Source organism: Carcharhinus amblyrhynchos, chromosome 5 (genome assembly GCF_965287045.1).
Source record: "Carcharhinus amblyrhynchos chromosome 5, sCarAmb.v2.hapA, whole genome shotgun sequence".
In the NCBI taxonomy this organism is placed as follows: Eukaryota; Metazoa; Chordata; class Chondrichthyes; order Carcharhiniformes; family Carcharhinidae; genus Carcharhinus; species Carcharhinus amblyrhynchos.
Window position 1 is genome coordinate 32214692 of NC_137328.1, and position 144179 is coordinate 32358870.

General features: G+C 43.4%; 1 protein-coding gene across 1 annotated transcript; it reads left to right on the plus strand.

The window, feature by feature from the left end:
- Nucleotides 1-18404: 18404 nt before the first annotated feature.
- LOC145343413 (CXXC-type zinc finger protein 4-like) lies at nucleotides 18405-115148 on the plus strand. Its single transcript, XM_080189638.1, has 3 exons — nucleotides 18405-18470; nucleotides 22098-22958; nucleotides 113113-115148. The coding sequence occupies exons 2-3, from the start codon at nucleotides 22260-22262 to the stop codon at nucleotides 113158-113160; spliced, it is 747 nt and encodes a 248-aa protein (XP_080045764.1). The 5' UTR covers nucleotides 18405-18470; nucleotides 22098-22259; the 3' UTR covers nucleotides 113161-115148.
- Nucleotides 115149-144179: the final 29031 nt, after the last annotated feature.

Below are 144179 nucleotides of genomic sequence, written 5' to 3' on the forward strand. Positions count from 1 at the left end.
AATAGTACATTAATCTTTATTACAAGAGGATTAGAGTAGGTGCTTAAAGGAGGACTTTACCATTACGTCTGTAAGAAAGAATTCCAAAGATTCACAATCATTTAAGTCAAGAAAATTCTCCTCATCTCAGTCCAAAATAACCCACCCCATATTCTGGACTGTGAGTCCTAGTACTAAACTCCCCAGCTAGGGAAAACGTTCTGCCAGCTTCTGCTCTGTCAAGTCTCCTTATCTCAATTAGATTACCTTTCACTCTTCTAAACTCAGACCATAAAGGCCTATTCTGCTCAACCCTTCCTCACAGGACATACCCCTCATCCCAGGCTCCAGATGGCACACCCTTGTCCTGTTTCTTCAATTTTTGCCTGAATACACACAGCTCGAATAACATACAAGGAACTGAGTGGCATCCAGGATAAAACAGTCTACATCTGCCACCATAATCTCCCATTCTGACCATCATTGCCACATCTGGGCTATACTATGCATCTTTCTCAAAATAGCAGCAGTTCTCCTCTAACAGCAGCTCCAAAACCCCTGACCTCCCCACCTGGAAGGATAAGGTGCATGGGAAACCTGGCAACACAAAATCATACTGCATCCCGCCCTGGACATATTCTACCTTCAATATTGCTGTGTCAAACTCCAGCAACGCGCTACAGAAAACCATCTTCATTACAGGGACAGCAGTAATTAATAAAGAAAGCATATCAATCACCAGCTATGAGAGGTAGGAATGAGCAACAAATGCTGGACTTGTTAGTGAAGCCCACATTCCAATTTTTAAAGGCATTATAGGAATTGAAGAAAGTTGTCAGCGTTAACTGAGGGGGGAATGGGGCAAGAGAGGGTCAACATTAATTGAAAGAGGAGTGGGGAGGGAGAAAGTCAGCATTAACTGAGGGGGAATGGGAATTCCTGTAACCCATTTATCATAAAATAGAATCATACAGAATCCTTACAGTGCAGAAAGAGACCATTCGGCTCATTTAGTCTGCACCAACAATCCCACCTAGACCGTATTCCTGGAACCCCACGTACAAACCCTACTAATCTCCCTTACACTAAGTGGAAATTTAGCATGGTTGATTCACCTAACCTAAACGTCTTTGGACTGTGGAAGGAGCACCCGGAGGAAACCCACGCAGACATGGAGAGAACATGCAAACTCCCCATAGACAGTCACCCAAGGCTGAAATTGAACCTGGGTCCCTGGAACTGCGAGGCAGTAGTGCCATGCCACTCAAGTAGTTTCTCTTGCTGATGAGTGAAGAACATGAGCAAAGTGGTTAGGTCTTCCACTGGCTTTGCACTGTTTACCATGAGCTGCATACTCTGTCTGATGTAGGTAACCACTGCCATAGGGACAGCAAAACGGGGGTCACGGAGCTGGCCAGTGTTGAACTGGCCAGTGACTGGGGAAGTCGGCAGTGCAAGGCTATTGTGCAGGCACCAATCTTGGCACTGACAGATCGGCTTATGTGCAGTGGCCCAGTCAGCACTATGCTGCTGACCTCTCCAGCAGAAACAGATTTTTCACACACTTATGCAGTCTTCAGTCTGCAACTTAAAATGCTGTTTTCACTACAGAAAGTAGGAAAACCTGTCCATAAAGATTCATACCTGGAAGCAAGACTTCTTATCTTTCGTCATCCTCTTGTTATTTCAAAATGCTTTGGACAGAAAAACTCAGAACTGCAAGAGCAAGTAATGGCTTCCTTTTATTTCTCTTACTGCAGACTCTCTCTGCTGATACAGGGGTGTATAGAAGCTTAAAGTGAACAAAATGTACATTTTAATTTTCAATACATTATAGTACTTGTACCTGTGAATTAATAATTCAAAGAAAACTTTTAGGCTGATCCACTGGTCAGTTCACTATACCCTTGTTGTAACACACTCATTATTCATCTACCAACTATCAATTGAGTCTAGCTGTCAGGACTCATGTCTAACAAAGTTTCACTGCACTCTCAAAGACTGCTGTTGCGCGCCCCATGCCCATATTTTACAGTCTGCATGTACTCTCAACCATGATGGCGACATCATCCAAAAAGACTGCGTGCATCGCTATGACCCTTGTGTATCTCTTGAAGGACAAGGTAGCGCATAACATTAAGGCATCTAAGGTATACCAGGCAGCAATGTAGGAGGCTGATTGGGCAATGAGTGGCCCACCTTCATCTGCTATTGCTGCTTCACAGCACGAGGGACCTGGGTTTGATTCAGACTTGGGTCACTGTCTGTGTGGAGTTTGCAAGTTCTCCCCATGTTTGCATGGATTTCCTTCATGTGCTGCGGTTTCCGTCCACAGTCCAAAGATGTGCAGGTTAGGTGGATTGGTTATGCATTAGTTGGAAAAGTATTTGATGAATTGTGCAAAAGAAAGAGGGCTGTCGGTGGTGGGAGTCAACGTCAGGATTTAACGACTCCATATTACCATCACGGGGGAAGTTATATAACTTCCAGCCCTGGTAAACAATCATTTCATCACATGCCTTATGCATTTATGTGCAGCTAAGTGGGAGATAATGGATGTATTGCCGGTTGTGTGCTAGAAAGATCTGTGAGTGGATAATATTGCGGGTGGTCACTTTGACAGCCATTGGTAAAGCTCGACCACCAGATCTATAAGGGAGCTCATATTTTTCGAGCAGTTTCCGGTTACCTGCAACCACCTGACATGACGACTTTGGCCAATGGGAGCACTGCTCTGCTGAGGGGGTCAAGGAAGCTGAGATTGTGTTTGTAAAGCCTGTGTCATGAGTACCAGCTCCTGCAAAGGATCCTCCTCCTACACAGCTCCCTTCTGCGTAGCTCCCTCCTGTGCAGCTCCCTCCAGTGCAGCTTCTTCCAGTGTGGCTCCCTTCTGTGCAGGTCCCTCCTGTGCAGCTCGCTTCTGTACAGCTTCATCCTGCACAGCTCCCTCCAGTGCAGCTCCCTCCTGTGCAGGTTCCTCCTGTACAGCCCTGCCCTGCGCAGTTCCCTCCTGTATAGCTCTTTCCTGCGTAAACCTGTTGGACTTTAACCTGGTATTGTGAGACTTCTTACTGTGTTTACCAACACTGGCATCTCCACATCACAACTCCCTCCTGTACAGCTCCCTCCTGTAGAGCTCTGTCTTGCGCAGCTCCTTCCTGTACAGCTTCCTCCTGTACAGCTCCTTCCTGTACAGCTCCCTCCTGTACAGCTCCCCCCTGTACAGCTCCCTCCTGTAGAGCTCTGTCCTGTGTAGCTCCCTCCTGTACAGCTCCCTCCTGTAGAGCTCTCTCCTGTACAGCTTCCTCCTGTATTGCTCCCCCCTGTGCAGCTCTTTCCTGTACAGCTCTCTCCTGTACAGCTCTGCCCTGTGTAGCTCCCTCCTGTACATCTCCCTCCTGTAGAGCTTCCTCCTGTACAGCTCTCTCTGTACAGCTCTCTCCTGTACAGATCCCTCCTGTACAGCTTCCTCCTGTACAGCTCCCTCCTGTACAGCTCTCTCTGTACAGCTCTCTCCTGTACAGCTTCCTCCTGTACAGCTCTCTCCTGTACAGCTCTCTCCTGTACAGCTTCCTCTTGTACAGCTCCCTCCTGTACATCTCCCTCCTGTACAGCTCCCTCCTGTACAGCTCCCTCCTGTACAGCTCTCTCCTGTACAGCTCCCTCCTGTACAGCTTCCTCCTGTACAGCTCTCTCCTGTACAGCTTCCTCCTGTACAGCTCTCTCCTGTGCAGCTTCCTCCTGTACAGCTCCCTCCTGTACCGCTCTCTCCTGTACAGCTTCCTCCTGTACCACTCTCTCCTGTACAGCTTCCTCCTGTACAGCTCTCTCTGTACAGCTCTCTCCTGTACAGCTCTGCCCTGTGTAGCTCCCTCCTGTACAGCTCCCTCCTGTACATGTGTCAATCCCACCGTAGCATGTCCTTGCTGTCATGGGTGATGAAGCTCTTCCTCTTCTGATGTGCTGTCAAACACATCCACAGTGGCTTCCATTCTGATCTTGTCAGTTGGCATTCCCCAAAGGTTGTTTGGAGAAGCAGTATTCACACAAGCCCTCTGCCAAATATTTACAGAGGGGAGACATAGAGCAGCTGCAATAATCAAGATTTTATTCAGATGGGACAATGACGGCTTTAAAAACCCACCTGAACTCCTGCTCAAGCTCATCTCCATTTCCCAGGCAATTCCCCAGAAAACCTGCACCAGTAACATTTCCAGCCAAGTTAAATACAATTGAATTATATCTCATTAATCTCGCCAAGGGATGGTAATTGTGCCAATAAGCACCACGCCAAATCACATTACAAATTCCTCACTTTAATGAGCAGTTTTTCTGCTGGCATTCACTAAAGGGGAAAGTGGGCACATTGGATCTGGATTACTCTCCCACTCGATACACCCATTTGTACCACCCTTCACCATCTAAAGAATGAGAAACTCTCAGAGTGACCGAATGATCTGTATGGAAGTGGAGAAGGAGAGCATTGGAAAAAACTGTGGGGTGAGAGTGATAGTAATAACTGCAGGGGAGGAAGAGTGACATATCAGTAACCAAGAGTTTGCAAGGATGGACAGTGACAGCACTAACTGAGGGAGAGAGGAGTGAGGTTAGCAGTATTCAGTGAGGGAGAGGGATGGTGCATTATAGCACTAACCAGGAGGAGAGAGTGTGTTAGCAAGAACTGAGAAGGAGTGAGGATGGAATGTAATATTGTGAACTGGGGGAGAGTGGAACTGGAGACTGATAGCATGAACTAAGTGGAAAAAGGTGTCAGCAATAACAAGATTGAGGCAATGACAATAGTCAGCATTAAGTGAAGAGGAGTGAGGAGGGAGGCTGCTACCATTAATGATGAGTATGAGAAATGAGAGTGGCAGCATTCATTGAGAGGATGTTGGTATTGACTGAGGTGCAGAGGGAAGTGACAGGGAGAAATTGGCCTGTGCACACTCCTGAAGAGAAGTTCACCAGACAGCATATTGGTAAAGGTAATTAAACATGACCACAGAGTGAACAGCAGCTTCAGCATAAAGAACAGTCAGATTATGATGGCAATCCGTTGATCTGATGTGAGCATTGTTATGTTCCAACTGCCCCAACCAACTTCCTCAACTTTCTACAGCTGGACATGAGGATTAACAACAATAAGGACACCCCCCAACAAGTCCCCAACCCACACACCCAATCAACTCATCTACCTGCTCTATTTAAATATGCAAAAGGGAGGATTGAGGGGAGGCGGAGGGTCAATATTAACTGAGGGATGGAGGGAGAGTCAGCATTAAATGAGGGATGGAGGGAGGCTCAGCATTAACCGAGGGATGGAGGGAGGATCAGCATTAACTGAGGGATGGAGGGAGAGTCAGCATTAATTGAGAGGTGGAGGAGAGTCAAAATTAACTGAGGAGCGGAACAGTCAGAATTAACTGAGGGACAAAGGGACGGTCAGAATTAACCAAGGGATGGAGGAAAATCAGAATTAACTGAGGGGATTTGGATGAATTCTTGTGTTTACCCATCCTTGAGATTTGAAGATTCTGTCTGGTCCAACACATCAGGTGAGAGGGCATGGGATCCAGGGGGCTTTGGGCTTGTGGATCCAGAACTGGCTTGCCTGCAGAAGGCAGACAGTGGTTGTGGATGGGTCTTTTTCTGCATGGAGTGCCCCAGGGATCTGTTCTAGGACCCTTGCTGTTTGTCATTTTCATAAATGACCTGGATGAGGAAGTGGAGGGATGGGTTAGTAAGTTCACAGATGATACAAAGGTTGGTGGTGTTGTGGATGGTCTGGAGGGATGTCAGAAGTTGCAGCGGGACATAGGTAGGATGCAAGAATGGGCGGAGAAGTGGCAGATGGACTTCAACGCAGATAAATGTGTAGTGGTCCATTTTGGCAGGACCAATGGGATGAAGGAATATCGAGGGTAGGAGTCTTAGCTGTGTTGAAGAGCAGAGGGATCTTGGAGTCCAGGTCCATAGGACTCTTAAATCAGCCTCACAGGTGGTGGATGTGGTCAAGAAGGCGTATGGTGTACTGGCCTTCATTAATCGAAGGACTGAGTTTAGGAGTCGGGAGGTAATGCTGCAACTTTATAAGACCCTTGTCAGACCCCACTTGGAGTACCGTGCGCAGTTCTGGTCGCCTCACTATAGGAAGGACGTGGAAGCTATTGAAAGGGTGCAGAGGAGATTTACAAGGATGTTGCTGGATTGGGAGGCATGCCTTATGAAGATAGGTTGAGGGAGCTGGGACTCTTCTCCCTGGAGAGACGAAGGTTGAGAGGCGACCTGATAGAGGTTTATAAGATGTTGAGAGGAATAGATAGGGTGGATTCTCAGAGGCTATTTCCCAGGGCTGAAATGGTCACTACGAGAGGACACAGATTTAAGGTGCAGGGAAGCAAGTACAGAGGAGATGTTAGGGGTAAGTTTTTCACTCAGAGGGTGGTGAGTGAATGGAATCGGCTGCCATCGGTGGTGGTGGAGGCGAACTCGCTGGGGTCTTTTAAAAGACTTCTGGATGAGTATATGGGATCTAATGGGATTGGGGGTTATAGATAGGTCTATGGCTTAGTAGGTATAGAAGTGATCGGCGCAGCTAGTGGGCCGAAGGGCCTGTTTGTGCTGTAGTGTTCTATGTTCTATGTTCTATCTTTGTTATGTGACCTTTCTTGCCACAACTACAACATCTGTTTTCTTGACAACAATATTCCTTTGGAAAATGTGCCACCTTATAGCTGGTGAGATTTTATTTACTCTATATTAATTTTGTGCATTTTGGCACCAGTTCCAATTTGGATCCTGGACCAGAACCCCAAGGTGTATTATGAAGTCAGACTAGACCCCAATAGTTTTTCTGTTTTGGCAGAAATGTGAGGAAAGAATGCTTCGCTCCAGGAGTAATTTCACTGACAACTTAGGGATCTTTTAGCAAAACAACCTTATTCATAATACAGTCTAAGCATAACTCTTAACAAATTGAGGCAGTTTAACTCTTAACAGTTGAACAAATTTTAAACATTAAAAGAAACAACTCTAATTTCTAACTTATCACAATTTCAATTCCAAATAAGCAACTTCCTTCCCATTGACATAAATACTACTTTAAATACAGTTAGCAAACCTGGGCATACTGGCTATAAATTGTGTTGAAAGTCTTGAAGCTGTCAGAGACATTGAAGAGAAAGCAGCTTGAAGACTTCTGCCTTTAAACAGCTCCAACCAGCAACTAAAACAGAAAGCTGTTTCACTCTCTGCTACATACTTAGCTCCTCACATTAACCATATTATCACATGACCTTGTATATCAAAACAAATCCCCAGCTCCCATTCTTTTAAGCACAAAGAGAAAACAGGGGAGATGTCCATTTAGAAACAACAAGCCATTAGTCTTCTTCTCCTGGGCGGTACAGTAGCACAGTGGTTAGCACTGCTGCTTCATAGCTCCAGGGACCTGGGTTCGATCCCTGGCTTGGGTCACTGTCTGTGTGGAGTTTGCACATTCTCCTCGTGTCTGTGTGGGTTTCCTCTGGGTGCTCTGGTTTCCTCCCACAGTTCAAAGATGTGCGGGTTAGGTTGAATGGCCATGCTAAAATTGCCCCTTAGTGTCCTGAGGTGTGTACTGAGAGGGATTAGTGGGTGTAGGGATATGGGGATAGTGCCTGGGTGGGATTGTGGTCGGTGCAGATTCGATGGGCCAGATGGCCTCTTTCTGCACTGTAGGGTTTCTATGATTCTATGATTAAATAAACACTACATAGTTAAAATGAGTTAGTCTCCTGCTGTCTTGCAACTAAGCTGTATCCCTCTGAGCCATACTGGGCAAGAATTTATGGAGTTGCTCATCCCAAAACTGTAAAATCCCACCCAAGGTCAACGGACCTTTCTATGGTCTGCCCCTCACCCGCTTCGAGGATGGCAGGTGGAGCAGTAAACCTTTGGCTGCTGACTCCCTGCAAATAAAACTGCATCTTGCAACAGTCCCCTTAAACATAAAATACATCAATAGCATAGTATCATCACATGTGGACACTGCAATCTCAACAGCAATTTTTAGTGTTAAGGAGTTTTCAATGAACAGTTGTCTCTGAATTATCTCATTTGTCAATTCGCCCACAAGTCTGTCTCGTGTCCTCGATGGTCAGGTGAAACTCTCAACTCTTTGCTAGTTTCCATACCATGGCTCCAAATTATGGAATATTTTCACCCTCTTCTAGGCTCTGTTGATGAAATCTGAGTCTCCCCGCAGTGATTGAATGTTTGGGTGAGAAGTGTTCAAGGGACTTAGTCAGTTCCTTGTACATTTTTGTACCAGGTTTGACAGGGTGGTGAAGACTTTGTTACAGAATGAAGGTTTTCTATCATTTTACACTCAGGAAAGTTGTTAATTTAATCTGGTATCCTTTTTGCAGCAAGGTAATATTGAAATCTCTCTTCGTAGGTACTCCATGATTCTGCATGTTCATCAAATGGTTCAATTGCATCATTGTTTTCTGCCATCACAGTTACCAATTTTTAAATTGTCGAACATCTTTTAACTTTTCTTCCCCTCTAATTTCTGGTCAAATTTGAGCTGTACATTTCTTTTATTGTTTCTTTAAATAACTTTTTCCTTTTTTAACACCAACCTGTTTTAAAACCAGGAGGTTTCAGTAATTTTGGTTACTATCACATCATTAATTTTTCTTTTTGAGTAGTTGCTTCTCCAAAAGCAGGTTTTTCTCTCTCTCTCTGTCTCTCTCACTGAGTTTGAGGAGCCAATGCTGCAGCCCGCCACCTGTGAAAGCACACAGCTGGAAAAGACTCCCCAGCTTCAGTAAGTAAACTTGTTTTTACACAGCCTGTCCCCTTATTTTCTTCCTTTCTTCATCTTCTAGGAGATTTTGAGCCCACCGATTGTGTTAATTACCGCTGACACACCAGCTGATTTTTATTCCCCCACCTCCAACTCTCTGAGCATTTCTGTATCACGGTTGAGTAAAAAAGTTTAAGGAACAGTCTGGAGTGCTTTTTATCAATTTTATAATTATCATAGAATCCCTACAGTGCAGAAAGAGGCCCGTCGAGTCTGCACTGACCACAATCCCACCCAGGCACTACCCCCACATCCCTACATATTATTACCCACTAATCCCGCTAACCTAAGCATCTCAGGACACTAAGGGGCAATTTTAGCATGGCCAATCAACCTAACCAGCACATCTTTGCACTGTGGGAGGAAACCGGAGCACCTGGAGGAAACCCGCACAGATACGAGGAGAATGTGCAAACTCCACACAGACAGTGACCCGAGCCGAGAATCGAACCCAGGTCCCTGGAGCTGTGAAGCAGTGGTGCTAACCACTGCGATACCGTGCCACACTTAGCAAACCCTTAGCAAAGACTAACCATCCATTTCCAATGACCAGATTCACTGCACTTCAATTGATGGTGGAATTGTCTCCTGAAAATTGATCATTGTTTGAATTGTTCTTTCTATTTTCACTAGAGAACCATTTTCGTCGCCAGTTTTGTCTTTTACTGTCGTATACTAAAGTCAGTGCACTGTAATAACAAAGGTAAAAGAATGAAAAGGTTCCCAGTGGGATACATAACCAGTTTGTGGAGATTTATTGAACAGGTGTTGTTTGTTAAAGTCTAGGCTGGAAGAGAGGGAAAATCTCTCAAATGCCTCTGATGATATCACCACATAAACATGTGACACACTATATAGAGATGCACTGGTTTACAATACATAATGCAGGTAGTGACTGGTCTCCTGTTGCACGATGTAGAGATGCTGGCGTTGGTTACTCCTGTGGCACACAGAGCCTAATATTCAGATCCATTGCAGTCAATGGACTTAATTAGTAGGATCTGCGTATGACAGACAGCCAATTTGATATTGTCCATTTTACACCAGTGCTTGAGATGCCTGTCTAGCTCCGGGCATGTCTCTGTGAGAATTCTTCAATCTGGTTGGTTGATGAGTTTTTGTCCTTTGTTCACATATACCATAGACCTCCCATAGAGGGCGCCAGGCTGCCAGAGACACAGGATTAGAGCAAGTCTCTACTAAAGTCACAAAGAAACTCTGGGCAGCCGTTGGTGAAGTGAAGAACAAGCACTGTTCCTTTGTCACTGACTGCAAGTTCCAATATAGGAAACACTTTTTCTTGTCAGAGTTTATCTTCCGCATAACCAATAGATCTAATCTAATTAATTCTCATGCATATCCCTTCAACTCTTTTTTTCATCATCCACCCAGACAAGCTAATTGAAACATATAAGATTCTGAAAGGGCTTGACAAGATAGATGACAAACGGATTTCCTTCCTTATATGGGAATCTAAGGGCATGGATTAAAAATAGGAGTCCCCCCTTTTAAGATGGAAATAAGAAATGAATTCTCTCAGAGGGTCATTAGTCTTGGAATTCTCTCTCACAGTGAGCACTGAATATATTCAAATTGATGATGGACAGATGTTTGATCCACAAGGATAATGGGGGGACAGGCAGTAAAGTGGATTTAAGGCGACAATCGGCTATGATCTTATTGAATGGAGGTTTGATGGGTCAATTGTCCAACTCTGAAGTCCTATCCTTAAAAAATGATTTTATGATTTACTCTAGGACATTGATATTTTTTCTACCACCAATCCTAGAAGTGAATTCCTCACAGCCTCACAACTCTGTTGTCAATTTAAAATAGATTTATAGGAATATTATGTTTTGGGACTATATGTCTTTAATGTAGGGTAAAATGAAGGGATTATGTAGACTTTTCTGCAATCTGTCTGACAGCATGCCTGAGTGCTAAAGATTAAGATGCACCCAGCTTGTTTTACTGCAAAGAAGCTGCTTACACTTGGAGACAGCGGCTGCAGCCTGTGTACTAACAGTGGATAGACCGTGAGTCTCCCAAGGTTCCAGAGAAGTGTTAAGAATGTCTCATTGTAAACAGTTGTGCTTCAAAATGTCCATTGAATCCCAGATGAAAGAGGGTTGTGTTCTCAAGGATAATCGCCATCTCAACCTAGATAAGCCCGTATGATTCACATTGCCATGATAATTATCATGGGTGGCATGGTGGCACAGTGGTTAGCATTGTTGTCTCACAGCTCCAGGGACCTGGGTTCGATTCCTGGCATGAGTCACTGTCTGTGTGGAGTTTGCACGTTCTCTCCATGTCTGCATGGGTTTCTTCCAGGTGCTCTGGTTTCCTCCCCCAATCTGAAGATGTGTGGGTTAGATGCATTGACCATGCTAAATTGCCCCTGAGTGCCCTGGGATGCACAGGTTAGAGGGATTAGTGGGATAAATAGATGGGATTACAGGATAGTGCCTGGGTGTTGGTGCAGACTTGATGGGCTGAATGGCCTCCTGCACTGTAGGGTTTCTGTGATTTCTATGATAATGAGCTTTGAGGTGGGAAGAGCACAGAGGAGGCCATTGCAACATTGGAAACAGGACACTGTGAAATAAAAAAAAACTTTTAAGTTTATTATTGAACATCACAGACAGGTTGGACTGCCGGGACCTGGGAGAGAGAGAGAGAGCAGGAAGGTGCTGACAATCTCTCTGATTCACCACGCCAGAATGTGGGTGGAAGCTTGTGCTTGGATTGGAAAGACCAAGTTTGTGGCGACTAGAAGATTGGCCTGACTTTAGCTAAATTGAGAAGTCTCTAGTAAAGTGTATACTTTGTAAGATGGTATTGCAATTAAAGATTTCTGGACTTAGAAAGGAAAAGATCCAAAGCAAACCATCAGGAGTCTAGAATCATTTTTGACTGATTCTCAGAGAATAGAATATCTACTTAAAGGAGTAGATATTCATAGAAATGCATACCAAATAATGGGTTTCCATTTGGTTGTTGTTATGTATGCCCCTCTGGACTAAGGGTGCATAAAGAATCACAAGGTAGGCCTGGTAACTTGAACACTGAAAGTTCTTTATGAGAGGTCCACAGTCAGATCTTAGACAGCCCAACTAGGTCCTACACCGGGTGGAGCTGATTGTGATGTGGAGATGCTGGCGTTGGACTGGGATAAGCACAGTAAGAAGTCTCAGAACACCAGGTTAAAGTCCAACAGATTTATTTGGCAGCACTAGCTTTTGGAATCTCAAGCTCCTTCTTCAGGAGTTTCACAAACAGGGCATATAAAGATACAAACTCAATTTAAATGATAATGGTTAGAATGCAAGTCTTTATAGGCAATCGAGTCTTAAAGGTACAGACAATGTGAGTGGAGAGAGAGTTAAGCACAGGTTAAAAAGATGTGTATTGTCTCCAGCCTTGACAGTTAATGAAATTTTGAAAACCCAGGTAAGTTGTGGGGGTTACAGATGGTGTGACATAAACCCAAGATCCCGGTTGAGGCTGTCCTCATGTGTGCGGAATTTGGCTATCAGTTTCTACTCAGCGATTCTGCGTTGTCATGTGTTGTGAAGGCCACCTTGGAGAACACTTACCCGAAGATCAGAGGCTGAACACCCATGACTTCTATAGTGTTCCCCAGCTGGAAGAGAACATTCCTGCCTGGTGATTGTCAAGCAGTGTTCATTCATCTGTTGTCATAACATCTGCATGGTCTTCCCAATGTACTATGCCTCGGGACATCCTTTCCTGCAACATATCAGGTAGACAACGTTGGTGGAGTTGCAAGAGTATGTACCATGTACCTGGTGGATGGTGTTCTCACCAATTGGGCTAATTGCCCAGGGGTCACCTGATCCAAACTCTTAAAAGGGCAGTACGCATCTCAAACCCCAACATACATTATATACATATATCACACCCCTCTCCCTAAACATATATACAAACAAGAAAGAAACATATATACATATAATGAAGACTATTCATACAGAGCATTACAAACTCTGAAATTGCAGATGTATGGGATTGAGGGTGATTTAGGAAATTGGATTAGGAATTGGCTGGCGGATAGGAGACAGAGGGTAGTGGTTGATGGTAAGTATTCGACATGGAGTTCAGTTACGAGTGGTGTGCCTCAGGGATCTGTTTTGGGGCCACTGCTGTTTGTAATTTTTATAAATGATCTGGATGAGGGTATAGCTGGGTGGATTAGTAAATTTGCTGATGACACCAAAGTCAGAGGTGTGGTAGATAGTGAAGAAGGATGTCTTAGTCTACAAGGAGACTTGGTCAAGTTGCAGAGCTGGGCAGAGAGGTGGAGGATGGAGTTTAATGCGGAAAAGTGTGAGGTAATTCACTTTGGCAGGAATAACAGATGTGTAGAGTATAGGGCTAACCGTAGGACTCTGAATAGTGTGGATGAACAGAGGGATCTAGGTGTATGTGTACATAGATCCCTGAAAGTTGGGAATCAAGTAGATAGGGTTGTTAGGAAGGCATACGGTGTCTTGGAGTTTATTGGTAGGGGGATTGAATTTAAGAGCCGCAGCGTCACGTTGCAACTGTACAAAACTCTGGTGCGGCCGCATTTGGAGTATTGTGTGCAGTTCTGGTCCCCACATTATAGGAAGGATGTGGAGGCTTTGGAGAGGGTGCAGAGGAGGTTTACCAGGATGTTGCCTGGTATGGAGGGGAGGTCCTATGAGGAGAGACTGAGGGATTTGAGGTTGTTTTCGTTAGAAAGAAGGCGGCTAAGAGGGGACCTTATTGAAACATATAAGATGATTAGAGGTTTGGATAGGGTGGACAGTGATAGCCTTTTTTCTCGGATGGAGAAAGCTAGCACGAGGGGGCATAGCTTTAAATTAAGGGGTGGTAGTTATAGGACGGATGCCAGGGGTAGGTTCTTTACCCAGAGGGTGGTGAGGGATTGGAATGCCCTGCCTGCTGCAGTTGTGGATGCGCCTAGTTTGGGGGTGTTTAAGAGATCCGTGGATAGGTTTATGGATGGAAAGGGTTTGGTTTAGGTTAGAGGGTCATTGTTTTTTAACTGGTCGGCGCAACATCGTGGGCCGAAGGGCCTGTTCTGCGCTGTAATGTTCTATGTTCTACGTTCTATGTTCTAAACTACTACAGTTGTAGCAACCTGTGATTGCTTGAGTAAAATAGAATCATTGAAAGGAAACCAACATTGGAATAGTTTAGGTTAGAGGGTCATTAGATTGGTTCCACTGGTCGGCGCAACATCGAGGGCCAAAGGGCTGTACTGCGCTGTAATGTTCTATGTTCTGAGTGCAGACAAACATCAGGCCAGAAATACAAGCATAGCAAGATTGTTATTATTTTTAATAATAATAATAATGGTGGTGGAGGCAAATTCAAGAGCCTTTCAAGAGACTTCTGGATGAGTACATGGAACTTAATAGAATTGAGGGTTATAGGTAAGCCTAGTAGGTATTGATATCATTGGCGCAATTTGTGGGCCAAAGGGCCTGTTTGTGCTGTAATTTTTCTGTGTTCGATTACATAAAAACTGACATTGAAATTGACCTAAAAGCAAGGTGTGCTGGGATTACCTCAGTCCAAAACAGTCTGTCCTTTGCAAGATTCAAGGTTAGACAATTGAAAAAGATGCACCAGGATACATTAGCATGTGTAAAAGGACAGTTATACATTTCATGAGAATCAAATCAGCATTACGTACATGGGATAGATATGCATCAGTGAAACAAAAGATTCAATGCATATTAGAAGCTGAAACTAGACATCTCGGTATGTCACACGCAAACACAAAGAATCCACCACTGAAACTCATTAACACCCATTGAAACCCATCAACAATGATGTGAAACTAATCAGACCGATTGATAGGCCACATCCTCAGAAGATTTCAGAAGGAAGCCAGACAGATATAAGAAACCTATGCTAGCAGTGTTCGAGAGAAAACCCCTCAGCTTCCCCGGGAGTGCATCAGGACACAGCAGTGAAAGAGCAGCTTGCATGCATACCACAGAGAGAGAGAGAGAGAGAGAGACAGACTTGAGAGTTCAACGTACTGATGAAATCATGAGGATCCGGGGTAGTGTATTTTAAATGATCAGTTAGCTAGAGAGAGAAAGAATTGTTAAAGTTGTAAAACTTATATCTTTTACTGTTTGAAATAAAGTTGCGACTTGGTTATTTACTATTGGTTCATGTGCGTAGTCCTTTTTCCTGATATATGCAGAGGTATTTTAGTAAAATCTATTAAATACAGTGTTGTTTGAGTGGGTCCGCAGGATATTAGAAATACCCTGGACAGCGCAGTCTCGAATGGAAAGTCACTTCTGACAGTTGACATGGACATAGTGAGTGTATCAGGGGAATGGTGGTTTCATGGAGGCTGTTTCTTCATTTGAGGAACCTCTTCCAGGGTAGTCCCCCAGGTTTCTGGAGAATTTCGCTGCTCAGCATGAGGGTCCCTCCCTGACAGACCACAGACTGGTACACTCTTGCTTCATCCTCCCTTGGGGTGACCGACTCTGAACTACTAGGATCAGGCAACTCCACTGAGGCCAACGTGGATGGTTCTATCGTTTGTGGGGCTCTTCACCTTTGATCCAAAGATATGTGGATTAGGTTAATTGGCCATGCTCAATTGCCCCTTAATGTCAAGGGGATTAACAGGATAAATACATAGGGTTACGGAGATCGGCCCTGGGCGGGATTGTTGTCAGTGCAGGCTTCATGAGCCAAATGGCCTCCTTCTGTACTGTAGGGATTTTATGATTCTAAGTGCTTTCCCCCAAGGATTATGTGAAGGTACAGTTGAGGGTACAATGAGCAGAATTCTCACTATATGTGGTAAAACCTTGCATCATTTGGATGCTCCAGGTTACAGACGTTGGAATTGAACTGAGGCTTGGTTAACTCAAACACGAGGTTACAAGACATTTTGGAAAACTTCAAAGATACCTTTCAAGGAACCCTTGGAGTGGTGAAGGGTGTCAAAGTTAAACAACGATTGAAGCTGGTTGCCTGTCCAAGCAGTTTAAAGGCACATCCAATACTATATGCCGTTGGGACTAAGGTGGATGCTGAATTAGAATGAATGGTCAATCTGGAGTCTTTGGAACCAGTGGCCAAAGTGAATGGACCACCCCCATTCTTCCAGTTTTGGAATTGGACAGATTTGTGAGAATCTGTGGGGATTTTAAATTGACAGTAAACCCAGCCCTGTGCACAGACCAATATTTACTTCCTCTCATAGAGGACCTCTTCAGTGGCCTGGCAGGGGGAAAGAAATTTTCCAAGATGGACCTAACTCAGGTCTATTTGCAGATAGGGGTAGTGAAGAATTCACAACCACAATAATGATAGTCACACACAGGGGTCTATTCCATTATAAGCGGTTTCCTTTTGGTATTATGTCAGCTCCAGAAAAAGTGCTCCCAGTTGGAATCTGAAGATAATGTACTTCACACAGGAATATGAAGCTCTGGTAATCACTAGCTGAGTGCAGAATGATCCAATCATGAGCCAAGTCATGGAATTTGTCCTGAGGGGGAGGTTGAGTAGTAGAAATCACCCAGGTGTTGGCCGTATATGTCCCAAATATGGGAGTTGTCCATATGGGATGGATGTTTATTATAGGGCATGAGAGTCATCATTCTCCCATTCTTCAAAGGAAAGTTGCTGAAACTGAGGGAACTAGGGATGGTGCGAGTGAAAGAAATTCAAGAAACTATTTCTGATGACCAAAATTTAATGCACATATTGAAGAAAAAGCAGGATTGTGTGAATCCTGAGCTTTGTTCCCAGGGCATTGGATCAAATCTTGAGATTTGAGTGGATTGATGGAGTTCAGTGTTAACCAGATTATATTTTGGTCACAAATTCGACAGAGCAGGACCATTTAAAGAACCTGGAGAACACCTTAAAGAAATTGCAGGAGCACAGCCTATAAGTCAAGAGAGAGGAATGCGTATTCTTCAAGAACTCCATTGAATACTTGGGTCATGTAATTGATGGCGATGGGTTACACAAGGTGTCCAAGAAGATGGAAGTCATCATGAAGGTCCCAAGACCTGAAAATGTCTCCAAATTGAGGTTGTTTTTGGAACATATTAATTACTATGGCTAGTTGATTCTGGATCTGGTGATGGTGATGAAGTCATGATGTGGGTATGACTTTTTACTTGATGGTGATGAAACCAGTGCACCAGCTGTTGGGAAAAGGTCAGCCATGGATGAGGACAAAAGAATGTGAGGAGGCCTACTTGTTGGTAAAGCAGAGTTTGAAGAGATTGGAAGTGTTAGTTCATTTCAACCCAAATGTACCACTGCACTTGCATGCATGGCTCGCCCAATGGGTTTTGGGCTGTCCTGTCTCATATGGTGAGGGACGACACATAGTATTCGCTGCAAGATTGGTGAGAAAGGCTGAACAGAAGTATGCTTGGGCTTCCTCATTGGTGCCAAGTAGTTTTATCACTTCTGATATGGCAGGCACTTCATACTTTTGACAGATCATAGACTTTGACATCCATCTTAGGGCTGTACACAAGAATACTATCTATAGTGGCAGCTCTGTTCAAAGGTGGGCGTTGGTGTTGTCTTAGTATGAGATCCGATGACATCAGTCAGCAAAACATAGCAATGTGGCTGGTCTGTCAAGCTATGTTCAGACAAAGGCAAAGGTATTCTCAGCTGGAATCTGAAGATAACATACTTCATGCAGGAAGATGAACTTCTAGTAACCACTAACCAGATGCAGAATGCCAGATTGGAACAATCTGATCATGGGCCAAGTAATGGAATTTGTCCTGGGAGGGAGGTCAAATAGTAGAAACCACCCAAGGCTTGGTGTATAGGTCCCAAAGATGGGAGTTGTCCGTATTGGATAGATGTTTATTATTGAGCGTGAGAGTTGTCATTCCTCCATCCTTTAGAGAAAAGGTGCTGGAACAGGTGAACCAAGGGAACCCGGGAACCAAGGGAATTTGTACCTTTAAGACTTGATTACCTGTAAAGACTCGCATTCCAACGATTATTTTATAAATTGAGTTTGTATCTTTATATGCCCTGTTTGTGAACAGAACTCCCACTCACCTAACGAAGGGGCAGCTCTCCAAAAGCTAGTGGCTTTTGATACCAAATAAACCTGTTGGACTTTAACCTGGTGTTGTGAAACTTATTACTTTCTTATGTAGGTCAGGGTCGCATGCCTTGAACATCTCAGACCTAGATTTCAGCAAACTGTGGATATCCCTGTTTATCCATAATTTCCGTTTGGGAAACATGACAATTTGCTGCTTTGACACACAGTCTTCTACTGAAGTCAGTTACTGTAGTGGCACACTTGTTCAGGCTGGTTACAGTCGGGGGCGGAGCTGGGGAGTGGGCGGAGCTGGGGAATAGGCGGGGGCGGAGCCGAGGTGTAGGCGGAGCCGGGGAGTGGGCGGGGGCGGAGCCGGGAGTGTGGGCGTGTCAGCCAGTGGAGGAGGAGGCGGGCGAGCAGATGAGGGGGCGGGAACCGGGGCGGGGGGCGTGGAGCCACGGGACGCCGGGGTAGGGGGAGGGGTGGAACGGGCAGCGGAGGAGAGGAGCTGACCAACTGCTTTCGCTTCCTGGAGCTGCTGGAGTTTGGTGTGGGGTAAGAGTTGGGGAGAGTGGGGGGAGTGTGTGTGTGTGTCTGGTTGGCTGGCTCTCGGACTCATTTCCAGCCACTCTACCCAGTGTCCAGAGGGTGCTGTCCGGTGGTCTCCCTGCTGCTGCTATCGGGGCTGCTGCTGGAAGCTGTGGCCGCTGACAGCGGCTCCTTGCCCGGGGCTGCTGGATGTGTGGAAGGTGCTGCTTTCACAGTGCAGCCCTTCATCATCATCATCAGCAGCAGCAGTAGCAAGGTGACCATTCCTATCAGCCCACTTAAAACATCAAGATTTCCAATTGGTACAATCTTTCAGCACCTGTATAGATATCACTGTTTTTTTGTTCGGTTTCTCAGTGTTTTTATCTATTGGATTTATAACATACATTTCAAAACAGTGCACTCAAAGGGATCACATCACCAGGACTGGCCGCATTCTGCATGAGCAGCCTCCAGCCTTCCCTCACTGGCCTGTTGTGAGGGTCAGTTGTCAGAATGATCAAGCAGTTATCCTGCTCCGTACATTCCCCTAGGAGCGGCAGAGCCAACCAAGTATTCTTGAAGTGCACTCACTTATTGCAACATCGGGAAACGTGTCGATCAATTGACACACAGCAAGATCCCACAAACAACAGTAAGATAAATGATTTTTATTTACAATTGGTTACTAAAGGGATAAATATTGGGCAGGCCCCCCCCCTCGTTCTTTGTCCAGTGCCATGGTATCTTTTACGTGCACCTGAGAGGACAAACTATTTCAAATTTGTATCTGTCTAATCCAAAACACAGCTGTGAAACATCCCATCAAAGAGTAAGCCCAGATTTTATGTCTATTCCTGGAGTGAGTCTTGAACCCATAATGTTGCGATTCAGAGGTAAGAGCTACCACTGAGCCCTGGCTGATAGCTTTAAGGAATGCTGCAACTTAGAGGTGCTTGAATGAGATTAAACTGTTGTCTGGTAGCCTTGGTGGCTACAGAATATACAAGATTGGGAAAGATATTGTGATCTTGAGATTTGAAGGAAGCAAATATGAAAAAGGTAAGTGATGATGTTCCCTCTTGAATTTGTTGATCTTGTCTGTTTTACGTCCTGGGTCAGTCTGCTCCCTCTCCACTCGGTGAAATCAACCCTAAAATGTCGTTCACCTTCCCTCCTCTAGCTGCTTGAGATCCACTGTTATGTGATTGCAGGAGTGGTGAACCTGTCAATGCTCAGAATGCAGAACCAGAAAGTGTACACATACAAAGAAGCACTTGCTTTAAGTAGTGTACTCACTGATATTTCTATGTAACTTCAAATCATACAAGGTATGGATTGCAATGTTGAAACCTAGCACATCGGCATATCAGTTTGATTGTAATTATTTGTGTAAAATCTTAATTTGACACTCTTGTGTCCATGTCTAATACAGTCCTTTTCTCTTGAGTACTTTCCTTCTCATTCCTTTCTCTTTGCCTCTGTCTCATTTTCTCTCTGCCTCTCCTAGTCTTTTCTGTTTCTTGCCTTCCCCCCCCATACTCTCATCCTCTTGTCTACACCCTCTTTTGTATCCTCCCATCCATATTTCTCTGTCACCTCACCCCTCCATGTCACAAAGCAATGGTTTATATTCTCTTGGCATTTAGATGCTACATAAACTCTATGTGAAATGTAGTGAAAGTTTATAGCATAAAGTGGCTAGCATATGGATCTTAAGGGAATTGAAGCTTTCTCAATTGTTTGAGGAAAAGCAGTATGGCTTCAAAAAGGTAGAGGCTACCTGCTCTAGTTGTGACTGATGGCACCTCTGCCAAACTCCACTTGCCTGAACTTGCAACATCTCACTTACTGTCCTGTCTGGAGATAATACACATCTCTTTAACGTTTCCTTAATGCTATCTCCACTCACATTGTCTGCACCTTTAAGACTTGATTAGCTGATTAGTTATAAAGACTTGCATTCTAATCAGTATTCTATAAAATGTGTATGTCTTTATATGCCCTGTTTGTGATCAGAACTCCCCCCTCACCTGACGAAGAAACAGCATTTCGAAAGCTAGTGGCATTGACTACCAAATAAACCTGTTGGACTTTAACCTGGTGTTGTGAGACTTCTTATTGTGTAAACTCCACAACAGCAGGACTGGCAAGAATGTAATAGTGTAAATTTCTAGTCTCTTAAAATGAAGTTGAATGTGTTTCTCTTTAGTACAGTTTGAGACTGTAACCAAGTACTCTGAATAACATTTATTGGATGCACAGCTTTTCCACTGAAATTTATATCTGCATGAGGTGCAGTAAAACAGGCCTCAGGAAGAGAAAGTGTAATGTGAGACCACTTGCAGTCACACTTCACTACGTCCACTGATGTGCCAGGCATTGATTAAACCTGTTTTCTTTGAGGTCTTGTCTGCAAAGAAGCAGACCTTTCTATATACATTTTAACAAAAAAGCCTGACTATTTGCACATTGCAATAAAGTGTTTGAATTGATGCACTCTTCTATCTTGTGTAATATTCCTGTGTGATTTGAGGTGCTCTGCTGTCACTTTCCAACAGTGGGTAGCTGGTGAGGCCCAGACCAATACTTGGAATGACCTTCATACAGTGGTCAAACTGTCTTGTTTACAATCACCAATGATAACTCTCAGAACTTCCAAATACTTTGTTAGTGACTGACAACATTTTAAAATGAACCAAAGTTGGCTTATAATGCTTCTTTACCTGTGGACCTCAGTGCTTTGGCATCAGCAGCATCATTTTTGTGAGGTGCTTCCTCTGTGCTCATTGATTCCATGCCTGAAGTCTATTCCTCTCCATAAACATTTGATGCTGGATGCTGCTCAGTGGCAGTCTGCAGTCTGTGCCACAGTGTGCAAGACGCGGGCTTCAGAATCCCAGCACGGGCAAGTCTGTGAAGAGTGGCAGTCTGAAGGAGATTGACACTCTGCAGAAGTTATGGGCAATCCATTTGTGTGGATGGCACTGAATTGTAACTTAAGACACTGACTTTTAACTTGACTATCGTGAAATGTGACAGTGATTGCATCCAAAATCAGGACACAGACCTGTTAGTATCAGCACCAAGAGTTATCAATAGGGTTAAACTTCATTGTAAATCTCTGGCATTAAGATAGAGGTGAAATATTTATCCCTCTCTGTCTCTGTCTCTCTCTCTCCACATCATGTTTCCTGTTTAGCCAGAAAGATGGGGTTTCTGCAGCATCAGATGTGAGTGCTGAGTGTGTGTATTTGAACACTGCTGGAAGAATGTCCTTTCCATTGGCTGGGGGCTGTTCCAATAAAATGGCTCAGGCTTCCAAAAACCCTCATGCTGCCCCACATTTTGCTTACTACATTCTACCCCTGACAAATATAGGCAAATAGGACTAGTTCAGTTTAGGAAACTCGGTCTGTATTGATGAGTTGGGCTGAAGGGCTGTTTCTGTGCTGTATATCTCCATGACTGTATGACCATCTTTAAAAAGTTGAAATTCGGGCAGAAACTTTTCCCCTAAAAAATAGAAGTCCTAAACCAGAAGAGATTTGCTGTGACTAAGTTCACTTCAACAATTCTCTGCCTTGCAGATGTGTGTATGTGTTAGTTCTTGGCATCCAGATTCTAACTGGCCTCTTGTGTGTTTTCTTCCAGCTGCTTGCTTCACTTCCACACACAAAAAATAGAAGAAAAAGAAAGATGTAAAGAAAGGGAAAGTGTGACAGAGAGACAGCACTTTGTGAGCCACAGGCACTGGGACAGTGAGGAGAACTTTCCTGGGAGCTGAGGCCTGTCTGGCTGCTGTTGTTTTGAGCCATGTCTGCTGGAAGAGGCTTCGGTTGCACCAGGAAAGCTTGTGAGCAGCAGGAGAAGACGGAGGAAGTCAGCGTGGTAGTGGTGGACTCTGATTCAGAGGAGGAAAGTTCCAGGCTTTCCAAGGATTGCCGCCAAACTGGCCAAGGGGTGGAGTGTCCGCTGGCACCAGGCTTTCTGAATGGCCTTTCAGGAGGATCCCTCTGGAATAGTGACAATGGTCGGCTCTGGGAGAGGAGAGCAGCCGCAATGTGCACCCCCCACAGCCCTGGCCGGGTGCCTGGCGCCTGGCAGGGTGAGCCAGCCCCTGGTGAGCTGAGGCAGCAAAGCCCGGGCGAATTGCTGCCGCCCGCAATGGACGGCGCTTTCTCCACTCTTCCCACCCCTCTTGGGGCCATCTCCCTCCCCCCTGGCATCATCATCATGACTGCCCTGCATTCGCCTGCCACTGCCCTGGCTGCTATGGCGGATGGAGCACTGCAGCTCGCCAGCCTGCCGGACTGCCCCCTAGGCCAGCAGGGTCCGCCCACCAGCAGCCAGCCAGCCAAGAAGAAGAGGAAAAGGTGCGGGCTGTGTGTACCCTGCAGGAGGCTCATTAACTGCGGAGAATGCAGCAGCTGCCGAAACCGCAAAACTGGCCACCAAATCTGCAAGCTGCGGAAATGTGAGGAGCTGAAGAAAAAACCAGGCTCTTCACCAGAGGTAGAGTAAAAGCATGAGGAGTGGGCAAGGGAGGTGCATTCTTAACCTTGTGGTTAATGAGGAGTATTTTGGATTAAACAAGGTTATGAACCCGTTCCTTCAACCCATGCAATTGAGGATCTAATCATGCAACTTCCTTTTGGCTGCACTTGATTCCCTTTCTCTTGAGGTGCTGTAAGTGAAACTTCTGAAGGAGAGCATCTATTCCCATTTGGAGGGGCAAATTTGACCAGGGATAGTCAGCATGGCTTAGTCAGAGGGAGGTCATGCCTAACAAACTCACTTGAATTTTTTGAGGATGTGACCAGCTGTGTAGACGAGGGTAGCGCAGTCTGAGTTTATATGGATTTCAGCAAAGCCTTTGACAAGGTCCTACATGGGAGACTTGTAAAGAAGGTTAATTCACATGGGATACAGGGTAATTTGATAAAGTGGATTCAAAATTGCCCGACCTATAGGAGGCAGAGTAATGACAGAAGGCTGCTTTATTGACTGGATTTATTTATTGACAGTGGTGTATCACAGGGATCTGTGTTGAGCTTCCTATTATTTGCCACTTATATAAATGACATTGACAACCATGTGGGAGGGGTAGGATTAGTAAATTTGTGGATGGCATGAAGATTGGACGGGTGGTTAACAGTGAGGCGGAGTGTCTTGGGCTATAAGAAGATATAAATGGAATGGTCAAATGAGCAGAGAAGCGGCAGATGGAACTTAACCCTGAAAAGTGTGAGTTGACACACTTTGGAAGTAAATTGACAAGAAAGTATTTAATGAATGGTGGGGCACCAGGAAGTTCTGTGGAACAAAGGGACCATAGAAAATTACAGCTCAGAAACAGGCTTTTTGGCTCTTCTTGTTTGTGCCAAACCATTTTTTGCCTACTCCCACTGACCTGCACCTCGACCATATCTCTCTACACCCCTCTCATCCATGAACCTGTCCAAGTTTTTCTTAAATGTTAGAAGTGACCCCGCATTTACCACTTTATCCAGCAGCTCATTCCACACTCCCACCACTCTGTGTGAAGAAGCCCCCCCTAATATTCCCTTTAACTTTTCTCCTTTCACCCTTAACCCATGCCCTCTGTTTTTTTTTCTCCCCTTTCCTCAGTGGAAAAAGCCTGCTTGCATTCACTCTATCTATACCCATCAAAACCTTGTACACCTCTATCAAATCTCCTCTCATTCTTCTATGCTCCAGGGAATAAAATCCTAACCTATTCAATCTCCCTCTGTAACTCAGCTTCTCAAGTCCTGGCAACATCCTCATGAACCTTCTCTGCACTCTTTCAACCTTATTTACGTCCTTCCTGTAACTAGGTGACCAAAACTGTACACAATACTCTAAATTCGGCCTCACCAATGCCTTATATAACCTTACCAGAACACTCCAACTTTTAACTTGATACTCCAATTTATAAAGGCCAATGTACCAAAAGCACTCTTTACGACTCTATCCACCTGTGACCTCACTTTTAGGGAATTCTGTACCTGTATTCCCAGATCCCTCTGTTCAACTGCACCCTTCAGAGCCCTACCATTTATCCTGTACGTTCTACTTTGGTTTGTCCTTCCAAAGTGCAATACCTCACATTTGTCTGCATTAAATTCCATTTGCCATTTTTCAGCTCATTTTTCTAGTTGGTCCAGATCCCTCTGCAAGCTTTGAAAACCTTCCTCACTGTCCACTACACCTCCAATCTTTGTATCATCAGCAAATTTGCTGATCCAATTTACCACATTATCATCCAGATCGTTGATATAGATGACAAACAACAATGGACCCATCACCGATCCCTGCGGCACTCCACTAGTCACAGGCCTCCACTCAGAGAAGCAATCCTCCACAACCACTCTCTGGCTTCTTCCATTGAGCCAGTGTCTAATCCAATTTACAACCTCCCCATCTATACCTAGCGACTGAACCTTCCTAATTAATCTCCCATGAGGGACCTTGTCAAAGGCCTTGCTGAAATCCAGGTAGACAACATCCATCGCCTTTCCTTCATCCACTTTCCTGGTGAGCTCCTCGAAAAACTCTAATAGATTGCTCAAACATGACCTACCACGCACAAAGCCACATTGACTCTCCCTAATAAGTCCCTGTCTATCCAAATATTTGTAGATCCTATCCCTTAACACACCTTCCAATAACTTGCCAACCACCGACATCAAACTTACTGGCCTGTAATTTCCAGGATTTCTTTTGGAACCTTTTTTAAACAATGGAACAACATGAGCCACCCTCCAATCATCTGGCAGCTCCCTCGTGAATATTGACATTTTAAATATGTCTGCCAGGGTCCCTGCAAGTTCAACACTAGCCTCCCTCAAGGTCTGTGGGAATACCCTGTCCAGTCCTGGGGATTTAGCCACTCTGATTTGCCTCAAGACAGCCAGCATCTCCTGCTCTTTAATCTGTAAAGGTTCCGTGACCTCCCTACCTGTTTGCCTTGGCATGTTTGGCTACGATAATCTTGGCATGTTTGTCTACAGATCTCTGAAGGTGGAGGGGCATGTTACTAGGGTGGTGAAAAAAGCATATGAGACACTCACCTTCATCAATCGAGGCGTAGATTACAAAAGCAGAGAAGTCATGTTGGAGTTGTATACAATTTTGGTGAGGCCACAGCTGGTGTACTGTGTGCAATTCTAGTTGGCACATAATTAGAAGGATGTGATTGCACTGGAGAGGATGCAGAGGAGATTCTCCAGGATGCTGACTGGGAAGGAACATTTAATTTACGAAGAGAGGTTGGATAGGCTTGGAATGTTTTTATTGGAGCAGAGAGGACTGAGAGGCGATCCGATTGAGCTGGACAAGATTGTGAGGGACATGGACAGAATGGATAAGGAGCAGCTGTTCCCATTAGTTGAAGGGTCAGTCACAAGGGGACATAGGCTCAAGGTAAGGAGGCAGGAGGTTTGGGGGGATGTGAGGAAAAATGTTTTCACCCAGAGAGTGGTGATAGTCTGGAATGCGCTGCCTGGGAGGGTGGTAGAGGCAGGTTGTCTCACATCCTTTAAAAAGAATCTGGTTGAGCACTTTGGCACATCGTAACATTCAGGGCTATGGGCCAAGTGCTGGCACATGGGATTAGGTGGCAGTTCAGGTGTTTCTAATGTGTTGGTGTGGACTTAGTGGGCTGAAGGGTCTCTTCTGCGCTGTATGATTCTGTAAATTGGATAGAACTGAGATATGACCAAGAGAAGCACTCCGTGTGGAAGTTCTGCTCAGAGTGAAGGACAGTGGCGATCTCTTCAAAGTGCCTTTCCCCTGGGTCCCAGTAATCCTGATGTAGAGATACCGGCATTGGACTGGGGTAAACACAGAAAGAAGTCTCACAACACCAGGTTAGAGTCTAACCAGTTTATTTGATAGTAATATCACAAGCTTTCGGAAACGGTGTTCCTTCGTCGGGTGTGTGGAAGGGTCTGATCAGAGAAGGGCATATATGACTGTATATGCCCTTCTCTGATCAGAACCGTCCACACACCTAACGAAGGAACACCGTTTCCGTAAGCTTGTGACGTTACTATCAAATAAACTGGTTGGATTCTAACCTGGTGTTGTGAGACTTCTCCCAGTAATCCACCATTCAGTCTCTGATGCTTCATGTTTATATTTGGACTCTGTTTGCTATCATTGACATACCCGCCCGTGTACAGGTATGCAGACAAGGCTGGGAATGGGCGATGTAACTGGAGACAACATACCCACCATTCTGTTTGGAATGTGTAATCTGATTCAGCCTGGCTTGAGGCAAGCAGTTTTGCGTTCAAATCCTACATTAACACACTGCACTCAGTGCTAACCTTGTTGCCTGTTAGGTTGCCCTGTCTGAACTCTGTAGACCTGGGAGGCCTTTTTGGTAAATAAATCCTACATCCGAACACCAAAGTTGTTAGTTTCAGTAACAGGAGCTATCTGCAGCATATGTACATTTATCTGTGCTGACCAGACTCCCTGGTGTTCACCAAAGGGCTCACAATGACAAACACTTGGTTACTCCTAGGTTAGGGTTAGTGTTGGCCAATTTTGACTGGTGCGACTGTGTGTCTAGTTTGAACAGCAGTCCTCACCCACTCTCTGACCGTAGACTGGTAGGCTTCTGCAGAAAATGCAGATGTATGGGATTGAGGGTAGTCTAGGAAATTGGATCAGGAATTGGCTAGCAGATAGGAGACAGAGGGTGGTGGTTGATGGTAAATATTCGTCATGGAGTTCGGTTACGAGTGGTGTGCCTCAGGGATCTGTTTTGGGGCCACTGCTGTTTGTAATTTTTATTAATGATCTGGATGAGGGTATAGCTGGGTGGATTAGTAAATTTGCTGATGACACCAAAGTCGGAGGTGTGGTAGATTGTGAGGAAGGGTGTCATAGTTTGCAGGGAGACTTAGACAGGTTGCAGAGCTGGGCCGAGAGGTGGCGGATGGAGTTTAATGTGGAGAAGTGTGAGGTGATTCACTTTGGTAGGAATAACAGATGTGTTGAGTATAGGGCTAACGGGAGGACTTTGAATAGTGTGGATGAACAGAGGGATCTAGGTGTATGTGTACATAGATCCCTGAAAGTTGGGAATCAAGTAGATAAGGTTGTTAGGAAGGCATACGGTGTCTTGGCGTTTATTGGTAGGGGGATTGAATTTAGGAGTCGCAGCGTCATGTTGCAACTGTACACAACTCTGGTGCGGCCGCACTTGGAGTACTGTGTGCAGTTCTGGTCCCCACATTACATGAAGGATGTGGAGGCTTTGGAGAGGGTGCAGAGGAGGTTTACCAGGATGTTGCCTGATATGGAGGGGAGGTCCTATGAGGAGAGACTGAGGGATTTGGGGTTGTTTTCGCTAGAAAGAAGGCGGCTAAGAGGGGATCTTATTGAAACATATAAGATGATTAGAGGTTTAGATAGGGTGGATAGTGATAGCCTTTTTCCTTGGATGGAGAAAGCTAGCACGAGGGGGCATGGCTTTAAATTAAGGGGGGGTAGTTATAGGACGGATGTCAGGGGTAGGTTCTTTACCCAGAGGGTGGTGAGGGATTGGAATGCCCTGCCTGCTGCAGTTGTAAATGTGCCTAGTTTGGGGGCGTTTAAGAGATCCGTGGATAGGTTTATGGATGAAAAGGGATTGGTTTAGATTAGTGGGTCATTTTTTTTTAACTGGTCAGCGCAACATCGTGGGCCGAAGGGCCTGTTCTGCGCTGTTATGTTCTATGTATGTTACAAGTGGTAAATTTGCCTATTGAAAGCAAGTCAATTTAGCATCCAGAGGGGAGTATAATGGTCCAATCTACCAACAGCCAAGAACCCTTTTAAATCAATGGTGGAAAATTGGGCACTGCATATCTGTCTTTCTGAAACTTAGCCATAGGCAAGCTTTTTGGCTGCAATACCTGCAAAATGTAAGCTGATGGGTTTAACTCCTTGTGTACTGAGTATGATTTTATCAATGGCACTGTGTTGGACACTTGCTGTACTGTAGAACTTTTAGAGACAGAAACAGGTAGATTGGAAACAGTAAACTATATCTGCTCTAACCCTAGACCAGGGACATCCAGACTTAATCTAACCTCCAAGATGGTGCTGGAGCAAGGCAACTTCTTGCAAGCTGTGCCCAGCGTACCTTCTAATTCTATCTTTTACTCTAATTCTATGCTACATTCTACACTCTCTTGTTTCCTTCTCTATGAACGGTATGTTTTGTTGGTATAGCGCGCAAGAAACAATACTTTTCACAGTACGTTAATACATGTGACAATAATAAATCAAATCAAATGAAACGTTTTGCAGTGGGACCCCTGTAGGTGCATATTATGGACTCTCTCATGGGAACAGAAATTGTAAATGGACATTCTTATTCAGCTGCAGATATCTACTGCCGCTGATATCAAGAAGTCGACCATTCAGCCCCTCAAACCTGCTCCACCATTCAGTAAGATAATGGCTGATCTGATTGTAGCCTTAAAATCCAATTTTCTGTCTGTCCCTTCATAACCCGTGATTCTCTATTGATCAAACATTTATTTAATTCAGCTTTGGATATATTCAATGGCAGGTTAGGCTAATTGGCTTCCTGCTTTCTGTCTCTGTCTTTTTAGAATAGAGGTGCTATACACGGTGGATTTTAAATCTGATGGGATCTTTCCAGAATCCAGGGAACTTTGGAAGGTTACGATCAATGCATAATTTCTGCAGATCCTATAATGCAAATCCTTGCGTCCAGGGAATGTATCAGTCTTTAGGTCTAATAGTTTTCCCAGTATCTTTTCCCTTGTAATTGCAATTGTTTTAAGTTCCTCCCTTTTTCCTCTTGATTTTCAAGTATGTTTGGGATTTATTTGTCTTAAATGTCAGAATACCTGTTCAATGCTTCTGCCATTTCCTGCTTTCCCATTACTAATTTCCCAGTCTCACCCTCTAAGGGACAAACAGGTTTCAGAGTCTAGTTTAGGATTTATCCACCAACAAGGCAACAGCCCCTTTCCAAACCACCAAGCTCACGGATTTCAAACAGTATAAGTCAGCGAGTACCTTCATTGAAGAGTGAACAAGAAACCAAGCATACATTAACCTATTCGTCTTGACTCCTGAGTAGAATAGTGGGATTGGCTATTAGCTGTAAGCTTGGGTGTTATGGAAAGATAATCAACTTGCAAAAACCCGTCAACCTGGATTCAAAGAGGAATATCCTGCCTGATGGCCGTTCTCAACTTTGTTTACAGAAGTGACATTTACAGTGGATATCACCCCAAAAGGGATTTTGATTAAATTCCACTTGAAAAGCTTTAGTCAAACACAAAAAATACCAGCATGGTGACACAGTGGTTATCACTGCTGTCTCTCAGTGCCAGGGACCCGGATTCGATTCTCGGCTTGGGTCTCTGTCTCTGTGGAATTTGTACATTCTCCGTGTCTGCGTGGGTTTCCTCTGGGTGCTCCGATTTCCTCCCGTAGTCTAAAGACACGCTGGTTAGGTGAATTGGCCATTCTAAATTCTCCTTCAGTGTACCCGAACAGATGCTGAAGTGTGACCATTAGGGGGTTTTCACAGTAACTTAATTGCAGTGTTAATGTAAATCTACTTGTGACGCTAATAAATAAACTTTAAGACTTCAGATTTCCTCTTTTGCCAGATTGTGGCAACTAGGGGTAACTTTATTGCAATGTTGATGGAAGCCTACTTTAACTTAAAAAAAAATGGGGATTTTTATTGGATAAGAAATTGGTTGAATGATAGAAAATGATGGGTATCTCTTAGAAGAGCAATGGGGTGGGTGGGATGGGGGTATTAAAGGAGAATTCAGCGTGGAGTTTGTTGATGGTCAGTATTGGGATCATAGTGTTGCAACACTGATTCTAAACTGGGATGTAATCTTGAGGTAGAGGGAACAAATATCATGGGGATCTCCTCCTATTGATCCCAATGTCATGGCTTTTGGTGCATTTCCCCTTCACATTAGGCTAATGTTGGTGGCAAATCTGTTCAGCTCTGCAATGCACCCCCTACAATATTCTACAACCTCTTATTTCTCCATATTTACTGTCAAACCTCCAGTCATCTCTCCTAACTCTCCCACCATGACTCTGTGTCCACTTCATTAATCATTGCGTTTCTTTCTTCACCTCCAAAGTTTATCAACTTTAGTACAATACAAATGATTAATAATGCTAACCTTCCCCTCCATACACCTCTTTTCATCACTTATTCTGTTCCCCTTCTTTTTTGCCCCTGCCCTTCTTCTATTGGGAAATATCTGACTTGGAAAGCAACCTAAAATGTAATTGCGAAGTTCAAATGATGTGTGCTGTTATCTGCAGTCTCCTTATTTGTACCCCAGGGTAGTAACTTAATTCTAACACTGATTTTACAAAGTTGTGCTCCTTGCAAAATGTCTTGCCTGCTGGGAGTGCGCATCAGCAAACGTGGAAGCATGCTTCTCACCACTTTCCTTCCATTAAAGTGAATGGATGAAGAATTTCTGTCTTCTCTCCATTTTTTTTTTGTAAGAGTCTGTGCTGCTAGTGGCTGCTTATAAAATCAGCTCCAGATTGTACAGTCTATGTTTGAAATATCCTGACTTTTGCATTGTGAGAGTGATCATGAATGTCAAACATCCCTTCAATTCCTCATTTGTAACCTTTCACCAATGTCATGCCACTTGGGCATTCTTGATGTAAAATGTGATTTTATATATATTTTATGAATATGAAACTAACTTTTAATTGAAAGCCTAATTCCGTCAACTTGGGATTTTGATGTATGCTACAATCACAACTGTCCCATTTGAATTTTTACACCTCTGCCCCACAACCAACTGCATCCTCTACGGAATCAGTAGCAGAGTTTCAGCCGTTAACCAGCACTCATCATTCATGCTGTAGCTTCTGTTCCTGCCAATAGGTTGCAGTTTGAACATAGATCATGCGACAGAGAAGAATTTGATGAATAGGCAGTATCATGTGATTGGAAATAGCACTGATTGAGGAATCTTCGTGTAGCACATTGCAATGATGCTTGACTATTTTGCAGATGAATCCAGTTCTAATGAACACAAAGCCAGTTTCGTACCCTCAAATCAAGAATTGTTTAACTTTTTTTAAAAATAACTGATTTTTTTTTTATTCTGCCTGATCCTTAGTTCAGGAATTTTTCTTGCATTTGACTTGGATATAGACTGTGAATGTTCAATAAGACATAGGAACATTAAGAACTTTCTTTCATTAAGAACATAAGTACTAGGGGTAGGCGATTCGAGCCTGCTCCGCCATTTAGTATGATCATGACTGGCCTCATCTTCAACTTCTTAACTGCTTCCCATAATCCTTCATCCCACTACTAATTTAAAAACTTACCTATCTTCTCAAATTTGTTAGCGTTCTGGTGTCCACTGCACTCCCGGGGTAGTGAATTCCACAGATTCACGACCTTGTGAGTGAAGTGATTCCTTCTCATTTCTATTTTAAATCAGCCTCCCCTTAACCTAAAGCTATAGCTTTTCATTTTAGAATGTACAATAAAGGGAAACATTTGTTCTACATCTGCCTTACATCTAGGGGAGGTGATGGCCTAGTGGTATTATTGCTTGGCTATTAATCCAGAAACTCAGCTAGTGTTCTGGAGCATGGCAGATAGTGGAATTTGAAGTCAGTAAAAAAAATCTGGAATTAAGAATCTACTGATTACCATGAAGCCATTGTCAATTGTCGGAAAAACTTATCTGGTTTACTAATGTCCTTTAGGGAAGGAAATCTGCCTGCCTTACCTGGTTTGGCCTACATGTGACTCTAGAGCCATAGCAATGTGGTTGATTTTCAACTGCCTTCTAAAATGGCCTAACAAACCATTCAGTTATACAAGGGCAACTAGGGATGGGCAATAAATGCTGGCCAGCCAGTGACGCCCATGGCCCACAAATTAATTTAAAAACCCCTGTTAATCCCTTTTAGCATCTTGTATATCTCAATTATATTTCCTCTCATTTTCCTATGAACCTAAATTGCTCAATCTCTCTTCATAAAACAAGTCCTTCATCCCTGGAATACATCTAAAGAACCTTTTCTGAACTGCCTCTAATGCATTTATATCCTTCCTCAAGTAAGGGACCAGAACTGGGTGCAGTTTCCCACATGTGGCCTCACTAATGCCCTATACAGTCACAACAGTACTTACCTACTTTTATACTCTATTAGCAATTAATATCAAAATTCTATTTGCCTTCCTTATTACCTGCTGCATCTGCATGCGAATTTGCTGTGAAGCATGAGAAGACACAGATCCCTCTGCACTGAAGCATTTTGAAGTTTCTCTTCAATTAGATACGTTACCTTTCTGTTCCTCTGACCAAAATGGATAACCTCACACTTACCCATGTTAAATTCCATCTGTCAAACTTTGGTCCACTCGCCTAACCTATCCATCTGTAAATTTCTTATTTCATCACTGCAACTTGCTTTCTCATCTGTTTTACTGGAAATTTGGATATACTACAATCTGTTCCACCATCCAAGTCACTAATATAGATTGTAAAAAGTTGGGTCCACTGAGGACTGAATCCCTGTGACACATTACTGGTTACAGTTTGCCAACCAGAAAAAGACACATTTATCTTCACTATCTGCTTTTCATTGATTAGCCAATCCTCTATCCAAGCTAATATATTACCCCCAACACTGTGGGATCTTACTTTGTGTATTAACGTTTTGCATAGCACCTTATCAAATGTCTCCTGGAAGTTCAGATACACTACATCTACAGGACCCCTGTTATCCACTCTGCTTGTTACATCTTCAAAGAATTCCAGCAGATTAGTCAAACATGATTTACCCTTTGTATAAGTATGCTGGCTCTGATGGATTGCATTTTGACTTTCCAAATGTCCCATTACTACTTACTTGATAATGGAATTCCAACAATTTCCCAATGACAGACATTAAATTAACTGGTCTGTAGTTTCCTACTTTCTGCCTTTCTCCCTTTTTGAACAGAGGTGCTACATTAACTTTTTTCTAAATGAAACCTTTTCAGAATCCAGGGAATTTTGGAATATTTTAACCAATGCCACCACTATCCCTGTTACCACTTCCTATATGACCCTAGGACATTGGCTATCAGGCCCTAGGGACTTGTATGCCTTTCATCCCATTAGTTTGCTCAATAGTTTTTCCTTGTGATGGTGATTGTTTTAAGTTGTTCCTTTTCAACAACCTCTGCATTACCTGTTACTATTGGGATTAATCTAGTGTCCTCCACCATGAAAATAGAGGTAAATTATTGATTTACTGTCTGCCATTTCTGTATTCTCCATTATTAACTCACCAGTCTCATCTGAAGGGACCAGCCTTGACTCATTGTTTTTATATATTTATAAAATTTTTTTTATGTTTTGCACTAGATTTCATAATTTGCATTTGCTCTTATTACTATTTTTAGTAACCCTTTGTCGGTCATTAAAAGTTTCCTGTCACTGACCTTTGCAATATAGTATGCCTTAACTATTGCATTTGTTATCTTTAAACTCCTTGCCTAGCTGCAGATACATTTTCCCCCCCTAACAATCTTTCTTCTTTTTTGGAATATATTTGTATTGGGAGGAATTGAAAATCTGCTTTCATGTTTGCCACTGTTCATCAATTGTCCTATCTTTTAGTCTCTCCACTAGGACCAAATCTGTCCTCATGACTATGTAATCACCTTGGTTTAACGCCAAAATACTAGCGTGGGCTTAAAGTTTATTGCTCTCAAACTGAATTTGAAATTCAGGCAAGAATGATCAACAATGATCATTCTTTCCTTTACTACAACATCATGAATTAATCCTATCTCATTGCACAATGCCAAATCCAAAAAAAGCCTGCTCCCTGGTCAGTTCGGCAATGTATTATTTCAAGAAACATTCTCTTATATGCTCTGTGAACTCTCCCTCAAGGTAATTTTCCCTCGAGGCTACTCATGCCAATTGGATTAATCTAATATATATGCATATTAAAATCACCCGTGATTATCGTCATACCTTTCTTACAGGCCCCATTATTTCCAGATTTATACTGTGTCTTGCTGTCATACTACTATTAGGGGAACTATGGATTACATCCACCCAGGGACTTATTTCCCTTGCTTTTTATTATTTCTACTCAGACCGATTCTATGTCTTGATCTCCAGTGTCAATATGATTCTTGCTACTACAGCACTTACTAACAAAACTACACCACTTCTTTTTCCTTTCTGTCTAGCAGATATTCAACTGCCAGATCTGGTTTCCTTGTAGCCATGTCTCAGTAATCACCATCAACTCATATGTCTTTGTCTTTATTTGTGCTGTTTACTCATAAATTTTATTCCAAATGCTATGCACTTTCAGATACAAAGCCTTTAAATGTGTCCTATTATTAATTTTCCCTGCTTGTGTATGATTCTCTAGTGTAATATGACATTCATATGCTCTGTCCATTCTTTTCATTATCCGGTAACAATTAGCTTCATCATTGACCTGTATTCCTCCTTACACTTTGATTTTTTAAATTTCTGGGCAACTGAGCCGTTTCCGATTATTTAGCTTAAAGCCCTATCTATAACCCTGGTTATTCGATTTTCCTTGCTCGTAAGTCACACCCTCCTGCCCCTGACTACTGACTGAATCTAAGGTAGTTAATTAAATGGGTGTGACTGCCTCTTGAAACAGAGTCCCAACAGCTCTTCCCCTCCCTGCTGTGTCACAATGCCTGAAGCCATTAACTCTGAGTCAAAGTTCCTCGGGCAACCAACACTTGCTACAGATGTGGTCCCTGTGAACCACAATGGGGTCCACCATCCCACATGTCGCAGCTAGAACACTAGCCATGCATCTCTATTTAAGTATGATGTGGAGATGTTGGTGTTGGACTGGGGTGGGCACAGTAAAAAGTCTCATAACGCACCTTTTGGAGTGGTGACTCACCTGATGAAGGAGCAGTGTTCTAAAAGCTTGTGATTCCAAACAAACCCTTGGACATTAACTTGTTGCTTTGAGACTTTTTATTCCATAGTATTAGAGGGTTGGATGAAGAGAAATTTGAGTGTATTCAGGAGGAATTTCTCATTCAGTATGTGGATGGCCTGACTAGAGAGGGGGCAAAACTTGATCTCCTCTTGGGAAATAAGGAAGTGCAGGTGACAGAAGTGTTAGTGAGGGATCACTGTGAGACCAGTGACCATAATTCTCTTAGTTTTAAGATAGCTATGGAGAATGATAGGTTTGGTCCAAAAGTTAAAATTCTAAATTGGGGCAAGGCCAATTTTGATTATATTAGCCAGGAACTTTCAAAAGTTAATTGGAAGAATCTGTGGGAAGGCAAAGGGATGTCTGGTAAGTGGGAGGCTTACAAAAGTATGTTAACCAGGCTTCAGGGTAAGCACATTTCTCTTAGAGTGAAGGGCAAGGCTGGTAGAAGTAGGAAACTCTGGATAACTCAGGATATCGAGGCCCTGGTCAAGATGAAGAAGGAGGCGCATGATACGTATAGGCAGCTGGGATCAAGTGAATCCCTGAAGAGTATAGGGGATGTAGGAGTAGAATTAAGAGAAAAATCAGGAGGGCAAAAAGGGGACACAAAGTTGTTTTGGCAGATAAGGCAAAGGAGAATCCAAAGAGCTTCTACAAATAAATAAAGGCCAAAAGAGTAATTAGGGAGAGAGTAGGGCCTCTTGAGGATCAACAAAGTCATCTATTTGTGGATCCACAAGAGATGGGTGAGATCTTTAATGAATATTTCTCATCAGTTTTTACTGTTGAGAGAAGCATGGATATTTGGGAACTTCAGGAAGTAAATAGTGATGTTTTGAGGACTGTACATATAACAGAGAAGGAGGTGCTGGAAGTCTTAACGCGCATCAAGGTAGATAAATCGCTAGGACCTGATGAAGTATATCCCAGGACAATGTGGGAGACTGGGGAGGAAATTGTGGGTCCCCGAGCAGAGATATTTGGATCATCGATAGTCACAGGTGAGATGCCTGAAGACTGAAGGGTGGCAAATATTGTGCCTTTGTTTAAAAAGAGCTGCAGGGAAAAGCCTGGGCACTACAGGCCAGTGAGCCTCACATCTGTGGTGGGTAAGTTGTTGGAAGATATTTTGAGAGACATGATCTACAGGTATTTAGAGACGCAAGGACTGATTAGGGACAGTCAGCATGGCTTTGTGAGTGGAAAATCATGTTTCACAAATTTGATTGAGTTTTTTGAAGGGGTAACCAAGAAGGTAGATGAGGGCAGTGCAGTTAATGTTGTCTGCATGGACTTTATCAAGGCCTTTAACAAGGTACCGCATAGTAGGTTGTTGCATAAGGTTCTATCTCATGGGATCCAGGATGAGGTAGCTAAATGAATACAAAATTGGCTTGATGATAGAAGCCAGAGGGTTGTAGAGAGTTGTTTTTCAAACTGGAGACCTGTAACCAGCAGTGTGCCTCAGGGATTGGTGCTGGGTCCACTGTTATTTGTCATTTATATTAATGATGTGGATGAGAACATAGAGGGGCACGGTTAGTAAGTTTGCAGATGACACCAAGATTGGTGGCATAGTGGACAGGTAAGAAGGTTATCTCATATTGCAAAGGAATCTTGATCAATTGGGCCAATGGGCTGACAAATGGCAGATGGAGTTTAATTTAGATAAATGTGAGATGATGGATTTTGGTAGATTGAACCAGGGCAGGACTTACTCAGTTAATGGTAGGGCACATTGGGGAGAGTTACAGAACAAAAAGATCTAGGGGTAAATGTTCATAGCTCCTTGAAAGTGGAGTCACAGGTGGGCAGAGTAGTGAAGAAAGGATTCAGAATGTTTGGTTTCGTTGGTCAGAACATTGAATACAAGAGTTGGAATGTCTTGAAGTTGTACAAGACATTGATTAGGCCAAGCTTGGAATACAGTGTGCAGTTCTGATCACTCTATCATAAAAAGGATGTTATTAAACTAGAAAGAGTGCAGAAAAGATTTATTAGGATGCTACAGGGACTTGATGGTTTGAATTGTAAGGAGAGGCTGGATAGACTGGGATTCTGGAGCATAGAAGACTGAGGGATGATCTTATAGAAGCCTATTAAATAATGAGGGGCATAGATCAGCTAGGTAGTCAATGTCTTTTCCCAAAGATAAGGGAGTCTAAAACTAGATGGCATAGATTTTAGGTGAGAGGAGAGAGATACAAAAGGGTCCAGAGAGGCAATTTTTTTCACACAGAAGGTGGTGAGTATCTGGAACAAGCTGCCATAGTTAGTAGTAAAGGCAGGTACAATTTTGCCTTTTAAAAAGTATTTAGACAGTTACATGGGTAAGATGGGTATAGAGGGATATGAGCCAAATATGGGCAATTGGGATTAGCTTAGGAATTTTTTAAAAAAGGGCAGCATGGACAAGTTGGGCTGAAAGGCCTGTTTCCATGCAATAAACCTCTATGATTCTATTTAAATAGATTTTCAGTTTAATTTTGTTATGGATCTTTAGTTTTCAATCTATAACTTTTCCTACCTAGTCTTAATCTCAAAACAAGTCAGAAAAGGTAAAGGAGAAAAATGCTCTTTTACCAATCCTAAACCTGTGATATCACATGGGCACGTTCACTTAATGTTATAGGACTTCTGCGGTTTATCTCCCAGCTCTCCGGCCTTAGTCTGCTCCTGCTCCCACTGAACTGTGGAAGTAGTGAGGGAAACAGGAACTAGCTATACCTCGCCAAACTTCCCTCAACTCCTAAGCTCCACTCTGCAGCTCAGATTCATTGCATCTTAGGCCTTGTTTTATATTCTCCGCCCCTCCTGTTTTAGGAATCAGTCCTAACCAGTTTATTTAACTGACTGCCTCAATTAATTGCTGAAGCCACAACAGCTCCCACTAGCCAGGTGTCCCTAGAGAGGGAGCACGTGGGCGCATTTGATGTCTTCCGCACCTGTTGGGCACTGCAGAGGCTGGGATGCGTTAATAGACCCCGATAACCACATTGATTTGATGTTTTAAGTTTCCTTTGTATTTCTGTTCTGTTTGGGCTGTTCCCCCTCCTTTTTACTCTGCCCCTTTTACTTTGTCCTCGAGTTCATTTGAGTTGGTTTATTTGGTTTCCCCTAAAAGACAAAAAAACTGCTCCCACTCGGAGATCTTGCTTTCACCCTCCTTAGGCCTGAAAGATACTTAATGTACCCTTTAAATTCACCTGACTCACTAAGGAGCTGCCAGCAATTACTACTGGATTTTAAGGAGACGAGATTAAATTTATTCTTTCAAACTCCCTCAGTTAACTCCCAAGCTCCATTTTATGCAGCTTGCTGATTGCACTTTAGGTTGTGCAATGGACTCCAATCTTAAAACAGTCAGTGTGCTGTTGATTATCATCTGCTATGGCTCAGTTGTAACATTCTCATCTCTGAATTGGGTAGCAGATTGTGGGTCCAAATCTGAATATAAAAATCAAGTCCAACACTCCAATGCAGTACAGAACTGAGGGAATGCTGCTTTGTGAGAGGTACCATCTTTCCAATTAGATGTTAAAGAAAGGCCACCTCTGTCCCCCCAGGTGGACATCAAAGATTCCATGGCACTATTTTGAAGAAGAGCAGAGGAGTAAAATTCCTGGTGTCCTGGTCAGTGTTTATCCTTCTATCTGGACATTATCACATTACAGTGTGCGGGAGTTTTCTAGAGGGAATTTTATGGAGGCAACAGGTGCCTAGCACCAGCTTGATAGCTAGCTGGGGACACACGTTGCTTCCTCCTGGGAAAAACTTGCAAATACCAAAAAGAGGTCACTGGTGGGCTTTTCCCTGGAGTCAAGGATCCCTAGGGAATGAAGTCCAGCCTACTGAGAGTTGCTGGCCGATTAGAGGCCTGCAGCTCTTTTGCTCAGTTACTCCATTGGAAGGCAGTGACTGCTGCAGGAAAGACACCAACCCGAGGACTGAATCTTTGTTGGATTCCTGGACTTGGGTTAGTGATGGCAGAAGGGGCTTCATGAAGAATTGGGATATAGGGCTTCAGTAGCAAGATCAGGAGTTGGCTCCCACTGGTCCTCTGAGTGTCAGGTGGCTGCTCTGTTCTGCTGATTCGCTGCTGCGGTTTTGCCGGTGCACTGTGATTAGCTCTAGAAGTTGTGAGCATCAAAAGCATAAGTGGGCAGTAAAAAAGTGAATTAAGCTGGTCGCTGAGTGGAGGATGTCATGAGTGAAACTGATACATTGGGAGAGGGAAGAGACTGGGTTCAAGATGAAATAAATATAATTTAACAGTGTAGATTTTGATGCAAAACACAAGATGTGAACATTGCTTCAGTGAGAGGCTGCTCACGTTTATAATTCCTCACATATTGGGACAGATTTTAATTTTCACTGCTAGGAGGAAAATGATCATAATGGTCATATAATCCCTGTTATACAATGTGTAAATTGTGATGTATATTCTGAGATAGTATTCCGCTAAAGCCAGTTTTCCATCTGACTGTTAGTAGCCATCATAGTGAGTTGCTGAGTTTGACCATTGATAAAACAAGTGTCATTTTGAAATGATAAGATAGTAGGTCAGTTACTCTCTGATATCCTATAACACACACAGCTATTGGTTGCAGAATGGCAATGTCGATGTCTAAAAGTAAATATTAGTGGGCAATAGTGGGTTGGGAAAGGGGAGCAAAAGACAATGGGGAATGAAATGGGAGAAAGGAAAGAGGGAGAATTGTTTGCCAGTGTGCTGTTTCCTGGACAAGATGCTTGATTTATATGCATCACCCAATGGATAACCTATTTTAAATTACTTTGTGGAGAATGGGGGAAATGAAGTGTTTTAAGGTAGCACAGTTAGGAAATTGCTTACAGTCTTTCATTAATTATTGACAGCTCATAGTTCGACTAAGGCCATTCACAGTGGGAGAATTTCTCAGTAAAAATCCACACAGAAATCAAAACAGATTCCAATAAAAAATACTTGGAACAAATGTGACGTCTGCTTTTCATTCAGTCATACATTTGGGTGGGGGAACTTGCATTTACAACCTCAGTATGTCCTGTAGCATTTTGAAACCAATGAAGTACTTTTGCAGTGTAATTATTGTCACAATGTCGGAAACACAGCAGCTTGTTCATGCACAGCAAGATTCCACAAAATAATAAGATAATGACCAGATAATCTGTTTTGGTGATCGTAAGAGCAAGGATTGTTAGCTAGTACGGAATTCCCTGCTTTCTTTAAAAAAAGCCTGAACAGACGGAAGACACTTTAATTTAATGCCCTGAGTCTGTGACTCAGTAAGATGTAATGTAGCACTCCCTTGGCACTATCGTGACAAGTCAACCGATATCATGTGCTGAAGTCCTGAATTGAGGATTGAATTCATGACCTACAGCTTCAAAAGAGGAGTTGTTCTGATGCATGACATTCCAACCTGACACACTCCCATTGCGATGTGGGTTAAAGTGGGATTGACACTGAAACATTCAAAGGAGCTGAGCTTGCATTCATTTTGTTCTATGACACAAACACCCCACTAACCTGCATCCTACCTTCCATGCAGACTACCACCTATTTGATCATAGATTAGTTTTAATCTGCTTTTTATTTTGTTTGATTCCTGTACAATACTGTTGTCTTTAAAATACGATTGATCTCCATCCTACTGGCCTCATCAGATTGCAGAAGTTGGAGGGAAAGACTGAGGCCAACGTGTTCACTGGAAATGGTGATTGGAGAGGAAATTAATAATTTTATTTGCTGATTTTAGTCAGCCTAGGATTGATAACATCCCACACACTCGAGTCAAAGTGTAGCACTAATACCTTCCAGAAGTAGCAGGCGGCAGCAATGGGAGGAATAAACACCTCCATATCTAAGCTAGAGTTTTTGTCAGTGTTCAAGGTTGCGTAGTTACTCCCCTATTAAATTGATGATGTTGTTCTGTTAACGTTTGGGAGCTTAACCTCTATTAACTCTGTACTGTTGGAATCTGTGGTGGCTGTGTGATAACACTTATTTTAAAATCCAATTCAATCAAATCAAGTCCAATTCAGAGTCTCAACAAGTGAGACATTCCCGATCCAAGCTGACAAGTCAGGGCTCTCACTGCCTGTCTTGGGCTTGATCTACATGATCCAAGCTGATTGGAGTAGGCATTGCATCTCCTCCAAGGTTTGATCTCATTTGCATCTTAGCCAAAAGGCTGAGATGCCGCTTTTAAAAATTGCTTCAAATGAAGCTAAAATGTAACCTAATGACTTCAACCAAGTACAGCATGTCGATACTGCGCTTGATCTTAGCCAAAAGGCAGAGAACACTTGCTCTTCCACTCCATGTCAGGGACTTTGAATAACTGAGGGTCGGAAGCTGTAACTAACATGTAGGTGCTGTGGGGGGGTGGAGTCAGAAAGTGGGCAGGTTGGGGGAGGAGCATTCAAAGGTTCTGTCATGTAGCTCCTCTGCAGAATCTCACCAAAAGCTGCAGAGACTGAGAAAACTGGCTGCCTGCCAGGTCACGCTTCATCAGTGTCATCTGAAAGGAGGATAATTCCTTTCCCTTAAGGAGATCAGATAATTGGAAAAATCTGGGCTGATTTCCATTCCACCAGATTAACTGGGCTTTTAACAGCTCCAAATGTAGAGATATAAACAGGAGGGGAGGGGAGGGGAGGGGGTGGTGTGGTTGGAAGAAGCACAGCTGTCTGAATTATGGAACTTGTGCAATTGGAGTGGTCTGAATATCCAAGCAGCTGGAGTCATAGAATCATAGATTCCCTACAGTGCGTAAGGAGGCCATTTGGCCCATCAAGTCTGCACCAACCACATACCCACCCAGGCCCTATTCCTGCAACTCCATATTTACCCTGCTAACCCCCTAACACTAGGGTCAATTTAGCATGGCCAATCAACCTAACCCGCACATCTTTGGACCGTGGGAGGAAACCCGTGCAGACGTGGGGAGAATGTGCAAGCTCCACACACACACACACACACACACACACACACACACACACACACACACACACACACACACAGACCCGAGGCCAGAATTGAACCTGGGTTCCTGGTGCTGTGAGGCAGCAGTGCTAACTACTGCCACCAAGTCAGGGAATAATAAAGAATTCATGCTTCCCAGTGATTCCTAACTGAATAAATTATGAATTTGCTTATAATGGAATAAGAATATTATGTAAAAGAAAAAGGAAAGCAAGCAGGCCATTTGACCCCTTAGTCTGTTCCACCATTAAATAAGATCATGACTGATTTGATTGTGACAACTCCACTTTTCTGCATGCCTCCATAAATCTTGATGCTTTTGTCAATCAAAAATCCTTGAATATATTCCATGACCCAGTCTTCAGTGCTCTCTGGGGAAGAATTCCAAAGCCTTACAACCTCTGATAGAAGAACTTACCCCCTCATCACCCTCTTAAGTTAAAAACTTGTGGGGAGGATTCTCCCATCCCGCCCACTAGAGAAATTATAGCAGGCTGGCGAGGGGGTGGGGGGGACCATACAAAGTTCCTTTGATCTCAGGTGGGATTCTCCAGTTTTGGGGCGAATATGGCCAGAGAATCCTACCCATTATCTGTGCTACATAGTTCAAGATTCTACCACATGGGGAAATAGCCTAACATCTATCTTCTGAAGCCCCTCAAATTCTTTATATACTTCAATAAGATCACCAAGTCCAATGAGTCCGGGGCAGCATGGTGGTTAGCACTGCTGCCTTAGCACCAGGGACCCGGGTTCAATTCACAGCTTGAATCACTGTCTGTTGGAGTTTGCACATTCTCCCTGTGTTTGCGTGGCTTTCCTCCGGGTGCTTTGGTTTTCTCCCACGGTCCAAAGATGTGCGGGTTAGGTGGATTGGCCATGCTAAATTGCCTGTGTGTCAGGGGAACAAGCTAGGGTAAATGAATGCGGTGTGGGGTTATGGCCTGGGTGGATTTATGGTCCGTGCAGACTTAATGGGCTGAATGGTCTCCTTCTACACTATAGGATTCTGAGTATAGGCGCAACCAGCTCAATCTTTCCTCATCTCAGGAATCAACCTAGAGAACCTTCCCTGAACTGCTCCTCCTTAGGTGAACAAAATTGTACACAGTGCTCCAGGTGTAATCTTAATTCTACAAATTGTAGCCAGATTTCCCTACTCTTACCCTCCACCCCCTTGCAATAAAGGTCAACATTCCATTTGCCTTCCCAAATACTTGCTGTAACTGCATGCTGACGTTTTGTGATATATGTACAAGCATACCCAGATCTCTCTGTATTTAGCAGTTTCTCTCAATTTAAATAATATTCTGCTTTTTCATTCATCCTGCCAAAATGGACTTCCTCACATTTTCGCATGTTATATTCCATCTGCCAACTTCTTGCCCACTTACTTAACCAATCCCTACAGCCCTTTATATCCATTTTACAACTTGTTTTCCTATCGACTATAGTATTTTCAATGTACTTGCCTGCAATGCAGTCAGCCTGTTAATCAAAATTATTACTATAGATTGTAAATTGTTGAGACCTCAGCACTGATTTCTGTGGCACTCCACTTGTTACAATTTGTCACTCTGAAAATGATCCATTTATCCCAACTCAGTTTCCTGTTAGTTTACCAGTCCTCTGTCCACGCTAATAAATCACCCCAACACCATGAACTTTTATCTTGTGTTAACCTTTTATGTGGCATCTTATAAAATGCTATTTGCAAATCCAAATATGCCACATCTACTGGTTCCCCTTTATTCACTCTGCCTGTTATATCCACTGCAAACTCTATTAAATGTCAATTGTGATTGCTCTTTTACAAAAACATGTTGGATGGAATTTTATGAGATTTTTCGAGAGTGCCCAGCTAGTCTGAAAATGGGAGAGTTCCAGATCATTTTTTGGCTGCGTTTTCACACCCAATCTCATGCACTCTGTCTCTGAAAAGATGGGCTAGTAACTTTCTAGCCAGAGAGGCTGTGGGTAGGGCTTAACTTGCTATAGGGCCTGCATGTGCAGACCTCTGATGCACCACATGCACATTAACAGTAGCAGGACTCTGACAGAGAGATCTGTCAGACCTCTGCCAGTGCAGGCAGCTTCAACTAACTTTCCACTCCACTGTAATTGCAAGATGCAGCACCTGCTGCCCACCACCACCCAGACCGATCACGACCCCGCTGCAAAGACTGAACGTGGCCACCCTTCTTCCCCACTAATCGCATGCAGAGTGGCAGTAGTCTCCCCATCCCTCCCTCCCCCACCGATCACTTGTTGAGTGATAGTAGATTCCCCTCCCTCCCCACTGTCTCTGCCCCCGCCCTTGTCATTTTTTTTCCCATGATGGTGCCAGAGCGAGGTGACTTCTTGTGAGCTGTGGCCAGCATACCCTCAAATTCTATCTTTTCACCATAGAAAGCATTATTTCTGGTTGTATCACAGTTTGGTACAGCTTCTGCTCTATCCAACACCACAAGAAGCTCCAAAGATTTGTGAACGAGGCCCAGTCCATCACTCAAAGCAGCCTCCCATCTACTGACACAGTTTACAGAAAACAGCCAGCATATGATGTTCTCTCCTTCACCTTCCACCAGGAAAAAGACACAGATATCTGAGGACACATACCAACCGACATGAACAGGTTCTTCCCTGCTGCCATCAGACATACCTCGCATTAAGTTGATCTTTCTCTACACCTTAACTATGACTGTAACACTACATTCTTCACTCCGTCCTTCTCTGTGAACGGTATGCTTTGTATAGCTTGCAAGAAACAATACTTTTTATTGTATATGAATATGTGATAATATAAATCAAATCACATTTTTGCTGGTTTCGAAATCTTTCTCAATCTTCTGGTCTATAATTGCAGCATTGTACATATTTTCTTTCGTTTGATACTGCCCTTAAATTCCTTAATTAACCATGGATGATACATCCTTCTGGTAGAGTCTTCCTTCTTCAATGGAATATATCTTTGCTGAGAGTTATGAAATATCTCCTTAAATATCTGCTACTGCTTCTCTGCTATCTACCCTTCTAACCTTTGTACTCAGTTTACTATGTCATATTCTTGTAACTGCTTCTATTTAAGGTTAAAACACTAGTTATGGACCCACATTTTTCACTCTCAAATTGAATGTGGAATTCTAACATGTTACGATCTCTCTTGCCTACCTCTTTAATTGATCTGGTCTTTACACTTACCAGTTCTAAAATAGCCTGTTCTGTGGTAGGTTCTGGAATATATACTGTTAATCACAAGGACCAAATCTTCCGAGGAATGGTAATCACCATTGGATTGTCACTCTGCTCCTTTTTACTTGCTCTGGACTGAAGCTGCACATTTCTCGCTTGGACTTTCGATCTGGGCCTGCTGTGAAATGTGCAGGGCACCTGCTGCAGGGATCCCTTCTGTGCATTGCAGCAGCATCGGGACAAGTGAAGCTCTTTCTACAACACTAACTGCTGTAAACCAGCAAGTGTAAAGGTCCCAGACATTTTGACAGGAGGGGAAGTAATTATGTGAGGGAAATGGGTAGGATGAGACATGGCAATTAGGGGGCATTGTGATGTTGGGTAGTCAGGGTATCAGATAGTTTAGGAGTTGGGTGGTCAGGGAAGTTGGGGGAATCGGGAGATAAGGGAGAAAGTGGGTAGTCAGTGGGGGTGGGGGGGGGGGGGGGGAACGATGAGGGTGAGGTGGTGTAGTACAATTGCTACCCTGAAGTTCGAAGTAGTTTTAATGTTTCAATCCTAACATTTTCTAGGTGAGAGAATCAGAAACATTCAAAGTCCTTAATTTGTAAGATCCCCTGAATAAAACCCCCTGCCCCCAGCCTCCCCAGGAAACAGAATATTTGGACTATGGTGATGGGGTGCTTTTGGAGCAAGTGAGTAGACTTACACATGTACATTGTAACCTCTCCAGTCCAGTGCAGAATGCTTAGGATCAAGCCATTTCTGAATTTTGGAATTTTCTGGATTACACACTGATGTTACAACGCCTACCCATGAAAGAATGTAGATATGCATATTTACCTGAAACACAAAACAGTGATAAAACATTATCAAGAAGCGGCACAGTGGTTAGCGCCAAGAACCTGGGTTTGATTCCAGTCTTTGGTGACTGTGCGGAGTTTGCACGTTCTCCCCAAATCTGTGAGTTTCCTCCAAGTGATCCTTTTGTCCCACAGTCCAAAGCCATGCAGGTTAGGTGGACTGGCCAAGGTAGAGTGTGCGCACAGACACACACACATGTGTGTATGCGTGCCATATGATGGATCGCCAACAATACCCCACTGTCACGCAATGCTTTAATGTCTACTGACCAGCACTGGTCCTTGCTTCCCCTCTCCCCAAACCACACCAACCCTAACATTGCATCCTTATCATCTGATACCCCATTCCTCCCCACCTTCCAAGACGCAACAGCCAAATAACCTCTGCTATCCATTGCAGCTCCAATGCAACCAAGTGTAAGGGACAAACTCCTGTCTCGAAGAAAGTGGAAGTTTCAGCTTCCAGCTCAATGAGTGCTCCTGGTTGGAAGCAATCATTTAACATCCCGTTTTCAAAGGAATTCTTCTTTCCAGGTCAATGCCCAGTGGAATTCCAGGCAAAAAATATATGCAGGTCATATTCTGACACTAATACTGTGTTACTGGTACTCCAATAAAATGAAAGAAGTGAGAAGTCTCTGTCCACACCAAGTATGCTCAAAGAAAATGGAAGGTGATAGAGATGTGTTTTCATTCTGAGAAACACAGCATATCAGGCATTTTTCAGGAACAAATTACCCCAAGTGAAGAGGACATTTCTTTGAATTGGCAAATGCAAACAAAAATTGAATTTTCATAGCCTTAGTGCGATTGGGAACTTTACTTCTTGCATATTAGTGCAGCAAATAATCTGGCAAATGTTTTATTTTCTGGGTGTTTAGTCCTGGCCCCTCTCAAACAGAATGATGGAATGGTTACATCAGAAGAGGCGATTTTGTTGGTGCTGGCTCTCTAAGTGCTATTCAACAAATCCTAACCCTCCCTGTTTATTCTGCATGGTTCCGCAAATTCTTTCTGTTCGAGTGCTTATCCACTTCCCTTTCGTAAGTCATGATTGAATCTGCCTCTGTCGCATGTTTAGCTGTGCATTCCAGACCCTAACCACTCTTCACATAAAACAGGTTTTCCCAGTGTCACCTCTGGTTCTTTTGTCTTTGCGACCTTTCTTCTGCTTCTTCACTTCCCTGAGGGTCTGACTGTTGCTTCACTTGCAGTCAGTGCATTTGGCACAATCACATGTAACATCTCCGAGTTCTCTTCCAAATGTGTCATACAAATTAGATGTTTAGAGACAAGGCCTAACAACGTTTGAAAAAATTAACCACAATTAAACATTTTAATTTGTAAATCACACTATTAATCATGTATTTAATAGACACTCATTAAGTATTAGCAGCATTACCTGAAAACATTAGAGGGGGAGATGAGAGGATATTTTTTACAGTGATTTATGATTTGGAATGTATTGCCTGAAAAGATAGTGGCAGCAGATTCAATAATAATTTTCAAAGGGAATTGGATATATGCTTTAAAAGGAAAAACTTTCAGAACTTTAGGGAAAAGGTAAGAGTGAGATTAATTGAATAGTTCTTTCAAAGAGCTGGTACATGCACAATAGTCCGAATGGCCTCCTTCTGTGCTGTATAATTTTGTGATTCTATTTATAAGCCAGCCTTGCTTTTATATTTACTGGCTGCTATGTTGGATATATTGGTATCAGTTTTGCCATGTGTGTGATTTTTTTTTTAGTTTTATCTTTGATATCAGCAGGAGGAGTTTGTCTGCCAGACATTACTGATTATATAGTGGATAAATTAGTGCATGGAGCATCGTTGATTATACATGTTACAATTAATAGCAAAATACTGAAATACAGTCAAGTAGTAAAAATCATAAAAGTGAAGGAAAACTACCAAAACTTCTTTTTGATCATTTCCAGCCTTTGGTAAAGATAATGGGGCAAAATTTGCTGCAGTATTTACTGTTAGAAATTTTAGCCCCTATATGCCTTTTGCTTGATGTGTGATCTGGAAGTGGTGTGGAGGGACTGGAGCATCTGAGACCTTTTAGAGCCATCGTTTGTGTGAAACAGGTGACTGTGAGGCATCAGTTAACCAGCAAGTTCAGCAGATTCACAACTCAATGTATTCCTGATCTTGCTGGTTGATTTGTGAGGGTGTTGTGACCTCTGCTGTTTTCCAGAAAGATTTAGCTCCTAAATAAAGTACTTGGCGTAACTGACTGCATCCTGAACTGTGCATACAAAGGGCTTTGGCTTTTTAGTTCCTGTCCTACTCACATTCCCTTCTTCCCATGAGTGCTCTTGTTTGTACTCTTCCCCCTGTCCTTCCTTTCTTCATACTCCCCTTGTCTTTCCCTCGGTGCATCCTGGTCCCTGCCATTTTTTTGATTTAATCTTCCCATATCCCATTTTGACCTTCATTCTCTCCCTTCTCAGGCTGCCCCTCATATTCTGTTCCCATTGTTTTCCATCTTTGAGCTTTTCCCTCCATGTATCCTATTCTCACTGTTGTCCTGCTCCTGTCTATGTAGACTTTCCGTCCCCTTATCGCGTTCCTGTTTTGCTCTCTTTTCTCTCAGCCTTTCTCTCTCGACCTGTATCCTGTTAGCACACTCAGCTTATTTTCTCTTCTCAGACTTTCTCTCCCAATACCTCTTTGACACCCTTACCTTGCTCTCGCCTTCAAACATAATTTCTACAATTAACACACTGGCAGAATAATTGAACATATTAACTTTAATTGTGATTAATGGACTGTCTTATTGTAAATGAAAGAAAAAATACTCCTAGGTGCCAGCTACATAATCCTGGCATTCATGAGGCTTATTAGCATGGGATCAGAGAATGTGATTCCTACTACAGGTGCCATCTTGGGAGTCCATATTGAACCATACTGGTAGATGGGTCTTTGTTTCTTCTCATAATCTTTGCGAGGGACCAATACTAAATCTTTATTTTAAAATCAATTGTTTGGGATCTGGATCCCCCAGTGGGGCTCACTTTTGCTGTGTTGGAACCTGTTATGCCTCTGCTGGCTTTGTGGCTCCAGTCTTAAACTGGTCATTTTTATGGGCCAGGCCTCCAGATGCATCCAACATAGAGGCTCTGTGGCTTTTCCTACTCTCTATAAAGCAACAGGGATTCCCTAGTAAGGAAATCTTAGCAAGGATCAAGAGCTTTGGGATGTCCCTGGGAATGAATTGATTCCTATGGACCTTCCAAAATATTTCATGGCTCACTTGCTTTATTTCTGCGCTTCTGGCGATTCCGTAAATGTGTGTCTTAAGTTTTGCATGTTTATTGATGTCTTTTACTTCACAGGTGATTCGGTCCGCCTTGTTGACCAACGAGGGGCATACACGTGGTGGGGTAGTGCGAGGGCTGCTCTTGGATGTTGCTTCGAGAGTTGCCTACTGCTTCACGTCGTTAGGGTACGCTTAAACTGGACCGTTTGACGGGCAACATGACAGCTCAGTGACTATCACTGTTTGCTGTGCAGATACATGGATTTGGGCCGGTGTCTGCAGGAGTTTGCACATTCACCCCGTGATTGCGTGGGTTTTCTCCGAGTGCTCCGGTTTCGTCCCACATCCCAAAAATGTGCTCTTAGACTGATTGGTGTAACAAATTGTCCCTAAATTAGTCTTCCCTCAATCTTCCCCAATGGATGTAGACAAAGGTCATGGGTAGAGGAGGGCACTGACGCTGTTAAAATGGTGGCGCGGGCTTGTTGGGCCAAAGGGCCTGTTTCCCATGCTGTGTTGTTCTTTGTTCTTTGTACTAGGGACAAGACCCAAACTATCCAGGTGCCAACCTTTTTCCGAACATTTCCACTGGAATTAAGTCAGAATGTAGTTCATCCGTGACTTTTTATTTATATTACTGACGTGGTTACTGGTTTAAAACTCAGTGTGAGGGAGGATATTAGTAGAAATTGTCTTTACAAAGTTATTGAAGCATCAAATGTCTTGCCATAGGAAGTGATTGAGGCATGGAATGTTGCATCTTTTAAGAAAAGAGTAGATAAACATTTTGAACCAAGTAAGGCATATGGGACAATGGAGAGACAGCAAAACAATGGAATTTGTTATTGATTGCAATATATTTATATATACATATTAAATACTTTCATATAAATATTTAAGTTAGCATAAACCCAGTACAATGGGCTCTTCTGTGATATACGTTTTAAGCACTGGATTTTCCTCTTGATTTCCCACATGTTTTGGGATATAATACTGAGTAAACTTGGGTGGTGAGTCCTACCAGTGAATTTGCTGGTGAGAAATTCATCTCCACATCACGCTGGCTGGGAAATAAAGGGTCATTTTCCCTTCACTTGCCCACCCTGGTACACTTAAATGTGGTCGGATGGCCATGGTCAACCTTCCAGATTTTGATATTTTCCAAGGCTGACCTTGACCTTGAACAATAGTATGAGGTGATGCTTAATTGAGGAGTTATTTTGTTTGCCAGAACTGAAGATTTGCATATTGACTTAAGGCCTATGATGCTCATAAACATTTGCCCTGCTTATTAGGCAGCAGAATGTGCAATTTTGGACTAGAGCAGAAATGATCTAATGAGTGGAAGGATCCTAAGTAAACCACCTTGTAAGAGCAGAGGTTTCCACCTGATGTGCTGTGAAGGCCCCACAAGTGTACCACAAAATAAAATTCAAAATGACTAAACATTAATGTAATTAAACTAAATCTAATCTTTGTTTTAACTCGATGGTCGGCATCTTCAAGCCCCAATGACCCTTCAGAGGCCTCCCATGCAGGCGCCGGCTAGGAATGAGCTGCACGTGCGCGGTTTGGATTTTTTACATTGATTAGACCTGAATTGCACAAGTATTGACACTTTCCCAGCTGATGCATGCACGGCTCAGATTACCAATGTATAATATTCCAAACTGCACGTGTGCAGACCTTTCCTGGCTGACACATGCACAGGAGATCCCGGGTTCTTTGGGAATTGGAGATGCCAACCTTGGGGTTGAAGATCAAAGTCCCCATATGCCTGCACAAAAAGCAAAAATACAAAAAGGGCATGAGCCTGGGAGAAGCAAGGGAGACAGAGAGAGGTTGAAAACAGGAGAAAAGACAGAGGAGAATTAAAAAAAACAAAGTTCCTAGTAGGGGAAGAATAGTAAGAAACAGAAACCAGTAGAGTTAAGAAAAGGAGAAACATGCTTCAATAGTGTATTTGACATGCAAATGCTTTCAGTGTAAACTTCTTAAACAAATGAAAATTGTATAAATGGTAGCTTAACATGTTTTTAGGGGGATTTAGAGATAAATTCTGCTTTTGCAAGAGGGCAGTTCAGTTGGAGAAAATAAGAAGTATGCCTCAATTTTTTTTAATAGTATAAAAGTGTGCCATGTCATAAAAAAATGTTGGGAACCACTGCATTAGAGAGACAGCGACTTCCGTGATCATGTTGGACATCAACTCAAAGGTGCAACTAGTTAGCAAAGATGATGACTGAGTGATCCCAAGCAAGCCTTGGAGAGTCTGTTGCAGAGTGTTCATGCCAGACTGCTCAATGAGCTATGAGAAACTTTCTGGATGTTTTGCAGATACATGTAGTGGATTTTTCTCATTTCTACATCATTTGAACCACATACTTCAAAATATGTCCAATTGGAAAATAAGATCAATGTTCTCTAATTTTCTTAAATCAATGCGGCCTGTAAGAACATTGCTATACTTTAAGAAAGTTCATGATGCAGGCACCATCTATAAGATGAATCTAACCCAGATTTCACCAGCTTTCATGTTTAATCTCTCTGTATATCTTAGACTTTCCTATTAACTGCAGTTTCTTGTCTTGTGTAAATTAGTTGTTTTTAGTCATGATATTTTTCCCTTATTTGCAGTTCTTTGATAGTTATATGGAACCTCCTTTTTTCATAGAGACACATCATTAATATTAAAAGAAAATGAATGATATTGCTCTTGTTTTTGTCCCATGTGAGTGCACTATCTTCTGTGCATTGTCCCTTTAAACAAGTTGCTCTTGAAGACTAGCAGAGCTGTTTGAGACTAGCAATGTAAGTTCTTATAGTGGTTGAGAGCTTCAGTTTTCCAGACCCCCTGCTGGTGGGAGCAAGGAGGTGAATAAAGCTGTTTTAATTGATAACTGGATGTGGAACTTGATCAATGCCTTAATTTACCTCTTCTATTCTTGTGAGATCTATGAAACTCTATTCCAGCACTGTATGGCAGTTCTTAGGCTGCTGGAAGCTGCACTGCATTGATTGTTTCAGCAGCCTCCCTCCACAAGGTCTAAGTCAGCCTTTTATTGGCTTCTTGCCGTTCGTGCCAATGAGTTGTTTCCCTGGAACCTTTATTTCAGCCAGTAAAACTCCCACAGATGTAATTAAAAAAACTGGGAAACCTCCCAGCTTATACTTGGTCACTTCTGCCTCACCTTTCTTCACTCCCCAGGAGCTTCTGCACTCTCAGGCATTCTTTCACTTGTGGCTCTAATTATCCTAAAAGTTATGTCCCAGTTTAAATAGTTTTAGCATTTTAAATGCTGAAGCATTCACATTCCTCCCTTTCCACAAGGCACTGGCACCCTTGCCGCCTTTCTTCTCCAGTGGCAGTATTTCCGAAATTATTGTGGTCTAGATTTTCATGGAGTCATGGAGACTCTATGGCCTAACCAAAATGGCACTAGGCACACTGATCCAGAAGTCCCGTCCCAGGCATATCTATTTTCGCTGGTTGGGTGTTGGGGGCAGGACATGACTCAGAGGTGATAAACCTAAAATCAGCAGGGCAATTTGTATTTGGTGTTGAGTTCAAGCAAGCTCCTTCTTCCACATTCTGTGAGTTATGATTTTTTTTTAAAGTAGACATAAATGCTCATTAAGGGTAAAAGAGGGCTGTGGTATTGTCCAGCTGGCACGTTATTTAAATTCCCCGCCATTTAAAATTTAAAAAATCCAGCTTTTGTCGTGAGTTGAAAAGCGTCTGTGCTCGTGGGTTCAGTTGATGCTTGTTGAGCTATCAGTATAGCATTATTACTGCTTGACTGCTTCTACAACTTGACACTATCACTGTGGAGGGGACAGGGGTTTTAAGTTCACAGTTTGTTTGACATTTCCAAGAGGTTATTAAAGGATTAGCTGTCTATTTTTATAAAGGAGGGGGTTTAAGTGTATTGAATTGTCTTTTATGGATCTGAGGTTTAATATAATTCAGAACTTAATCAAAACTCAGCATTAAGCAGCCCCTCTTGCCATCTAACCTGCATCCAAGAGTGATGGTTTCAACTCCAACATGCATTTGCCTCCGCCAGAGCAACAATCTCATCATTCGGGCCACTTTTTCTCCCAAAGAGGGAAAGATGCGCTGGAAAATTTCCCAACTCTACACATACTCCTCAAGAGCCAAGATTCAGACCTGTGACTGCAATTCCAAAGTTCACCTGTGGTTGTACAGCACTTTTGGGTGTTGAGGTGATGAAATCACTTTATAAATTCAAGGCATTCTTTCAGTAGCCTCATGAGTAGCAGTATACTGATAATCCACAACAACAGCAGTGGGTTTCCTTGATTAGGTTTACTCCACTGCACCTACTGACAGTCAATAAGAAGTGAATTCAACTTTTTAAATGTATTTGTATCCGTATCAGGCTACTGTAATTACCCATTGTAAGAGTGGGTTAAGACTGAGTTGTCTTTGTTGAACTAAGTTCTGGTTTAAATGGACTGTTCCTAAACATCTTACCTTTTGAAAACTACAAGCATCTGCCATATGAGTGGAGGCAGGCGTTTTGACCAAATGTCAATTTTTGGTAAAACTGATATTATTTCTTTGTTTTTTATATATTGCTTGCACTAGGGTAGATGCTCATCTTTGCCATTATGTAGGTGGGTTGCCTGTCTTTATAGCGATCACCTGATTTTTAATTCAGAAGTTACAATGGATGATTCATTCTACCAGATTACCACTCAAACTGGTGAAGGTGAAAACCTGCCCCCATCATTTCAAATTGATGTTGTTAATTATTTGAATGTTGCTATTAAGCTTTTGCTGTGGAGGTTCTGAGACAATTATAAGTCCTTCATATAATTATGCAATTAGCCCATTGACAATAGGTATATCAAGTATGCTGATGAATTCCTAGGAAGATAAGAGCACTTTGCAAGTCTTTAAAATTATTGAACTTTGGTTGTGAAAAGCGCTATACGAATGCAAGTCTTTCATTTACAAAGGAACAAACCTGCTTTCATTTCAAAGCAACAGCCATGCTAATGCTAGTTTAAACCAGAGGAATAGCCCACTTTGTTCTTTGGATAAAGGCACAGGCTCAACCAGAGACGGATGATTTTCCAGATCAATGGACTGACCTTTAAAAGTGTCCTCCAAACCCCTGCCAGTGGGATATTTGGTCAGGGAGAGGTGGGCAGCCTGGCCTGAAATAGAGTCTGGGTAGGTGACTTCAGAATAAATTCGCAAACTGCCAGGCGCACAGGCAAGCTGGGCACAAGGCCTGCTTCTGTACCCTGGCTAATAAAACAAATCTCACCCTTACACACTCCCTATGTCCAGTTCATGCCAATCGATGACCCTGACCCCCATGGTCCCCACATCAATGTCAACTTAGTTACCTTCGACCTATTCCCCATTGCCCAAGTAATCCTGTGCCAACTTAGTGACAGTCCATGCCCCCAACCAACCTTTGCTTTTGCCCCTCCATGCCAACTTGCCTTTATCCTTGGACAGTTCTTAACGAGCTTTGACATTTTCTGGATAGCTTTGATAGATTTGACAGCTGGACAGCTTCTTAATATCCCTTTGGTGGGTGGACATCTCCTGGACAGCTGGACACCACTTTTACAGTTTGTGTATAATCGTGTTCACTGTTAACATTCTCAAAGGTTGTCTTACCTCTGGCTATCCGTAAGTATCCACCAAGTTCAGACCTCCCCTTACTTGTTCTAATCCACAAATTCCTATTCCAAAATCCCACAATAGTGGAGATAGCCGATGATTTAAATGACTAGCTGCCTCTGAAAGAAGTGCATACATGAATCCTAACCTGACTCCCAAGAAGATGGATAATGCCGAGTTCAGGGGCGGTACTTAGCAATTTCAGCCATTTCTGGGATTTTCACCACAGCAGTGGGGTTCTCTGTTGATGTGAAATCCGGGCCAAAACATGAACTTTAATAAATGAAACAACTAGTTCTAGCCTTTTCCTACAACACTGAAAACCAATTAGATACAAGTTACCCATTGTTAAATTCTGTGTGCTGGTGCTTTCCATTTTCATTGTTGGGCCAACCAATCAATTATGTGCTGAAGCTTCCACTATTGCTTTCTGCCAATCGTACTGCACATGCCCACACATTGTTCCAGTGATGAATGGAGTAAAAGATTACGCAGACAACACTGAAAAATGACTCATTCTTCATTATCCTGATACCACAGAGAAGCACCAGTATAGCATAAAAATGATTTATCTAAGCCTTTCTTCTTACTTGACATGTAGAGCACCAGTGAAAACTGTAACATTCAAGTGTGAGCATTGTTCGCCTCTTATCTCTGACAGGCAGGTAACTGTATTTTGACCTGTTCATTGACACAAAGTTAGCCATGTATCTGTTTTTGAGAGTCACAATACCATTGCATTCTCACACCTAGATCTTGCAGTTATGGGTAATAAATCCAACTGCAGCAGCACTGTTTTTCCACCCATATTCCTTCTCCCAATACTGGAAATACAATTCAGGATTCTCCCAAAAAAGTTCTAAGTGTCAAATCTGTGGGAAAACGGGAGTAAATTGCACTTTCGTTTTCAGTGGGAGTTCAGACTAGAATCTCCCACACTCTGTGCACTGGAGAAACCAACAGTGTGAATGTTGTTAAATTTCAGGAGATGGGATCTATTCCTGCCCAAGAGGCTGAAACCATCAGGACTCTGCGCATTGGCTCCAAACTGTCAGCCTCCATGTTTGCTGGTCAGCTCAATTGCTGGCTGGCCTGGGACCCACACAATGCTTCCCCCAACATCCCAATGGATCGATCATGGTCCCCCTGACCATTTCCAGGCCAGCTCCGACCCCCACCTCCCTGTTCTGTCCCAACCAGCCCTGATCTCCAGCCCCCTACCTCCCAGCAGTGGTGATCTCCCCCACAAGCAGAGCCCCCCCAAAACAGATTTGTCCCCTACAGCATTCTCGACCCCAGCCCGCCCCATTCGCTGGCCTCCGTCCTGCCCCCATCGATCCCCATGCGGAGTGGTAGCGGGGGCCCCCCACCCCCACTGATCGCCACCCCTTTGGCTCTGCCTGGTGGGCAGCAATATACCCTCTGGACATGGGCAGTTTGCCCCTTCGGCAGTGCCGGGGGCACAGATTGGCATTATCAGGATGTACATGTCCCCCTGACCTCCGGGGGGGGGGGGGGGGGAAGCCCCTTCATTCCAGCAGGGTCGTCCCGCTGGTTCTCCGAAAGTGGTGAGCTAGTCTGAACCCCGCTGGAGTGAAATACTCTAGGCAGGGTGAGTGAGGCTAGCAGGCCTGGAAAATTCAGTCCCAGGCCCGCTGATAACATTGAAATAGTATGTTAAATACTGTTTAAATGACAGCCCTGCCTCCCAGCCAATTTCTGCATTCGCCGCCGGAAATTTGGGCCTGGGAGACGCAAGCACGACATGAAAACTCACAGGAATGCTGGGAATTGGCTGATGCTCAATTCCCCTAGCTCGCTGTACTAAAAAGTTAGCGCAACAGAATGGGAGAAACGTCCCAGAGAGTCTGGCCAATTAAATCTTTTTGGTTGGACCTGTCAGTATTTCAGATGCTACTGGCTAGCCTACTTTGGGTGGTGAGGAGGAGAATCCCTGTGATACTTGATGTGACAGCATAGTTTTCATGGCTGGCTTATACAAAAAATGTAATTAAATTTTCAACATTGCTCACAGCCATTGATTTTTCTGTCATCAATTCATATTACCTAAGGTTAAATTTTATTCTCCCATTTCCCACTCATCTCCCAGTTGCTATAACAGTGCTGGGTACCAGAATTGAACTGCCAGTCCTGATGTCCTGTGCTGCTTAAGCATTTGTATGTGGATGGAAATGCTGATCGAAGAAATAGCCCTGTCTTCTTGAGTGTTGCCATTCTGGTGAATGGTAAGTATTTTTTCTGATAAGTACCAACCCTCAAAATGTTGTTGATGGGGCCTTAGCAATGGTGGTACCATTAAACAGCATTGAGAGATGATCAATGAGGTTGCTAAGTGTTCATGTAGTAATGTCCTAGGATTGTGATGATTTAAATTGTAACTATCTTTTTGTGTCAGGTATGACTCTAGCCACTGGAGGATTTCCCTTGATGTCAGTTTCCATTGACGTCAGTTTTGCAAAGTACGGTATTGAGTCAAATATCGCCTTGATGTCAAGAGCAGATACTCACAATTCCCTTCTTTCATCCAATGTGCATCAAGATTATGATAAGATCTAAAGCCAAGCAGTTCTATTGGAACCTAAACTGAGTATTGGCAGACAGGTCATAGGTGAGTAAAGGCTGCTTGATGAGACTGTTGATTATTAGTCCTATTACTTGGCTGATAATTGTGGGGCTGCAAATATGATTGGAATTGTCCAGGTTTGTTGTTTTTGGCATTTTCCTTTCCACATGAAACCCTGATGTTAGTTTGTGCTTGGATATTCAACCTATTCCATAGTGAAGGTTAGACATCAGTTTTTATGTAATGTTGAAGTTGAGATCGATACAGCTCTATAGGGAAAGAGTCAGGTCGTTGGAGCAAAGATATGATGAACAAAGTTGTCTCAATCTATTTTTATTAATTGCGTAATCTCATGCAAAAGCAATAATTTAACCTGCTTCTTTTAATAACCTATGTGACTTCATGAAGCAAAAGTGTCTAGGATTGGAGTCAAACTGGTAGCATGGGTAGTGAATTGGTTAGGAGAAAGGAGGTCCACAATGAAATAATAATGAGGATGTAACTCATGGTGTGTTCCAGCTCTCTGTATGGCTTTTCATTTTGAATTATCAGTGACTGAGGTGAAAGAACATAGAGCTATATATCCAAGTCCAGATCACCAACAACCTGTCCTGGTCCCTCCATGCTGACGCTATAGTTAAGAAAGCCCACCAATGCCTTTACTTTCTCAGGAGGCTAAGGGAATTTGGCATGTCCGTTCAGACTGTCACCACCATAGAAAGCATCCTTTCTGGATGTATCACAGCTTGGTATGGCTCCTGCTCTGCCCAAGACTGCAAGAAACTACAAAGGGTTGTGAACAAAGCCCAGCCCATCATGTCAACCAGCTTCCTATCCGTTGACCCTGTCTACACTTCCTGCTACCTTGGAAAGCAGCCAGCATAATTGAGGACCCCATGCAGCTTGGACCCAACTCTTCCACCTTCTTCCATTGGGAAAAAGAAGCAGAGATCTGAGCGCTCATACCAACCAATTCAAGAAGAATTTCTTCCATAGTGCCATCAGACTTTTGAATGGACCTACCTCATATTAAGTTGATCTGTCTCTACACCCTAGCTATGACGGTAACACTAAATTCTGCACCCTCTCTTCTATTTCTATGTACGCTATGCTTTGTATAGTGTACAAGAAACAATACTTTTCACTGCATACTAATACATGTGACAATAAATCAAATTAAGTTTAGTGATGACATTAAAGCCTGGATTTTCACCAATTCAGGATAACTTGGGAGACTTTTGAAAATGGTGGGCATGACCCGAAGCTGGGATTCCTGATCCCATTCCCAGGCTTTCCGAACTTCACTGAGGCTTTTAAAGGTTGTGGGCAGGTTTGGATTAAAAGCCTGCACCCTAGGGGATTGTCACAGTAACTTAATTGCAATGTTAACATAAGCCGACTTATGACACTAATAAATAAACTTTAAAAATTTAAACTGCACTTCCAGCCTGGCCAGCTGCGTTACAGAGGTAGACATGTCCTATTCCTCCACAAATTTCATGGAGTCAGGTCAACTTTTTAAAGAGTGATGGTTCAAGCACCTTGAAGTATCATGAACGTCACAGTCGATGTGAGGTGAGGGCATCTCTTGAAAGGTAAGTTGAAAATACTCCCATGCCTATCCACTCATCCCTCATGCCAATAAGTTGTGGCACCTCCATGCCCATTAATTCACTTTATAGAACTAATGAACCCTACGATGACAATAGGAATGTAAAGAAAGAAAATCTTTAATTCATAACTTCCCACTTTTTAAAAGGACTTTATCCCTTTTAATGTTTCAATAGCTAAAACTACAAACACTTAGAACCTCTTAACCTTGTGTAAATAAACATTGCAAAATGACAGCAGAAATCAGAGAGCCACAGCTATCAATCATGCAATGATTTCTTTGGGGTTCAGGTGTTTCAGTTCTCTTACGGATGTCAAGCCTCTTGACCAAGAATACATAGTGAGGCTTGAGGGACTTAGGGATCCCTGTCTATTGTAAATGAACAGATATAATGTAAATCAAAAGACTAATAAAACATTGGCCTTTATCTCAAAGGTTCTGGAATACAAAAGGCAGAAGTTATATTGCAGTAATATATCACTCTGGTTAAACCATGTCTAAATTATTGCAACACATTGCGTATACTTGGCTTGTATTTGCTTGAATACAGTAACAAATTAATGATCAAATTGCAAATAGCTTAATAGTTTTAATAGGATAGACAGAAACTAATTTTTCTGATGAGTCACCCAGTGATGACGTCATAGAACGTAGAACATTACAGCGCAGAACAGGCCCTTCGGCCCACGATGTTGCGCCGACCAGTTAAAAAGCAATGACCCTCTAACCTAAACCAAACCCTTTCCATCCATAAACCTATCCACGGATCTCTTAAACGCCCCCAAACTAGGCGCATTTACAACTGCAGCAGGCAGGGCATTCCAACCCCTCACCACCCTCTGGGTAAAGAACCTACCCCTGACATCCGTCCTATAACTACCACCCCTTAATTTAAAGCTATGCCCCCTCGTGCTAGCTTTCTCCATCCGAGGAAAAAGGCTATCACTGTCCACCCTATCTAAACCTCTAATCATCTTATATGTTTCAATAAGGTCCCCTCGTAGCCGCCTTCTTTCTAATGAAAACAACCTCAAATCCCTCAGTCTCTCCTCATAGTCAGGAAACACTTCTTCACACAAAGGTCTGTGGAAATCTGAAACTTTATTGAGGCTAGAACAATTGAAATTTCAAAGCTGCGATAGATTTTTTGTAAATATGAGTTTTAATGGATTTGAAACAAAGCTGGGTAAATAAGTTGAGTTGCAGCTCAGCTGCGATCTGATTTAGTGCCAAAATAGACTGGATACGGTTGAGCAGTCTATTGCTATTTCTATTGTCAAATTTATTAATAGTCCAAATTTGCTTTTATACTCTGGCCCAGATTTGTTGTGAAAATCCTAAGTACCATCCCTGAACCTGGCATTTCCCATCTTCACAGGGGTGGGACTGAATCAGGCCGGGATTTGTGCAATTTGCGAATGCAACTGGCTATTTAACTCACCAGGTACCTCCAATGAAGTGAGACTTTGGTAGGGCAGGAGTTTGAAACCCAGGGGGCGATTCTTCCAAAAGTGCTGAATTTGTGGGAAAACTGTTCGAGATCACTGTTTTGTCAGTGCGGCTTCTCACTCGAATCTCCCCACTCTGTGCAATGCAGAGGTCACAATCGGGAATATCATTAAAAACCCGGGAGGGGTCGAGCCTATCGTGCTGGAATCTGACAGTTTTGGACACTGCACATGCACAGTGACCCTGTTTCAGGACCACCGCAGTGCTGCCCCTCCAGCCCCCCTCCCCAATCCCCACGGCTCCTTCATGGCCCCACAACAATTCTGAGTCCAGCCCTAATCCCCCCCCATCCTGGGGAGCCACCCCGCCAGCAGTGGCGACCCCTCCTTCACCCTGGCAGACCACCCCTCTCCCGCCTCGATCACTGGCCTCCCTCCAGCCCAGACTGATCCCCATGCAGAGTGGCAGGGGGATCCCCACCCACAATAGGCCCTCTTGGCACTGCCCAATGTCCAGTCGGCAGTGCCAAGGTGCACACAGGCGTGGGCATTTTGCCCCTTGGACGGTGGGGGCACAGGCTGGTACTGCCAGGGTGCCCATGCCCAGGGAACACTGCCCCCCCCCCCCCCCCCCAGCCGCTTGATCCCCTGGGGGGCCCCAATTGCCCCCATCACTCTGGCAAGTTCCCCGAACATGAGGAGCTACTCCAAACCCTGCCAGAATGAAGTACTTCTGTCAGGGTGGGAGATGCTATCGAGGCTGGCAATGGAATGGATAATCATATTGAAATGACATTTAAATTACATTTAAAGCATATTCAAATTACTTACCTCAATTCCCACTGGATTTCTGCATATTCCCAGTGGCGCCGTTTCTTCCAGTTGGAAAGTGTGCATGAAATGGCCGATGCGCACCTCCCAGCCCAACCCGCCAGAAAAGTTGCGGGTTGCAATAGAAGAATTGGGCCTCCAGTGTACAGAATACACCAAGCAAGGGGAGGTGGTGGATACTTCTGAAAAGCCAGAGTATCCCTTTGAAGAGGAAAGGTACCCCTTTGGATAGATTCCTCGGACATCTTTTAGAGAGAGAGAGCGTCCTTTGGAATTGTCAAAAAGGGACCTAATTTTGCATGTTTTATGGACAAACTCACTGGAAGTGTCAGTGAGTAAAAGTGATGTCCAGGAACTATCCAGTTGTCAAGGAGATGTACAGATGTCAAGGAAATATTAAGGAGCTATCCAGCTGTCAAAGAAATGTCCAGCTGCCAGACCTTCGAAGCCATCCAAGAAGTGTCAAAGTTATTCAAGTTGTGTCAAACTTACAAAAGTTACCCAGAAAGTGCCAAAGCTGTCAGGAACTGTTCAATGATAGTAGATGAATTGATATTGGGGGGGTGGTGGTGGGCAGTAGGCAGAATAAGGACAAAAGGTGATGAGGGCATGTGTTGACATAAGTTGGCACTAAGTTGACATAGAGGGTATGGAGCAATGGGAGTAGATATAGGGAGATTTAGTTGGCATAGAGATGCAAGGGGGCCATGGAGTGTGGATAAAGGGGCACTAATTTGCCTTAGGGGTATGGGGGTGGGTGGAGGGTAAGTATGTTCATACAGAGGTGTGGCTCCATGGGAGTGGGTGAGGGCACAAGCTGATATAGGTTAGCATGGATGGGGCATTGTGAGTGTTTGGGGAAATGGTCAGGGGCTGATCTGCAAATGGGGGGGAGGGGGGAGACAGATCGGCAAATGGGGGAGTTGTTAACAAATGGGTGAGGAGGGAGAAGTGCGGAGGAGGTGAGCTGTGGAGAGGGTCATGAAAGAGACTCATTGGGAGGATCATGATGCCCCGGTGATAGCCAGCCCAGGACCACCACAGTGCTGTCCCTCCAGCCCCCCCCCACCCCCACCCCCATAGCTCGATCATGGTTCCCACAACAATTTTTGGTCCAGCCCTAATCCCCCGACCCTGGAGAGCTATCCCCCCAGCAGTAGTGATTTCCCCCGTCACCCTGAAAGACCACCCCCCCCATCTGCCCTGATTACTGGCCTCTCTCCAGCCCAGACTGATTCTCATGCAGGGTGGCAGCAGGGTTTCCACCCACAATAGGCCCCACCCCTTTGGCACTGCCCAATGCCCAATTGGTGTGGCCCATCTGGCTGTGTTATACTGCTGCCGTTAATGAGGGAAGTGGTGTGGCGGGATGTCTCCCAGTTCACCGGGAGGTCAGGACACATGCACAATGGTGCCTGAGCATTCTGAAGCAGGCTTCATTGGTATGCATAAGTTCTGTCCCCCACTTTGACAGTGTGGAGAGCTTGCTGAAACACTCTGGTTTTCAGACTTTTATGACACTTATTTTGGTAAGATCGACCCCAAACAGCCCCCCCCCCCCCCCCCAATGACTCTATAAGCTGAACAGGCAAGAGGGTAAAGAATAGGAAACCTGCAAAAACATATATAATTGCACTAACAACTAAGTCAAATTATATGGCATAGAAGGCAGCCATTTGGCCGGTGATAGATTTTTTGTACAGCTATTCCATTAGTGCCACCTCCCCTGCTCTTTGTCCATAATCGGTAAGTTTGTTCCCTTCAAGCATTTTTTTTATTCACTTGTGGGATATGGACGTCACTGGCTGGCCAGCATTTATTGCTCATCCCTAGTGGCCCTTGAGAAGATGGTGGTGAGCCGCCACCTTGAATTGCTGCAGTCCATGTGCTGTGGGATGGTCCACAATGCTGTCAGAGAGGGAATTCCATGATTTTAACTCAACAATTGTGAAGGAACGGCTGATATATATTCCAGGTCAGGACGGTGAGTGGCTTGGAGGGGATCTTGCAGGTGATGGTATTCCCATGAATCTGTTGCTCTTGTCCTTCCAGATGGAAATGGGTTTGGAAGGTGCTGGCTCAGGATTTTGAGTGAATACCACAGTGCATCTTGTAGATAATACAGTGCTGCTACTGAGCGTCGGCAGTGGAGGGAGTGGATGTTTGTAGATATGGTGCCAATCAAGTGGGCTGCTTCGTCCTGGACGCTGTCAAGCTTCTTGAATGTTGTTGGAGTTGCGCCCATCCAGGCAAGTGGGGAGTATTCCATCACATAAGAACATAAGAACATAAGAAATAGGAGCAGGAGTAGGCCATCTGGCCCTTCGAGCCTGCCCCGCCATTCAATAAGATCATGGCTGATCTGTCGTGGCTCAGTTCCACTTTCCGGCCCTCTCCCCATAACCCTTAATCCCCTCTCTTATCAAAAACCCATCAACCCGCTTCTTGAAAATATTTAGCGAGGCAGCCTCCACCACTTCAATGGGTAGAGAATTCCAGAGATTCACCACCCTTTGAGTGAAGAAGTTCCTCCTCAACTCCGTTCTAAACCGCCCCCCCTTTATCTTGAGGCTGTGCCCCCTAGTCCTACTGTCTTTTTTCAGTGGGAAGAGTCTCTCCACCTCTATCCTATCCATCCCATTCATCATCTTATACGTCTCAATGAGATCTCCCCTCATTCTTCTAAACTCCAACGAGTACAAGCCTAGTTTATTCAGCCTCTCCTCATAGTTCAACCCCCTCAACTCCGGTATCAGCCTAGTAAACCTCCTCTGCACTCCCTCCAAGGCCAAAATATCTTTGCGCAGGTGCGGCGCCCAAAACTGCACACAGTACTCCAGCTGCGGTCTCACCAATGCCCTATACAGCTGCAGCAAGACCTCCCTACTTTTATATTCAATCCCCTTCGCTATGAAGGCCAGCATCCCATTCGCCTTCCTGACCACCTGCTGCACCTGCAAGCTGGGTTTTTGCGACTCATGCACAAGGACCCCGAGGTCCCTCTGCACCGTCGCCTGCTGCAGTTTTTCGCCCCGTAAGTAATAGTCCTTCCTACCATTCTTCCTACCAATGTGGACCACCTCACACTTGCCAACATTAAATTCCATTTGCCATTTCCTGGCCCATTCGCCCAGCCTATCTAGATCCTTCTGCAGACTCTCCACACCCTCCGCACAATTTGCCGTTCCCCCAATCTTGGTGTCATCCGCAAATTTCGACACCCTACACTCGGTTCCCTCCTCCAGATCATCTATATAAATGGTAAAAAGCTGAGGCCCCAGCACCGACCCCTGGGGCACTCCACTAGACACCATCCGCCAATCCGAATAGCACCCGTTGACCCCCACTCTCTGCCTCCTATTTGACAACCAATCCTCTATCCACGCTAACACCCTACCCCCAACTCCAAGTCCCCTGACCTTCTGCAATAGCCTCTTATGAGGTACTTTGTCAAACGCCTTCTGAAAATCCAGAAAGACCACATCCATTGGCTCTCCTCTATCGACCGCCCTAGACACATCCTCATAGAACTCCAGTAAATTTGTCAGACACGACTTCCCTTTAATGAAACCGTGCTGCGTCAGCTCTACTTGTGCCTTGTAAATGATGGATAGGCTTTGGGGAGTTACTTGCTGCAGTATTCCTAGCCTCTGATCTGGTCTTGTAGCCACTGTGTTTATGTGACGAGTCCAGTTGAGTTTCTGGTCAATGGCAACACCATTGAATGTCAAGGGATGCTGGTTAGAGTGTCTGTTATTGGTAATGGTCATTGACTGGCATTTGTGTGATGCAATGTTACTTGCCAATTGTCAACCCAACCCTGGATATTGTCCAGATCTTGTTGCATTTGAACATAGTCTGCGTCAGTGTCTGAGGAGTTGCGAATGGTGCTGAACATTGTGCAATCATCGGCAAACATTCCCACTTCTGACTCTGATGGAGGGAAGGTCATTGATGAAGCAACCTAAAGATGGTTGGGCCTAGAACACTATCCTGAAGGACTCCTGCAGAGATATCCTGGAGCTGAGATGACTGACTTTCCACAACCACAACCATCTTCCTATGTATCATGTATGACTCCAACCAGTGGAAAGCTTGTCCCCTGATACCCATTGAATCCACTTTTGATTGATTCTATTTTGAACATGACTCTTTTTGAACCTACTTGCAACATCCTTTCTGTAGTGAAGTTAAGTGCAAAGTACTCACTTAGCACCTCAACCATGATCTCTGTCTTCAAAACATTATTTTCTATTTGGTCCTTTATCGCCTTTGACTACATTTTTCAGTTTATAAAATACTTCAGGATTCTCTTTTGCTCACTTTATAATGCTTTTAAATAGCTCTAGTGGAGAATTCTTTTCATTTAATACTATGTTAGTTGTGCAAGTTGATGTCAAGATATTGGCTGGAGTGTGGAAATACAGAATGACTTCAAATCAGCATTACATTGATTAGCATCATTACGGTGTCGTGACGCGACAGAAGTGTGTGTGAGTATCTTAAAATCCATTCTTGAGCCTCAACTAGTTACATCTCAGCATCGAAAAGAGACATCACACAGCCAAATTTAGCCCCTTATTGCATTTACCCCTGACAATCTTACTTAATTTTAGTGGTTTATCATTGTAAAGATCCAATAACAGAAAGAACATTAGGATTATTCAGCAGGCCAGGCAAAATCTGTGGTGAGAAATGGAAAATGTTAACGTCCCAGGAATAACTCCTGTCAAAACCATGACCCTCTGACTTGAGGTGCGAGTGCCAAGGCTAATATCAAATGACTGTCATGATGTGGAGATGCCAGCATTGGACTGGAGTAGGCACAATAAGTAGTCTCATAACGCGAAGAGTTCAGTTCATAAACAGGGCATATATAGACTATATATATGTCTACATGTGCCCTGTTTGTGAATTGAACTCTTCACTCACCTGATGAAGGGGCAATGCTTCGAAAGCTGGTGCTAAAAATTAAACCTGTTGGACTTTAACCTGGTATTATCAAATGACTGTGTAATTGTAGGTCAGAAAGGACATTGGATTCAGAAGCCCTTAATCTGTAATGTTTTCTATTTCTGACAGAGTAGATCTGAAAAATTAACTTTTTATTCCTTCTCTCCACAGACGCTGACAGATCTGCTGAGTGTTTCCAGCAATTATTCTGTTTGTTTTTGTTTGTTTCAAATTTTCATTGTTCACGATATTTTGCTTTCTGTATTGATCCCATGTCTCAAAGCAATGTGAGGGTTGTCCCCTGTTGTGTGGTATAGATTGACAAGATTAGTATTATCACAGGTTCACTCAACTATACTGCATCTATCCTGCAAGCATGCCTGACCCAGGAAAGATGGTACATGTATAGCACTTCACTCCAGTCACAAAGCACCTGAGATTAGATATTCAGCTGAGCTTTTGTTTCAGCTCTAAGAATTCCAAGGATTAATAATCTAGCAGCTGACACAGGATAAATAATGGGTGAGAACTGAGAGTTGATGCATTGTAAACTTGCCTACTTCTGAATTCAGAGGACGTCATTTCAAAATACCAGTAGAAATGCGCCATTCGCCATTTTGAAGACTTGTGCATCGTTTTGGAGCTTGGGCGAAACATATGTCAGTTTTAGTACTCTTAGGTATGAGCTATATTTAGGTTCTTGCTGCAGTTGTTCTGTAAGCGGTGGGGAATTTAGATGCAGCTAGGATTACATATTGCAGGGACAAGAAAGCTGTATCTTGCAATATGCCACCAGTGTATCAAGGGAGGTAAAGCAGCTTGATAAATGGGCTGGCAGATGGCAAGGTGGGTGGAAAGATGGTAGATTCAGAACTGTGTAGCCTGAAAGCATATCCAATTGCCCTGCCAAATTTCTGGCATTAAGCTTTGATTCCAAACATTATTTCCCGAATAAACCAGTAAAAAGAGGAAACTAAAAAATCGTACTGGGTAAGTAAAAAGGAAAAATCACGGATCTTTTGTGCGAAAAGTAGAAATCCAGTAGAGATTTACAATTGTGATGGTGTTAAGTGCGGGCATATTTTAGGATGCACTTTCCATTGTTTTATGGAGGATAGCAGCACATTCTTTTTGCATTGATGTCTTGGCTTCGGAGAAGCAAGCTGCCAGCTGAGAAACACGAGAACATCGATGATAAAGCAGTTATTAGAATAGAGCTTCCTCTAGGTCACAGAGAGCGATAGAACGGCCAGTCGGACCAGGTGATGGGAGCCTTGTTTGCCATTACTGCCTATCAGCCTTGCTGTCTGCATCACTAGTCCCCTCCTGTCCTCAGCTCTTTGTGTAAGGTGGAATTTAAATGGGAACGTTTAGAGAAAAAGCCCACATAGAACTAAGGAGAAGCTTAGGGATGGCCATACAATGATGGATATCACTGTGGGTTTGACTGCTATTAACCAAAAGTAAATCCTTTTGAATCTTTTGTTCCTGCTTATTCTGCTGTAAATTAGAAATTCCAGGTATGGCTGTTAACAGTGAGTTGAAAGGGTTTAATATGTACTTTAATGGCCTGAAAATTGCAGCAGCTCATGTGCACTGACCCTTGTTTCAAAATTCCCGATATACATTCATATTGCACAAAGCTTTGTGTCAGATGCAGGGAATCCTGCAGTGTAACCCTTTGTACTCCAGCTTAAGGAAGGTCGTTTGTATACAAGTTTTGCAGAGTGAGACCAGTGTTAGTTAGAATGCTGATCAGATCTCCTAGGGTATGTTATGAAACCAGACTAGACCCCAACAATTTTTCTATTTTGGCATACATGTGAAGAAAGGACACTGCCTTCTAGGGATGATTCTACTAGCAAATAGGATCTTTTTATACTGAAGAAACTTTATTTAATAATGCAGTTTGAATATAATTCCAACAAGTTAAGCAACTTGACCATTAACAGTTGAACAATATCTAAAAATGAAATAAATTTAATTCCTAACATATTAGTTTTCCATTCCAAATAAGCAACATTCCTCTTGCAGACTTAAATACATGATGTGGAGATACCAGCATTGGATTGAGGTGGGCACAGTAGGAAGTCTCAACACCAGGTTAAAATCCAACAGATTTATTTGGAGTCACGAGCTTTCAGAGTGCTGCTCCTTCAGCAGGTGAGTGGAGAGATAGATATCACAAACACGGTATATATAGACAAAGACAATATATAGACAATTGCAAGATAATGGTTGGAATGCAAATCTTTTCAGGTAATCAAGTCTTTACAGTATAGACAGTGTGAGTGGAGAGAGGGATAATCATATATGCCGTGTGCCTGGTAGGTGGTATTCTCGTGTGATGGTGGTATCCATGTCAATGATCCGGCCTTCAGGAGAACAGTGACCATGGTACCACACAACCCTACCACAGCAACCTCTGCAAAACGTGTCGGTCATCAACATGGACACCACCACCACACATGAGTACACGATACATACTCATGCAACTTGGCCAATGTTGTCTACGTCCTTCGCTGCAGGAAAGGATGTCCTGAGACATGGTACATTGGCGACACTATGCAGACGCCATGCAACGGATGAACATACAACACGTGACAATCAGCAGGCAGGAGTGTTCCCTTCCAGTTGGGAAAAGCTTTAGCCATCAAGGGTGTTCAGCCTCCGATCTTCAGAAAAGCGTTCTCGGCCTTCAAGACACATGACAACACAGAATCTTTGAACAGAGACTGATAGTCAAGTTCTGCACGCATGAGGACGGCCTCAACCGGGATCTTGGAACCCCCACTATTTGGCCTGGGCTTGCAAAATCCTACTAACTGTCCTGGCTTGAGATAATTCGCATCTCTTTAATCTGATTATCCATCTCTCCACTCGCACTGTACCTGTAAAGACTTGATTACCTGAAAAGACACACATTCCAACCATTATCTTGCAGTTGTGTTTGTGAAACCTACCTCTCCACCTGATGAAGGAGCAGCGCTCTGAAAGCTTGTGATTCCAAATAAACCTGTTGGACTTTAATCTGTTATTATGAGACTTCTTTCTTTAAATATAGTTAGCAGCCATAAATATACTTAGCATAATGAGTAGAGACAGTCTAGAAGCTTTCAGAGAGAGAGAAGCTATAAGTCTGCAAAATCCTTCAGGCTTCAGCTGCAAACAGAACTGTTATTCGCAAAAGCTTCTTCTTTCTGCACATAAACCACATCAGCACATGACCCTATCAATCACTCTAATCTGAAATTACTAAAGTAAGAAAAGTCCATTAATTCTACTTAACTACTCGCAAGGTTGAAATTCCCCACAGATTCACCGTCTGCTTGTAGCATAAAGCTGGATTTTTAGACATTTCCCTTACCACAAATCTATCAAAATATATATTTATCATATCAATTGCATTATTATCATCACATCAGCCAGTTTCTCAATTGATGACCCTTGAAGGAAGTGAAAAAGAGAGTAGCTCACGGTTTTGGAATGTCAGTTAATGTTTTAGTGTCAGTAAAGTAGTTGAAGTAGAAATCAAGATTAACAGAGGATGTTCTTCTGCTGTAGTTTATGACAGGAAAATGCCAGCTCATCTTTATCCCCAGGTCCATTTTAGGTTACATACCTGCAAAGTGTCATTGTCTATTTTCTTATATTTAAGGCACTATATAAACACAGGTTATTATTGTGAAAATAGTTTACACCAGTGCAATATTACCAGGCTTATCCTGATTTGCAAATGTGTTTCAATTATTGCTGAGATTTTTATAGCACATAATTTTGGGAACATCCATTCTTTTTAAATTGAAATTTATTTCTATTTTTATTTGTTTTGGGTGGGAAGGTGTTTCAAATTGGAATGTTCTCCCCTCTAAAAATCTTAGGGGTGGAATTTTCTGTCCCATCTGCCATGGGAATTGTAGCATGTGGGACATGGACCATGCAAACGTCCATTGATCTCACGTGGAACTTTCCGGTCTTGAGAGGCGAGCGCAGCTGGAAAATCCTGCCCTAGGGTTATATTCTTTCTGTGAGTTTGAAAGAGCTGAAATGAGCTAAACTGTTATACTCTTAATAATAAAACCATTAATAAATAAGTTAAACTAAAATGAGAGGATGGTGGCCCCCTGGTGGGGCACTATAACTAAAATAAAATGTCCAAAGGAAATTTAATTAATTTAAAATATTGTTCCCACGGGGTGATGATGAATCCAAGCCCCAGCAACACCCACTGGTCACAGAAGGTCTGAAGCATACTGGTGGACACTGTGTGGTCCCTCTCCAAGGCCACCTAGCCATGAGAGAGAGCAGAGTTGGATGATCCCTCCACCATCTGCTGCCTGGACCTGTTAATGGCCAATTTGGCCAAACACAGCAGCAGGCTTACGAGGTCATCCTTCTTCTCAGTCCCCCCCGCTGGATGAACAAAGGTGAGTATGGAACTGAAGTGCATCCAAAAGTTGTGGAGCAGTCCCTTCAAATTATGAAAAAGGGGCTGTAACCTCAGGCAATCTTGATAGACATGGGACACAAGCTCCCTTTGGCCGCAAAAATGACACGTAGCTTGGGTGCCTGTTAACTACCTTCAGCTACAATAGAGCTGGACTGTTGCATGTGACATCCTCCATATTAGGTCTCTGAAGGAGCTGAAGCATTCCATTTGCACTGCCGATTCATGGTTAAAGAACATTATGTTTACAATGCATTTTAACACTGTGACCTGTGTCAATGGTGCCAATCAGGCATAGGCTACTTGGCATTTCTGGGCCTCTTGGAACATCAGCTGCCCTGTTTGGGGGAGAGCCATGCTGCTGCCAAAATTCTCAATTCTGGATGGACATAAACCAGGAACTATCATCACATGACCTCCTGCCACCAGTCACCTTGGTAGGCTTAAGAACACTTTACTCTCATTTCCAATATTTTTGTATCAAATAAAGTATTCAAAGGAAACGGAGGGGAAAACTCAATTATTTTAACACCCCTGTGAACTTACTGCTGAGCTGCATGTGGCTGTGTCCTGGAGATTTGTTCCTGGTAATCCTGCATGGTTGATCAATGTGAATGTGTCAATTGGCAGAGCTCCCTCAACAGCCAGGTGCGAAAATGTTTCAGAGAATGGGGAAAGAAAGTGTCCGTAAACATTTAAACTGAGGTTGAGTAAGTTTGGAATGTGCCTGGACATTTAATTCATACCCCAGATTATGTTGGTGTGAAACCAGAGTAAGATGAGACCAGCAAGGCACTGTGTAGTCAGCCCAGGTAGCTCACTCTGGGTGTACCCTGCAGCTTTGGCATCATGAGTTAAAAATTCCTTCACACCTATACAAAACTGCTTCACAGGAATGATACTAAAGGAAATATGTGGCACGAGTTCTCTATTTTGAATCTGATCCAAAATCTGGAATTTCCACCACAGGAGGTAATTTGGCCTATCATTAGCAGTATTAACTCTTCAACTGGGCTATAAAAAACACAGGCTGATAATCCTCTTCCAAATATTGTACTATTGTAGGCCTAACCTTCAAAATACCCAAATTTAACTGGAGTTATAATAGCAGTAAAATGCACCTGTACTCGGGGAATGGAAATAGAAAGTCTGGAACATTTGAACTCCTAGACCTCATTTAAATGCTGCTGGTTGACTTCTCACTAATTGCTAGAATACCAGGAGCGACAGATTTTCATTCTATCACATTTTGCCAGTGACATACATGTGACCACCTGCCTTCAGTGAAGGAGTAGGTTTGACATTCAGACCATAGCTTTGGATATCTGCCAAAGAGAATGATTTCCTCTCCACATTTTCGGCAAGATTATCTGAAACCTCACCCACCTCCAAAGTGTATCAGAATATTACAGGTATGTTGTCTGGAATTTTCCAATACATAATGCTGAGTGCATACTCAGGGAGTCTACTCCTATGTGTAATAAAATCATATCCATTAGTTATCAAGTGTGGGCTTAGCTTTTTACTGACTGCCTGATAAAGGCTTCCCTGGTTGTTATTGTACCACAATTGTACAGTAGCTACAGCTAACAAAACACACACATGAGTTAATGTCAGGTGTATTAAGTGACAATCATTCAGCTCTCCTCTGCCAATCATCCTTACAGTCCAAAATTTGTATGATTAAATGTATTTTGACTGCTGTTTAATAATGGCATCTATCACGATGCACTGAGGAAGTCAGTAATAGATTCTTCTTGGATGTGGTTGTCATGGGAGCAATATTGAGAAACTTGCATAGTGTGATGGGTCCTGTTCATCACCATATTAAGAAATAGGTTCTCTGGACATTACTGACTGAAAACCATACAGTGAAGAGCTGAAAGAAACATATAGCCTCAAAAGACTATGTACAAAATTAAATATCACTCTGGCTCTGTTGACAGCATTCTTGCTTTGGAGTCCTAGGTGGTGGTTCAAGTTCCTTGTTGAATTCAGGCACATAATCCCTTCTCGGTGGTTGAGGTAGTGCTTTTGGAGTTGCTGCCTTTCAGTTGAAACAGCGGGCTGGATTTTCATGTTAGAGATGGGTAGCAGGTGTATGGGAAACCTCCCAGCTTGATGTACCCTCCTCGAAGAAGAAAAGTGCCTGGAGAGATGTGATTTTCACTCTTACGGGTACTGGTGCATGCTGGATTTGGCCCCGCTGGCACCAAGAATAGTTCAGAGGCAGTCACAGGGGCTGCCAAATGCTAAATCTCTGCCCCAGTTGTTTTATTCAATACCAGGGCTCTCCATCTCACATCCCCTACTCACCAACCCATGTCCCATCCATGCCAGTGCACACCTGTCCACTCATCCCCACTGGATCCTCATACCCTTCATCCTAACTCATGCCCGTCCACCCACGTCAATGGCACCTTGTACCCTCCACAGCAACACTTGCATGCTCATTCACCCAGTGTGCACTCTATACAGAACCAGTGAACCCTATGATAACAACAACATGTGGTAAAACTTAAAAAGCCATTCATAACTTTCTTTAAAGACCCTGTTATTGCAACCCTATAAACTGGGATTTGGCCTCATTGTTTCCAGAGGAGCAGTTGGAGTGGTGATTCAGTGAAGAGAGCTTGTTGGTAAGAGGGATTTTTACCTTGCTTTTTTTAGAGTTTTTTTTAAGCCGGGACTGTAAAACCAGAAGTAGGCCCCAGTGAGACCTGGGAAGGTTTTTTTCCCCCAATAAATTTGAACGGGGAGGAAACCCGAGACTCTACACTTCTAGAGTCTCTCACCCTCCCCCCTCCTCTAACCTGAAAAAGACTTGGAGTGAGACAGGTAAGCTTTCTTTTTTTTCTTATTTTTCGCTTATTCCCCTAACCTAAGTGGGTGAGGGAATATCGGGCAAGATCTTTCTTTTTATCTAGAGGGAATGGCAGGAAAGGCAGTGCAATGTTCCTCCTGCAGGATGTTTGAGGTGAGAGATGCCATCAGTGTCCCTGTTGATTTCACCTATGGGAAGTACACCCATCTCCAGCTCCTCAAAAACCGCATTAGGGAACTGGAGCTGGAGCTGGATGAACTTCGGATCATTCAGGAGGCAGAATTGATCATAGAAAGAAGCTTCAGGCATTTGAATACCCTGAAAAATGAAAATAGTTGGGTGACGGTGAGAGGGGCTGGGAGGAAGCAGCCAGTGCGGGGATCCCCTCAGCAACAAGTTACTGTTCTCTGGACACTGCTGACTGAAAACCATACAGCGAGGAGCTGAAACATCCTTGCTCCCTCGGGGGATGACCTACCAGTGATAAGCCAGAGTGACCGGACCTCCAGCACTGAGTCCATCTGTGTGCCTCAGAAGGGAAGGGAGGAAAGAAGGAGAGCAATAGTAATTGGGGACGCAATGGATAGAGGGACAGATAGGACGTTCTGCAGCAGCAAAAGAGACTCACAGATGGTATGTTGCCACCCGGGTGCAAGAGTCTGTGATGTCTTGGACTGCGTTGTCAAGATCCTTAAGGGGGAGGGGGATCAGTCGCAGATCATGATGCACATCGATACTAACGATGTAGGTAGGAGATGGGATGGAGATTTAAAACAGGAATTTAGGGAGCTAGGATTGGAGCTGAGAGCCAGGACAAAGCATGTTGTCATCTCTGGTTTGTTGCCGGTACCACATGCTAGTGAGTTGAACAGGGAGAGAGTGCAGATTAACATGTGGCTGCAGGGATGGCGTAGGAGAGAGAGTTTCATTTACTTGGATAATTGGAACACATTCTGAGGAAGGTGGGACCTGTACAAACAGGATGGTTTGCACCTGAACCAGAGGGGCAGTAATATTCTGGGAAGGAAATTTGCTAAGACACTTCGCAGGGTTGAGGGGGGGGGGTGCGGGGGGTTAAACTAATTTGTTAGGGGGATGGGAAAATGAGATGTAGTCCAAAAGCTAGTGTTGAGGGTCGTGAGGTACTGAGGAAGGTATCAAGGTCGCAGGAGTGTACAGGCAGACAGGATGGTGGGTTGAAGTGTATCTACTTCAATGCAAGGAGCATCAGGAATAAGGTAGGTGAACTTGAAGCATGGATTGGTATTTGGGACTGTGATGTTGTGGCCATTACAGAGACATGGTTAGAACAGGGACAGGAATGGTTGTTGGCAGTTCCAGGGTATAAATGTTTCAGTAAGAGTAGGGAAGGCGGTAAAAGAGTTGGAGGAGTTGCATTGTTAATAAGGATAGTTTAATGGCTGCTGAAAGGCATTTGGAGGGTGATCTGCCTACTGAGGTAATATGGGTTGAAGTTAGAAATAGGAAAGGATCTGTCACATTTTTAGGAGTTTTCTATAGGCCCCCAAATAGTAATAAAGATGTGGAGGAGGAAATGGCAAAGCAGATTATGGATAGGTGTGGAAGTCACAGGGTAGTTATTATGGGCGACTTTAACTTCCCAAATATTGATTGGAACCTTTATACATTGAATAGTTCAGATGGGACACTTTTTTGTACAGTGTGTGCAGGAGGGTTTCCTGATACAATACGTGGATAAGCCGACAAGAGGTAGGGCCACATTGGACTTGGTACTGGGTAATGAACTGGGCCAAGTGTTAGATTTGTTTGTGGGAAAGCACTTTGGAGATAGTGACCACAATTCGGTATCCTTCATTATTGCAATGGAGAAGGATAGGTCACACGGCAGGTCAAGGTTTATAATTGCGGGAGGGGTAATTATGATGTGATTAGGCAAAAATTAGGGAGCATAAGATGGGAACAGAAACTGTCAGGTGTGGGCACAAATTAAAAGTGGAGCTTTTTCCAGGAACAAATACTGCGCCTTCTTGATAGGTATGTCCCTGGCAGGCAGGGAGGAAATGGCCGAGTGAGGGAACCATGGTTCACAAAGGAGGTTGAATGTCTTGTTAAGAGGAAAAAGGAAGCATATATAAAGATGAAAAAACAAGGTTCAGTTGGGTTGCTTGAGGATTACAAGGTAGCTAGAATGAGTTAAAGAAAGTGCTTAGGAGAGCTAGGAGGGGACATGAGAAGTCGTTGGCAGGTCAGATAAAGGAAAACCCCAAGGCTTTTTATTCTTATGTGAGAAATAAAAGAATGACCAGGGTGAGGTTAGGGCCAGTCAAGGATAGTAGTGGGAACTTGTGCATGGAGTCAGAAGAGATAGGTGAGGCACTGAATGAATACTTTTCTTCAGTGTTCACGAAGGAGAGGGGCCATGTTTTTGAGGATGAGTGGATGATACAGGCTGACAGGATGGTGGAGGTAGATGTTCTGAGGGAAGATGTATTAGCAATTTTGAAAAACCTGAGGGTAGATAAGTCCCCTGGGCCAGATGGGATACATCCTAGATACTTTGGGAGGCAAGGGCTGAGATTGAAGAGCCTTTAGCTTTGATCTTTGGGTCCTCACTGTCCACGAGGATTGTGCCAGAGGACTGGAGAGTGGCGAATGTTGTTCCTCCCTTCAAGAAAGAAATAGGAATGACGCTGGTAATTATAGGCCAGTTAGTCTTACTTCGGTGGTCGGTAAGTTAATGGAAAGTGTCTGAGAGAAAGGATTTATGTCCATTTGGAAAGATGCAGTTTAATCCAGGATAGTCAGCACGGTTTTGTGAGAGGTAAGTCCTGCCTCAGAAATTTGATTGAATTCTTTGAGGAGGTAACTAAGTGTGTAGACGAAGGTAGAGCAGTTGATGTCGTACACATGTATTTTATTAAGGCATTTGATAAGGATCCCCATGGTAGGCTCATGAAGAAAGTAAGGAGGTGTGGGATAAAAGGAAATTTGGCCGACTGGATAAGTAATTGGCTGTGTCATAGAAGACAGAGGGTGGTGGTGGAGGGAAAATTTTCAGACTGGAGGCCAGTTACCAATGGTGTACCACAGGGATCAGTGCTGGGTCCTCTACTATTTGTGATTTTTATCAATGACTTGGAAGAAGGGGCTGAAGGGTGGGTTAGTAAATTTGCTGATGACACCAAGATTGGTGGAGTAGTGGATGAGGTGGAGGGCTCTTGTAGGCTGCAAAGAGACATTGATAGGATGCAGAGCTAGGCCGAAAAGTGGCAGATGGAGTTTAACCCTGATAAGAGCGAGGTGATTCATTTTGGTAGGGCAAACTTGAATGCGGATTACAGGGTCAACGGCAGGGTTCTGAGGAATGTGGAGGAACAGAGAGATCTTGGGGTTCATATCCACAGATCTCTGAAAGTTGCCACCCAAGTGGATAGAGCCATGAAGAAGACTTATAGTGTGTTAGGGTTTATTAACAGGGGGTTTGAGTTTAAGAGCCATGGGGTTATGCTGCAACTATACCAGACCTTGGAATATTGTGTTCAGCTCTGGTCACCTCACTATAAGTAGGATGTGGAAGCATTGGAGAGAGTGCATTGGAGGAGATTTACCAGGATGCTGCCTGGTTTGGAGGGTAGGTCTTATGGGGAAAGGTTGAGGGAGCTGGGGCTTTTCTCTTTAGAGCAGAGGAGAATGAGAGGTGAGTTAATAGAGGTTTATAAGATGATGAGGGGGATAGATAAAGTGGATGTGCAGTGACTATTTCCTCGAGTGGATGTAGCTGTTACTAGGGGGCATAACTTTAAGGTTCATGGTGGGAGATATAGGAAGGATATCCAAAGTAGATTCTTCACTCAGAGAGCGGTTGGGGTGTGGAATACACTGCCTGCTGTGATAGTGGAGTTGGACACTTTAGGAACTTTCAAGCGGTTATTGGATAGGCACGTGGAGCATACCAGAATGATAGGGAGTGGAATAGTTTGATCTTGGGTTCCGACATAGCTCGGCGCAACATTGAGGGCCGAAGGGCCTGTACTGTGCTGTACTGTTCTATGTTTCTATGTAAAAGTGTGAATCGACCAGACCTTTATAGTATTAATAGCAAAAGCTACAAGCACTTGACACCTTTTTATCTTGTATAAGTAAATATTCAGCCATTGACAAAATGGATCCAAGAGAAAACACTATCAATCAAGCAATGTTTTCCTTTATTGAACAGTTTGATGGTTATCCGGAGTGAGGGTCAGAGGGCCAAATGTTTAAGAAGACAGCTGAAATAAAGCCCCCGAGAATGTGATGAGTTTGTTAAACAGCACTCAGTAGTTGCTGGGGCCTTCTCTGATCAATGTCCAGTGGAGGTGGGTCTAATCAACTCTATCCCACTTCCCCAACCGGAAACAATGACCCCACTACTCGGGGCTTATTTTCCAGAGGCAGGTGCAGTGAGCTGAGAATGTTTCCAACTCTGTGCATCCTTGGTATCAAATTTGGTCTGATGATGCTCAATGAAGTGCTTTTGTTTTACTAGATTAAAGGTACTAAATAAAAAGAAGTTGTGTTGAGCCACTGGAATGGAAATACTATTTTCACCGTGAAGGTGCTAGAGGGTGCAACTTAGCAGTAAATTTCATCATGGCTGCTAAATAATGCAAAATTTGCACTAGCAAGATTTCGGAATGCCATCTTCCTGGCTCTCCTTGACGACATGATAAGGTTTACACTCAGGAAGAGCATGAATCTGATTTTGAATCTATTAGCATCCACTTAGTGGGTTTAATGTTATGTCTTCAGCCTTCGTCGAATTTTCCCACACATCATGTGTGATATCAGGCCGGCATGATTCACTACTGCTTTTTAGAAAAAGGAACCAGGTGCCATGACTTGGCATGGTGGGATTAGCCGGTTAGTGTTTGTGGTCTTGCAGTCTGCTCTCTGCGCCGTGTGCATCTGCTCTCTGCGCCGTGCATGTCTGCTGTCTGCGCAGTGCGTGTCTGCTGTCTGTGCCGTGCTGTCTGCTGTCTGCGCCGTGCGTGTCTGCTCTCTGCGCCGTGCATGTCTGCTGTCTGCGCAGTGCGTGTCTGCTCTCTGTGCCGTGCTGTCTGCTGTCTGCGCCATGCGTGTCTGCTCTCTGCGCCGTGCATGTCTGCTCTCTGTGACATGGGAGTTTGGAGTGGGGACAGCTCATGGGGTTGAGGTTGATTGAGGTGGAGCCAGTCCTAAGGCAATGGGTGGATGGGACTCTGAAAGACAAAGCAATCCTGACACCCCACAAGATGTGCACGAAGCCCAAGTGTTGAGGCATCACAGCAATGAGATCTGTGATTGATTCTGACTGAGTAGGAAGGGTGCCTATTAGCTCTCCCTCTCCTTGAAGTGAAAGCAATGGTACCCTCTAACATTCCTGAGACTCATGCTTGTGAGACAAGTTGGTGACTGAGAGTTACAACCTTAGCAATGTTGACTCCGCACAGTCTCAATGGAATAAATCCTCAGGATTCAAAGCTCAAAGATCGGTGGCAAAGGATCAAGAGGCAATATGGTCGCTTCCCAGCCAGGACCCTGCCTGCCAGTCAGGATCCAGCAGCCCCCCCACCATCGCAAGGCAGATATAACTGTGCAGTTGACCGTGTCCAGTCGAGATGAGGGAGCAGACAGCCCTCATATAGGAACCCCTAATGGTAATGATCTTACAGGAGGGGAATCCCAGATGAAAGGCGCTGGAGAAGGGCAGAAGCCAGGGCCACACTCATTCAAGATGGGAGGGCACTTGAGCTGCGAGTGTGTGATTGCCGCTGGTGAAGCTCTGGCACTGGTTGCTTCCAGCTCAGAAAGGCCAATGGGTCAGTGAAGATAATGATGGTTAGCAACTGCGACACCAAACTGACTCTCTCTCTCTCACACATTCTCTTCTGCTTGTCCTCGCTCTCTCATGTGCATTTGCTCTCCCTCTTACACACTTCTTAAGCATTCTGTCTCTTACACATTTTCTCTCTTTTGTGTTCTCTCTCTTCCACTCTTTCTCTCACACTCTCTCTCTCTCTCAGGATCGGGATGGAGGCAGCTGGCTATCTAACTAATCACTGCCTGAAGAAGTCCAAAGATGTGCGGGTTATATTGATTGGCTATGCTAAAATTGCCCCTTGATGTCCTGAGATGCCTAAGTTAGAGGGATTAGTGGGTAAATATGTAGACATATGGAATAGGGCCTGGGTGGGATTGTGGGGTGCAGTCTCGATGGGCTAAATGGCCTCTTTCTGCACTGTATGGTTTCTACGATTCTATGATTCTTTCTAATTAATAAGAACATAAGAACATAAGAAATAGGAGCAGGAGTAGGCCATCTGGCCCTTCGAGCCTGCCCCGCCATTCAATAAGATCATGGCTGATCTGTCGTGGCTCAGTTCCACTTTCCCGCCCTCTCCCCATAACCCTTAATCCCCTCTCTTATCAAAAACCCATCAACCCGCTTCTTAAAAATATTTAGCGAGGCAGCCTCCACCACTTCAGAATTCCAGAGATTCACCACCCTTTGAGTGAAGAAGTTCCTCCTCAACTCCGTTCTGAACCGCCCCCCCTTTATCTTGAGGCTGTGCCCCCTAGTCCTACTGTCTTTTTTGAGCGGGAAGAGTCTTTCCACCTCTATCCTATCCATCCCATTCATCATCTTATACGTCTCAATGAGATCTCCCCTCATTCTTCTAAACTCTAACGAGTACAAGCCTAGTTTATTCAGCCTCTCCTCATAGCTCAACCCCCTCAACTCCGGTATCAGCCTAGTAAACCTCCTCTGCACTCCCTCCAGGGCCAAAATATCCTTGCGCAGGTGCGGCGCCCAAAACTGCACACAGTACTCCAGCTGCGGCCTCACCAATGCCCTATACAGCTGCAGCAAGACCTCCCTACTTTTATATTCAATCCCCCTCGCTATGAAGGCCAGCATCCCATTCGCCTTCCTGACCACCTGCTGCACTTGCAGGCTGGGTTTTTGCGACTCATGCACAAGGACCCCGAGGTCCCTCTGCACCGTCGCCCGCTGCAGTTTTTCGCCACGTAAGTAATAGTCCTTCCTACCATTCTTCCTACCAAAGTGGACCACCTCACACTTGCCAACATTAAATTCCATTTGCCATTTCCTGGCCCATTCGCCCAGCCTATCTAGATCCTTCTGCAGACTCTCCACACCCTCCGCACAATTTGCCTTTCCCCCAATCTTGGTGTCATCAGCAAATTTCGACACCCTACACTCGGTTCCCTCCTCCAGATCATCTATATAAATGGTAAATAGCTGAGGCCCCAGCACCGACCCCTGGGGCACCCCACTAGTCACCAACCGCCAATCCGAATTGTCCATGGGGAAGGGAGCCATGCCACTGCGAGGAGTGTTAAAGATGCTGAGATGTTTAAGTGAAGAGCAGCAATAAATTAAATGTTAATGTTCCCCTAACTATCTGTGCCTAACTTCACCCATGCCCACTCTGTGCTCTTACAATTTCTTAACCTTGCATAACCTCCCACTATGTCTAGGTGTATCAGAGGTGGAGATGGCCTTATACACCTTGTTGCTTTAGGTGCCTTTGGCAGATGTCCTCTGGAGGGCCGAGTTCTAGATCAGCCAGGCCTACATTTGGGTGGCACTGGTGTTGTAGTGTCATCCTGTTCTGCTTGTTGTGCTGGTCTCAGGAAGGAACATTCAGACTGGACATTCCCTGGGTTTCCTGAATGGAAAGTCCCAGTCTGTGCTCAAATGGATCCTCCTCTCTCCGGGTGCTTGTGGGTCTGTGGGTTACTCCAAGGGATGGAGGGCAGCTGGAGTGAGTTCCAGAAGCCTCAGTATGATCTGGCGCTATTAGTCCTGGAGGCTCACCATTGTCTGCACCATGAAGTTGAAGCCTTCAGCCAAGATCAACTAGGTCTGAACCATGCTTTGAACATCTCCCACTGCGGATCTGACCTCGAGCCCAGGCTGTCCCCTGCAAATGCCACCCTTGCAGTGTTAGCCTGGGTATCACTCAATGCTGGCACCATCTCCTACAATGGAAGGCTTTGGGATTCCTACATTCAGTCCTGCAGTCCAGAGATGTCACTGACAAACCTTCCTCGTATTCCCAGCTCTGCCTTTCCATCTCAACCAACTGAGGGCCAAACATGTCCAGAGGCACGGCATCTGGCTGGGGCACAGTTGAGTTCTGGGATCCAACAGATCTCCAACTATTTGATCTCTGGGTATCTCTTCATCCACTTGATGTGGACCAGAAGTGGTGTGGTACTCACCACTTAGTGACCCAGAAGCCTGGCTCTAAGATCACCTACTGAGGTTTGAGTCTGCTCTGGTGGATGGTGCAGATGATAGCTGTGAAGTTTCTTCACTATTCTCCTCCAACATCTCCTCCAAGGTCATGTTGAGGGTGGGACACTGCTGGTGCATAGGTTGGGCTGATCAGGTGATGTTTCTGCAAGGAAAGGAACATCGTGTTAGTACATGGTCAGGACAATAATCTGGGACACATAGAGCTCACTTGGATTTGGTCGTGCAGTGGCTCTTGACTTTTCTCTTGCAGGCTCACTCTTTGCTCCTAGTCGTCCCCTGCAAATTCCAGGCCTCTCTCCTCAAATGGAGTAAGGATCTTCAGCTTGGGCATTTCACCACCTGTCTTCTCTTGCTCATGGCGGTTGTGGGTAAGCTTCTCCTGCAGGAACACAAATTGGGATAATGTAAGCTGGCCACCTGGTGAGTCAGATGTTGTTGATAGTCAGCACGTGGGGGCACTGCGCATAAGCTTGGAGGGGCTCTGAAGAGGAATGCCAGGAGGTTTGAGCAAGCTTGTGAGAGTTTGGGTGCTAGGACCCTGCAAGGTAGCAGCATTTGGGATCGAGATGACATTCTGAGGGGTGACAGCAAGGTGGAGTACAGAGAGGAGATTAGGAACACTTGACACTGGCAGAGTGCAAGGTTCTGCCCACTCTGTGAATTCCTGGAATGTGATGGCAGAAACCTGTCTATTTGCCTGAAGTTGTGACCAGTCTGTTGTTCTGATGCAGCATTAAAAGTGTAAGACATACAGAGGAGTTTAAATTCCTCTTATATCTCGAGGAAATGTAAATGTCCAAACAAAACTTACTTCCATTATTACGAGAAATACCAAACCAAACAACCTGTGTGAATTATTAGCCATAATGTGGAGATGCTGGTGTTGGACTTGGGTAAGCACAGTAAGAAGTCTCTCAACACCAGGTTAAAGTCCAACAAGTTTATTTGGTAGCATAAGCCACAAGATTTCAAAGCATTGCTCCTCCATCAGATGACTCACCAGAGGGTGGTTGTAGAGAGTTGTTTTTCAAACTGGAGGCCTGCGACCAGCGGTGTGCCTCAGGGATCAGTGCTGGGTCCACTGTTATTTATCATTTATATTAATGATTTGGATAAGAATATAGGAGGCATGGTTAGTGAGTTTGCAGATGACACTAAGATTGGTGGCATAGTGGACAGTGAAGAAAGTTATCTCCAATTGCAACAGGATCTTGCTCAGTTGGGCCAGTGGGCTGATGAATGGCAGGTGGAGTTTAATTTAAATAAATGCGAGGTGGTGCATTTTGGTAGATTGAACCAGGGTGGACTTACTCAGTTAATGGTACGGCATTGGGGAGAGTTACAGAACAAAGAATCTAAGGATACATGGTCATAGCTCCTTGAAATTGGAGTCACAGGTGGACAGGGTAGTGAAGAAGGCATTTGGCATGCTTGGTTTCATTGGTCAGAACATTGAATACAGGAGTTGGAATGTCTTGTTGAAGTTGTGCAAGACATTGGTAAGGCCACACTTGGAATACTGTGTGCAATTTTGGTCACCCTATTATAGAAAGGATATTATTAAACTAGAAAGAGTGCAGAAAAAATTTACTAGGATGCTACTGGGACTTGATGGATTGAGCTATAAGGAGAGGCTGGATAGACTGAGACTTTTTTCTCTGGACTGTAGGAGGCTGAGGGGTGATCTTATAGAGGTCTATAAAATAAAGAGGGGCGCAAATCAGTTCGATAGTCAGTATCTTTTCCAAAGGTAGGGGAGCCTAAAATTAGAGGCCATAAGTTTAAGGTGAGAGGGGAGAGATACAAAAGTGTCCAGAGAGCAGTTTTCTCACACAGAGGATTACTCTGTTTGGAACAAGCTGCCAGAGGTAGTAGCAGAGGAGGGTACAATTTTGTCTTTTAAAAAGTATTTAGATAGTTACTTGGGTATGGTGGACATAGAGGGATATGGGCCAAATGCGGCCTATTGGAATTAGCTTAGGGGTTTTAAGAAAAGAAAGGGCGGCATGGACAAGTTGGGCTGAAAGGTCTGTTTCCATGCGGTAAACTTCTATGACTCTAACTATTAACAGCATCATTACATATTGTCCAGAGGAATTCTTCCCTTTATGCATTGATTCATTTTCATTCTGTATTATAAGCTTACACGAGGAAGGGAAAGAAAGACCCATCCAGCCTTAGAATAGGTTCATTATGAGTTAATAATGTAACCTTGCACACTGTCCATCCATCCCTTCACAAAGCTGAACCAAAAAATAAAAATACGGGAATAATCTGGAGAATTTCCTTCTAACGCCCTAAGGCAATTGAGCAAAGTTCCAGGAGATCAGGGTTGACCTGAACCCATCACACTTATCTGCTGTAACTGAATGGATCCTTTTGACTGCGTCAACAGGTGATTTCCATGTCTGCCAACCCTCTCCATTTTAATTATCTTGGATTGTCTACCTTCTGCAAGATGTCAAACCCTGAATCCAGCAAGGTTTGGCAATGACATGGGCCACTCGAAGAATATGGCACTGTTAAGTTGTTCAGTCGTGACTGGCTGTTCATATCTCTTTTCTATCATAGGTATTGGCTAGATTTAAACCTATCTTGGAACATTTCCATGGATCCCAACTTCTAAAATATTTGTATGTGTTATTACCTTGTGTTCTAGGTAAGCTTTTGGCAACTTGTCCAGGATGTAAACACTACCTGATAATTGCTTGCAGCTGCTGGACAAATGCAGTCATCATTTCTTGTTTGAAGTTTAAAGTAGCAAGCAAATTTATTTTATGCAGGATGAACAAACACATAGGAAACAGTCACATAATCGAGTTTGATATTCCAATAAAGTGGACACCCTTCCACCTCAGCCGTTAAGTGGACAAAGGAACAAAATAGAGTAAAAATTAGATTTCACTGTGCATTTTGGGCATTAAGTGGGTTCCCAAGCCTCTGTAAAACATTAAAAGAGAACTTGATAGCTCTTTTCTTTGCATTTTTTTAACACTGTTGGAGGCGAATTAATCTGCACTGTGGGCTGAATTCATAAGTCCCCCGGCTGGATGAGAATGTGAAATATTTTCCCGCTGCAGAGGCCAGTGAGAAAACAGCTCCCATTCTGGCCTCTATCTCGTGAATTATGCACCCAGATATTTTGTACCATATTCTATGGCAGGCAGGCCTGATGGTGCATATTCTGTTAATTTATTCAAGCACCATATTGAAAAGGTGCCCAACATCACTGACACACTATTGCAGAAAAAAAATTGTGAAAAAGCTGGAACTCAGGAACACTGCAATGCTAAAAGATGGACCTTGCCAATGACAGTGAATCTGCAAGATTGGCATGTAGATGCTTTCCCCTACCCACTGATGTGGTCTTCCAGTCTCCAGGGTTGCTGGCAGCCTCCATTCTGAACTCTAGAAGCAGACCCGGCCGTTGTTCAGGTGAGTCCTGACATCTGCAAGATGTTGCATTGGCGTCACAGATAATATGTGTGTGGGGAAGATTCTAGTTGAGGCTTCACCTGCATCCCTTTGGTGGGATTCAAATAAGTTTCATGCCAGCTTCCTGATCCACCGTGGCAGGCAACAGTGGAAGATTCCACAGAAAATTCACCTTGCCTTGAAACTGGTTGTTGGGCCTTCTGGTGAATTCTCGCTCCATGGCTGCCATTAAACCCACCAGTGGGAGGACAATGGGAGAATTTTAATCTCTCTCCAGGAAACGTAAACTGATTTCTTCACATTCTTCAGAGTTTCAAATCAGCAATTGTTTACAAATAGACTTTCCAATAGACACACACCAAACAGGACTTTTTTTCGACACTGGAATGGAATTCCCGGATTTTAGATATTCTACCACACAGATGTAAAAAGGAACTATCTATAATCTATTAACAGAATCAGCATTTACAGTTCATACTGCAGGAAAATATGAAGGGATTAGTGGAATGAATTGATAGGGAGATAATTTAACATACATAAGGGAAGAAAAATGGAATAGGAGTATCACCAAGTGAAATACTTTGAAGTATGTTGATGCAGAGACCTCAAGATTTAAAAATACAATTCCCTGTAGTGTATATGCAAGTAGAATAAAGTTATTTTAAAAAGGTCTAACAATATTTTGGATTTATAAACAGGGTAATAGAGTACAAAACTAAAGAAATAATGATAAATTTGGACAAAACATTGGTTACACCACAGAATAGAAAGGAAATTAAAACCACAGGGAGTTCACCAGGATGATACTTCTGAGGCGAGAATTGTGATGCTGGGGGATGATTGCAAAGGGACTGGAAAAGGCTGAAGTAATTTAGTAGGTTTTTAAAACCATGAAGGGTTATAATAGGGTGAATAGGAAATGACTTGCTTCCCCTTGGGAAGTAATTGAGGATCATCAATTTTCAGCGTGTGAGGAAAGAGATTAAGGAACTTCTTTTGTAGAGGAATGTTACCACATCAATGAGCATGTCCTTGATGAGGTAAAAAAACATGGTTGTCTCCCAATGCCAAATAGTTGGCACATTTACAGTATATGTGCAAAAGACAGAACTTACATTTTTATAGTGTTTTTAACTACCTCAGAATGTCTCAAAAAGCCTTACAGCTAATTAAGTACTTTTGATGTGAAATGACTGTTGTAATATAGGAATCATGACAGTCAATTTGTGTCAGTAACATCCACAGACAGCAACAAAATAAATAACCGCATAATTTTGATTTGGTTTAGTGATGTGGGATGAGGGATAAATCTTGTTCAAGGATACCAGGGAGAATTCCTTTCTTAGAATAGTGCCATGGATGTTTTAGTCACTGGAGAAGGTCATTGGTTTAGCTAATCATGCTTAAGACCCAGGCGGAGGTGGGAAAGTTGAGTCAGGAAACTTTCCTGCCCACATACCCATCTCTTTTAAAGAAGGTCCTCACCTGCCATGTTTTCACCCCAGGGAGGCAAGCACAGAATGGAGGCAGGCCTGCCTTTATTTACTGGGATATTGGTCCAGTTTTAATGATTAATGTCTGGCCCTCAAATCCTCACTCTTCACCTCCTCTTCACATCCCAGCCTCCCTGCACGGCTCCATGATGTCTCATATTTCCCATGCTCCCTCTCATATCTCATGTCTATGTATCTTCATAAGAACATAAGAAATAGGAGCAGGAGTAGGCCATCTAGCCCTTTGAGCCTGCCCCGCCATTCAATAAGATCATGGCTGATCTGAAGTGGATCAGTTTCACTAACCCGCCTGCTCGCTGTAACCCTTAATTCCCTTATCTATCAGAAATCTATCTACCCGTGACTTAAAACATATTCAACGAGGTAGTCTCCACCACTTCAATGGGCAAAGAATTCCAGAGATTCACCACCCTCTGAGTGAAGAAGTTCCTCCTCAACTCTGTTGTAATCTGCGCCCCTCCCGCTCCTTATTTTGAGGTTGTGCCCTCTAGTTCTGGTTTCTTTTGTAAGTGGAAAGAATCTCTCTACCTCTACCAGAATCTCTACCTCTACCTTCGGTAGCCAATTACACATGATCAACTGTAGGCAGACCATAGGGCCATGTCTTTGAAATGGAGAGAAAAAAATTAAACTTATAACAATTTAATAGAGCTGTCATTCACCAAAGCCACTTCATACTGAAAAAAACTAATTCAGAAAACTATTAAAAAAAGTAAATCCATCAAATAGTCAATCTGTTATAAAGGCAAACATCTATTTCACTAATTACATCAAAGACAGATAATTTAATAAACTCTTAAAATTGTCAGTAAAAGTGTGAACACAGTCTCTTTGCTAAGATAATTCAGTCAAAAATTCATAATAGCCTCAGCTATCAAAACAGATCATTTCTGTTTCAATGAAGTTGTTTCAATGATGTTGCAAAAAAAAAATTTTTTTTTTCTAAGCTGCATCAGATGGCCTGTCAATCAATGCACTTCAGAAATAGGTGGCTTTTTTTTCTAAGCGAAAGCTGAAGACATTTTTTTCCATTTTGAAGCGCTGAGGAGATTTAAATAACTTCAGATTTTGATACGTTCTCCATGTTTTCTTCAGTTCTGAAAACATAATAGGACTTTTCCAAAAGGGAAAAGTACTCTCATGCCTTTCAACACTTGGACCATGCTGGTCAGTGTAATGGTCAACTTAACTTTGCAGGACAGATCCCTAAAATCAATGACTGCAGTAAAAACACAGCTACCTACAGTACAGTAGCAAACTATTGGAACTGAAGGCACAGATTTTTTTTTGTATTTCAAAGCTTGTTAATAAAAAATTCTTGGTGCAGGTCATTTTATTTCGTAGCCCACTTGGGACTGCGGTGCCTCCATGGTTCACGGCTCCTCTTAAGGTGCCATGAATCATGAAGGGGCCTGATTGCACAGAAACTGCAGGGTTGTGAGGGCAGGATTGTGAAGAAGGATGGACTGCTCACCCCCACAGTAGAACTAGCAAAGCATGGAGTGCTACTTTTAAGTGGACTAATTGAGCCCTTATCCTGTATCAGCAAAAAAAAGCTAAAACTGGGTCAGTGCTGCCATTTTTAAAGGACCCTTGTGTCATCCCAACTCAATGAAAATCCTATGTCCGCACTCTCTCAGTTCAACATTGATGTGTCAGTAAAATGTTTATGTGAAATGGGATTTGCACCCACAATCTATTGTCTCAAAGGAGAGAGTGCTACCATTGAGCCATGAATAATAATTTTCCCTCCAAGTTCCTGCCCTTCTCTTCAATGTCTCTCATTCTGCTTGCTGTTTTTGTCACTTAACAATGTTGTTAAAGGAGTGGATGGTGTGATATTAAACATTGTTTGGATTGAGTTAGAATTTATTGCAGTTGGACAGTATATAAGACAGAAACAATCAGCTTGGTTTAGTTAGGTTTCCCCCGATTTTAAAAAAATAGAATAGGCAGTTATAGCTCCATGTTGAGGTCAACAATCCATTGAACAGTTTCAGCTGATGCAGTGTGAATGGTTGTGATGTCCCCAGAAGTGGAGATCTCAGGACAGAAGTTCAGAATATAGATGTGGTTTGACTTGGATGGCCACAGTCATAATTTGAGCTATTCCTCACGTTTCACTTGTGGAACAAATGTTCGCATCTTCCCTGGTCCATCCTTAAGGGGTCTATGGAAGGTTGAAACCTGGGACTTAACCACTCGAGTCAGTTCCCAGGTTGTGGTTGATGATGTTTGCGGTCAGCAGGTGATGCGCCACTAAGAGATGGGGCTGCCATTTGTAGGGTTTGTGAAAGTGTGTTTCAGCAGGAACTAAGGAATCTCAGGCAAGTGCATTGGGGTTTTTTTTTGAGGTCCTGAGTAAATGGGAGTGCTTCATTAGCTGTCAGTTGGTGGTGTTCTTTGAGGAGGATATTTCCTTGCAGACGTCAGGATGTTCAGTATGGATGAGCACAGGTAGCTGCCTAAGCTGAATTGGTTTCAATAGCCTAGAAATAATCCTCATGACTTTATAGCAGTATATATCAACCATGTTTATGTGGGAGCTCTTGAGTCGGGTTCAACTGCAATATCCTGCTGTTGGGTGGACCAGAGCAAATGGAGAAGTGTGAGTGTACTGTCTCTGCTGCTCCATCTGTGTGAGATTCATTCATGTCTTGACCTTGGCTCAGGTGTTGGTGGTAGGCCAGTGTACGGTCAAGTGATGCCAAGCCATTTTGCCATTGGGTCAGAGTGATTGGTCAACCTCAAAACTGAACATGAAGTTCCAGTCTTCAGGTAGAAGGCAGTTGTGGCAGAAAGTTCAGAAATAGTTGGTTGAAGTTTCCATTTTCTGAAGTAGGTTTCCCAGAGAACATAGATCTTCAGCAGGTGTTTACTTAATGTACTTTCGCCTGGAAAGCCAGGGCAAAGTTGCAGCATTTGTGAAGAGCCATGACATTGTGGGGAGAGAGATCCCTGGAATCTATGATGAAGAGAGCCAATGTGAGGACTGATCTCTATGGAATCTGTTGTTAGTTATGTATGGGTTGCTGATTTGAGAAGAACATAAGAAATAGGAGCAGGAGTAGACCACAAGGCCAATCAAGCCTGCTCCACCATTCATGGCTGATACTGGGCTTCAACTCCATTTTGCCACCAGTTTCCCATATCAGTTAATTCCCCGAGAGGCCAAAAATCAATCTGTCCCACCTTTATATGTTTTCAATGATGACGCATCCCTCAGGGATATGGAATTTCAAAAATTCACAATGCTTTCAATGAAGAAATTTCTCCTCAAATGAGTTCTAAATAACTGGCCCCTTATCCTGAAACTGTGCCCCCATGTTTTAGATTCCCCAACCAATAGAAAAAAAATCTCTCCGCATCCACCCTGTCAAGCCCCCTCAGAATCCTCTAGGTTTTAATGAAATCACATCTCATTGTCCCAGAGAATATAAGCTCAGTTAGATCACCAAGGATATGGAACTGTCAGTTGGTGATCACAAAGTTGATTGGTTTTATGGTTTTCACGCAGCAGTTGTGTTTGCAAAGTTTTGTCAGTAACTTGTTATGGCTGTATCTACTTTAGAGTGGAAAAGCCAGTGTTTCTCACAACATCAATAATCTATATAGAACAAAGAACAATACAGCGCAGGAACAGGCCCTTCGGCCCTCCAAGCCTGCACTGATCATGTGTTCCTAACTAGAGAATCTGTTTGTATCACTCTATTCCCAGTCTGTTCATGTGGCTATCTAGATAAGTCTTAAATGATCCTAGTGCATCTGCCTCAACCACCTTGCTTGGTAGTGCATTCCAGGCCCCCACCACCCTCTGTGTAAAATACGTGCCCCGCATATCTGTGTTGAACCTTGCCCCCCTTACCTTGAACTTGTGACCCCTTGTGTTTGTCATTTCTGACCTGGGAAAAAGCTTTCAACTGTTCACCCTATCTATGCCCTTCATAATTTTATAAACTTCTATTAGGTTGTCACTCCACCTCCGTCTTTCCAGGGAGAACAACCCTTGTTCACTCAATCTCATCTCATAGCTAATACCCTGCATACCAGGCAACATCCTGGTAAACCTTTTCTGTACTCTCTCCAAAGCCTCCAAATCCTTACGGTAGTGTGGCGGCCAGAACTGGATGCAGTATTCCAAATGTGGCCTAACAAATGTTCTATATAACTGCAACATCATATGCCAACTTTTAGACTCTATGCCCCATCCAATAAATGCAAGCATGCCATATGCCTTCTTCACCACCTTTTCCACCTGTGCTGGTACGTTTAAGGATCTGTGGACTTGCACACCCAGATCCCTCTGTGTGTCTGTACTCCTGATGGTTCTGCCATTTATTGTATAGCTCCCCCCTGCATTAGATCTACCAAAATGCATCACTTTGCATTTATCTGGATTAAATTCCGTCTGCCTTTTCTCTGATCAATTTTCCAGCCTATCTATATCCTGCTGTATTCTCTGACAATGCTCATCACTATCCACAAGGCCAGCAATCTTTGTGTTGTTCGCAAACTTACTATTCAGACCAGCCACATCTTCTTCCAAATCATTTATATGTATCACAAACAGCAGAGGTCCCAGTACAGAACCCTGCAGAACACCACTTGTCATGATGTGGAGATGCCAGCGTTGGACTGAGGTAAACACAGTAAGAAGTCTGACAACACCAGGTTTAAGTCCAATAAATCAGTTGGACTTAAACCTGGTGTTGTCAGAGTTCTTACTGTGAACACCACTAATCACAGACCTCCAATCAGAAAAAGACCCTCCACTGCTATCCTCTGTCTTCTGCGACCAAGCCAGTTCTGTACCCATCTAGCTAGTTCACCTTTGATCTCGTGAGATTTAACCTTTTGCACCAGCCTGCCATGAGGGACCTTGTCAAATGCTTTACTAAAATCCATGTAGATGACATTGTCAATCATTTTTGTCACCTCCTCAAAAAACTCAACCAAATTTGTGAGGCATGATCTTCTTTGTACAAAACCATGTTGTCTATCGCTACTGAGACTATTCAGTTCTAAATATGTATAGATCCTATCTCTAAGAATCTTCTCCAACAATTTCCCTACCACGGATGTCAAGCTCACTGGCCTATAATTACCCGGGTTATCCTTGCTACCCTTCTTAAGTAGCGGGACCATATTTGCTATTCTCCAATCCTCTGGGACCTCACCTGTGTCCAATGAAGAAATAAAGATTTCTGTTAGAGGCCCAGCAATTTCATCTCTTGTCTCTCTCAGTAATCACGCCCTGGGGATTTGTCTACCTTAATGCTTCCTAAAACACCTAACACTTCCTCCCTTGTAATTGCAATTTGTTCTAATGGGTCTACACATCCCTCTGAGACACTACCAATCAACGTGTCCCTCTTCTTTGTGAATACTGATGCAAAGTATTCATTTAGGATCTCACCTACTTCCTTGGGTTCTAAGCGTAATTCCCCTCCTTTGTTCCTGAGAGGGCCGACTCTTTCTCTGACAACCCTCTTGTTCCTAATGTATGATTGAAACGCCTTGGGATTCTCCTTAATCCTGTCTGTCAAGGACATTTTGTGACCTCTTTTTGCCCTTCTAACTCCCTGTTTGAGTTCTTTTCTACTTTCTCTGTATTCCTCCAGTGCTTCATCTGTTTTTAGCTGCCTGGATCTTATGCATGCCTCTTTTTTCTTTTTGATTAGATCCACAATTTCTCTTGGTATCCATGGCTCTGAAATCTTACCTTTCCTGTCCTTCCTGCACTCCTATCAACTGCTCCTTAAAAGACTCCCACATGCCAGATGTGGATTTACCCTCGAACATCCTCTCCCAATCAACAGCCACCAAATCCTGCCTAATCCAGCTGTAGTTAGCCTTCCCCCAATTCAGCACCTTACCCATAGGACAACACTCATCCTTTTTCATGACTATCCAAAAGTTGGTTTTAGTCCAACCGATTTATTTGATAGTAAACTCACTAGCTTTCGAGGGGATTCCCTCTTCTTCAGGTGAATGGAGAGTTCTAGCCTCAGACAGAGCATATAAAGCACAGACAGTTTACAGATTACTGATTAGAATGCGAATCTTTACACCTAACCTGCTGTTCAAATCCTAAAGTGGCTGACAATGTGTGTGGAGGGAGCACTGATCACAGGTTAAAGAGATGTGTATTGTCTCCAGACAGTACAGTAAGTGAGGTTTTGCAAACCCAGGCAAGTCACGGGGGTTACAGATAGTGCAACATGAACCCAAGATCCCTGTTGAGACCGTCCTCATGTGTGCGGAACTTGGCTATCAGTCTCTGCTCAGCGACTCTGCGCTGTCGTGTGTTGTGAAGGCCGCCTTGGAGAATGCTTACCCGAAGGTCAGAGGCTGAATGCCTGTGACCACTGAAGTGTTCGCCAACAGGAAGGGAACCGTCTTGCCTGGTGATTGTCGAGCGATGTTCATTCATCCATTGTCGTAGCGTCTGCATGATCTCTCCAATGTACCATGCTTTGGGACATCCTTTCTTGCAACGTATCAGGTAGACAATGTTGGCCGAGTTGCAAGAGTATTTACCGTGTACCTGCCGGATGGTATTCTCACGTGTGATGATGGTATCCATGTTGATGATCCGGCATGTCTTGCAGAGGTTGCTGTGGCAAGGTTGTGTGGTATTGTGGTCACTGTTCTCCTGAAAGCTGGGTAGTTTGCTGCGAACAATGGTCTGTTTGAGGTTGCATGGTTGTCTGAAGGCAAGAAGTGGGGGTGTTGGGATCGCCCTGGCGAGATGTTCGTCTTCATCAATGATATGTTGAACATAAGAACATAAGAACATAAGAAATAGGAGCAGGAGTAGGCCATCTAGCCCTTCGAGCCTGCCCCGCCATTCAATAAGATCATGGCTGATCTGTCATGGCTCAGTTCCACATTCCCGCCCTCTCCCCATAACCCTTAATCCCCTCTCTTATCAAGAACCCATCAACCCGCTTCGAGAAGATGTCGTAGCTTCTCCGCTCCAGGGAAGTACTGGACGACGAAGGGTACACTGTCCACTGTGTCCCGTGTTTGTCTTCTGAGGAGATCGGTGCAGTTTTTCGCTGTGGCGCGTCGGAACTGTCGATCTATGAGTTGAGCGCCATATCCTGTTCTTATGAGGGCATCTTTCAGCGTCTGGAGGTGTCTGTCATGATCCACATCATATCCAAAAGTTTACAGAATTGTGGTCACTGTTGGCCACATGGTCCTCCACTGAAACTTTGATAACCTGACCGGGCTCATTCCCTAGTACTAGATCCAGTATAGCCCCCTCTCTAGTTGGACTATCAACATATTTTCCCAAAGAACCTTTGTGGACACATTTTACAAATTCCTCCCCGTCCAGACCTGCAGTCTTAAGGGATTTCCAGTCTATATGAGGGAAATTTAAGTCTGTCTGATTACCCTCCCCTTTTAGGATGCTTTCTAACCGCTGAGAGATATCCGGAACCCTGGCACCAGGGAGGCAGACTACCATCCTGAAGTCTCATTCACACCCAGAGAACTGCCTGTCTGTGCCTCTAACTATTGAGTCCCCCACTACTATTGCTCTCCTATTCTCTCCCTTTCCCTTCTGAGCAACAGAGCCCGACTCTGTGCCAGAGACCTGGTCACTGTGGCCTTCATAGCGAGGGGGATTGAATATAAAAGTAGGGAGGTCTTGCTGCAGCTGTATAGGGCATTGGTGAGGCCGCAGCTGGAGTACTGTGTGCAGTTTTGGGCGCCGCACCTGCGCAAGGATATTTTGGCCCTGGAGGGAGTGCAGAGGAGGTTTACTAGGCTGATACCGGAGTTGAGGGGATTGAGCTATGAGGAGAGGCTGAATAAACTAGGCTTGTACTCGTTAGAGTTTAGAAGAATGAGGGGAGATCTCATTGAGACGTATAAGATGATGAATGGGATGGATAGGATAGAGGTGGAGAGACTCTTCCCGCTCAAAAAAGACAGTAGGACTAGGGGGCACAGCCTCAAGATAAAGGGGAGGCGGTTTAGAACGGAGTTGAGGAGGAACTTCTTCACTCAAAGGGTGGTGAATCTCTGGAATTCTCTGCCCGTTGAAGTGGTGGAGGCTGCCTCGCTAAATATTTTTAAGAAGCAGGTTGATGGGTTCTTGATAAGAGAGGGGATTAAGGGTTATGGGGAGAGGGCGGGAAAGTGGAACTGAGCCACAACAGATCAGCCATGATCTTATTGAATGGCGGGGCAGGCTCGAAGGGCTGGATGGCCTACTCCTGCTCCTATTTCTTATGTTCTTATGTTACTCCTTGAAGGTCATTTCCCCCCCCACCACAGTATCCAAAATGGCATACTTATTTTGGAGGGGAACAACCACAGGGGATCCCTGCATTGACTGCTTCCTTCCCTCCCCTCTCCTGACTGTCAACCAGCTAGCTTCGTTTTTAGGTGTTACCACTTCCCAATAACTGCTTTCTATCATACCCTCTTCCTCCCGAATGATCCGATGTTCATCCAGTTCCAGCTCCAGTTCCCTAAGGCAATCTGTGAGGAGCTGGAGCTGGGTACACCTCCCACAGGTGAAGTCAGCAGGGTCACGAATGGTGACTCTTACCTCCCACATCCTGCAAGAGGAGCATTGAACTGCCCCAACTGCCATCCTCTCCACCCAAACTCCCGACAAGATAAGAAGAGTATATGCTAAGTTCTTGCATACTGCAGAGGCAATGATGAACTATCTGTCATAGAACATAGAACATAGAACATAACAGCGCAGAACAGGCCCTTCGGCCCACGATGTTGCGCCGACCAGTTAAAATAAAACAACAACAATGACCCACTAACCTAAACCAATCCCTTTTCGTCCATAAACCTGTCCACAGACCTCTTAAACACCCCCAAACTAGGCGCATTTATAACTGCAGCAGGCAGGGCATTCCAATCCCTCACCACCCTTTGGGTAAAGAACCTACCCCTGATATCCGTCCTATAACTACCCCCCCTTAGTTTAAAGCCATGCCCCCTCGTGCTAGATTTTTCCATCAGAGGAAAAAGGCTATCACTATCCACCCTATCCAAACCTCTAATCATCTTATATGTTTCAATAAGATCCCCTCTTAGCCGCCTTCTTTCCAGCGAAAACAACCCCAAATCCCTCAGCCTCTCCTCATAGGATCTCCCCTCCATACCAGGCAACATCCTGGTAAACCTCCTCTGCACCCTCTCCAAAGCCTCCACATCCTTCCTGTAATGTGGGGACCAGAACTGCACACAATACTCCAAGTGCGGCCGCACCAGAGTTGTGTACAGTTGCAACATAACGCTACGACTCCTAAATTCAATCCCCCTACCAATAAACGCCAAGACACTGTATGCCTTCTTAACAACCTTATCTACTTGATTCCCAACTTTCAGGGATCTATGTACACATACACCTAGATCCCTCTGCTCCTCCACACTATTCAAAGTCTTCCCGTTAGCCCTGTACTCAACACATCTGTTATTCCTACCAAAGTGAATTACCTCACATTTCTCTGCATTAAACTCCATCCGCCACCTCTCGGCCCAGCTCTGCAACCTGTCTAAGTCTTCCTGCAAACTATGACACCCTTCCTCACTATCTACCACACCTCCGACTTTGGTGTCATCAACAAATTTACTGATCCACCCAACTATACCCTCATCCAGATCATTAATAAAAATCACAAACAGCAGTGGCCCCAACACAGATCCCTGAGGCACACCACTTGTAACCGAACTCCATGATGAATATTTACCGTCAACCACTACCCTCTTTCTCCTATCCGCTAGTCAGGCAACTATCTGAAGAACATTAAATACTCAAAGAATTGGTGGGGCTTAATTCCGTGTCAAAATAACTGTTGCCAATGGCAGTTTTTTTTTGTAAATTTTCTGGGTTCTTCAAGTGAAGTACAGGAGCACATTTCAACTTGAAAACGCAAAAATTGCTGTTCAAATTGCTTACTGCTTCGGCATTAGCTTCACAAAATTTCACCTTGCCAATTGCCTCATCATTTATTTATTTAGTTAGTAAATGCAAATCCCCAAAGTCAAGTGATAAGCACCTCATTTACTGTGTTGAAGGTGATTACTCCACTATTTAGTCTATTGAATCAACACTCCTCAGTAATGTGCAGTATTACAAGGGCCTAAGGAGTTTGTACTGAGACCTCAGTGGTTAAGGTTGATTGCACTTGCGTTCTGGCCTGTCTTAAACCACTATCACCGTGATCATTCAAAGCCATTTGACAGATTGTGTTTGCCACAAGGAATTTGTTATTTACTTCCTGTGTTTTCCACACCTTGATCCAAAGGATGTCTGTTGGTAGATCTTCCTCAGGAAGGTAATGGAGTGATGAGATGAAAGATGGGCAGGGGGTGGATTGAACAGGTCATCAAGGAGGTGCAGCATGGCTGGTTTTAACCGGCTTGTGGGTTTTCAGCAGACGGCAGAATTGTGTCAGACTGATGTTTGTGAGGACAGGAAGTCAGGGAGCGAAGTTGAGAGAGGGTTCCAGTTACAATGCACATTGTTACATTCAGTTGAGTGTCAGCAAGATGTGTACGTGATAACCTTTACCAGACAGGCGTATGGTACTATGCTGTGGAGTATAATCAGGTAAGTGCTGAGGCCCAGTGTGTTATCGCAACAATACCCCACGTGGATCCAGCAGCTTTGGTCAGCAGGTTGTTCCTAGTTTTAGTCTTTGCTGCTGTTTTCTTCAAATGTTCCCAGAAGAACAAAGTGGTCGTATCTAGAGTAGCTTTCAACTAACTCTCAACTTCTGGTCACCTTTTCACAGAAAGGATATTATTAAATTAGAAAGAGTGCAAAAAAGGTTGACTAGGATGGTACCGGTACTTAATGGATTGAGTTATAAAGAGAGGCTTGATAGACTGGGATTTGTTTTCCCTGGAGCGTAGGAGACCTATAAAGGTCTATAAAATAATGATGGGCATAGATAAGGTAGTCAACATCTTTTTCCAATGGTACGGAGTCTAAAACTCGAGGGCATGCATTTAAGGGAGAGATACAAAAGGGTCCAGAGCGGCAGTTTTTTCACACAGAGTGTTGTGGGTGTCTGGAACAAGCTGCCAGAGGTAGTAGTAGAAGTGGGTACAATTTTGTCTTTTAAAAAGCATTTAGGCAGTTACATGGGTAAGATTGATATAGAGGGATATGGGCCAAAAATGAGCGATTGGGACTCGCTTACTGTAAAAACTGGGTGGTATGGACAAGTTGGGCCCAAGGGCCTGTTTCCAAGCTGTACATCTCTATGGCTTTAAGACTCTGTTTTGGATTGGGATCATACCCAATCATTGAAATGTATTGAACAGTATAAAGTTGCTGTATTTGTGTAGGATATACAAAAATGAACTTGCAGATAATTAATTTATCCCTTTCAGACTAAGATTCTTTTTAATGAGATAATAAGTGTTGCTTTCTGCAAAGCAATCACACTGGCAGTGAAGAGTAATTACTGATAGTGTGCACTGTTTTTCCTTTCGGTTTTAATTGTTGAAGTTTCTAAAAACATAAAATTAAAAATAAAAGTTTACTGTTTGTTTCTCCTCTTTTTTTCTCTCTTAATTGTTTATCCAGCACTAAGGATCTTCAGTTGCAAGCAATAAAAGAATTAACTTCACAAATAAAAAAAAGGTTTAATAAGAACTTCATTACACCAACACTCAGGGTACGCCCTGGGCCACACAAGGTCCTACAATCTCCATCTGCTTTCTATTTATACAGAGTTAGCTGACCACCACATCATTTTGTCATGGGTTACATTGTCTACTGGGTCAACCGGTCAGCATGTTACATTGGTTACGTTATAACAGATTCAAATTCCAACAAATTTCATTTGGTTACATTATAACATTAATCAATTTTTTTTCTTTATTGCTCTTTCTGTATCTAATTTGATATTGAGTTCACCCACTTTATTTTACATTTCCTTCTCTAGCATAAATGCTTGCCAATTCAGAACGGCTCTACACATCAGTCAAAATAGTGCCAGAACCCCAATCTCGTAAATTCTGCCTCCAGAGCCCACTATTTTTGCTGGAGACAAGAAGAGGAATGGGATCAAAATATATTTTGCCCATTTGTGGTTCACAGAGGTAGCTTCACATTTAGAAATACAGTTGCCTTCAAACAGTAACAATTTTTGTCCACCCTGTTTCTGAAACATGTCTCATGGGCTTTACGTATTTGTGGCAAAGGTCATTCTTTGGACAATTTTTAAAAAAAATTCATTTGTGGGATATGCACATTGCTCGGTGGCCAGCATTTATTGCCCATCCCTAGTTGCCTTTGAGAAGGTGGTAGTGAGCTGCCTTCTTGAATATAACTGAGCTGCTTGCTAGGCCATTTCAGAGGGCATTTGAGAGTCAACCACATTGCTGTGGCGCAGGAGTCACATGTAGGCCAGACAGGTTAGGACAGCAGATTTCTTTCCCTAAAGTACATTAGTGAACCAGATGAGTTTTTCTAACAATCAACAATGGTTTCATGGTCATCAGTAGACTCTTAATTCCAGATTTTTTTATTGAATTTGAATTCTACCATCTGCCATGATGGGATTCAAATGTAGGTCCCAGAACATTATCTGTGTTTCTGGATCAATAATCAAATGATAATGCCATGAGGCCATTGCCTCCCCATTTCTTTGGAGAAATTGCATTCTCTTTTGGCGAACTCACTTACCACTTAGCAAGAGGCCAGGTACCCTTTGGCATTGTTAAGAGTAGACATGAATGTGCGTAAGAGATGGATGTGTGGAATTGTAATCTATCATTTAAATTCCCTGCTCTTTAATTTTTTTAAGGAAAAAAAACAGTTGATGGTTGAATGAAATTGAAGCTTGTAATTTCATTAGCTGTTTGTTGACATCAGCCTGAGGTATATCATTATAGGATTAGTGCTGCTTGACATCTTCCATAATGTACCTTTATCGGAGTGTGGAGTTATAAATTAATATCTTAATTGAAAGCTCCAAGTAGTTTTAAAGAGATTAACTGTCTCTGATTTGGAGTTATGAAACAGTTTTTAGAAGGGATTACATACTTGAAGGGCTTTTATCAATGGGAGTTTATTTAATATGGTGGAGTCTATAATAGCTACTTAGAACTTCATTTCATTTCATTTTATTTTAGCATGGCTCCTGAGGCTTGCCTGTGGTGGATTCTGGATGAGTTGGACAGGAGGACATAAGTGCAAAAGGTGTTAAGGGCATCTGTTGGCACTAAATTGGCATGGGGTTAATATAGGCTATGATTAGTGATATGGGTCAGCATGTTTGCGCTAATTTAGCATAGAACGTATACAGAGTTAAGGGGATGTATGGGAGTCATGGAGTGGCATGAGTTGGAATGAGGATAAAAGCAAAATACCGTGGATGCTGGAATCTGAAATAAAACTGAAAATGCTGGAAAATCTCAGCAGGTCTCACAGCATCTGCAGAGAGAGAGTAGAGCCAATGATTCAAGTCTAGATGATCCAACATTTTCTGTTTTGTATGAACATAGAAACTAGAAGTAGAAGTAGGTAATTCAGCCTTTCAAGCCTGCTCCACCATTCATTTTGATCGTGGCCGATCATCAAATTCAATATCCTATTGCCCCCTTTCCCCTATATCCTTGGATCTCTTTAGCCCCAAGGTCTATATCTAATTTCTTCTTGAAATCAGACAACGTTTTGGCCTCAACTATATTTCATGGCAGTGAATCCCACATATTCACCACCCTTTGGGTGAAGACATTTCTCTTCACCTCAGTTCTAAAAGATTTACCCCTTATTTTCAAACTATGACCCTTAGTTCTGGACTCCCCTACGGTTGGAAACATTCTTTCTGAATCTACCCTGTGTAACTCTATTAGAATTGTCTAAGTTTCTATGAGATCTCCTCTCTCTTCTAAACTCCAGTGAATATAATCCTAACCGACATAGTCCCTCATATGACAGGAATCAGCCTGGTAAACCTTCGCTGTACTCCCTTTATAGCAAGGACATCCTTCCTTAGGTAAGGACACCAAAACTGCGCACAGTACTCCAGTTGTGGCTTCACCAATGCCCTGTACAGTTGCAGCAAAACATCCCTAACCCTTATACTCAAATCCTCTCACTATGAAGGCCAACATACCACTTGCCTTCTTTACTGCCTACTGTATCTGTGCGCTTACTTTCAGCAATTGTTGCACAATGACTCTAAGGTCTTGTTGAGTGTCCACCTCTCTCAGTTTACACCCATTTAAGTAATAATCTGCCTTCCTATTATTGCTACCAAAGTGGATAACCTCACATTTATCCATATTATACTGCATCTGCTGTGCAGATGCCCACACACTCAGCTTGTCCAAATCATGCTGAATATCTCTGCATCCTCCTCAGAGCTCACCATCCCACCCGATTTTGTATCATTTGCAAATTTGGAGATAATACATTCAGTTCCCTTTTCCAAATCATTAATATATAATGTGAACAGTTGGGGTCCTAGCACAGACCCTTGTGGGAACCCCACTGGTCACTGACTCCAATCAGATAAACTATGTCCACTGGTTCCCTTTGGTCAACTCTACTAGTTAATCCTCAAGAAATTCTAATGGATTATTCAAGCATGATTTCCCTTTTATAAATCCAAGCTGACTTTGTCTGATTATACCTCTGCCCTCTAAATGCCAAATTATGAAATCCTTGTAATAGACCCTAGCAACTTCCCCAGTACGGACATTAGGCTCACTGGTATTTAGTTCCCTTTTTTTCTTTACCTCCCTTTTTGAATAGCGGACACCATCACTTTCCCAGTTCATTCTGGTGCCAAACGCTCTCTTTGTCTCACTGTGATGTTATCAGCTCATACATTGTGACAAACTTAAAATATGCATGGGGAGTCATGATGACAGATACCGTTAGATGCCCTACCCTAGCAAAATATGGCTTATTTGGTGTTAAGATTATTTGGGTTTCTCTGTCCATAAATTGTAATGATTTGAATGTAACAATATTTTGAATTTCAATGGAGATTTAACAGTTATCACAAAATAATTGAGTAACTTATTTAGTCAGTGTATAGCCGAGTTGACCTTTGTAACTGCAAGTATTAATGTACAGTCAAGTAGTACTTGGGAGAGAGAATATTTACACAACAGTGCCCATACTCCAGATAGACAAATACCAATATTCCATAGCAGGGGAGACTAATACTCCTTACAATACCAATATTGTTATAGTACCAATATTGTACTGCTGGTACACATACAGGAAAACACTTTAATTGCCCATCTCTAATTACCTTTGAGAAGATGGAGGTAAACTGAAAAGTGTCAAACACCAATATTGCTTAGAGCTCCACATATAAATGGATTTTTTTCTAAGCTTACCTTGGAGCATGGCAGATAACATAACTTGGTGCAAATTAACATTAAGAATGGTCCTTAGGGGATGATGCTATAAAAGACTTATCAAAAATCAATGATGGTTTCATGGTCATCATTACTGAGATTAGTTTTGTATTCCAAACTTATTAATTTAATTTCATCGGCTGTCATGGTGGGATTCGAACCCATGTCCCTACAGCATTAGCCTGGGTCTCTGAATTATGAGTTTTCTGACATTACCACTGGGCCACCATCTTTCCTAAGGGTGGATAGCTCTCATCAACTGCAGCATGAGATTATGGAGTAAATATGTTGCATATGTCGGCCAGTTCAATTCAGGAATTGCCATTATAGCTTTAGTACTTCAAACCAATGTTGAAAACAGTGACATCCGAAAATAATCACTTTGAAAACTTGCTGCTGATTCAGTCCTCCATCACAACATTGTCATGGAGAAACCAGTTTAATTGTAAGCTGTTCTACAGATTCATACTTAGCTTTGGATTTAATAATTCTCTAATTATCTAGGGCCTCAGCCCTGTATTCACAGTTTGTCTAGCGCTTTGCTAATCCCAGTTCTTTTCTCATTAGCTCTTCTAAGGTGCTTACCCTCAGTCCAATCATTCATAATGATTTTACACAAGTCACTCAGCTCTGACATTATATGGGTGGATTAGAGAAGATGTTGCCTTTCTCAGTTTTTTTTGAAAACTCTTTGTATTTTTTGCTTTATTTCTTTCTCTCTCCTGCCTGTGGGGTTTTGCACCCTTTAATTTAAAACAAAGGGTACAATTCTAAAGGGGCTGCAGGAGCCTCTCCTTCATAGTGGGATCAAGCCTAGGTCCTGTAGCATTATTCTGGGTCTCTGGATGACTAGTTGAATAACAATACCATTATACTCCCCATTGTTACAGTAAAGTTAGTTTGCACACACAAATGCAACAGGTGCAGGGGGTTTATGCATTAACTCACTGAAGATGATAGAGCAGCTTGAGAAAACGGTCAATAAAGCATATGGAATCCAGGATTTTATAAATAGGGGAACAGAGTAAATAGCCAGAAAGTTATGATAAACTTTTATAAAACCTCAACTTGGGTATTGAGTTCAGTTCCAGGCATACACAGTAGGAAGTGTGTGAAGACGTTGGAGAGAGTGCAGAAATGAAAATGGTTTCAGAGATGAGGAACTTCAGCTATATGACGGATTGAAGAAGTTGAAGCTGTTCTCCTTGGAGAAAAGAATATGAAGAGAAGATTTGACAGATGTGTTGAAATCATGAGGGGTCTGAACAGAGTAGATAGAGAAACTGTTCCCTTAAGCGAAAGGATTGAGAACAAGAGGCCACAGATTTAATGTAATTGATAAAAGAAGCAACAGCTTCTGGAGAGATTGCTGTTGCAAGATCCTGGCAGCCCACTGGCATTTTAAAAAGTAAAAGCCTCTCCTTCGTAGTGGGATCGAACCTAGGTCCCTACAGCATTATTCTAGGTCTCTGGTTGACTAGTCGAGTAACAATATCATTTATACCACCATCTCCCCATTGTTACAGTAAAGTCACAGTTTGCACACACAAATGCGACGATAGCTGTGCAATCAGACGACAGTCACTTTCCTATCTCTTACTAGAAGTAAGTTGTCTTTTAAAAGTAACTAACCTCAGTAAAGCTTCTGTGATGTGTTCTCCTGTTTCAAAATTAATTGTAAGAAAAACATTGCAGCAGGTCATTGATTTGCAAACTAAATTTGCACATTTAGTTTGTACTTCAAGACCAGGCTCTAGGAAGAGGCATGTAAAATCACTTGATAAATTTAATGTTACAGTGAAATATATTTTTTTTGTGTTGAAATACATGTATTATATATGAGGGATTTCATTGACTTAGAAAACTGATGGGCATAATAAAATTTCAAAAGCGTTTTAGCTGACTTAATGGGAGCCCAGTGGGGAGATTGCACAATCTCAGGGTAACATACTCTCACCATAAAACAGCAGCTGTTGTGTGTCACACAGTATGGCACCTTTAACACTGGCATCACGGGGATTGCATGTAATTATGATGGGGGTAATTTTAACTTCTATTTCTGGGTGATAATGAATTAGCAGCTCATTTTACACCTTGTCCAGTCTTCTTTTCCTGGAAATCAAAATTTCTCCCAATTTATTTTCAATGAAGAAAACTATATGTAACCATTCTTGAACACAGAAAGTCTTCTAAGATGAGGAGAAATTCAAACTCAAGAACACCGAACATAAAGGCCGTTTAAAAAAAAAGCAACCAATTGAGTTTATTTCTAGAGGGAAAGAATGAAAAGTAGAGAAGCTACACAAAATTTATATTGAACCTCGGTTCCATAACATTTGGAGTAATGTGCACAATTCTACTTGCCCTGTGCTGAAAAGATGCTGGATAGGGTGCAAAAAGAATCAAAAGAATGATACCAGCAAAGAGCGATCAGGAGGGGATGAACAATTAGACTGGGTCATGAAAAGTGACAATCAAGGTTTAAAGTTTATTTATTGGCATCACAAAAAGACTTACATTAACACTCCAATGAAGTTATTGTGAAAATCTCCTCGTTGCCACATTTTGGCACCTGTTGGGGTTACACTGAGGAAGAATTTAGCATGAACAATGCACTGAGCCAGCACATCTTTCAAACTGAGAGAGGAAACTGGAGCATGTGGAGGAAACTTATGCAGACAACATGCATACTCTGCACAGACCATGTCTAAAGCCATAAATTGAACACAGACCCCTGGCACTGTGAGGCAGCAGTGCTAACCACTGTGCTACCATACCATCCCTATTGGAGATCTTTACAATTATGAAATGCTTTGATGGAGCAAGTGCAAAGTATTTCCAATTCTATGGAAAAATTGAACTATATGCCATTGATTAGTCCCAAAAATCAAATAGGAAATTCTGAAAAAAAGTTCTTTACCCAGTGAGTGGTGAGAATGTGGAGCTCGTTGCCATAGCGAGCTGTTGAGGTGAATAGTATTGATGCCTTTTAGACAGACCAGTTCAGTATATGAGACAGAAGGGATGAGAGGATCATGCTAATACAGGTTTAAAAGAGAGGAGGCTTGAGTGGAGTGTGAATTGGTCTGGTTGGGCCGAATACTGTGGGCTTGATCTTACCATCACGTTGCACCCGTTTTCGGATGCAAAAAATTGGTAAAGTCGGGCAAGAGGCGAGTAGCACGATTTGTGCCCTTCTCCATGCCAGTTTCCCCTTTACCATGGCTCGTAAACAGCCGTCATGCCCTTTTCAATACATTTAAATTGAATTAATGTGCTGTACGCCCAACTTTACCGGCACTTTCCCCTTTACCACCGCATCCACAAATCCCCATTCGATGCTAATAGACATGCTTCATGAAAGTCTGATTCAGGCGCTCCATCAGTGAGAATTAGTGAGGAGGTAAGTGTGTAGCATCCGATGGCTCGCTACTGCTCACGAGTGTCCTTTTGTTGTGGCCATTTTCTTTCTCGGATCAGTGGCGGCTCTGCAAGTGTGGGGGGTGGGGCTTTGCTCTGCAGCGTCTCCGATGTCCAATTTGTCGCACAGACCTGGGTCATAGCACTGACCTCAGGTCTTGTCATGCTGCTAGTCACAGTGCACTCAACTCACATCCAGCTGAAAGATTGTGCAAATTACACTGCTGCAGCCTCTCAACTTTGCAAGGAGCTGGGATTCTGGGGAGCACGTGGCTGAGGGAATGGGGGGAGCTGTGATTGTGGGGAGATGGGGAGGATGGAGAGTGATTGTTGATGTGCTAGTGACAAGCAGCATTCCTTAACCTCTACATGTGTTCCTCTCCAGCTCCACCCTCCTCAACCTCTGAGTGACAAGATGGTTTTTGCAATGCAACCAACCGATTTTGCTGTTCTTTTGGTTGCTGCTGGAGATGAGGAGGCAGAATTGAGGGTACAGGAGGCCTGGCCTTACCACTTGCAGGAGTAGAAGGAGATGACCACCAGAGGCAGGAGGTGGCTGCCATTCACCTGGGGGTGTGCGGGTAAGGAGAAGGATGGAGCAGAGACCCCGGCAGTTCTGTGCACGAGTGTCCTTCGAGCAGATGTCGGATACCATGTGCCGCCGACGTCTCCGCCTCCAAAAGGTGACAGTGCAACACCTGTGCAACCTGTTGCAGGACCTGACACCTAGGGGCCGAGGGAAGGGGGGGAGCGGTGGTGGTGGGGGCACCCACTCTCGGTGGCTGTTAAATTGACAGCCGCTCTATGCGACTGGCTCCTTCCAGACTCTCAGCGGAGATGTCTGTGGCATCTCCCAACCAGCTGTGCACACCTGTGTCCAACAGGTCACAGAAGCCCTGTATTCCGGGCTGGGCAGTACATCAAATTTAACCTGGACCAGGCCCATCAGGAAGCCCGGGCTGCAGGAATGCCTAATGTACAAGGGGCCATCAACTACACACACGTCACCCTCAAAGCCCCCCTACAGAATCTGCAGAAATTCATCAACAGAAGAGGGATCCACTCCCTGAATGTTCAACTCATGTGCAACCATAATATGAATATTATGCATGTCTGCGCAAGACATCCAGATAGTGTGTACATGATAGCTTCATTGTCTGGAGCTTGGACATCCCAGAGGCATTTGAGGAGGAGCCCAGGCTGCGGAGGTAGCTCGTGGGTGATATGGGTTGCCTGCTATGGACATGACTGATGACGCCTGTGTCTGTGGCGGAGACCTGCAATAATGAGGCCCATGTAAACAACCGTGCGGTAGTGCATAGGGCTTCTCAAAATGCGATTCTGGTGCCTGGACCAATCTGGCGGGGCCCTCTAATGCAACCCAGTGATCTCTTCCCATGTAGTGGTCGTGTGCTGTGCCTTGCACCATCTGGTAATACAGAGAAGTGACCCCTTGGAGGAGGAGGAGAATGTGGAGGCTGACCAGCTGGGCGTCACTGGGGAGTATGACCAGCAGGAGGAGGAGGAAGAGGAAGAAGAGGAGAAGGAGGAGGAAAAGGAAGAGCACACTGAGGAATACCAACTCTGGCGCTGGAGGGCTGGCAGCTCAAATGAGGCATGCAAGGGTGGCCAGGGAGGTCTTGGATTACTAGGCAGTTCAGTTGCTAGGTTACGTGTCTATGGGTTTCATTCCTCCACCGCCCCCCTCCCCCCCCTCAACCCCCGCAACAAAATTCCTTCTATGTCACTCCAGAGTAACGGGTCTGGGTACTCTGTGTTAGTGAGTTTTTTTGGCAGGCAGGAGGATGATGGTGACTCACTAAGCACCATTATGACGATACCCTGGTGCAAACTAGTCTGACTCCTACCTGAGCTCCGCATGCATGCTGGCACCTGGGCCCACGTCTATGAAGTAGGTAAGGGATCTGAAACTCCCATAGAGGGCTCTTGGATGGGTATCGCTCATGAGATCTGGGGAACCAATGCCTTCCTTTCCTTGGTGACACAGTATTGAGGGGCCTCCCCAACTGACATCAACATGAAGCATCATTCCGACAATCATCAATGCAAGGGGATTCCTTTTCAAGACAAATTAGTCACAGATGGGTGGTACAAAAACATTAATTGCAATAAAAGTGTTAAATCAGGCGTTCTAACATAAAAACTTGTGAACAGAAAATGTTAAGGTGCTTAAATATCTTTCTAACTAGTAGAACCCTTCACTCGTGCAACTACACCTTATGTGGCCTACCACTACGTCTCAGTGACTTCCCAGAATGTACATCGGAGCTGAAGGGGGCAGGCTGCCCACCTTGCCCCATTGCCTGTGGACTTGTTTCTAGGTGTCTGGGATGTTTCCATGACACCCTCTTCATCCCACTGCCCCGAGATGCCGCGGTGTCAGGAAGGCGGGAGAGTCAGAAGGTGTCTCCACAGCCACAATCTCCTGGTTGGAAGGCCCCAGCATGGGCTCCTCCCTTGGGGTTCCTGTGGGCCCTGGGTCACTCCATGGGACAGCAGTGACCTCCAGAAGCTTCAGCACCACCTGGAGGACCACCTGTGTCCTACACATGTTGGTCGAGTCCTCTGTGGTCGCCACTTGTGTCGGGGGTTGGGGCTCAATGGCTGCAGCAAGTGCCCTCTGAGACTGGACCATGCTCTGCAACCCCTCAGCCATGACCCTCAAGGGCATTCTCAAGGGCTGCTGCCATAAGCCCGCTGTGTGTTTGCACTATCTCGCTGGGTCTCCTGCAAGCTCGTGAGCCTCTCAGCCATGGGCTGCAGAACCTCGAGAATCCTGTTCAGTCCCTCAGCTGTGGCCTGCTGTGACTCGGATATCACTTGGAGCCTGCCACTCATGGTGAGGATCCCCTGCTCCAGGATTTCCACTGCAGAAGCTATCCTTGCAGAGTTGGCTTGGGAAGCAAGCAAGACAGGCGATAGCTGGTCCATCTGAAAGCGACCAGTCTGCCCATCTGTTTTGTAACCCCTACTCTTCTGGGGATCATATGCCTCTATTCACATCCAATTTACATAGCTGTAAAGACACCCCTTAAAGGTCACTAATGTATCTGAGTCCGCGATCTCCGCCGGCAGTGAGTTCCAGGTACCCACTACCCTCACTGTACAAATAAATATGCCTCATACATCTCCTTTAAACCTTGCCCCTACAGCAGTTGGTCCAGTGTGGCCGTCCGCCCCTCCTAAAATCCCTGGCTCTGTTGCTGCATCTCCAGCAGCTGAGGGAGAAGTGATCTCAGAGGCCCAGCATGTAACCTGGGGCCAGCTGAGTCCTCAGTCCTGCAGGCCCCCGCCTGCCAGAGGCCTCAGACATTCCCTCCTCCACTTGATGTGTCGTGCTCACCAGAGAGTGACCCAGAAGCCTCAGCGCTAACTGGACCCACCCACGTGTCAGTATCTGGGGTAGTGAGTTGTGAGGTTGCAGCTGACACCAAAACGGTGCCACCCTCAGATGTCCCTTCACCCATATCCTCGTCCAAGCTGTCTGGACCAGGAGGGGCAGGAACTGCAGTATGGGCTTGGAGTCCAGAAGGCCCCGGGCAACTGGATGTGTTCCTGCAACACAGGACACAAGGTTAAGCACAAGGGAGGGAGAGGAATCCAGGATGCCAAACACGTGATTCACATTTCTCCATCGAACATAGAGCAAAGCACCAAGAAAATGACATCACAGAAATAGGCCCCCCAAGCCTGTAGCGACCAAGCTGCCCATCTGTTTTGTGACCCCTTACCCTTCTGGGGACCATATGCCTCTATTCCCATCCCATTCACGTAGCTGTAAAGACACTGTTCAAGGTCACTATCGTGTCTGCCTCCGAGACCTCCCCTGGCAGTGAGTTCCAGCCACCCACTACCCTTTCTGTGCAAAATAAATGTGCCTCATACATCTCCTTTAAACCTTGCCCCTTGCACCTGAAACGCATGCCCCCGAGAAGTTGCCTCAAAGTGAGTGGAGGAATGACAGGTGCTCACGTCTTGACGGCAGCCTGACCATACTGTCACTGACAGCCACATCTCCCCTTCTCTTGAGAGCTCCAGTGCCTGCTCCTCAAAAGGGATGAGGCCCCAGAGGTCTGGCTCACCACCCTCTGTCTTTGCCCTCTCCTGGGTGTTATGGTCGGTCTTCTCTGGTGGAGACATAAAGAGCCACAAAAGGTGGCGTGACTCCTGCAGAGTATCAGGGGGTAGCCCTTAGAAGGCAAGAAGTGGAGCTCTTGGGGGTATAGAAAGCTGGTGCTTGGGGGTCAGGGCTGGAAACATGCAGGATGCTGGCGATGGGGGGATCTGGGAGAGATTCAGAGAAAGATGCAAGATTGGGTTCATTACTCACCCGTGCTGCACGGATGAGGCCATTGACTTTTTTCCGGCATTGTTTCCCAGTTCAGGGGGCCAGTGCCCTGGCACTGACTGAGACAGCAACTTCCTCCCAGGCCGCATTTCCACCAGAACCTTGGGTCTGTGTCCTCTTGGGGGGAAGAGGGTGTCCTGCCTCACCTCTGCTGCATCCAACAGCCTCCTGAGGTCGCCCTCAATAAATTGGGGGGCTGGTCGTGCGCACATTTTGTGCAGGAATGCCTACCTGCCTGTCTGTTCCTGAGTTTTTAATGGAGCTGCCCCTTATTAGGGCAGATCAGCTGCAGGTGGTTTGGCAGAGCATTCCAGCAAGTTACATATTGTTAGCTTGTTAACACTGAGGAAAAGGCAAGTGAGCACTTGCAGGTGTGCTGATGGTGAGGGGAGCGGGTGATGGATCAGTGCCTCAGTGATTGGGGACAGGGGAGAGAGAGGGAGGTGTCACACAGCCATCGGAGTCCAGAGGAGATGGTGGCGTTGTGCGGGAGGGTCCAGGGTGGGCGGTGAGTCCCCATTTGAAGTATTGTGAGCAGTTTTGGGCCCCATACCTAAGGAAGAATGTGCTGACCTTGGAAAGGATCCAGAGGAGGTTCACAAGAACGATCCCTGGAATGAAGAGCTCATCATATGAGGAACATTTGAGGACTCTGGGTCTGTACTCGGAGTTTAGGGCAGATCTTATTGAAACTTACAGGATACTGCAAGGCCTGAATAGAGTGGACATGGAGAGGATGTTTCCACTAGTGGGAGAAACTAGAACCAGAGGGCACAACTTCAGGCTAAAGGAGCGATCCTTTAAAACAGAGATGAGGAAGAATTTCTTCAGCCAGAGAGTGGCGAATCTGTGGAACTCTTCATCACAGAAGGCTGTGGAGGCCAGGTCATTGAGTGCCTTTAAGGCAGAGATAGGTAAGGCAATTAATAAATGATCAGGTGTTAATAAGGGGCTCATGGGGTATGGAGAAAAGGCAGGAGAATGGGGATGAGAAAAATAATCAGCCATGATTGAATGGCGGAGCAGACTCGATGGGCCGAGTGGCCTATTCTGCTCCTTTGCCTTATCGTCTAACGGTGAGGGGGATCACTCTGCCTGATATCTGTAGAGTGGAGGGAGGAGGGTGGATCTCTCTGCCTGAGATCTGTGGGGGGAAGGGGGAGGGGCCCACAATTGGTCTAGATGGTGGAGGATAAGGGGCTCATTAATGTTGCGGGATGGGGCAATGTCTGTGGGGGCAAGGGGAGACATTATCCAGCCCGGGAGGGGATGTGGTGGGGAGTGTTTTTCTATCACTGTTTGTCTGCGCATGCACATTTGGAGGTGCCGAATGGAGCTGCAGGATTTTGGGTGCGTTAAGCCCCACAGATTTGTGCAATGCGATTCAGAATTGTGGATTTTTTTTAGGCAGAGTGCGTATGCGGTTGCCTGAGAACGGGTCTAAAAGTCAGATCTGAAATACTTCCAGCTTCTAGTCCACCCAGCACTTAGAATCAAAATGGTAAAATAGCTGTTTCTGTGTTATAGATTCTATGTAACTTATTGATCCTTAGAAATGCAATATGAAACAGCTCATCTCACTTTGAATAATGAAGTAAAATGATTCTAGAGGTTAGGTCAATAATTCCATTAAGTACTAAACTAGACTCATCTTTTTGTAGGAGGATAAAATCTAAATGATGCCCTGTGAATTTTCAGTGCAGTACAAGTTGCCTGTCCTGTGGGTGTTAAATGTTAACCACAATGTGTGGGTCTAGAATCATGTGTATGCCAGACTGGGTAAGATTGGCACCTTCTCTTTCTGAAGATCCTGAATAAACCTTTTTACAAAAATCCAGCAGCTTTGGTGGACATTTTCCATCGCTTTTTCAGATGTGTCGAACTGAATTTCAATTTTGTCTGGGTGGGAATTAAGCTTCTAATCTCTGATTTGTTCTTCCTCAACCATAACCTGTGACTGTATCCTGTGTCCCTTCCATCAGAGTTCACTAATGCACACACTCAAAATGTTAACCCGATTTTATTGACACTGACTGATTAGCATTTTCATTTCAACTTCAGCAATGAAAGTGAATCTTTGGTTAAGTGGCTGAGTGAGAAATTTCCAGGTTTGAGCTGAGCTCTGCACACTCCCAGCAAATGAAAACCAAAGCTGGTCTTCTAATTCTAAATTCTACATTGACATCTAGTGGATTCCCTCCATCTGGTGGGTGTGGGCAACCTTGCCATAACTCATAAAACCTTCTCGTCTCTACAGGCCTAACTACCCTATCAACTAGTAAAAATATAATTGCAGAAGGAGACTGTTCGGCCCATCGTGTCTGCACCAACTCTCCAACAGAGCATCCCTATAATCCTGCTCATTTACCATGGCTAATCCATCTAACCTCCACAACTTTGGATACTGGGGCAATTTAGCATGGCTAATCTATCTAAACACATCATGGTTTGTCAGACTGTTAATCAGACTACAAATCCACTTCACTCTATTCACCAAGAAAAGAATATTAAAGTACAAAAGCAACAACTTCATTGTTGGATTGTTTTCTATTCTTAATTATTAATCTAACTTTTCCTTCCTTTCCCTTCTGTAGAGGGTAATCGTCCCTGGTGGAGGGGAAGCTTTCAGGTGGTTCTTCTGAGCAAAACTGAGGAGCTCCTCACAACCTCATGGAACGCCATTTGCCTCACGAGTGGAGAAGGTGTTCTGCATGTATTCCTGACGCAAGGCTCAAGTTCTACGCCATTGGTTCCTTTTTGTTATCATAGTGGACATTGTATTTTTTTCAGCATCTTTGGTTTTGTGTGAAAACGACGTGTTGGTATTATTAGGGATGAACTGTAAGAAAATGCAACTTGTATCATGTGATGGTGAGAACTGGACAATCATTATAAAATATTAGGTATGCATTTGTGGCCGGTGCTATTGTTTATATTTAAAAAACTTGTTTTAAATGATGGGGATTATGCAATAAACTGCAGTGCAATTGTAGATAGTGAGCATGATTTGTAAACTGGTGAATGGTATACTGTTTTGCGAAGAGTCAATTCTTTATCCTCTGGGCTCAGCAACACATTTGAACTTCTTAGCATTCCTTGCTTCCCCGACCTTTATCAGCAGGTTCCTACTGGCTGAAGAAGCCACTGGGGCTTTTTTAAGGCCATTTGGGTTTCAAAGATAGTGAACTGATTAAATAACACATGTATAGTCAAGGCCATTCTGTAGAGTATAGCAGGAGTCACTGGGGGATGGAGGAGGTCATTGGTTGTAAAAGAAATCCCCTTGTCCTCGTAGCTGTCCGGTACATTAGTTACAGGCTGCCAGCAAGGAGACATACTTAATAAGATGTCTCATTTTTTCTTTTTAAAAAGAGACGTATTTTGATGAGGGTATAAGCTGATTGAGTTGTTTTTGCAGAATCCACCATTTGATGCACCATGTAGTGACCGACCTCAGCAGACACTCAGGTATATCTTCCCCCAGTCATGAATGTCAGCAAAGCCTTTTTCCTTTGAGCTTCTGACAAGATGAATATGTGTCAGTTAGCAGGACCACTGTCAATATGCAAACAATACCTGTATAAATCTGATGGCATATTCCTCATGACTCCTTTATGATGAGAATGCCTGCACTTGTTGTTTAATCACTCAGTTCCGTGTCACTCAGATTATTGTTGAAACAGAAAGTATAAGAGGGCAGTTACAACTTGACTTACCAACTTTGAAATCCAGAGCTCCAGTCCAACATCAATGATGAGAACCCTTTCTCTCATTCTATCAACAGCATGGATTCAATATCCAGTGAGTCTGAGAAATCTCTGTATCTTGCTGAGTGCAGGTCCACATTGACCACACGTGGGCACCATACTCAGAATCTCACATAAAGGACTTACTGATGAGGTTGGTGGAGGAAATTACATTGTCCAGCTCTTTCTTTGGGCACTTTGTCGACATGGAGTCACGGGAAGAAGTCAAGTCTGCATTTGGTTATGGTGTAGTACCCAGGGAATTCCAATCAGTACTCTGGGTGATGTGGTACAGTTACAACATTTCCCATCTTTAACAAGTGTTAAAATATTTATCAAGTCGAAGAAAACCATGTTAACTTGCCTTTCTTGTATTGGGGATTGTTTTGAATTTGAACAAAGTCAACATGAGCCCCGTAGTTCTATTTGTTTAATCAAAATGTTTTGTTGAAATAAAATATAATGTTCTTTCATTCAGCCAGTTGTTTACAACTGGATTGAAGTTGAGGTCATGATCAGCGTTTCACATTAACTGGCCAGAATGTCAAATGAAAGTGTAAATCTGAATTAAAATGACTGGCAACGCAGAGGCAACATCCTGAAATGTAATTTCTCTAAAGGGCTGAGAACAGCCTACCTGGTTTTTTTCTCGCATTTCTTGTTTTTATTTTTCAGCCTCCTTAGGCCTCAGCGTCTGGGGACCTATGCAGTAACAGCCTGCGGATTCACATTTGCAGCTAGTGATAGTTGCATGCAACATTCATACTTCCCTGGTCTCTACTTTGACGACCCTGTAGCTGAAATCAATCATTGCTAAATGTGGACTAGTAGCCTCTTGCTGTCCAGGCCAAGATGTTTGTGTGGCATCATTCTATTGAACTAAAACTATTTTTGTAACTGATTTTGTGGGTAGTTTAACATGCATCTAAATAAAGTGTGTTACTATGATCGGCTCAAAAGATTTAAGTTAGGGGAGTTTGCTTCCATTTAAGTTTTCTTTCATTCTTGATGTGAATGAGAGAGTTGGTAATACATTTTATGATCTCATAGAAGCAGAAAATAGAAGGAAGTGGAGGCCTTTCAGCCCTCTAAGTCTGCTGCATCACTCATTATGATCATGGCTGATCATCCAATTCAGTAATCTGTTCCCACTTTTTCCTCATTTCCTTTGATTCCTGTAGCTCCAAGAGCTATATTTAACTCCTTCTTGAAAACATACAATATTTTGGCCTCAACTGCTTTCTCTGATAGAGAATTGGTTGAAGAAATTTCAACTCATCTTCCTGCACTGTGCTCCCAGGTCCTGGACTCCCCCATCATCAGAAACATCTTTCCTTCATCCACCCTGTCCAGTCCTGTTAGGACTTTTAAAGTTTCTCTGAGATCCTCTATCTTTCTTCTGAACTCCAGCAAATATAATTGTAACTGACTCTATCTCTCCTCATACATCAGGCCCACCATTCCAGAAGTCAGTCTGGTAAACCTTTGCTGCGCTCCCTCCATAGAAAAAGCATCCTTTCTCAAATATGGGGACTAAAAAACTGTACAGAATATTACAGGTGTGGGTCTCACCAAGGCCCTGCATAATTGCAGCAAGACATCCTTATTCCTGTACTCAAATCCTCTCAATATGAAGGTCAACACACCATTTGCCTTCTTCACCACCTGGTGCACCCTCATGCTTACCTTCAGTGACTAGTGTACGAGGACACACCCAGGTCTCATTGCACATTCCTCTTAGTTTATAGCCATCCAGATAACAATCTGTCTTCCTATTTTTGCTATCAAATTGGATAATTTCACATTATACTGCATCTGCCATACATTTGCTTAGTCACCCAACTTGTCCACAGCATACAGAAACATCCCTGCATCTTCCTTACAGCTTTACCCTCCCACCCAGCTTTGTGTCATCTGCAAATTTGGAGATATTACATTTAGTTCCCTCTCTAAATCATTAGTATGTATGGTGAACAGCTGTGGTCCTAGCACTGATCCCCGCAGTACTCCACTAGTCACTGCCTGCTATTTGGTAAAAGACCCATTTATTCCCACTCTGTTTCCTGTTCGCCAACCAACTTTCTATCCATCTCAATATACTATCCCCAATCCCATGGGCTTTAATTTTACAAGCTTATCTCTTATGTGGGACCTTCTTGAAAGCTTTCTAACAATCTAAATAAACCACATCCACTGGCTCCTATTCATTAACTCTACTCGTTGCATTCTCAAAAAATTCCAGTAATTTGTCACTCTTTCGTAAATCCATGCTGACTCTGTCCAATCCTGCCGCTGTTTTCCAAGTGGTCTGCTATTAAATCTTTTGTAATGGACTCTTATTTTCCCCGCTACCAATGTCAGGCTTCGTGGTCTATAATTCTCTCTCCCTATCTTTTTAATTAGTGAGGTTACATTAGCCACCCTCCAATCTGTGGGGGAGTCTATAAAACCTTGGAATGCGGCTACCAAACACCCACCATTTCTAGGGCTACTTCCTTAATCTACATCTGGGATATAGATTATCAGGCCTTGGGGATTTATCAGCCTTTAATCCCCTCAGTTTCCCCTACACCATTTTCCCACTAATACTGATTTCTTTCAGTCCCTTCTTCTCACTAAACCATGTGTTCCCCAACATTTATGGTGTGTTATTTGTGTCTTCCTTTGTGAAGACAGAGCAAAAGTATGTATTCAGTTGATCAGCCATTTCCTTGTTCCCCATTATAAATTCCCCTGTTTCTGACTGTAAGGGACCTACATATATCTTCACCATACCTATTTTTCTCTTTACATACCTATAGAAGCATATACAGTCAGTTTTTATGTTCCCCACAAGCTTACTCTCATACTCTATTCCCCCCTCTTAATCAACCCTTTGTCCTTCTTGCTGAATTAGGTGGGAAAAGCAGGCTGTGATGAGGAGATAAAAAGTTTACAAAATGGATATTGACCAGCTAGGGGAATGGGCCAGAATCTGGCAGATGGAGTTTAATATGGATAAGTGCGAAGTTATCCATTTTGGCCAGAAGAATAAAAAGGGCAAATTACTATTGAAATGGGAAACAGATTCAAAAGGTATCTGTGCAGAGGGACCTGGGTGTCTTTGTGCATGAGTCTCAGAAAGTGGATGTGCAGGTGCAGAATGTTACAAGGAAGGCAAACAAAATCTTGGCATTTATTGCAAAGGATCTAGAGTATAAAAGTAGTGTTGTTACAATTGTATAAGGCACTTGGAATATTGTGTTCATTTTTGGTCACTTTTGAGAAAGGATGTGGTGGCACTGGAGGCAGTTCAGAAAAGGTTCACTAAATTATTTCAGGTTTGAAGGATCTGTGGTATGAGGAGCAGTACTAGCTTTGCTAGTACTTGCTGGATATAAAAGAATCATAGAATCCAGAGAACAGAAGGAGGCCATTTGGCCCATCTGGCCTGCACTGACAATAATCCCACCCAGGTCCTATCCCCATAACTCCACACATTTACCCTCCTAATCCCCCTGACACTAAGGGGCAATTTACCATGGCCAATCAACTTAGTAAAAAGTCTGACAACACCAGGTTTTAGTCCAAACGATTTATTTGATAATAGACTCACAAGCTTTCGAGGTTTCCCTCTTCGTCAGGTGAATGGAGAGTTCTGGCCTCAGACAACTTAACCCACACATCTTTGGAATGATTTGATTGAGGAACATAGAATACTCAATGGGATTGATAAACTAAGTGTGAACCAAATGCTTCCCCTTCTAGAACATTCTAGGACAAAATGTCATAGTTGTAGGGTAAGTGGGGGTGGAATCAGAACAGAGAACAGAGATAAGGAGAAGCTAATTCTCACAGAGGGTTGTGAATCTATGGAACTCACTACTCCAGAGCGCAGTGGATGCAGAATCAATGTATTCAAGAAAGAGATAGATAAATGTTTGATTAAAAGCAGGATAAAGGGCTGTGGAGAAAAGGCAGGGAAGTGGAATTAGGATGAGATGGAGATCAGCCATGATCATATAGAATGGCAGATTGGGCTTGAAGGGCTGAATGGCCTATGTTTGCTCCTAATTCCTGTGTTCCTATGTTCCTGTGAATTCTAAACTGTTCCCAGTACTCAGGTCTGCTGTTTTTTCTGGCCGATTTCTATGCCTCTTGGCTTTAATTTCCGTTATAAGCCATAGTTTGGCCATTTTTCTTGTTTTAATTTTGCACCAGAGAGAATGAACAATTGTTACAGTTCACCCATGTGCCCTCTGAATGTTTGCATTATCTATTCAGCATCATCCCTTTAAATAATGTTCCACAATCCAAAATAGCCAACTCATGCTGATACTGTCATAGTTTCCTTTCTTTAGATTCAGGACCCTAGTCTCAGCATCAACTTCATCATTCTCTATCTTGATGAAGAATTCTATTATATTATGTTGCTCACCCCCAAGGGGCCCAATCTATATATAGATTAAAGTCTATATATACAGATGTTCCTTTATTAGAACATAGAAGATTACAGCGCAGTACAGGCCCTTCGGCCCTCGATGTTGCGCCGACCAGTGGAACCAATCTAATGGCCCATCTCATGCATCTCTAATTTCCTGTTTAATGCCACCCCCAACATCACTATAACTTAGGGGTCCATGTGCAACCCCAATAACATTTCTTGCTTTTTGCTGTTTCTCAGCTCTACCCAATATGGATTTCACATCATTGGAGCTAATAACTATCCTCATTATTCAGTTAATTTCCTGTTTAACCAGCAATGCAATTCCACTGTCTTTTCCTTTTTGTCTGTCCTTCCTAAATACTGAATACTCCTAGATGTTCAGTTCTCATCCCTGGTCATCCTGCAGCCATGTCTCCATAATGCCGACTATATCATACCTATTTACATCAATAATCTATCCACTTTATTGTGATTCTTCCATGCGTTAAGGCATGAGGTCTTAAGACTTGTCTTTTTAACATTCCCATTATTTTTCACTGTGGTCCTGTTTGATTCTGGCCCATGATTTCTCTGCCGCTCATTTTCCTTATCCCACTTTCTGTCTTTTGTTCTTATCCTTGTTTCCCCTCCTCTGACTCCTTGCTTAGGTTCCCATCTCCCTGCCATTCTTGTTTAAACCCTCCTCAACCACTCTAGCAAATATCTATCCTAGAAAATCAGTCCCTATCCTGCTCACATGTAACCTATCCAGTTTGTACTGGTCCGATTTTACCCAGACCCGGCCCCAAAGTCGAAGGAATCTGAATCCCTCCCCCTCACATCATCTCTTCAGCCACATGTTGATCTGATATACCCTACTATTTATACTCTGACTAGCATGTAGCTAGTCAGGGACTTATTTCCTAACTCCCTATATTCTGCTTTTAGGATCTCATCCTTTTCTATGATGTACAAATGTATACCATGACCACTAGCTGTTCACCCTTTTCCTCCTGAATGTCCCATCCTTCACCCTAGCACCAGGGAAGGCAACATACCATCCTGGAGTTTCGTTTACAGCTATTGTTATGGTTCAGGTCAGAAACTACAAAATGTTTTATGAAGCCTGCCTGAATCATAAGTTTTGCATCTTGAATTAGCCTAGGATAAACATAAGATGCTTCACCTCAGATGTGATTCAAATGACCCAGTACGGAGCTTTTATCAAAGTTTATTTAAGAATATAGTTAACATGTGTAGTAAGAACATTAGCAAAAGCTTTCATCAATTACAAACAAGAAACAAAACAATCACTGTAATGTGAAACTCAATAAATATCTCTAATGTGTTCCAATTAAAACAAAAGTCCAAGAAACAGGTTTATCACTGCACAGGCTGAAGTTTACATAATACAGGAATCCGATTCCCTGGGTTGAATGCTAATTTCAAATGATCTTGACAACTCAGAGCAGCTTGTAGTCTTCAAAACACCAAAACATAGATTCTTTACTGCAACATGGCAAACAAGATGTGTTTTCAGCTAATTGGTAAAACTTTAAAAATAAACACAGAGACTTCTTTCAGCTATGCTTCTAATACTGCAGTCAAAATGAAACTGAAAACAATCCTTATCATGTGACCGGCACACATTTTTTTTCTATTTCTCCTCCTATCAATTACATCACCTCAAGCTGTGAGCTGCAGAGATCATGACTTTTTAAAATAAGATCTCCTAAAGGGACACTAACATCACACTACACAAATGTCTTTCTATCTCCCTTACAATTGAATCCCATATTGCTTTTGCATACTTTCTCCTCCTTTTCCCGTGGTGCAATGAACTTGGATTGCTGTTTTCCCCGAGATGCCATTCCCACCCCAACAGTACCCAAAGTGGTTTTGTAAGGAAATGACTGCAGGAAATTCCTGCAGTGCTTGCCTAGTCCTCTTCCTAGTCCTAGCAGGGTTACTACTGCTCCCCATGAAAGGGGAACAGGTAGCCTGACCCACTGATGTGAACAGAGGCCATTGAGGCTCTACAGAGGTTGATGGTGGGGTGTGCCCCCTAGGCAGTGCCAGCCTGGTCCCAACAATGCCCATGGGGTACCTTGGCACTGCCCATCAGGCATCAGACAGTACCAAGGGAGTGGGGCCAGAGGGGCAGTGCCTGTGGGGGGCAGGGATAGATGGTGAGGTAGGGGTGTCCTACTGTCACTCTGCACAGGGATCGGTGGCAGAGGAAGGGAAGATGGTGACTGGGGCTTGCCATACAGGGGAGGGGAACTGTCAGGTCTGCCAGGTGGGGGGCTGGGGGAGACTAACAGCTGACCCGGAGAAGTCCAGGAGGTCAGCATTGAGGGGTGGTGGTGGATCAATTAGGAGGCCGGCAGTGCAAGGCCAGTGTACATGCATCAATCTCTGCTCTGGCAGGTTAGTAGTGGCCCACTCAGCGCTATGCTGCTGACCTCCCCAGTGGGTAAAGGCCCCAACCACTGATTTTCAGTGTGAACTTCCTAAGGCACTCTGCAGTGCTCAGATTGTGGGAGATTCATTTTGAAAATCCTGCTGAAAAAAAAATCAATGGGAGTTCTTCCAGTTCTCACGCAAATTCGGCACTTGGAATTTTTAGGGGGAGAATCGCTCCATTGGCTCTTTGAAGGGTTTCAGAAACATTTTTATATGAAAAATATCTCCCCATAGACATGCACACCATATTCTTCCATATGTGGCCTGAAGAGCTAAAGCAATTTTCAAGATTACATTTCCAGCTGTGGGGAAAGTCTATTCTTAACATCTGTATTAGCACAGTGGCACAGTGGTTAGCACTGCTGCCTCACAGCGCCAGGGAACCAGGTTCAATTCCTGGCTTGGTCACTGTCTGTGCAGAGTTTGCACATTCGTGTCTGCGTGGGTTTCCTCTGGATGCTCCGGTTTCCTCCCACAGTCTGAAGACATGCTGGTTAGATGTATAGGCCATGCTAAATTCTCCCTCAGTGTATCCAAAAGGCACTGGAGTGTAGTGACTAGGGGATTTTCACAGTAACTTCATTGCAGTGTTAATGTAAACCTACTTCTGACACTAATAAACAAACTTTATAAAAACCTAAACATCAAAATCTCTATAAGGCTAAAGACAGTCAGTTGTAAAGTTATTTCTGCAACAACTTTTCATACAAATCCAGTATGAAGTTGATTATCCCTTATCTGATATCTCAGAATAAATTCCAAACTCTCCCCAAAGATCTCATTCCCTTTGTTTTGCCTCAAGTTTATTGGCAGCCACTAAAACATAATGGTCCTGAGGACTCCTGCTACTACGTCTGTTCTTAGATAGTTCTGTGATACTATTTCATTTTGTAATCTATTCAAGCCATGATCTTTACTTGTGCTCAGGACTAACTGCAAGATTGGAGGCTCTTTGGTTTTGCAATTTCTGACATTACAGTCACTTCCAGACCCATTATCTATACCTGCACCGTACTGTCCATTCTTACATTCCATTCTGTCCAACGGTGGATCTTGTTTCTTGACCCCACAACTGTCTCATCCTTCTATTCACTAGTTCCCTCTGTAGGTCATTCTGTAGCCACTCTGGGAAATGGGCCTGTGGTTCTGATCTCTCTGTCATGTGTGCCATGATCATTGATGCTACTACCATCCAACCCTTGATCCTTTATTCAGTTTCAGTTTATTTATCAGTGTCACAAGTAGGCTTACAAATCTCCTGGCTATGACTCTGTCTCAAGAGGTTTTATTCTATGCCTCAGAGCTCTTTGAATTTTGTCTGAGACCTCAGAATTGATGAAAGACAGCTCCCTGCATGGGAAGCTTTCAAATGTGCAGAAAAAAATTGAACTTATTGTAGCACCATTTGGAGCAGGAGTGACTGTCACACAGCACCGAAGTTAATTTGGGAGTTTGCTCAAAAAATTAATAGGGCCTAAATCCTCCAATCATCTGGAGTGAATTGTTTGCGAGAAGTGCCCATAGCCTGCCTGATCAGCTGAAATTTTATTTCATCAATCACTATGTATTTCAGAGTGCATTGTTAAAAGGACTTTCAGATGTGGCTTGCATGACCATAACGTCTGTGATTTCACATATGAAGTCTTTGCTGGTGTCCCACGCCCAGTCCCTATCCATGTCTCTAACCCCTACGTCCTTCACACACACCACCTCAACAACCACCTCCCCCCAATCACCTAAAATATGGCAGAAGTAGGCCATCACCCAGTTTTCTTCTTTGCTCTCCCCCTTCCAACTCTTTTTCTTCTGGCACACGAGGCTACCCCATTCACCACCCTGCACAAGAAAAAACTAACAGAAGTAGAAATAATATATAAGAAAAAGAAAAAGCCCAGGAGACAAGAAGACAACAAGCCACAACATAAAGGCAAGGCATTACTGGGGAAAACAAGGGTTGGACATGAGCTGAAAGAAAAGTGGCAGAGCACAAAGAAAAGGAGACTTGTCCTCTCTCTTTGTTCGACCCCAAAAACCCTATGTCCTTACTAAACATTATTGTAGAAAGACTAAATCTGGTCGCCAGGTCTACAAAATGTAGAATGAAAACATTCCAGTTTTGTCCCAAATTTTTAGATCCGTGGCATATACCATGTTAAAGTCATAAAGGTTTCAATATGATGTGGCAGATCCTCCAATACCTTGTACTGACTTTAAACTGCTCAGTAATCTGTTCTATTAGTCTTAGCACCTGCATCCTTCAGCAGGGCTTAAAACCTTTGATAAATTGGGTGACAAATTGTCCTTTCATCTTTCAGAGATATTTTTCTTTGATTCTTATCACCTGATATCATTAATATTTGTCCAGCACTCTGATCAGACATTGGGTTTTGTTAAGGGGATATAATGAATGTCCTGACTGGATAAACTGCAAACCGCATTGACTTTCCGAAAGTAATTGCCTCATCGTGCTTCATTTTAAGCTTAATTTGTATCCTTTTCGTAGAATGTTTACTCAACATAGGTATCTTACTGGAAAAGACATCACTAGTTATAAAATGGCAAACTTCAACCATTTTATACAGAACTTCCTATAGTGATCTCAATGTATTGTATCACCCAGCCTAAAGCAAATATTATCTTTATGTTATTTACACTGGCATAATGACTACTACTTATAAAGTCAAAATACCGTTTTAGCTAATCTGTTTCACATAATGTTGAAGTACAGGCACTATCTAGCCACTGCACTGTTAAAAGAAAACAACTAGCATTCATCACAGGACTAATACTCTTCGTGACCAGTTTGTATGAATTTATCATTTATAATATTAAGGGACCAGTCCCTCTGTTTTGGGGAGTTCATTGCATACTAATACTTTGATTCACTCCTGAAGTACCTATTAACTATTCTTTGTACATTCCTGGGATTCATTTGTTTACGACAGCTGTTTCAGTTCTGTCTTCGACTACAATAGCCAAATCTGCTAGACTTATTTTCATCTTCATTCTAATTGTACTATCATGTTTCATGTCAAGTTTAATTTCTGCCTTTCTCATGGAAGGTTTACTCAACAGCATAGCTATTTCACTGAGATTACACTAGCACAGGGGGGCAGTGACATATGGTGAAGTGGTGGAATGGTGATATTGTCACTGGACTAATAATCCAGAAACTCAGGAAGCTTTGGAGACCCAAGTTTGAATCCCAGCAGAACAAGTGTTGGAATTTGAATTCAATAAAGAACAAAAAAGAAACCATTGTCAATTGTCGAACACATCCAGTTTACTAATGTCCTTTAGGGAAGAAAATCAGCTATGTTTACCTGATCTGACTTAAGTGCAGATTCCACACAGACAGTGACCCAAGCCAGGAATTGCATCCCCAGCATTGTGAGACAGCAGTGCTAGCCCATGGTGTCTGCTGATAATAGGGAATGGAGTCAGTACACATTATAATAGGGGGACCTCAGATGGGAAGATACAGAATCTGTTTGGGTGGATCAAAGAAACAGCAAAGGGCAGCAAACATTAGTAAGAAGTGTTCATAGGCCACCAAACAGGAACAGTCAGCTTTAGGTCAGCATGCATTCTCCATAGGATCTTCTGGAGCTTAACATTGCAAATTAGGAAATCCATCGGTGGCCATTCTGCGAATGGGATGCAGATGAAAACTTGATTCTCTGAGATGCCAAAGGGAAAATGCACTGGTTCAGAACACAGCTGGACAACATGGTGCACAGAAGTTGGGATTTACCTGAAGAATGTCTGGGGCTGCTTCCAGAATTCAGGATGGAGGCCATCAGTAACCATGGACCCTGGGACACCACCACACTGCACAGGGGGAGCATTTACCAGGTGGATCTTCCAGCTTCCATGTCATCCGGCCTCTGTGTTCCTGGGGATTCTGCCTTCAAGAGATGTATCTTCATTCTTCAACGGTGGTGCTCATCTTTTCAATACAATACCCAGATATGACAGTGGGATGTATGCAATCAAGCCCATCCCACCACAGAATACGGTGCTACACTCCAGATGCATCACTAATGAGGTTGGGGCCAGAAGATGTGGTGTGGTTTCCTGTCGGTCTCGGGAGCGGAAAACACTCCCCCATCTCCAGCCCCATCACGGGGCTCAGTCCCAGATAAAAGAATTCTACCCAGGAGATGCATTGGTGATCATCTTCCAAATTCTATAGATTCTGGAACAGCTTCTGCAGATTGGAAGGTAGCACATGTAACCCCACAATTTATGACAGGAGGGAGAGGAAACATTGAACTACACACCTGTTATCCATACATCTGTATTAGGGGTAATCATAGAATCTATTATAAAGGATGTAATAAATGGACACTTTGATGATAATGATCTGATTGGCCATAGTCAACATGGATTTATGAATGGGAAATCATGTTTGATGAATTTGGTGCAGTTTATTGATGATATTACTAACAGTATTGACAAAGCGGAACAAGTGGATTTTCAGAAAGCGCTTGATAAAGTCCCCCACAGGAGGTTGGTTAGCAAAATTAAAGTACATGGAATAGGGGGAAAATACACTAACATAGATTAAAGAATGACAAAACAGGCAAAAAACAGAGTAGGGATAGATGAGTCATTCTCACATTGACAGGCTTTGACGAGTGTACCACAAAGATCAGTACTTGGGCCCCCTGCTGTTCATAATAGGCATTAAATGATTTGGGTGTGAGAACCAAATATTTCAAAGTTCACAAATAATACAAAACTCAGCAGGAATGTTTACTGTGACGATTATGCAAAGAGGCCTTAATGGGATTTGGACAGACTTGGTGAGTCTGTCAGATGGCAGATGGAATGTAATGTGAAAAATGTGAGCTTATCCACTTTGCTAGGAGGAACAGATATGCAGGCTATTTCTTAAATGCTAAGAGATTGGAACGTGTAGATGTTAAAAAGGACTTGGATGTCCTTGTCAATAAATTACTGAAAGCTAAGATGCATGTTGTTTAAGAAGGGTGCCAGGCAAAAGGCGGGGAATTATAGGCCGGTTAGTTTAACGTCTGTGGTAGGTAAAATGTTAGAATCTGTCATTAAGGAGGAAATTGCGAGGCATCTTGAAGGGAATTGCTTGATAGAGCAGACGCAGCACGGTTTCATTAAAGGGAAGTCGTGTCTGACAAATTTACTGGAGTTCTATGAGGATGTGTCTAGGGCGGTGGATAGAGGAGAGCCGGTGGATGTGGTCTTTCTAGATTTTCAGAAGGCGTTTGACAAAGTGCCTCACAAGAGGTTATTGCAGAAGGTCGAGGGACATGGAGTTGGGGGTAGGGTGTTAGCGTGGATAGAGGATTGGTTGTCAAATAGGAGGCAGAGAGTGGGGGTCAACGGGTTCTATTCGGATTGGCGGATGGTGACTAGTGGAGTGCCCCAGGGGTCGGTGCTGGGGCCTCAGCTTTTTACCATTTATATAGATGATCTGGAGGAGGGAACCGAGTGTAGAGTGTCGAAATTTGCTGATGACACCAAGATTGGGGGAACGGCAAATTGTGCGGAAGGTGTGGAGAGTCTACAGAAGGATCTAGATAGGCTGGGCGAATGGGCCAGGAAATGGCAAATGGAATTTAATGTTGGCAAGTGTGAGGTGGTCCACTTCGGTAGGAAGAATGGTAGGAAGGACTATTACTTACGGGGCGAAAAACTGCAGCAGTCAACGGTGCAGAGGGACCTCGGGGTCCTTGTGCATGAGTTGCAAAAACCCAGCTTGCAGGTGCAGCAGGTGGTCAGGAAGGCGAATGGGATGCTGGCCTTCATAGCGAGGGGGATTGAATATAAAAGTAGGGAGGTCTTGCTGCAGCTGTATAGGGTATTGGTGAGGCCGCAGCTGGAGTACTGTGTGCAGTTTTGGGCGCCGCACCTGCGCAAAGATATTTTGGTCTTGGAGGGAGTGCAGAGGAGGTTTACTAGGCTGATACCGGAGTTGAGGGGGTTGAGCTATGAGGAGAGGCTGAATAAACTGGGCTTGTACTCGTTAGAGTTTAGAAGAATGAGGGGAGATCTCATTGAGACGTATAAGATGATGAATGGGATGGATAGGATAGAGGTGGAAAGACTCTTCCCACTCAAAAAAGACAGTAGGATTAGGGGGCACAGCCTCAAGATAAAAGGGGGGCGGTTTAGAACGGAGTTGAGGAGGAACTTCTTCACTCAAAGGGTGGTGAATCTCTGGAATTCTCTGCCCGTTGAAGTGGTGGAGGCTGCCTCGCTAAATATTTTTAAGACGCGGGTTGATGGGTTTTTGATAGGAGAGGGGATTAAGGGTTATGGGGAGAGGGCGGGAAAGTGGAACTGAGCAGCGACAGATCAGCCATGATCTTATTGAATGGCGGGGCAGGCTCGAAGGGCTGGATGGCCTACTCCTGCTCCTATTTCTTATGTTCTTATATGCAGTAAGCAACTGGGAAGGCTAATGGTATGTTAGCCCTTATTACAAGAGGACTTGAGTACAGGAGTAGTGAGGTTTTGCTTCAATTGTAGAAAAGCTTAATTAAAATGCACCTGTGTGCAGTTTTGGTCCTTTTACTTCCTGAAGGATATTATTGCCATACAGGCAATGCAATAAAGGTCCACCAGACTTGCTCCCAGGATGGTGGACTATCCAAAGAAGAGAGATTGGGGAAACTGGGCATATATTCTCTAGAATTTTAAGAATGAGAGGTGGTCTCATTGAAACCTTTAATATACTTAAAGGAATAGACTGGGAAGATGCTGGTAAGATACTTTCCCTAGGGTTGAGGAGTCTAGAACCAGGGACAAAATGTCAAAATAAGGGGGAAGCCATTTTGGATTGAGGTGAGGAAAATGTTTTTCTCAGAGGGCTGGGTAACTTTGGAATTCTGTACATGAGAGGTGTGTGGAAACTCAATCATTGTGTATATTTAAAACAGAGATTGACAGATTTCTAAAAACCAATGACATGAAGGAAGATGGAAATAATGTGGAGAAAAAGGCATTGAAGTGGATGATTCTCTAGGATGGGAATTCCCTCCTTAAACTTCTCCACTTCTTTCTCCTCCTTTGGGACACTTATTTGACCCCAACTCTTTCATCAAGCTTTTTGTCACCAACCCCCCTCCCCCCAGGAGCATCTTCAATTGGCTTGGCATTGATTTATTTCTGATTATGCCTCCACGCAGTGTCTTGGAACTTAGTTTTATTTATGTCTGCTGCTTTAGTTCCTTTTTAAATGAAGTCCTGGTTCATTCACAAACTGAATGATTTGGATTCAAAACAAATGGCCAGAAATCCTATCTAATGTGATTGCTCATATTTTTCTGAACCTGCACAAGCTATTTCAATTCAGAACTTTTTTTGCCATTTTATTTATTTCAAATCTTTGTTTCTTATCTGCTCTCCCATTTAAATGGGTTTAACCTGCAGCTGGTGCCTGGTCCAAAGGGATCTAGTCCTTTAAAAGTGATTTAATTTTACACATGAATGTTGACAGTGAATGTTAATGAGCTATTTGAGCACAGCAGCATCACAGCCAGACTCAATCATTACCTGATAGCCCTACATGTAAACTTCCACTGGTCAGTAATTAAGAGTGGGGACTCTAGCCAATTTACTGTGAGCCTTCACTCACAGACAGTGATGTTACTGCTACTCTGTGATCAGTGCAGACTGACTCTTGAACTTTCTTGGCTCCATTTGAGCAATCCAAGGAGCTTCGATCCATTATTTTTGTTTTATTTGCTGTGAGCCTATTCCTCTTTGAACATTCATTGTATAGATGAGAAATTTATCAGTGTTTATCCTTAATAATTGAGCCTGCTTGTTTGATTGGCGGTGAGTTGGCATTAACCAAAAAGGAACGGGTTGAGAGAACCATTAATAATTCTAGACCACGAGCTTCATACATATTGATTCTTGACACAAAACTGCAGCGAAACCCCTCGGGAATGATTTAATTTAGCAGGGCTCAGTGTGAGGAGGTCACGGAGTGAATGAAGATTAGCTTTGGACAGCTCCAGCATCAAATGCATGAGCACGTTTCAGTGCAGTTAATGCTTCAGAGCAAAAGAGGGGAGACAGAAAGAAGCAGGGGGATAAGGAGAGTCTGAGAGATACGGAAGGGAAGAGAGGCTTTGAGAGAGAAACAAAGGGAGAGAGGGAGAGAGAGAGTTGCACGAGAGAGAGGCAAAGAATGACCCAGAGAGAAAAAGAGACACATAGATGGAAGCTAACAGGGGCCAAAAGCAGAAACATTAGGGAGAGTGAAATGCAGAGAAATTGATAAAAGGGAGGCAGAGACTGAATGAAGGCAGAAGAAGAAATACAGACAAGGGACAAGAAGAAGTAGAAAAAGTAGTGAAAAAAAAAGATAACAGATATTGACGGAAGATACAAATAGACTAGCGTACAGGCAGACAGAGAGCCACAAAGAAAGAAGGTGAGAGAGAGAGGGACATGTATACTCTCCCCTGAACCTATCCCTATTATTCTTGCAGACTGTACAATGCTATGCATCTTATGGTTACTTTCCTTTTCCATTTAGACCGAATGTTTAATGTCATACTTACTTCAGCAATCTACTGTCACATCTTTAACTTCAGATTGCCTCAGGGATTTTGTCACTAAATATCTTTACTTTTTGGTATGAGTTAAGATGATCACATTAAACTGCCATTTTGTTCCACTAGAAATTTGACTAAGCGTGTGACAAAGGAGAATGAAAAGGAAATATATCACAAAGCTATCAGATCATGGAACGACGCAAGGTCAACAAACAGAGTGAAAACCTTTCAACAAAAGCTTGAGCAGATGTTGCTGAAATAGTGTGTTTTTTTCAATATCCACTACTTACAAACGTTCCTGTCTATTTTTGAGGGGGTTTGAATGCTTCTGTGATAATCTGATCGTGGTAACAGGTCACCTTATGATCAGTAAAAAGTCATTGAAGTAGAAATTGATATGAGATGGTGTGGCCTATTGCCAGTCTGCTGGGTAGTTGGTCACATTGTTAAATTTGCATTATATTACGCTCCTGCAAAGTATTTGGGTCCCTTAACAGATAATGTCAGTTGAAGGACCCCATCAATGTGAACACATTTAGAATCATAGAATCCCTACAGTGCAGAAGGAGGCCATTTAGCCCATCAAGCCTGCACCAACAACAATCCCACCTATACAGTATCCCTGTAACCCCACATATTTACTCTGCTAGCCCTTTGACATTACGGGGCAATTTAGCATGACCAATCCACCTAATCTGCACATCTTTGAAGTGTGGGAATAAACCGGAGCACCTGGAGGAAACTCACACAGGGAGTACATGCAAACTCCACACAGTCATCCAAGGCTGGAATTGAACCTTGGTCCCTGGCACTGAGAGGCAGCAGCGCTAATCGTTGTACCATCGTGCTGCTGTGTTTGATCCCCGTTCCAAAACAGCTTCACACTTTCCCACATTGTAGTCCATTTGCCCGCTTACTTAACCTGTCACTATCTCTTTGTTAACTGTTTGCATCCTTCACGTAACTTGTCTTTCCATCTATTTTTGCGTCATCAGCAAATTTGACTAGAATATATTCAGTTCCATCCTCCAAGTCAATAAGATATACTGTAAACAGTTGTTGTCCCAGCACTGATCCCTGTGGAACCACATTGGTTACAGGTCATCAACCTGAAAAAGAACCCCATCTCCCCACTCACTATTTCCTGCCCATTTGTCAATTCTCTATCCAGTATATTATTTTCAACAACAAAGGCTCTTTTCATTATTTTTAACCTTGTGTGAGGTAACCTTGTCAAAGGCCTTCCGAAAGTCCAAATACAACAGCTCTACAGGATCTCCTCTATCTACTCTGGTTCAGACTTCCTCAGAAAACTGTAATAAATTAGATGCAATTTCCTTCTCATGATTCCATGCCAACTCTGCTTTATTAGATAATAATTTTCCAAACATGCAGCTATTACTTCCTTAATAATTGATTCCAACATTTTTCCAACAATTGATGTTAAGCTAATCAGCCTGTCATTAATTGCTTTTTCCCTCCCTCCCTTTTTGAATAGGGGTGTCACATTCACAATTTTCCAATCCTCTGGCACTTCTCCAGAAACCAAGGATTTTTGGAAAATTACAACCAATGCATCCATTATCTCTGTAGCTACTTTTCTAAGGACCCTAGGATGTAAGCAATCAGGGCCAAGGGACCTATCTGCTTTTTGCTCCATCAGTTTGTCTAATATTACTTTGCTAGTGATTGTCCTTAATTCCTTGCTCATATCCTTTAGTATTAATGGGATGGTCAAAATATCTTCCACCATAAGGACTGATGTAAAATTTTTGTTTAACTGCCCTGACACTTCCTAGTTCCCCATAACTGATCAGTTCTGTGGGCAATGAAGCTAAAGGGCTATAGCAAGATATGTTGGAAATGACTTCTTTGGAGTTCGCCTTTTTGCATTCCCCAACCCCTCCCCCAGATAATCTGGGATGTTGCCAGAGACCTCTATCGCACCCTCCACCCCCATATTCCCCTATCACCCTTCAACCGATACCAAAATCAACCACACTCAACCTTTCTGATGGCTGGGGTGGCTCAGTTGTAAACCTGGGAGGAACCAAACTCTGGGGGCCTCAGAATTACAACTGCTCTTCATCATCTGAATGGACACACTGCACCATTCACAAAAAATAAAACTGATGCTGAAGTGTGGTCAGAAATTGATGGTGCCCAGATATTCTGGATGTTAATGCACTAACTCTGGTTTTCCTGATATATTTGTCTCCTGTTTCAAAGCTTGACATTCTCTCGGCTTATGTTTCATTATTTGTTTATTTTCCCCATAACATAAAAGAAATTGCTGAACCTCCCGCAATGAATTTCTAGTTTTCTAGTCCTAGTTCAAGAATTTTTACTTAATTGTTCATTCTTTTCCTTCCCCCCCTACCCCCCACCCAGTCCAGAACTTTCCCCTCCTATTTAAATGATTGAGAAAGATTTCTCTTTAGCTGAGACTCTTCTAGTGGTTTCACCTTGTGCCATATCTGGGTCATCTCTCTCTTTCTTCAGTCAATATCCTGCACCGAAACCAAATCGATCGTACGAGTAAAATTGGAGCTCACATTTAAATACTGGCTTATCATATCCTCAATACATCCTAAGGCACTTCACATGCAATGAATTATTTTTGAAGCGCAGTGATTATTGTTAAGAAGTGAATGTGGTCGCTAATTCCTGCACAGCAAGGTCAGGCAAACAGAAATAAGATAAACGATCAGACAATCTGTTCTGGTCATGTTCACTGAGAAAGTAATATGGGACAGCACACAGAGGAGAACATTGTGCCTATTCGTCTTCAGATAATGCTATGTGATCTTTTACGTCCATCTCAGGAGGACAAGCAGAGCTTCAGTTTGATGTCTCACCTGAATGAGAGCATCTTGAGCAGTGCAGCATTCCCTCGGTGCTGCACTGCAGCATTAGTGATTCTCTGTAGATGCTGATTGAAGGAAGAATGGGGCAATTCGCTGCTCTTCTCAGGTTCTTTACATCCACCTGTTTTGGGAGACAGAGACATGGCTTAGCATCTTACCTGAGAGGTGATAGCTCAGATCAGGTGGTGAAAATTATGTCTAAGTCCTGGGGTGGGGTTCGAGCCTCCAATAATTTAACTCCGAGAGGAACACAACTACTGAGCCAAGCTACACCTTGCATACTGCGAGGTGGAACAGGAGTAACCAGTTTTGCATTTTATGTAAAAAACACGATTAGGAATATCAAAGAAATTAAAACCTAATTAAAATATATATATTTATAGTGGTTACTAAAATCCCTTCACAGTAAAGTTAGCTCCTTCACCCATTTTTTTTGGTTAAACTATTTAGAAGGAAAAATTATAGATTATTTTTCATTTAATTTTTGGGAAACACTACTATATGTTTTACCCTGCCCTCATTTGGTACTAATATCTGGAGTATTATGTGCAGCTTTGATCTCCTTATCTGAAAAGGATATTACTTACCATAGAGGGAATGCAGTGAAGGTTCACCAGACTGATTCCTGGGATTGCAGGTTTGTTGTATGAGGAGAGATTGGATTGACTGGGCTTGTATTCACTGGGGCTTAGAAAAGTGAGAGGATATCTAATTGAAATGCATCAAATTCTGATAGGGCTAGGCAGACTGGATGCAGGGGTGTTGTTTCTTCTCGCTAGGGGCAGGTGGGTGGGGGGGGAGGTTGGGGGGGTGTTCCAGAACAATGACTCAGTCTCAGGAAATGGAGTAATCCATTTAGGACTGAGAGAGGAGAAACTTCATCACTCAGAGGGTGGTGAACCTGTGGAATTCTCTACCATAGAAGGCTGTGAAGGCCAAGCCACTGAAAATATTTAGGAAGGAAACAGATGGATTTTTAGACTCTAAAAGATGTCAAGGGGTATGGGGGAAGTGCTGGAGTACAGAGTTGAGATAGAGGATCAGTTATGATCATGTTGAATGGTGGAACAGGCTTGAAAGGCCGAATGGCCTATTCCTGCCCCTCTTTTCTATGTTAACTGAGGAAACTGGCAAATGGAATATCCACTATGAGAAACATTTGGGGTGGAATTTTCCCATTCCGTCTGCCACGGGAATTGTAGCAGGCGGGATACAGACCATGGAAACGTCTGCTGGCTTTGGTTGGGATTTTCTGGTCTTGGGGTGAGCGTAGCTGGAAAATCCACCCTTGAAATCTTTCATAATTTAAAGTTTAGGTAAGTATGATGCAATATAGCCCTACCTGCCTTGTGGAAGCCAAAATGATGGGCAACTAAAATCATCCACTTCCACACACTAAGCAGCCTGGACATAAGCAGCCTGCACAAGTCAGGCAGCAAGAATGCCCACTCTTTGGCATTTTTTAGGATGATTTATACCAATGAGGACATTGATCGCAATTTCTACCAAGTAGTTACCGGGAGAGAAATGGCAGAGATTTTCTGGCAGACACTGCCAATCTCCAGATACAATTTTTCAACTCATCCATTTCATCCTGGGCCACAATGTCTTCACCTTCAACAACTAGTTTTTCATTCAGACACACGGAACAGCCATGGGGACCAAATTCGCACCTCAAGATGCCAACATCTTCATGCATAGGTTTGAACAAGAACTCTCCACTGCACAGGACCTTCAACCGATGCTATACACTAGATACATCAAAGAAATTTTCTTCTTCTGGACTCATGGAGAACAATCACTGAAAGAACTATATGATGACATCAACAAGTTCCATCCCACCATCAGACTGTCTGGAATTGGTTGCATTCTTGGACACACGCATCTCCATCAAGGATGGTCACTTCAGCACTGTACTGTAAGCCCACAGGTAAACTCACAATGCTCCACTTCTCCAGCTTCCACCCTAAACACATTAAAAGAAACCACCCCCTACGGACAAACCCTCCATATACACAGGACCTGCTCAGATGAGGAGGATCGCAACAGACGCTTACAGACGATGATAGACGTTCTTATAAGAACAGGATATGGTACTCGACTCATCAATCGACAGTACCGACACGCCACAGCGAAAAACCGCACCGACCCCCTCAGAACATGGCAGACAGTACGCTTTGTTGTCCAGTACTTCCCCAGAGCAAAGAAACTATGACAGCTTCTCCGGAGCCTTCAACGTGTCATCGATGAAGACGTACATCTCACCAAGGCCTTCCCCATGGCCCCATTTTTTGCCTGGGTGCATTGGCCACGTTAAATTCTTCCTCCGTGTATCCGAACAGGCACTGGAGTGTGGCGATTTGGGTGATTTTCACATAGTAACTTCATTGCGGTATTAATGTAAGCCTTCTTTTGACACAAATAAATAAACTTTAACTTAAAAAAAAACTTAGGTCTCAACATTAGCAGTAGGGTAGAGAAAGTGTAGGGCTATCTGGTAGCAGATGCCCAGTCCAGCTAGGCCAAAGACATGAAGACCCTGCTATCCTCTTGGTCAAAATAATTTCTTGGTTAGAAGGTGGACCCCTTCTTTTAAATGTCAATTTGACCCTTGTCTGCCTTTTGTAGGAATCTCACCAGTAGCCTGATTTAGGTTTGTATTGCTGGGAATGTGGTGGGTTGGAGATGGGAAATTACATTTTAATAATTTAATTCCTCTTATGTGCCATTCCCACGGAATTAGGTGGGTGATATGGGTGTTAAAGCCAGAGTCTTAATGTCTGCACAGATTATTGGCAAAAGCAGGGTTACTGTATAAAGATACATGAGAAAGATCAGCTAAGTACGAGCAGAAGTATACCTTAGTCAATTCAAGTAAGCCAGACAAACATATCTAGTCCAAGCATAATTCTAGGGAAAGCAGAGTGCCAACTCACTCCCTAATTATATAGAGATTGTCATCTCCGCAATGGTACTGATGAAAAGGTCAGCTTTCTGCTCACAAACGGTCAGACTGAACCAGTCAATTGGCAGGTTCTGACTCACAGGCTCCAAAGCTGCTTCATGCGTAGCTGGCTTGTGATGTGACAGGAATCTCAAATCTAAAACGGAGGACAGATTTGACCTCAATTGAGCCGGTTCCAAATTGCCAGTGTTGGTTGCTATACTAAATCGTCTGACTGCCTTCAAACAGGGAGGCATGGGTTTGTCTGTATGTGCAGCCTTGTAGGAAAGAATGTGAGAAGGAGCAGTGTCAGCTTGAAGTCAGTTTAGTGCATGTAAAGCAAGTAATCCCCAAAGGGTCAACTGAGGCCCCTATTATATTGCCTGCTAGAACGGGGATTTTAATTCTATGGATCATAACTGCTGATCCCATTATAATTAATTTTTTTCAACTTGTGCCTTTTATTTTCACTTGCTGTTTATGTGCTGTCTTAAGATGCAATTTCTGTCACGTAAATGTCGATCAATTTTTCCCGTCAATACAATTATGCGGTTTATAAGATTATTTTTTGGGATTGCACCTTTAATTATGAAAAAACAAAAGGTGAAAGTGAAGTTTGCCGAACAACAGGCCTGGATGACGGGACTGTTACAGGTAAACAGAAAGCCCAGATTGTTTTGCTAGGAAGGAAGTCTAATTCATATTAGGAGACAATGGCTACACCATATGTGCTCAAATTAGTTAGTGGTTTTCAAAGTCCTGGGAAGTTGTTGAAAGTGTCAGGTTGTAAACAATTTACTCCTATGATAAAGTGGTGTTGGGATCTAAAGACTAGCTAATCAGCATTTCTACCCAGGTACAAAGCCCATGTGATTCATATTGCCATTGGGATTGGCTTTGAGAAGGGAAGGGTCCAAGGTGACCTTGAAAACTCATAAACAAGGTTAATTTGCCAGATCTGGAAGAGGGAGAACAACAATAGGCAGCATTGGTTCACCAAACCAGAATCCACGTATGAGCTGTTTTCATATTGAAAAGACCAAATTCATGAAGAGTCAAAACTAGAAGATTTGCCTAGCTTGTGCTACAAGAAGAATCTCTGGAGAAGAATCTTTACTATGAACGATAGTTCTGTGATTGACAATTCCCAGCTGAGAAAGGGATTTGAAAAAAAGGTAAATTCTTGAGAGCTACTATCTACTCAAAAGACTATGTAAACTATATTTACAAAGTGTTTTTTCAGTTATGCTAAATGGAAAAAGGGAATGTTCTGTTTTGTGTTGTAAAGAATAAGCTGCCTTCAAAGATAGCATTTGGTCAACAGTGTTTTAGTCTTTTTATACTGTAAAAGTCCTAAAATATGAAGTCTTGTTGAGTTTTTGTTTCAGTTGTTAACTGGAAATTCAAATTTTAAAAAAGTTATGAGTCTCTTCATAACACTTGTCATGGACTCATGTTGCATTTTTCAAATGATATCCAATTGTGGTGGAAATATTGACTGAAACTTTTATGAGCTCATTCACGCTGTTGCACAGTAGTTAGCAGTATTGCCTCATAGCTCCAGGGATCCAGTTCAATTTTGCCCTTCGGTGACAAGTGACAATGTGCTGGACAGTGGCAATTGTCTTTCTGATGCTGATGGACAAACCAAACTTTTGACAGACATGACAGAATATGTCCATTTGCCGCTGAAGATGGAATGCCAGCACAGCATTCAGCATTAAGCAACTCTCTGGTGAGGACTTGATCAGCAGCCAATCCTTAAGGACTGAAATGAGGAGAAAATTTTTCACTCTAAGGACTCTGAATCTTTGGAATTCTTCTTGTGGGTACTCCTTCATTGAGTACATTCAAGGAGGCGTTGACATATTTTTAATAACTCAGGGAATCTGGGGATGGGGAGGGAGAATGGAGGTGAGGCTGAAGATCAGACGCAATCTTATTGAACAGTACAGCTGGCACATGGGTCTATATGATCTACTTCTGCTCCTATTTCTTATGCTGGTGTACAAGCCCCATTCACACATCACCCTTGTGCTCTCTGACCTATATAAACTCACAATCCAGCTATGCCTGCCTTGGTTTTAAAATTCCCATCCTTATTTTCAAGTGCTTCCATAGCCTTACTCCTCCCTAAATCTGTAACGCCCTGCCAGCCTACAATCCACGGACATCTTTTGGCTTCTTGAATTCTAGCACCTTGCACATCTCCAATGTTCTTGATTCCACTATTGGATATCCAATTTGTATTCAGTTACCCAGGCCCTGAGCTGTCAAAGAGAGTAGTTGAAGGTAATAGCATTGATGCATTTAAGGAGTGCTTAGCTAAGTACATGGGGGAGAGTGGAAAAGAAAAATATGTTGAAAGGTTGACATTATGTAGAAAGTAAGCACAGAAACACTTTTTGGCCTACCTGGTCCAAGCCAACGTTTGTGGTCCACACAAGCCTCTGTCCATCCCTCTTCATCTAACTCTGACAGCATCAACATCTATTCCAGTCTGCCTTAGTTCCACATCCTAACTACTATCTGCGTAAAGAGGTTTCTACTGAATTCTCAAATGGATTTATTAGTGGCTGTCCTTATATCCATGGCCCTAGTTTTGGTCTCATCCAGAGGTGGAAACATCTTTACTGTGCCTAGCCTATTAAACTGATCCTTTATTTTATCAGATTACACCTTCACCACAACAAACATTAAGCTAGTAAAATGCTCTGCAGCACAGCACAGAAACATTATCAAATAGAATTGGTACTCTACATAGATGGAGATATTCTCTGCCCCTTTCCCCTTGTGGTCAGCTGTGGCTCAGTTCGTAGCACTCTCCCCCTTTGAGATTGAGGGCTGCAGGATCAAATCTCACTCCAGAGACTTGAACACAAAAACCTGGACTGACATCCCAGTATAATACTGAGGGAAAGCTGCACTGTCAAAGGTGCTGTATTTCAGATAAGCCATTAAAGCTAAAGCCTCATCAGCTCTCTCAGGTGGATGTAAAAGATCGCATGGCATTATTTCAAAGAAGAGCGTTGGAGCTCCCCCCAGCATTCTGACCAATACACATTCCTCGGTCTCACTCAAGAGAAAGGGTTACCTGGCTATTATTACATTGCTATTTGTGGGATCTTGCTTTCTGAAAATTGGCTGCTGTGTTTCCTACACTCAGAAGCACCTACTTGGCTTTAGGACGTATCGAGGTTATGAAAGGCACCATATAAATGCCAGCCTTTCTTTCTTTCTTTTCTCCTTTACATTAGTTCCTAAAGTATAACTCTTTGACAGAGCCTTTGGTCACCACATCTAATATCTCCATCTATGTCTCAGTACCAATTCTATTTGATAATGTTTCTGTGCTGTGCCTAGAAGAATTTTACTAGCTTAATGTTTGTTGTGGTGAAGGTGTAATCTGTTAAAATTAAGGATCAGTTTAATAGGCTAGGCACAGTAAAGATGTTTCCACCTCTGGATGAGACCAAAACTAGGGCCATGGATATAAGGACAGCCACTAATAAATCCATTTGAGAATGCAGTAGAAACCTCTTTACGCAGATAGTGGTTAGGACGTGGAACTAAGACAGACTGGAATAGATGTTGATGCTGTCAGAGTTAGATGAAGAGGGATGGACAGAGGCTTGAGTGGACCACAAACGTTGGCTTGGACCAGGCAGGCCAAAAAGTGTCTGTGCTTACTTTCTACATAATTTCAACCTTTCAACATATTTTTCTTTTCCACTCCCCCATGTACTTAGCTAAGCACTCCTTAAATGCATCAATGCTATTACCTTCAACTACTCTCTTTGACAGCAAGTTCCACATTTTTACCACTCTGAGTAAAGTGATTTTTTCCTCATTTGCTTATTGGAGTTATTCGTGACTATTATACTCATGGCCCCTAGATTCTCTTCATGAATGGAAAATACTTCTCTGTGTTGATCTGATTGAACCTTTCATTATTTTAAAGGTCTCTCAAGAGTCCCAGCCTGTTCAGTATTTCTTCCAAGTATGTTCATTTTTGTGTATTTTGTCACAGTCTTCTTCAGTGTTAATTTATTCCACATTTGCTGTCATCACAAGTTTTGATATTGTGCTGCTGATTCCAGAGTCCAAAAATGTTTTTGTAAATTGAGCACCAGTGGTCTGAGCACAGATCCCTGTGAAGCACCATTCCCCATCTTCCACCAATCTGAAGGAATATCCTTAATCCCAGTTTACTCTTCCTGTAGCCACATCACGTTGCCATCAGACTTCTGAATGGACCTACTGCATATTAAGCTGATCTTTCTCTATACCCTAGCTATGACTGTAGCACTATATTCTGTACTTTCTCCTTTCCTTCTCCCCATGTACTCTATGAACAGTATGTTCTGTCTGTATAGTATGCAAGAAACAATACTTTTCACCGTATCTCAATAAACGTGACAATAATAAATCAAATCATGCAATTTAACAACAAACTTTGAATTATGAAACAAGGAGCTGTGTCACTTTGATTTCCCAAAAGGGTTAATGTTCAGAGTCCACACTGGCTTTCCAGTTACTTCATTTCAGACTACCACACCCTTAGCATCATGGGTTGTTCTTCTGTACTGTTTTAAAGGCTGTAAGAATTTTAAACTCTCTCTTGTAAGAGGTATGTCACTTCTGCTTACCTTTACTGCTGGTTCTTGACTTTAGGATTCTTCAAAGAACAAGCTTACATAGAGTCATAGAGGTTTACAGCATGGAAACAGGCCCTTCAGCCCAACTTGTTGATGCCGCCCTTTTTTTTTTAGAAGTCCATAAGCTAGTCCCAATTGCCCGCATTTGGCCCATATCCCTCTATACCCATCTTACCTAGCTAAACACTTTTTAAAAGACGAAATTGTATCCACCTCTACTACTACCTTGTTTGAAAAACAACCCTCTACAACCATTCTCTGGCTTTTGTCATCAAGCCAATTTTGTATCCATTTAGCTACTTCACCCTGGATTCCATGAGATTTAACCTTATGCAACAAGCTGATATGCGATACCTTGTCAAAGGTATCGCATATCAGGTATCGCCCATGTAGACAACATCAACTGCACTGCCCTAATCTATCTTCTTGGTTACCCCTTCAAAAATCTCAATCAAATTTGTGAGATGTGATTTTCCACTCTCAAAGCTATGCTGACTGTTACGAATCAGTTCTTGCGTCATTGACACAGGACTTCAGGCTCAACCACAAATGTTTTGTTTAACAAATTCTTAATGCCACAATACAAGAAATCTAAACTAGTGTAAATGATGCCACACAACACTTGACTGGTTAGCCCGACTGGATTCCCATAAACAGATAAAAATCACGACTTATTAATGACTGAAGTCAGGGAGGGTGATGTGGAGACGCCGGAGCTGGACTGAGGTAAGCACAGTAAGAAATCTCACAACACCAGGTTAAAGTCCAACAGGTTTATTTGATTGGAGTCTTGCTCCATCCTCAGGTGAGGAAGCGCAAAGAGACTTGGGAGTCTTAGTTCAGGATTCTCTTGAGGTTAACTCGCAGGTTGAGTTGGTAGTTAGAAAGTCAAATGTAATGTTGGCATTCATTTAGAAAAGACTAGAATACAAAAGCAGGGATGTACTGCTGAAGCTTTATAAGGCTTTGGTTAGACACATTTGGAATAGTGAGAGCAGTTTTGGGCCCCATATCTAAGGGAGGATGTGCTTGGCCCTGGCAAGGGTTCAGAAGATCCTGGGAATGAAAAACTTGATATATGAGTAGTGTTTGAGGACTCTGGATCTGTAATCGATGGAGTTTAGAAGGGTGAGGGGGGACCACATTGAAACTTACAGAATACTGAAGGCCTGGATAGAGGGGGTATGGGAAAGATGTTTCCATTAGTAGGAGAAACTAGGATCTGAGGGCACAGCCTCAGAATAAAAGGGTGACCCTTTAGAACTGAGATGAGGAGGAATTTCTTCAGCCAGAGGATGGTATATCTATGGAACTCATTGCCGCAGAAGGTGTGGAGGCCAGGTCATTGAATGTATTTAAGACAGAGGTAGATAGGTCCTTGATTGGTAAGGGGATCAAAAGTTACAGGGAAAAGGCAGGAGTATGAGATTAAGAAACCTATCGGCCACGATTGAATGGAAGAGCAGACTCGATGGACTGAATGGCTTAATTTCGCTCCTCTATCTTATGATTTTATGGTTTAATAAAAGCCTCCACTGAAAAACTGCAGGCAAAACTCCATGTTTCTGCCCAAACTTTACTCACTTCAACCTAACCCCATTAGGATTTGTTCCCCTTAAATTATCCTTAAACCTCAGCCCCAATGCCCCTCAGATCTGGCCAATAACTTACAACTCTCCACACAGTTGGTGTTCTGGTGAAAGTTTTAGGTCCATGAATCAGGTTGTCTGTTCTTGACCCTCCTTGGTGACTGCAGTCCCAAACTCCAGGCCAGTCCAAAGTGACCAGCCTTGACCCTCCTTCCGATTGCAGTGCCAGACCCTATGGTCCTGGTCTTTTCGTTACCAATTTTATTGAAAATATTCAAATACAGTTCCTGAAACATTCTGCTGAATGGCGAACATATTTCCTGAGGTCATCCTGCTGGATGGTCCATTATTTTCTAGTCTGATTCCTGCCTTGGTCCAGACAAACCATTCATCACTGGTGATGTTTCTGCGGCCGAAACGATGGACCCCATTCAGGTGAGATATCTCTGTTACATGCATATCAATCTGCGAGACAAAGTCCATTTATCTATAACCATTGTTAAAGTTACTTACATGGCGTCTGAGACAATCTGTTATAATGTTCTCCCAGTTTCTTTGAGTTGTACAATAGCATTTATCTTGTGCCATTGTGATGCTAATATCCCAGCATCTTCACATAATATTGGTCTGAATATTGACATGCTTTGAAGATTAACCCAACAATATAACCTGCCTCTGTATTATTGAGGTTTGATTTGTTTATTTCTAGTGTTTACATCCATGGATTTTGCAGTTTTATATTTAATAAAAGTCCAATTGGAGGGGATTCCGATCCTACACTCCCCATCCCAAACTGTGCCTCTACCACACTATCTAAAATTTCACCAATGGCATCCACATTAGGTACTCATTAAAACTACAGGAACAGATTGGTTGGGCTTTGAGTCAGTCTTGTCCTCCACAATAATGAATCACCACTGTCTGAATATATTGCCTGGATTGTAAAATTTAGCCCTCTGCTATTAGTGCCCTCATATTACTTTGCTCTCAGACTCTGTTAATCATATTCATTGGCCTGCCTTCTGTCTTCCCCTTTTGTTTGCAGTTTAGTGGAAACTGGGAGCTACTCTTCTAAATACTTACCCTAGTAAGTGCTGAGTGACAGAAGATATTAGTGTGACTGAAGGCAAAGGATCACAGCGTAACAGAGTGACAGCCACATCCTCCCTGATTCCAGATTCTATTGAACTGAAGCCTGTGTGTGAGGAGAGTTGTTGAAAGTACATCACTTCCTTCTCTCAATATCAATGATTTCCCAAGAGCAGCACTGGCCTAAAGCACTCTACGTGCCACACAGCAATTCACAGCCACCTTTCAATCTCCAAAAACTGTTTGACTGAGTGATCGATCCTTCTTTGAACACCAGAATTTGTATTTTTGGTTTTGCTTTTTATGGTAGTCAGTGTATCAATTATTTATAAAGGTACATTCTCCTCCCCTCCCCAAACTTCCCCTTGGAATGCCAATATTTTGTTTAAGGTGTGAGTGACGTGCAACATTCTGTTGGCATTTCCCCATTATCTGGGCATCCTGTTCAGAGAGCGACAACAGTACAAATGTGGCATTGTCACTTGCAAGAGAGGCTGTGGGAATAGGAAGCACAGAGAGGTGTCATTTTGTACACTTATCAGCTGAGAGAACATTTGACTTGAAGATCTGTGACCCACAGTGCATCGAGGAGTTTGTATGAGTTGAAATCTTTACCTCGGAAACTTGGCAGCCATTTCCCTTTCTCTCCGAATTGCAGCCACCCCCATGCTGAATCTGTGCAATGATTTATTTTCCTGGCAGAATGCCCCTTTGTGGAACAAGAGGAGGAAGGAAAAAAGATAAGGCAGCCCTGACTGACCATGGCACCAGGTTCACAGCTGGCACCCAGCACTAGAATTCCATTCCACCATGTTTGCCAATTCTAACATTCTATCCTGAATTGTTGAGTTGATAAAGACTTTGGAGACTGCACTTGCCGCACAAAGACCAGAAGAAAACAATGCCGGCTGGCTGCATGAAACCGGAAACAAGCTGCCACATATCCAATGGTAACAACCTTCTATTCCACTGGCTCTTTCAATCAGTTTTGTGGATTGTTAATATTTCTCCCTCAAGTCTGTATCCAATTTCTTTTTGGAAGTTATTATTAAATTTGCTTTCAATCAGTGCATTCCTGACCATAATAATCTGCTGCATTAAGAAAGCTTTCCACATCACACATCTGGTTCTTTTGCCAGTTAGTCCTCCAGTCTCTTGTCACGGGAAAGAGTTTCAGCCTTTCTGTTCCCAGTAGCTCTTTAAATATCTAAAGCATTGGGTACATCTTTACAACTTGCCTGGATTTGCCTCCTTTCTTGGGGACTAGTTGGACTTGTGCTGTGTTTGGAAGAGCAGCAGGAGGGAATGCTCCTTCCCAGCTCTCCCCTGCCACAGAAGTGGGTGC

What these genes read in the sequence shown, in the direction of transcription:
- LOC145343413 (XM_080189638.1), top strand. Translation starts at nt 22,260, where the DNA reads ATGTCTGCTGGAAGAGGCTTCGGTTGCACCAGGAAAGCTTGTGAGCAG. An exon ending in AACCAGGCTCTTCACCAGAG is followed by an intron (nt 22,959 to 113,112) that starts GTAGAGTAAAAG and finishes TCCCTTCTGTAG; the next exon opens with AGGGTAATCGTCCCTGGTGG.